At 53.6% G+C, this 108910-nt stretch overlaps 27 protein-coding genes across 27 annotated transcripts; 15 read left to right on the top strand and 12 right to left on the bottom strand.

The window, feature by feature from the left end:
- Positions 1 to 222: 222 nt before the first annotated feature.
- SPBR_05624 (chromatin assembly factor 1 subunit B) lies at positions 223 to 2857 on the top strand (the record flags this gene model as incomplete). Its single annotated transcript, XM_040763887.1, has 3 exons — positions 223 to 342; positions 422 to 524; positions 579 to 2857. The coding sequence occupies 3 exons, from the start codon at positions 223 to 225 to the stop codon at positions 2855 to 2857; spliced, it is 2502 nt and encodes an 833-aa protein (XP_040622313.1).
- Positions 2858 to 3484: 627 nt separating this feature from the next.
- SPBR_05699 (uncharacterized protein) lies at positions 3485 to 5587 on the bottom strand (the record flags this gene model as incomplete). The annotated part of the gene is made up of 1 exon (XM_040763962.1): positions 3485 to 5587. One exon carries the CDS (start codon positions 5585 to 5587, stop codon positions 3485 to 3487), a length of 2103 nt encoding a protein of 700 aa, XP_040622312.1.
- A 2111-nt stretch (positions 5588 to 7698) lies between these two features.
- SPBR_05724 (f-box domain containing protein) lies at positions 7699 to 9686 on the top strand (the record flags this gene model as incomplete). The annotated part of the gene is made up of 3 exons (XM_040763987.1): positions 7699 to 7756; positions 7831 to 8514; positions 8581 to 9686. The coding sequence occupies 3 exons, from the start codon at positions 7699 to 7701 to the stop codon at positions 9684 to 9686; spliced, it is 1848 nt and encodes a 615-aa protein (XP_040622311.1).
- Positions 9687 to 11606: 1920 nt separating this feature from the next.
- Positions 11607 to 13157, top strand: SPBR_05876 (uncharacterized protein; the record flags this gene model as incomplete). Its single annotated transcript, XM_040764139.1, has 1 exon — positions 11607 to 13157. The coding sequence occupies one exon, from the start codon at positions 11607 to 11609 to the stop codon at positions 13155 to 13157; it is 1551 nt and encodes a 516-aa protein (XP_040622310.1).
- A 481-nt stretch (positions 13158 to 13638) lies between these two features.
- Positions 13639 to 15348, bottom strand: SPBR_05808 (serine/threonineeeee-protein kinase Chk1; the record flags this gene model as incomplete). Its single annotated transcript, XM_040764071.1, has 1 exon — positions 13639 to 15348. One exon carries the CDS (start codon positions 15346 to 15348, stop codon positions 13639 to 13641), a length of 1710 nt encoding a protein of 569 aa, XP_040622309.1.
- A 1325-nt stretch (positions 15349 to 16673) lies between these two features.
- Positions 16674 to 17354, top strand: SPBR_06189 (ubiquitin-conjugating enzyme E2 C; the record flags this gene model as incomplete). The annotated part of the gene is made up of 3 exons (XM_040764451.1): positions 16674 to 16762; positions 16837 to 17169; positions 17252 to 17354. The coding sequence occupies 3 exons, from the start codon at positions 16674 to 16676 to the stop codon at positions 17352 to 17354; spliced, it is 525 nt and encodes a 174-aa protein (XP_040622308.1).
- Positions 17355 to 18103: 749 nt separating this feature from the next.
- SPBR_06168 (large subunit ribosomal protein L31e) lies at positions 18104 to 18865 on the bottom strand (the record flags this gene model as incomplete). Its single annotated transcript, XM_040764430.1, has 3 exons — positions 18104 to 18307; positions 18416 to 18490; positions 18773 to 18865. 3 exons carry the CDS (start codon positions 18863 to 18865, stop codon positions 18104 to 18106), a joined length of 372 nt encoding a protein of 123 aa, XP_040622307.1.
- Positions 18866 to 20286: 1421 nt separating this feature from the next.
- SPBR_06009 (RGS domain protein (Rax1)) lies at positions 20287 to 21446 on the top strand (the record flags this gene model as incomplete). The annotated part of the gene is made up of 2 exons (XM_040764271.1): positions 20287 to 20500; positions 20524 to 21446. 2 exons carry the CDS (start codon positions 20287 to 20289, stop codon positions 21444 to 21446), a joined length of 1137 nt encoding a protein of 378 aa, XP_040622306.1.
- A 657-nt stretch (positions 21447 to 22103) lies between these two features.
- Positions 22104 to 23243, bottom strand: SPBR_06019 (COP9 signalosome complex subunit 7; the record flags this gene model as incomplete). Its single annotated transcript, XM_040764281.1, has 2 exons — positions 22104 to 23108; positions 23211 to 23243. The coding sequence occupies 2 exons, from the start codon at positions 23241 to 23243 to the stop codon at positions 22104 to 22106; spliced, it is 1038 nt and encodes a 345-aa protein (XP_040622305.1).
- A 3336-nt stretch (positions 23244 to 26579) lies between these two features.
- SPBR_05527 (Cu2+-exporting ATPase) lies at positions 26580 to 30302 on the top strand (the record flags this gene model as incomplete). The annotated part of the gene is made up of 2 exons (XM_040763790.1): positions 26580 to 26692; positions 26819 to 30302. 2 exons carry the CDS (start codon positions 26580 to 26582, stop codon positions 30300 to 30302), a joined length of 3597 nt encoding a protein of 1198 aa, XP_040622304.1.
- An 856-nt stretch (positions 30303 to 31158) lies between these two features.
- Positions 31159 to 33642, top strand: SPBR_05644 (uncharacterized protein; the record flags this gene model as incomplete). The annotated part of the gene is made up of 2 exons (XM_040763907.1): positions 31159 to 31188; positions 31258 to 33642. The coding sequence occupies 2 exons, from the start codon at positions 31159 to 31161 to the stop codon at positions 33640 to 33642; spliced, it is 2415 nt and encodes an 804-aa protein (XP_040622303.1).
- Positions 33643 to 33995: 353 nt separating this feature from the next.
- Positions 33996 to 35171, bottom strand: SPBR_06001 (tyrosyl-tRNA synthetase; the record flags this gene model as incomplete). Its single annotated transcript, XM_040764263.1, has 1 exon — positions 33996 to 35171. The coding sequence occupies one exon, from the start codon at positions 35169 to 35171 to the stop codon at positions 33996 to 33998; it is 1176 nt and encodes a 391-aa protein (XP_040622302.1).
- A 999-nt stretch (positions 35172 to 36170) lies between these two features.
- Positions 36171 to 36621, top strand: SPBR_06256 (uncharacterized protein; the record flags this gene model as incomplete). Its single annotated transcript, XM_040764518.1, has 2 exons — positions 36171 to 36314; positions 36373 to 36621. 2 exons carry the CDS (start codon positions 36171 to 36173, stop codon positions 36619 to 36621), a joined length of 393 nt encoding a protein of 130 aa, XP_040622301.1.
- Positions 36622 to 37279: 658 nt separating this feature from the next.
- SPBR_06045 (uncharacterized protein) lies at positions 37280 to 38361 on the top strand (the record flags this gene model as incomplete). The annotated part of the gene is made up of 2 exons (XM_040764307.1): positions 37280 to 37618; positions 37723 to 38361. 2 exons carry the CDS (start codon positions 37280 to 37282, stop codon positions 38359 to 38361), a joined length of 978 nt encoding a protein of 325 aa, XP_040622300.1.
- A 468-nt stretch (positions 38362 to 38829) lies between these two features.
- Positions 38830 to 40179, bottom strand: SPBR_05937 (uncharacterized protein; the record flags this gene model as incomplete). Its single annotated transcript, XM_040764200.1, has 2 exons — positions 38830 to 40071; positions 40132 to 40179. 2 exons carry the CDS (start codon positions 40177 to 40179, stop codon positions 38830 to 38832), a joined length of 1290 nt encoding a protein of 429 aa, XP_040622299.1.
- A 2894-nt stretch (positions 40180 to 43073) lies between these two features.
- On the top strand, positions 43074 to 44269 carry SPBR_05989 (uncharacterized protein; the record flags this gene model as incomplete). Its single annotated transcript, XM_040764251.1, has 2 exons — positions 43074 to 43188; positions 43248 to 44269. The coding sequence occupies 2 exons, from the start codon at positions 43074 to 43076 to the stop codon at positions 44267 to 44269; spliced, it is 1137 nt and encodes a 378-aa protein (XP_040622298.1).
- A 700-nt stretch (positions 44270 to 44969) lies between these two features.
- On the top strand, positions 44970 to 45935 carry SPBR_06092 (uncharacterized protein; the record flags this gene model as incomplete). The annotated part of the gene is made up of 1 exon (XM_040764354.1): positions 44970 to 45935. The coding sequence occupies one exon, from the start codon at positions 44970 to 44972 to the stop codon at positions 45933 to 45935; it is 966 nt and encodes a 321-aa protein (XP_040622297.1).
- A 12258-nt stretch (positions 45936 to 58193) lies between these two features.
- SPBR_06165 (uncharacterized protein) lies at positions 58194 to 58965 on the top strand (the record flags this gene model as incomplete). Its single annotated transcript, XM_040764427.1, has 2 exons — positions 58194 to 58341; positions 58409 to 58965. The coding sequence occupies 2 exons, from the start codon at positions 58194 to 58196 to the stop codon at positions 58963 to 58965; spliced, it is 705 nt and encodes a 234-aa protein (XP_040622296.1).
- A 3666-nt stretch (positions 58966 to 62631) lies between these two features.
- On the bottom strand, positions 62632 to 63025 carry SPBR_06267 (uncharacterized protein; the record flags this gene model as incomplete). The annotated part of the gene is made up of 3 exons (XM_040764529.1): positions 62632 to 62696; positions 62785 to 62920; positions 63023 to 63025. The coding sequence occupies 3 exons, from the start codon at positions 63023 to 63025 to the stop codon at positions 62632 to 62634; spliced, it is 204 nt and encodes a 67-aa protein (XP_040622295.1).
- A 740-nt stretch (positions 63026 to 63765) lies between these two features.
- On the top strand, positions 63766 to 64230 carry SPBR_09226 (uncharacterized protein; the record flags this gene model as incomplete). Its single annotated transcript, XM_040767352.1, has 3 exons — positions 63766 to 63900; positions 63991 to 64117; positions 64172 to 64230. 3 exons carry the CDS (start codon positions 63766 to 63768, stop codon positions 64228 to 64230), a joined length of 321 nt encoding a protein of 106 aa, XP_040622294.1.
- A 408-nt stretch (positions 64231 to 64638) lies between these two features.
- On the bottom strand, positions 64639 to 66654 carry SPBR_05718 (calcium channel MID1; the record flags this gene model as incomplete). Its single annotated transcript, XM_040763981.1, has 1 exon — positions 64639 to 66654. One exon carries the CDS (start codon positions 66652 to 66654, stop codon positions 64639 to 64641), a length of 2016 nt encoding a protein of 671 aa, XP_040622293.1.
- A 1861-nt stretch (positions 66655 to 68515) lies between these two features.
- On the bottom strand, positions 68516 to 69631 carry SPBR_06029 (protein yop-1; the record flags this gene model as incomplete). The annotated part of the gene is made up of 4 exons (XM_040764291.1): positions 68516 to 68630; positions 68852 to 68947; positions 69048 to 69289; positions 69578 to 69631. 4 exons carry the CDS (start codon positions 69629 to 69631, stop codon positions 68516 to 68518), a joined length of 507 nt encoding a protein of 168 aa, XP_040622292.1.
- Positions 69632 to 71510: 1879 nt separating this feature from the next.
- Positions 71511 to 74242, top strand: SPBR_05608 (regulatory factor X, other; the record flags this gene model as incomplete). The annotated part of the gene is made up of 3 exons (XM_040763871.1): positions 71511 to 72175; positions 72254 to 72521; positions 72776 to 74242. 3 exons carry the CDS (start codon positions 71511 to 71513, stop codon positions 74240 to 74242), a joined length of 2400 nt encoding a protein of 799 aa, XP_040622291.1.
- Positions 74243 to 74773: 531 nt separating this feature from the next.
- Positions 74774 to 75893, bottom strand: SPBR_06027 (oxidoreductase-like protein; the record flags this gene model as incomplete). Its single annotated transcript, XM_040764289.1, has 3 exons — positions 74774 to 75601; positions 75671 to 75766; positions 75837 to 75893. 3 exons carry the CDS (start codon positions 75891 to 75893, stop codon positions 74774 to 74776), a joined length of 981 nt encoding a protein of 326 aa, XP_040622290.1.
- Positions 75894 to 76201: 308 nt separating this feature from the next.
- Positions 76202 to 78020, bottom strand: SPBR_05770 (uncharacterized protein; the record flags this gene model as incomplete). The annotated part of the gene is made up of 3 exons (XM_040764033.1): positions 76202 to 77258; positions 77342 to 77711; positions 77783 to 78020. 3 exons carry the CDS (start codon positions 78018 to 78020, stop codon positions 76202 to 76204), a joined length of 1665 nt encoding a protein of 554 aa, XP_040622289.1.
- A 427-nt stretch (positions 78021 to 78447) lies between these two features.
- Positions 78448 to 78964, bottom strand: SPBR_06238 (NADH dehydrogenase (ubiquinone) Fe-S protein 5; the record flags this gene model as incomplete). Its single annotated transcript, XM_040764500.1, has 3 exons — positions 78448 to 78570; positions 78679 to 78818; positions 78937 to 78964. 3 exons carry the CDS (start codon positions 78962 to 78964, stop codon positions 78448 to 78450), a joined length of 291 nt encoding a protein of 96 aa, XP_040622288.1.
- Positions 78965 to 79501: 537 nt separating this feature from the next.
- Positions 79502 to 82806, top strand: SPBR_05557 (protein transport protein; the record flags this gene model as incomplete). The annotated part of the gene is made up of 3 exons (XM_040763820.1): positions 79502 to 81128; positions 81201 to 81357; positions 81414 to 82806. The coding sequence occupies 3 exons, from the start codon at positions 79502 to 79504 to the stop codon at positions 82804 to 82806; spliced, it is 3177 nt and encodes a 1058-aa protein (XP_040622287.1).
- Between the last annotated feature and the right edge of the window lie 26104 nt (positions 82807 to 108910).

Genomic DNA, 108910 nt, shown 5'->3' with positions numbered 1-108910 from the left:
TGCAAAATTCGTCCCCCAGCCAATCCTTCAGCCTTCCAGCCTCCTTCGACGACGACCTTCGTTCGTCTCGAGCTTCGAAGCCTCTTCTGTTCGGTTCTGATCGCCCTCGATCGATAGCAAACGTCCGCGACCGCAACGAATTCTTTCTCCGACGTCCTCCTTTTCGAGCAGCACCTGGGTCGACAACGGGCCTCTTTCTTCGGCCCTGAAGCACATGTCACCATGAAGAGCATACCCTTGATCATCAATTGGCATGACCAGAATGCCCCCATCTACTCTGCACACTTTGAGCCGCACGGCAAGGGCCGTTTGGCGACGGCCGGCGGCGACAACAACGTCCGGGTAAGCTCAGGAGTCGATGGCGAGGGCACTTGATCCGCCTTTGTATCTGAGATTGCGGAAGCTAATAACGTCCATGCAGCTCTGGAAGGTTGAAAACGATGGCGAGAGCAGAAAAGTCGACTATCTGTCGACCCTAGTGAAGCACACACAGGCCGTCAATGTGGTCCGATGGAGCCCAAGAGGTGAGCTTTCAGCCATCTTCTCTTTTTGTCATATTAGCATCACTAACATCACAGGCGAGCTGCTGGCCTCTGCTGGCGACGACGGCAACGTCATCCTCTGGGTGCCCTCGGAGACACATCACCCGACCTTTGGCAACGACGGCATCGAGGACAAGGAGAGCTGGCGGACAAAGCATATGTGCCGCTCCTCCGGCGCCGAAATCTACGACCTGGCGTGGTCGCCCGACGGCATGTACTTTATCATCGGCAGCATGGACAACATTGCCCGCATCTACAACGCCGCCACAGGCTCGCTGGTCCGCCAGGTCGCCGAGCACAGCCACTACGTCCAGGGCGTCGCCTGGGATCCTCTCAATGAATACATCGCCACGCAGTCGTCCGACCGCTCCGTGCACATCTACTCGCTGAAGAACAAGGACGGCCAGTACATTCTCAATGGGCTCGACGACAAGACGACCAAGGTGGCCAACCACAGCAAAGCCGACCTGCCGCCGCGCCACCTCGCATCCCACAGCCCCGCGCCCTCGGACATCACCACGTCTCATCGCTCGCAGCTCGCGGCCATTGACGCCGTCGGCATTGGCGCTGGCCCGACGTCCATCAGCTCGCCTGTCCCCTCGGCGCCGGGCACGCCGACGTCGTTTGCCCTGCCCATGAACCCGCCCAGCGTGGTAAGCCACAGCCGCCGCTCGTCATTCTCCTCACGACGGTCCGTATCGCCGGCCCCGTCGATGCCGCTGCCAGCCGTCATGCCCATGGAAGCCTCGCCCAAGCCGCATACGACGGCGTCGAGCATCGCCATGCGGAATGCGAGCCTCTACGCCAACGAAACGCTGACGTCCTTCTTCCGCCGCCTGACCTTTACGCCCGACGGCAGCCTCCTCCTCACGCCGGCCGGCCAGTACCAGACACAGCACCAGGCCGAGGGCGCCACCAAGCCCACTTACGAAGTCACCAACACCGTCTACATCTACTCACGCGGCGGCATCAACAAGGCCCCCATCGCCCACCTTCCGGGACACAAGAAGCCCTCTGTGGCTGTCCGCTGCTCGCCCGTCATCTACACCCTTCGCCAGTCCACGGCACCGCCAACCAAGCACATTACCATCGACACGTCCTCGTCCGAGGAGCCCATCCCGTCCCTCCCCGATCCCATCACCAAGCCTGCCTCTGCAGCTGGCACTCCTTCGGTCATGGATCCGCCGCCACCACCAAGGTCAACCGCAAACGATGGTCAAGGCACGGAGTCGACCGCCTCCGCTGCTGCTCCGGGCACATCGAGCTCGGCAACCACCACATCCACGACCACGACCACGACGGCAACGACGCCGGGGCCCAAATCTGTCTTTGCTCTAGGCCATCGCATGATTTACGCCGTTGCCACGCAAGACTCTGTGCTTCTGTACGACACACAACAGCAATCGCCCATATGTGTGGTCAGCAACCTGCACTGTGCCACGTTTACCGACCTGACTTGGTCGAGCGACGGCCTGACGTTGCTTATCTCTTCGTCAGACGGTTTCTGCTCGACGCTTTCGTTTTCGCCGGGTGAGCTGGGCGCGCAGTACACGGGCGACCTGACGGTCCTCTCGAACCAAAAGCGGGCGGGATTCGGGGCCGACGACCGCTCCTCCGCCTCGGCTCAAACCACTCCCATTCCTACACCGACCGCCGTGTTTGCACCGCCGTCACCCTATACGCACCAGCACCGCAACTCGGCCAGCTCGTTCTCGGCGCCCTCGCCACCACCTACAGCCTCCTTTGTCAGCAGCGGCCGCCCGTCGTCTCCGGCACGGTCCAACTCCACCTCGTCTGTCATCACTCAGCCCGGCACCGTCGTCCCCATACCGTCGGCCTCCACCACAAATACCGGCACCGGTGGGCCTGGATCCGTCATCAACAACCCGCCCCTCGTCGTGGGCACAATGCCCAGCCTGGCCGCTGCCTCGCCCAGCAACAGCACCATCATTGCCGGCCTTGCCAGCCTCAAGGCGCCGGTTGTGTCCAGCGGTGGTGGCGGCGCCAATGGTGGTGGTGGTGCCGCCGCCACCCCGCCCGAGACGCCGCGCAACCGAGCCAACAGTGCAACGAGCAGCATTGCCGGCAGTGTTGCCGGGAGCGTGGCGGGCAGCGTCGTGGGCGTGCCGCCGGCTGTGTCGGCGGTGCCTCCCTCGTCTGCTTCGGCTTCGGGCACAAAGCGCGATGCTTCCGCCATTGTCGCCTCCAGCAGCGAAGGTGACGGCAAAGAGGAGCCGACCAAGAAGCGCCGGATTGCACCGACGCTGGTGAGTGGGCTGGGCGGCGGTAGCAGTGGTGAGGGATCCAGCTCTTAAGGTTGGGAGTTGGGCCCCTTTTTTTTCTAAATTTCTCAATTTCTTTTCTTTTCGTTTTTGGCAATGTTTGGGAGTTCTACGTTTGTCGACGGCAACAGCCTGTCCCTGTACAACGAAGCAGTACAGTGAATTAAGGGACCGTGAGTGTGCTTTGAGATGGCTGATCTGAGCGTGGATTACAATTTGCACATTGCGCTTCCGTCGTTTGTTTCATTCTATTGTCAAAAGGATATACTTTGGGTTTCTGCCTTGTTTTTCTTGCAAAGGCGATTGGGTTTTGTTGTCATAATTTGCTCATTTTATTTACTAGTCATTTGCAATGGGAAACCTAACAAAAAATTTCCATGTTCATTAACATTCCCCTCTCCCGCGTCCGTTCACAAAATAGTTTCAAATTTCGTCTTGCTGTCCCGTGAACCACAAAATGTGTACGATGAGTCAAGATTGCCTCTCCCAACTGCCTCGTCCCTGACTGACCTCAAACGGCCTGCCTCCGATGCCTAATAATCCGATCGCGTTTCTAGGAAGGCACAAAAGGAAATGCAGTCTCGCCGAGACAATGCCACCACGAATCGGCTTTGGCGTGTTCAGGTCTTGTAAAAAGCCCAAGTAAACACATCACACGACCTAGCTGAGCCTAGGCAGCTGCTGTGTCCGCCAAATCACCAATCCTAGAATCATTGGCCAAAGCACAAATTGGAGGACCATCACGACGAGGATGACTCGGCGCTGCCGGGCGTTGAGACGGTCGACCTCACCCTTCGAGTACCATGAGAGCCCGCTGTCAAACTTACCCAAATACACCATGACGGAAATAAAAGGGAAGATGCTGACCGCCAGCATGCAATAGAACCAAGTCTGGCGCCGCTGCCGTCCTTCATGGGTGATAAAGGCCTCGGGATCCAGAGGTACGCCATTGCGCTCCAGATCCCGTTGAGACCCGGCTTCCTGGAGTGCAATGGCTTGAAGCTCAGGATCGGTTCCCCGTGTCCGCTGCCGACGGCGTGCATTGTAATCCCAAGGGTACAGTCGAGGCTGGCTGCTGTGGCTGATAAGACTGCTACCAACTGTAAAGCTCGGTCTCAGCCGCTCCTGGAAGCGGTGGGCAAGGTCGTCCAGTCGCAGCCTTGTTGCAGCAGATTTGAGCATGTGGGTTGGGCCGCCATGGCGAGTGCCTGTGCTTCCGAAAGGAAGAATTGTAGCCCACGTTCCGCCTGCTGTCGTGGAACTCATGGCGGACTGCATCGTCAGGTCCTTGGGCAGCGTGCGCCGTTTCTTCAGGCTGTTGCTCTGCTTGGAGGACCGAGTGGAGCTTGAGGCAAAGACGGAGGCAAACCGAGTCGGTGCCCGTGGATAAGCGCGTTCCGGGACACGGATGCGATGGGAATGACGTGTGCGCTTCTTGCTTGCTGTATTGCGCGCCCTGAAGGTGTCGGTAGCTGAGCTTCCGGTACCAGTTTCTCTTTCGACAGCCTGAAGACGCGCAGCTTCAGGCAGCGGGATGAGCGGGAACGGAAAGCTATGGACAGTGCCGGTGGAGCTTTGAGACGAGCTCGAATCACGCAGGGAGTGGCTGTCATCAATCACATCACCCAATTCAGAGGCCGTGATGTGGTTTGTGTCGCTGCGCGTATTTCCAGTGTCACTGGACAACCCCTGAAATTCGTATACTCCGCCCTTTGCAAAAAGAGGATCGCGGTCCGAGCTCTGGGAGTGATGACGAAATTCAAACCTCTTTCTTCCCTTTTCTAACTTGAATGGTGGCGGTTGGAGAGACATGGGGGAGAACCGACGTGTGCGTCTTCCGTTGAGCTGCCGAAAAGGGCTTGAAACCTTTCTGGCAAGTGCAGCGGCCGCGTCGCTTCCAGAGCGTTGCGAGTTTGGGTACGCGCGCGATGGATTCTGAGGATAGCCATTGACCCGGTGGACTCGATGCTTTGGTACCATGACGGGAACATTGATGCCGCTTATGTTATGAATCTGCAGGCTCTCTTCTGAGTCTTCATGCCCACTTGGATGCTGTACAATGCGATCCGTGGATGCATATTCGTCGAAAGGTACGTCGTTAAATCTACTGTCATCGGAGACGTCGGCCACACTGCTTCCAGTGAATTTGGCTCCCTTCGAATTGTAGGCCCCTAGTTCTCGATCCGGAGGAGGGTGCAGTCTCATGCTTCCAAAACCAGGTGCCGTCGTGGCCACGGTCTCCCAATCATCCCGCTCGCTCGAAGGCATGTTTTCTTTCTCCCGCCGGTAGAGGCTACCGGCTTGGAATGGATTTTGTGCGCATGGGGGCAGAGGCTTCTCGGATGTCATAGTACTTCCTTGGCCAAACTTCAAGCGGTGGCCACCACTGACGCTGGGATTGAGGCTCACATCCTGAAGCACAACCTTCACTTCATATGCGCTGCGCTCGACAGCCCAATTCGGCTGGATGATAGAGGTATCGTAGAATCCGTCGGCACTCTCAGGGGTCAGAGAGCGTGCCCGGGTAGGGCCTGTGAGAAAGGGGTCTTCACCGAGGTATTTGGGGATCGGAGGCGGTCGAAGCGGCAATTGGCGAGCAGGATGGTCGTCATCTTGAGTGTAGAGAGTGGCCCGGCTGTGCGAGCTAAGGCCACTGATATGGTTGAGAGCTGCACTGACATCCCGCTCCTTGGATGGATGGAGGAAGATGTTGTAGGTGTCTTTGTCATAGCGGAAAGGGTCCTCTTCCGAATCCGTTGTCATTCCTGCGGCAGAGACTGCCGTACCACTATGCAGGCTTGTGCGTTTTCCTTCCACACGCATTGATTGCACACGGAGGGGCTTTGGATACAGTAGACTTTCTCTGGTTGGAACGGTCAAGAAGGGACTGTCGCGCTTTGGGCTATCTGCTGACGTGCCTCCTGATGATGTCTTTTGTCTCCCATCTAGTGCGCGTTGAACATTGACACTCTGCACCGGCCGATCTGTAAGGTCGCCACACGGTGAACTGCTGCGGTCATTGGGACCAAATCCAAGACGATTGACCGCGCCGTACCGGGCACGCACAATATGCGGGATGACTGGGACAGGCGAGCTGTCGTTTGCATGGAATGGATTGAGAATGTGTCTCTGGTATTGTGTGTACAGACGCCCGACAGTCGTGTCGGTCGAATACACTGTCATTGCCCTGTGGGAGTCGGATGAGCGGTCAGGTCCCTGTGAGTTTCTGCCGGCACCCAAAAGTGAGAAGTTCTCTTCCGATACGTGCCGCACAAGAGGCGAGCAATTCTCGGTTTTGGACGCAGGTGTAGTGACGATGGCTGGCGAGCAGCTTCGCGTACCCTTTCGGTCAAAGATCTTGTCAAGCAATTCTTCCGGGTTTCCGAGATCTTTGAGAAGGTCCATTGAACTAGGAGAGAGCGGCGAAGGGAGAAAATCTTGCCGGGCGCTGTTGTCCTCATGGCGTGCAACAGTATCAGCGTCAAGAAAAGTAAAGTCCGTGCCCGTGTTGTTCGTGCTGCAAGATGCACTTCCGATCAAGCCATCGGCACCGTGAGATGCCGAGATACTGCGACCTGTGATGCTGCGATGGGCCTCACCGAGGTCTCGAAAGCGGCAGCCTTTGGGAAGCGAGCTTTTGCGGTCAGTATTGAGAGGTGCCAAAGCTGGCAACGCACAGATTTTGGTAGGTAAAAAGGTCGAGTTGAAAGAGGAGGCACGAAGGCCGTTGCGGCTGTTATCTGTTGCAGCCATGCTGAATCGGTAGAGGCTACTCTTTCGCGGCCATCAGAAACGTTGGAGATGGCTCTCCTTGCGACGCAAACTGGAGAGACAAAAAGTCGGTAAACAATCATCGGAACCAAAAAGGCGTGGGAAAACACACAAAAAATAAAGCGCGTGGCGTTGTGTGGACATATACGTGTCCAGCATTCGCTTGGGGAAGGAGCGATGAAAAGGATGTTGCATGTCGTTCCTGCCGTTTTTGGTCAGAATACCCAAGCGGCAAGACCGGACCTTCTGTGACAAAGAGATAATCAGAGAAAGAGATAAGCATGGAAAGAGCACATCGTGTCTTATTGCATATATACATGGCAGGGATTTGGGGCTTTGTGGTGTCGAGATATCGAATGACAGTGACGACGACATACACGAGTATATCGCGAGGGGGAAACGGTATACTGGGGGTTTAGGAATCGTTCGAGTTCATCAATAGATGAGACGCGCTGCTAGAATAGCTACATAACCCGTGAATATGTTCTCGAGCTTCAGAGTTAAGATGTATATGTTCTTTTTTCTCTTGTTTTATAATGAAAATATGATGTGAACGTTTTTACATTTGATAGGTTTTAAAACAACCACGGGAAGGCCAGAGTTAATTTTCTTCGTTCTATTTTCTATTCTTTTTTTTAAATAAATAAATAACCAATAAAATGACAAACTAAACAAACATAGAAGCAAAGCTATACTCTACTTTATCATAGACAGGATCATATACATGACTTACTGAAGTCGAAAAGGAGATGTAAATATACACAGTGTAATACAGTGCACAAACAAATTCGCACTTACAGGCTTAACCTTCCGTGAATAATACACGATGCCCCCCGCCCTTCCCCAACGGGATGGAACATGCTGGAACTCCAGGGCACTTCTTCCGCGTCGCTCACGGAGTATTACGATACTCCAACACTCCAATCCACACCAATGTTTTTGTGCCGCATACAATACAAGCATGAATGCGAGTATAGGCCCGACCCTCCTCGTCCCCATTGAGGGCTCTCTCACAGGAGCCACCTAGCCCTTTATCCACAGCATCGTATTGCGTTACCTCGTTATCGGATCGCTCCGTGAGGAGTAATTACAGGGCCACCATCATGGCCTCCTCCAAGCTGGAGCAGCTTCCCGCCGAGCTGACTCTCCATATTCTCTGCTGTGAGTTTCAGCAGACTCCCTCACTGTCAAAACAGCACCTGTTACCTTGCCAAATTCTGACGCAGCCGGCATAGATCTCGATGATGACGATATCGCGGCCGTCCAGAGCACATCTCGGCATCTGCGGCTCATCTGCCGCGATGACGGCCTCTGGCGCGCGCGCTGTTTTGGTGCGAGCCGTCTGGCGTCGACGTTGCGCCGCAAGAAGTGGCGCCACCCGGCGCACGCCCAGAATGCGCAGTCCAGTAAGGCACGCCGTATCGAGATTCGGGCGGCATGGAACGCCGTCTTCGACAACGGCGAGCCCGTGTCGTGGTACAACGAGCACATCCAGCGGAGCACAAACATTGCAACGGACTGGTTTGAGCTGCCACGGCGTCGCGATGGCCACCGGCTGCTGGACAATGCCGATGTGCTCGAAGTGTGCGGCGTGGCACTGTTCAGACCACAGGACGCGGAAAAGAACGCCAATGGCAGTGAACAGTTGGAAAAGGAGGGCGATGAGGAGGGCGGTGCCAACGATCGACTAGAAGGCATACCGCCACTGCTGGCAGTGGCCCCGCTCGAGGACGGGTCGGTCTGCCTCTGGGACGTCAACGGCACAATGAAACGGCGTGGTGCCATTCTGAGCCAAAGCGTGCCGGGTCTTTTGTTTGCAGGGATTCCGAATCTGGAAAACGACAAGCCCATATTTAATGTGACAGAATGCGTGGCCGTGGACAGCCCGCGCTGCCTGGCATACTTTGCCGTGCGGAATCGTCTGTTGCCCGTCTCCGACTTCCTCCCTTGAAAATGTGAAGACTAAAGACTAACTTGGGCGATAGGTCTTGTCGTGGTCGATTTGAAAGCACTAGTTGTTGTCAGTGTCAAGGTCTTCCCTCAGACCATCACTGCACTGTCATCGGCAGACACGTCTGTGCCGTTGAGCGTGGGGACACGGGCCGGAATCCACCTCTACGACGTTCGCGTCCACACACATGACGCTGCGGGCGAGTTCCGGCATGTAGACGATATCATCGACGAGTCAAATACCGGGCCCTTTCCACAACCCGGCCCCTTGTCCATTGTCCACGTCCCGGAACACGGCTCCGAAGGCACCATCTCGAAGGACATTTTTGCAGCGGGCCGCATCTCCAGCATCCTGCACTATGACCGGCGAAACCTCTCCGTGGTCAAGAGCGCGATCCACTCGGGCGCCAGCCTGTGTGGACTGGCCTCCCTAGCTTATCCCTTTCCCTCCATCAAGGATTATAGCTATCTGAGGAATAACAACAGCCAGGCCGCAGGGTCTGGTTTTGGAACCGGCGGGCGAACAGTCGTGGCCTGTGGCGAGTACAAGTCCAAGGGCTCTCTCGAACTGTATCCGGTCGACGAGGGCCAGTCGCAGTCTGACAAGCATATGGTCAATCGCCAGACGTCCTCCTCTGCTAAGATTTTTTCGGTCGCGAGCCACGGTACACGCCTGGCTGTGTCCGACGGTGCTGGCTTTATTCGGTGGTTCGAGCGAGACGGGTTTACGGAAGTCCGGCGGTATGCGCTTGGGCAAGACGACTACGAGGAAGACGAGGGTGAAGTGGTCGAGAAGAACGAGACAGAAGTACCTCGAATGCCGCCGCGCCGTGCTCACAATACGACGGAATCAGGCGATATTGCTCGCAAACTGCTGCCCGTGTATAGGGTTGGCGGCTTCGGTGGCTGCAAGCGCGACAACAGCTTTAGGAACAATGGGCTGCTGTTCTGGACGGGCGAGAAGCTCGGACTTACCAGCTTTACGCGTGGAAAGGGAACGCGGTCGGCGGACTTTGTCAAAGATACAAAGACTGCGGCCGAGAGGGCGACCGAAGAAGCAGGGAAGGCGTACAGAGCAAAGATGCGGCAGCTGTTCAAGTCTGCCCGCTACTTTGGTGAAGATAGCGACTCCGACAACTAGCTTGCAAGTTGCTGGTGCTAGATGGCATGCACATTACCATCTCGCTCACCATCGACTCGGTTTCAAGGTTATGCCGCCTTCGCATTATAGCATCGTATAATAGTGTCTTGGCCAAAGGAAATTTTGATCCAATGCCCTGGGAAAGGAATCCGAACAACGGGCAGGATCAGGCGACATGCGGTCGGAAACCCTTGTACGCACTCGGCGCCAGGGCAAAGTCCAGGGCGCCCAATCGACGGGCGTTGGGTCTCTTGGGCGTCCGTTTGTGCCCAATCGTCGCGGTGCACGACAGCACTACCAGACGCGGCAAACACCAATGCATTCAGTAGGAAAGTCGAAACAGGTCCCCGAAATAGAAAGACAAGATTCGCGACGAGTACGACGTACTGTATTCCTCTCAATCAGAGCGAGCAGCTCAGCCCCGGCGCATGACAAGCTCACCGCTTGTGCGTGCTGGCGCATGAGGCGCGCGGGTCGTCATTGTAAGTTGTAAGCCAATACCACCAATGGCCTCGTCATCTCTCTTGTTTGCCTCGTCTTCATGTCTCGAAACTCGGGGGGATTTCTACCTATTTCTCTCGTTTCGGAAGACACGCAATCGATTCACCGCTTCATCTGTTAACTTTATTTTCTTCTTCCTTTTTGCTGCCGGCATCATGTCCGTGCCGGCTGAGAGTGCTCCGCAATACGCAGGGGTGGCCTTGACCTGGGCAGCATATGACATCCGCGTGTTGGTAGCAAGAAAAGAAAGCAAATCGAAAGAAAACGATAGATGGATGAAGTGAGTAGATGCAGTGCTACCTCTATTGTTTAACGAAGACTCAAGTAGCTTTTGCGCCATGTTCTGCAGGCCCCTGGCAAGTGCTTCATGTGTATCAAAAACGGAAAGTGCGATGCAACAGAAGATGAACACCACACCGCTTCCCCAGCATGTGGTATTTGCACCTTCCTTCTGTGGGCGAGAAATCAGTCGGAAAGAGCAAACGATTTGTTTACATACGTTCTTGCCCGCTTCACATTGTCAGCTGTTGTCAATAAGGAAAGGACCGGCCTCGAACACGTATAAAAATCCTACGACTTAAATTGGTCTATTACGGGCGCTTTCTCCGGCACCTCCTGCCACTATAAAAGGAAATGCGGAATGAAAAGTATGGCTCTGTGATATTCTCAAAATAGGCAGGGCCAGGCCCCACCCTCTGCCATTCGTCCTCCTGCGTCGGCGACCCCTCCGCTGTGTGATGTGGTCGAGCTTCTGTGGACTCAACAAAACTCACGAAAATCCAAAGCGACTCACTTCCCGTCGCCGACCCGGCCACAGCCCAATACACAAGTCCATTTGACACAAAGAGAGCCCCGGAGCCGACCAGGAACAGCTTGGACCTTGCCACATTGACAGGCAAAGTCCACCAGCGCCTCCATCCGCCAGCTGCATCTCCGATAAACCGGGTCCGCCTGTCTGGATGCAGCGTCAACGTCTCCACCTCTGCTGTTGAGGCTGGCCATCAAACGCAGTGTCCTCAGTCCAGTCTTCCAGCCGACCGCCCTTGCTTGACCGTGAAGTCTATTGGTGGCGGACGGCGTCCACTCATCTGCACCATGGGCTATTCTGGCTAGAGAGGTGTCCAATTTTGGGCTTTTGCTTGGTTCAGACGACAGCGCTCGAAGATCATAGAGCCCGTTGACCATGCCGCCCTGGCTGCCAGGTGCTTACCTGCTGTACACTTTCGAGTGTGTATGATTTATATCGTTCTCACCTCTTACATTTTCAGCTTTTCTCATACGAGGCACGTCGATTACTTCTCTGTCCATCCATGCAACAGGCACAACTACCCCTTCATCACGCGCCTTCACCTTCTGCTCCTCCTACCACAATCCAAGCCTGTCATAGTAAGCCCTCGTTCACTCGAGGCGCGCTGAGCCATGGCCTTTTGGGTTCGCGGCGGGAGAGAGCAGACTTTTGGTCCGAACCATGGAGAGGGGCAGAAGCGGCCATATTACTATGTGGATGACGAGGCAATTGAAACAGTCAATCAGCCATTGCGGGCCTTTGACGACGACGGCGACGACACTGACGGCAGCCGTCATCAATTGCCGGCATCCTACCACCAGCACGTCCCAGAATGCGATATCCCCTACCAGTCGATTGAGCCCCGAGAAGACACACCAGCAGAGACACATGTCTTCTTCATCCTACACGAGGAAGGCCCCAACGAGGCGCGGTCGCTTTCGTCGCAGTCCCCGTTGCCCACTAGGGGTGGTTCATCGCCTGGCCTGGATAGATATTCTCCCCTGCCCCGGCCAACAACTATCTGGAAGAACGGCTCGGACCTGAAAGCGTTTGCCTCTCCTCAGCCATATTACGCCCAAGAATCTGTCCCGGTACCTGTCGCGAAGTTGCCACGGTATGAAGACTGGCGGGATAAAAACCACTTGTATGACACAACATCCGGCCAAATAAATGTCGTGCGGTCTCCCTCGCCGTACGAGGTGGTGGTGCGGCGAGCAGCCAGTCGGAGACAGACACCAGATGATACGGCACCACATATTTATGCACACTCACACTCTGTGAGCGAAGGATGGGCGGCTCGATCAGATGCTCAGAACACCGGATCGCGTGACCACTATCAACTGGAACGACAACAACTCGATCCGCACATGGTCCAGTCTATTAGCTGCTCCAGTCAGGACCGCGGTGCCAGCAAGCCGTCGGAGACACTTCTAACCGATGCCGAAGCAGCCGTCAGTGTCGGCGCCCACCTCGCCAGCTTCAACCGCCGGTTTCCGTCGTCGCGCCACGAGCGCATCTTGCTCGGCCTGATTCATCCCAAGTCGGTGGATGCAGAATTTGATCTTGACAACAGCGCCCTGGAGAGCATCTTCTCATCCGCCAACGAGATTTTCTTCAACGGCCGCCTAACCCAGCGTGTCCAGTGGGACTGGTCCGACGCCAGCTCCAACCCGCAATACGACAACAAGATCATTGGCCACACCTCCCTCCGCCGTGCCCACATTGGCGGTTTCGAGACGTTCGTTCTGCTGTCGACACCAATCTTGAGGAGCCGCGAATACAGCCGCCGTCTGCTCATCTCGGCGTTTCTACACGAGCTGATCCACTGCTACTTGTTTATATGCTGCGGCTGGAGTGCACGCGAGTCTGGCGGCCATACGGACGGCTTCCGGCGCATTGCCGACACCATTGACCAGTGGGCGGGGCGCGAGAATTTGTTTCTCTGCCAGGTAGAAGCGGACCTCGAGCGTTTCCGGCAGCCGCCAGAGTGGAATGCAGCTCCAGACGAGACGTCCGTTGTGGACTATAGCGGCTACTCGCTGGCCTCTCCCATCCTTTACAATGCTCGTCTGTGTAACCCAACCAATTCCAACACGGACTGGGAGCGCTGCTTGCATGACCGGTGGGAACATCGCCAGCACCACCACAGCGCGCCTTCCGACCACACCTATTCATGGACTTAGGCAGAATTTCAGGCCTTCTGTTAGAATCCTTTTCATATAAACTCATGTTTACTAACTTTTCACATTCCCTCACTCTCGCTTCACATGTGGCAGTGACGACATCAAAGCATCTTCACTGGCGTCTCTTGATCCCTGCATTTATTTTTCCTTTCCCAGCACTACCTTTTAGACATATTTGTTACTAGACTTTTTTTGTATCCATGACATATACCCCTCCATATATCAAATTCAATTTTATGAAAACAGTGTCTGTGCGCATATCTTGTTCATTTTCGAAAATGAAAATCGTTTTAGAAAACATTATTCATACAAACGAAGACCTGAGTCATAACATCATTAAATTTGCTCTCTATGTGGTGGCTAAAATCACAAAAAAAAAAAAAAAAAAAAAAAAGATACATGAGTATTATAATGGATCACAGCCATTGCTGTCAACGCTATGCAGGTCGACTGGCTTCGACGAATTATGCTGCCGCATATACTACATGCCGTTAGCGTCTTCCTCGTCGGGCGAGTAGACGGCTTCATTACAGAGCTGCGCCATCTTCTTGAAGAAACGGCGCCACTCCAGTGGATCGCCTTTGACCTTTACAAACCGGACGTCGAGCAGCCGCGCCGCGCCCGACTCGTCGTCTCCAGGACGCAAGCGGCACCGGTCAACCAGGATCTCACCGTGCAAGGTCTGTTTGCGCCCGTCAGCGGCCCGAACCTTCAACCGGGCGATACATTCGTTGTCCTGGTAGCTGCTGCTGGCCTGCATGACCGATGCTGCAGGTGGGCTGGGGACGTTGAGCTGGTGCAAAGCCGCGCACAGCATTTGCACCAAATGCAGCGGTGGCACGTGCGAGAAGAAGCGCGTGAGCGAGTATGACGGCACAATGTCCTCAAATCGTCGTGCGTGCTGTGTCAGAGTCACGGGTACGCCACGCAATTGTGAGAACTGGCTCATGGCAGGCTCCTCCGCCAGCGCCTCGCGCAGACCGTAACCAAAACCAGCTGCGCCGCGCGGACCGCTGGCAGCATGGCCGTCGATCCGGTCGGTCCGTGAGATATCCGCGAGAGACGTGGGTTGCGTGGACGACGTGGCAAAGCGCTGCACCGCCCGAAGACCCGGGCGTTCCCAGTCGTATGCAGTATCAAGGAGCGGCACGTCGGGCTGTGTGGAGGCAAGCGAGCCCACAGAGCCCGTAGAGTCAGAATGTTGGTTGGACCCGTCCAGATCCATAGCGTCGCCGCCACCACGTCGCCTTGCCGTGGCCGGATTTTTCAAGTCGATTCTTAAATTGTCGAGCATTTGGGTGGCGAGCTCGAGAGGGTCGGACACACGGTCGTCAGCCGTGAGTAGGCGGTTGGCCCGCGTGAACCACGGATGCTGGCGAATCTGAGCAAAACTGAAGCGCTGCTTTGTGTCGATGCTCATCATCCCGCGCAGCAGGGACAGGGTGGCCGGCGGCACTCGCCCCCACAGCGGATCGGTGCTGTGTCCGTTCTTGGTGGCGTATTCGTAAAACTCCCAACTCGTGAGCACGGGCTCATCCCACGGTGTGTTGCCGACAAGGAGCACAAAGAGGATGACGCCGCAAGACCAGATGTCTACTAAATCCGGACTGTAGCTGTTCTTCTTCGGAGTGGGTGCAGGCGCCGTACTTGACGGTGGCCGGTTGCACGCAAGCACTTCTGGAGCAATGTAGGGAGGACTCCCGCAGACCGTCGAGCTCAGCTTGCGGCTGCCCTTGTACTCGTACATTGTGGCCATGCCAAAGTCGGCCAGCTTCAGGTTGCCCGAGGACGAGAGCAGGATGTTTTCGGGCTTCAGGTCCCGATGGGCCACGCCCTTGGAGTGCAGGAAGCTCGTGCCACTGACAAGCTGCTTGAAATAGACATGGGCAATGTCCTCCGGCACGCCCACGTCCGCCTCGATCTTGTCAAAGAGATCGCCACCCTCGGCAAACTCCATGGCGATCCACCGCCACACTTCATCCTCGCCCGTCGCAAACCACTCTATCACATTGGGATGCTGGCCGATATGTGAGTGAAGCGAGCATTCGGTGGCGATCTGTTTTGGCGATATGCGACCATGCTTAACGGCATACTGTTTGTGGATGAGCTTGACGGCAAAGACGGGGTGGTCGACATCGAGCGGGGCGGCTTTCTTTATGCTAGGAGACGTCAGCGCCATATACCAGAGCATCGTGTGGTCCTGTCGGACGGGAAAGTGTCGAAGCAAACTCACGAAGCAAACGCGCCCCTGCCGATGGTGTTCGAGACGAACCGGAAGGGCAGGTTGTCAGGAAGAGGAGCAAGCTGGGACTGTTGCATGATTAGCTTTGCGGTGCCAGGGAATACGCCGCAGGCCGTGAAGCTTCTGCTCCTATTCTTCCGTCTATGTTGCCGTCTTTGCTCTCAATCGTTTTCCCGTGATATTTTTTGTGGGCTTTAACTGGCTCTGGATGGAAGTAAATAAAGAACGAATGAACGCCGATACTTACCATGTTGGAACTGCAGCACGCCCTTCACCAGTTCTGTGTATCTTGGTTTGTCCACAATCCACTGGTGGTTGCTCGCGTGAGGCTCTTTCGAGACGCGACTTTCGACGTGGCGGTCGCGTCTTGGGGTCGCGTCTGGCCGCTTAAGTAGTGGCGATGATTTTAACGACCAAGCGCTGACCTTGTCTGAAGAAGAGCGCTGTGAGTGGGGTTCCATAGGCGGAGAAGCGCTACCTCGTTGTTTCCCCTCTGAAATAGTTGCATTCCAGCGCTGGGTCGTCATTATCGCTACCTAAAAGCGGGTCCTTTTCGCTGGTTGCTGGGTGCAGGGAGGGGCCCACTCTTGGGGTCAACTTCTGGCTGCTGGGTGCGGTCCTGCCATCAAAGGTACCAGAATGTAAACAACGACGAACAGCAAGAACCTCCGTGGACGCCGGCCAAAGTGTAAGAATAGACCCTCTTGGGAAGCCGCTTCCGTCCTTCATTCCTCACCAACGTGGCAGGCACGACCCTTTACCTCTCACACTCTCCCTGACAACCAGCGTAGGTATTTTTTCTCACCCTAGCCAGTAACACGCGCCATTGGCGGCCGAACAGCACCTTCCCTCCTGGCCAAACCATTCCTGGGACTCCGACAGTTTGTCTCAGAGTCTAACTTGGAAGTTGCTGCCCATTGGATCGCCCTTGCTTTTTCCTATCTCCTCATTTCCTTTTCCTACCTCTTGCCTGCTTTGGACGCATATTGCCGAGCTGGTTAACGTTGAAACAAAAGAAGCTTATTCTTTCTTCATACCTTCGCTTTTCTCTCTTCTTTTTCTCTTCATCTTTCTATTGTCTCGTCTCGTCTACCTCTTCCACCTCGCATCTCCCCCGTTGTCCACCTCGCTGCCACGACTTTTATAACGACGACGTCCCATCGCAAACCCTCTCACACGACCGTTTCCCGCCGAAAGCCCTCGGTTGCTTCTGTGACTCTTGTCGACAACATCTTCTTGTTTTGTTCTCACTGTCTTCATAACACCCATACATCATGGCCGACGCACAGAGTGCATCAGACATGCAGGCTACTGCCCTTGGCGGTGTAAAGAAGGGTCCCGATTCACAGAGCGTGACGAAGAGGTAAGGGCTGCCTTTCTTGCTTCTATTTTTTTCTGTATACCTCCTCTATTCGACTGCTAACCTGAACTTCTCAGATTGCAAACCGAACTGATGATGCTCATGACTTCGCCAGCTCCTGGTGTTTCCGCGTTTCCATCGGCCGACGGCAACCTTATGTCGTGGCGGGCGACCATTGAGGGCCCCGACGATACCCCGTACGCGGGCCTCACGTTCAAACTTTCCTTTGCCTTCCCTGCCAACTATCCCTACGCACCGCCGACAGTGCTTTTCAAGACGCCCATATACCACCCCAATGTTGATTTCTCCGGACGAATTTGCCTCGACATCCTGAAGGACAAGTGGACGCCTGCCTACAACACCCAGACTGTACTGCTAAGTCTGCAGAGCCTGCTCGGCGAGCCGAACAAGTACGTACCCTTTTTCACCGTGCACATCATCCTCGTGGATATGCAGACATCCTTAAGACATCTTGTACTAACTGTGTTGCAGCGCCTCTCCCCTCAATGGCGAAGCTGCCGAGCTGTGGGACACCGATGCCGAGGAGTTCAAGCGCAAGGTGTTGGGCCGTCACCGTGATGTCGACGACGAGTAGACGGACAGGACTCTGGCCCCAACGAGCATTGGGCTTGCAGAGCATGGAATTGAAGTCGAAGAGAAAGGACGAATGACGGTGTGAGGGGGACGATTAGGCGTGCAAAGGGGCTATGGGCTGTGGCCATGCGAGCAGCTATAAATGGCGACGGGCGACATGTCAAAGGACAACACGAAGATGCCGTTGGATATGGACGAGAGCCAGAGGCTGGCTGGTTGTGTATTATTTCCCCGTTTCATTTATTCCCTTTATTTTCTAGCACAGCGACCGGGTACATCGGGGGTCCTGGTAACAAGGACCGAGCAAGCATCAATTTTACTCCATTTCATCACACTTCGAGAATTGGTATTGTGTAGTATGCAAAGAACACTTTTCTGCACCCATCAGGATGGATGCGCTTGTCGTAGACGTGTGGGATTCAAAAAGTTGAAATGAGATGGACTCCCTCAACACCAGGCAACGACATGAACTTGGAGATAATAGTTTTCCACTTTTTTGGTTTTGCTTGTTTTTGTTCGATCGCCTCTGGCTGATGTGGCTGTTTGTTGTCGATTTTTTGATTTCCTTTTGTGTTTTGGTTGGTAAAAATCGAGTCGCCCAAAAATCAAACAGTACCCATGTCCGAGGTTTCCCTACCCATGCAAATCCTTTTACATAGACAAACTCCAACAATCCAGCAACAACGTCGCCAGAACCTCCTTGTCGGTATTTTTCGCTTTTATATGTTATCCATCACGAGAACCGCCATTTTACTCCTCAACCACAACGGTGTGCAGGCCCTTGGGGTTCTTGACGTTGACGGCCTGGACGAAGCTGTACAGCTTCTCCTTGGCGTCCTCCTCGTCGTTTCTTCTCCGTGAGATGCGGACGCGGAGTCTGTAGGCAACGCCCTTGACACCGGCCTCCCACACCTTCTTGTTCAGCTGGGGGTCCAGGCGGACATCCGAGGTGCCCTAAAACATGTCATGTCAGCATTTCAGCTTCCAACGGTCCGAGACGGCGATTTGAGTCGAGCTATGTGTCGTCGAGAGAGTCGGCGTAGGGGAAAGGAGGTTCCGTACCATTGCCTGCTGAGCGAACTTCTTGATCTCCTTGACGGCGCGGGGAGCCCGCTTCTTGAAGCTGACACCGTGCAGCTAGAATTGCCATCGACGTTAGCACATGTCCTTCACACGTTGGTATATATAGAGCGACACAGACGCGGCCCAGCATCCAGTCTCCAGGACATTCAATCTCCAGGTTGCCCTCACAGCATCGACCGCTCGTACCATCGTACGCGAGAATGCCTAGCCGACCAGCTCGTGCCTCGTCATCTCGCCTGGTCCGATGCTTCAACCTCCATCCGTCCTTGATCCGCCTCTTTCCTGAATTTCTGCGTCTGGCCGTGTCCGGTGCGTTTGGGCGCCTCAAAAACGTACTCTCTTGTGCATGTGGATGGTGTACTCGCGGGAAACGACGTCGGCAATGGCCGAGCGGCCGGTCTTGCCGGAGGCCTTGGTCTTCGACGACATTTTGGGATGGTTGCTGTAGGCGAAAAGAAGAGATGTTAGAGACTGAGCGCTTGACGTAGAAAGGAGGCGACAACGATTGTACTTCGTGGAATGGAGTGCGTCAAGGGAAAGATTCGTCGTCGGCGTGCATACCTCGAAAAAAAAGGTTTCGTTGGTCGTCGGTAAGGAGTGGTGATGGCAAGTCGAGAATGGGAGGGAGGGGGGAGCAAAGAAAAAAGACAGCCAACGGAGAAAAAGCGAGAGGGCTAAAAGTAGGGCCTGGTAGAAGGAAAAAAATTGTTGTGTGCACTTCAAAATTGGCATAAAAAAGGGTACTGTGACCAATCAGAGGTAGAAGCGAACTACACTAGTCCATGCATTCTCTAGCGTGTCTTGACGCGGATAAGTCATCACATCACGTGAAAATCATCGTGATCATTTCCACGTGATACAAAAACTCCGCTAGAAATATCTCTTGTCCCCATTTTAATCTTTTTTCGTGTTTATTTTAGCATTTAATTTTTATGCGCGCCCCTGGCATGAAGCATGGGAAGATACGAAACTGGCCTGGTAACACGCCCCTAAATTAAAGTACCGCGACACGCTAAACAGTATGCGGTAGTGACCTGAAGCCCTGGGCGCGAGCCGATCACAAAAGACGCCAGGAATGCAGTGGTCTGTCCGTTGCTCCTTCCCACTTTGGTGGCCCTTGCTGCGTCGTGTTTCCAAGTGAGAATCCCCCTTCCAAGCACATTCGTTCCTCACCCTCGTTTTTGAACCTCACAACGTCCTCCCTCACAACCTGCAGGATTTGAAGCAGTGTTCTGAGCCAGGATTTTCGCAGTCGCCTGTTTCTGATCTTCTTTCGAAGCCACTGTTCCTCGCCTTCTCCACGGTCTCTGCCACCCACGATCGCCCTTCGCGTCCGGACCAGCTGTTCTCCGCGCCTCCTCGCAGCCCACAGATTGCGTATTTCTGGATCTCGTCGTCTCGTGTTGTCTTTGGCTTTCGAGCAGCACCAGACACTGTGCACGGCCGGTTGCGTACGGACTGTACTTCGCACGACGGACGTATCTGGCTGTCACTGGTCATGAGCTTTAACTGCCCTTTGCCCTGTCTTCGTGTCGCCCACTTTTTTGTCGTCTGTTTCCCGTCACTTGTCAACACTTAATTCTCGTCACGAACCTCGGCGACAATCTAATTGAGAACACAACAATCGACGACTCTTTCGGTGACTGGATTTGGTCTACTAGTCACTTTTCTTTCAATTTACGACCGAGAAAACGACAGTAAAGGCTGCAGACGGACGAAGCGACTTTGAGACGATCAGCCTTTACCCGTCAACCCGACGAGACTCGCACTCTTTCAGCCTCATCCGGCGACACAAACGGATCGAAAACGTCACTTGTCAACTCTTAAAAATCGACGCATTAGCCACTACCATGGCCGACTTTCCTGGAGGCCACACGCCGTCGCCGCAGCCGGATCTCAACCGGAACCGGCTTCCCTCGCTGTTCGAGGTGCTGAGCCGACGGACGCTGCCCCCAGTCGACCTCTACTCGTTTTACATCTACATGCGTGACCAACAGCGCTCAGTCGATTATCTTGACTTTTGGTATGTCCCCGTGGCCCATCCCTGTGGGTATCTGGTGTCCCGTGGGCCTGTATAGCTAACGCAGGTTTTGCCAGGCTGGATGTTGCTCAGCACATGACGCTTTGCCGTCACTACGTCCGTGAACTGCGCCGGTCCGTCCTGGTCGTCACACCCGATGGCGAGAAGTCGGCATCCAAGCGCTCGTCCGCCATCCTGGAAAACCTGGGCGACATGACGCACCCTGTGGCAGGTCCGTCCAAATATCAGTCGGACAAGGAGAGGGACCAGGATGCACAGATGTCGGCGTTCCTGCGCGAAGATTTGCATCCTCAGGACTCGCCGGTCAGCGGGCCCGGCCAAAGCCCGAATCCGGCGAGCACACCGCGCGACATTACAGACTCCAACTCGCCGGCACATGCCGTGGCACGCCAGGATATCCGCGCATCGGCCGAGAAGATTCTGTACACGTTCTTGTTGCCGGGCGCCGAGCGCGAGATTATCCTGCCGGGTAACATCACGACGGACATCACGACCGCCATCGAGGAGTACGGCCGCGACGACCCCGAGGTCTTTGACGTTGCTAAGGACTACGTCTTCCAGGCCATGGAACGTGATGCCTTTCCAGGGTTCTTGCGGATGAAGGCCCTTGGCAACCTGATCCCGCCGACGCTCATTCTGCGCCTGATTATTGGCATGATCTCCATGTTCGGTGCTTTCTGGACGGCTTTTGTGCTCATTTTCCTCGACGAGTCTCGGAGGACACGCCTGTTCCTCATCCTGCCTTTCACCTTTGGCGTCTACTTTTTGGCCTCATTCCAGTACTCACTGGACCCAGTGCTGGCGTTGCTTGGGTTCAGCGAGTACACACCCTTCCACTTCTCGCGTGTGCGTGAACCGTTTGTGCGGCGCCTGCTGGCCAAGCGGGCGCTTGTAGTCCTCGCTGTGACAGTGCTGGTCGATGCAGCGCTGCTGGTGTTGTTCATCTTGGTGCCTGGCCGGCGTCTGTGAGACAATGCACCACGACAAGAATGGCGTGTCTTGTCTACGGGACGGGAAGGGTGGAAATCTTGAACTTTGAGTTTTCGAATGCTCGACTCTCGGCGTTTTATTTTGGAATTTTGTTACGAATATCACGAAGGCGTTCCGCGGAGCAACTGACGAATTTAATCCCCTTCTGATTTTTATTTTCCGCGACTTTCTGTTTTTATATTGCTTTTCAATGTGTTTGCGTCTAGGATACCAGTTGTTATTTTCACCTGCCATTTCACGGCGAACATCCCCGATGCTGGGCTGTTTTGTGTGGGAGGTGTCAGAAGGCAACACTAGCGAGCAGGTTTAATGGTTAAGGGCCATGCAGGAAGGGAGCATATGTCCCGTACCATACATTTATGTAGCTTTTATGTAGTTTTATCCGATGGATATGAATGACTCTTGTTCATTCATTACTTCTTTTTCCGTGTCAAGGAATTACATGGGCCCGATTGATATGTCATACATTTCCTACCATTTCATACTAGTAAACGTATTCGTAACTACCAGAGGCTCCTCTGGCCTATAGTACAATCAATGCTCGTCGTTATCTGAATGCGTTGGGACATGATGCCCTCTTCCCTACCTTCCATTGAGTCGCTTTGCTAGTGCTTCCCGGAAACCTCGAAGCATTCCCTAAGCATTCCGGTTCCGCTTGTTTCCGTCGCCCTCGTCGTCGTCCAAATCCATAGCCCCATCGTTGTCTTCGGCAACAAGAGCCGAGCCAGGACCCGGCACAGCGTGCGAGCTTGGCGGAACAATGGAGGTAGCCATCAGGTTGCTGCCCCGCTTGTTGAACCGCGGGTTGCCAATCCCCTTTCCGCCACTCGAGACATTGAGCGTCATCGGCCGCTTGCCGTGGCCGCCGCCATTGCCGCCGCCATCATCTGCATCCCCAGAACCGCCATCTTTGTTGAGCATTGCCCGCTTCTCGGTTTCGACGGCCCGCTTAAACTGGCTGTCCGACTTTTGGCCTTCCTCTGCACGCGCCGCCGCTGTCCGCCGGATGCCGGCAATCTGCTCGTCGAGTGCGGCCAGCGTCGACTCGCAGCGCTGTGACCAACTGCTCAGGGCGGCGTGCAGTCTCGGGATGGCATCGGGGGCAGGGTCACGCATGGGTGCGACGGCGCTGATGCGCACAACCTGGTGGGCCGGGTCGAGCGTGCCGGTGACGAGGCCGGCGTAGACGGCGGCCATGACGAGCGTCTCAAGCTGGCGGGCATCGTCGAGGCGCAGTTCGCGGACGAGGTGGTCGTATCCCAGACTGGAGCGGTCGGTGGCAAGGGAAATGAGAGACAGTTCGCGGAGTTTTGTGGCCTGGGCGTCGGTGAGTGGTGGGAGCGGTGGTGCTACTGCTGCTGATGCGGCTTGTGATTGTGATATTGACTGAGGATGTGAAGGTTGTGACGACGACGCGGAGGGCGCGGTTCCCCGCTCGTAGTCGGCATAGGTGCCGTAGCTGAAGATCTGGAGGACAGCCAAGTAGGCGGCATACTCGGGATCGGCGGTCGCGAGGGCCTGGATCTGAGGAGTCTGCAGCAGCTCGGCAAAGAAGTAGGTGCTGGGGTGAGAGGTGGCTCGGACGACCAGGTCGGCGGCCTGGCGGGGGGAGCTGGCAGACTTGGAAAGGGCGACAAATGGCTGGAGAGAGGCAGTTAGAGAATGCTCTTCAAGAAGCCGAACATGGAATGGGGCAACCTAGGGTGAAGAGGCCAACAAATCGCGGAGGGGGGGATAGCTTACCTCCAAGGCGTCCATCGCCTTGAGCTGCGCCATGGTGCTGGTCTAGCGGCTACGAATAATCTCGTGTGCTATCTGTGTGCACGATGATCTAAATGATAAACCGTAGCGTGCTGTGACTTGGATTTGCAGCTTTCTTCGGTGGGGCAATCCGTGGTCGCGATGTCTAGCTTGAGAGCTTCGTGATATTGTGCCTAGCCTTTGGATGTCTGCGGGGTGGTGAGGCTGAAGGAACTGTGGCTCATGATGACTAAGCATAACGTGGACGGGCCCACAACTACAAGGCCGAGTTGCTATGGGGGCAACAGTTCATGAAGCCGTTTCGTTCCTTAGTTTTTTTTTTTCTTTTTTATTATCGTGTAACTCTGGGCCCTTCAGGTTGAGACTCCTGCTACCATATGCCTGTTTTCCGTTGATTTATTCTGTACCTGGAGATCTCTCAGTTTGACGATCTGTGTCAGGTTGGTTTGAGCGCCCTGAACGGATTCAGGGGCGCCCCTAGAAATGGCACGATGGTCCCTATAGCGAGTTTGAGAGCGCTACGCAACGAGCGTCCCAGCGTCCCTCATAGAGACAGAAAAAATGGGGCCGCAAATATTGTGTCAAGGAAGAAGCCCATGACCTGCTGATATTTCGCTGCGACTTTGCTCCGACGGTCTCCATTTCCCCTTTCAAGATGGATTCCATTACGGCGAGAACATGACTAATTCTCAATGCCTCTGGACAATACCGGTTCCAGTGTTGTCTCTTATGGCTCTTTCGTGTCTCATCCATCCACTTGGATGTTGGAGGTGGAGGCAGGGTGGTCTGCCCTCGAAGACTATTGAAATGGCGCATATGAACGATATGTACGACATACACAGGTGCGAGTGTCTCAAGCCACTACAGCCATGCATTCGCCAACATTCGTAGCCCATCCATGTCTCGAAATTAGCCCTGCGTGTCCGTCACGTTGTGCATCGTGTTGCTTTCTATCCCGCTGCTCTTTCCCTTTTCGTCCCGAGTCCCATGGTTCGCAATGTACGGGGTACAGGTGGCTTTTTTGGCCTCTTCCAATTTGTGGTCGGGCCAGTCGAAGACCAAGCATTCCGTGCGTCGAGCGGCAGGGAGGCAGACGGGCGGGGACGAAGACAAAAAGAGGCAAGTTGGGGCGAAGTACAAGTCACTGCACGGCTAGCGAACCTCAGCTGTGATGCTCTGCTTGTGTTTATCTCTCATGCTGAGATCGTCAACATGGCTTCACGTGGCTTCTCTTGCCTTGGCTTGCTTCTTTCAATCGTCCCAGCGTCCTTGGATCTTCGTATGGGGTGGAGTTGAGACTCTGCGGTGATCTCTGGCGGTTTGTCGGCTCGTTTCCATGTTCTCGTACTTTTATTTTATTTTATTTTATTTTTGCTAAGTGCGTGTCCACTGTCTACGCGCCGTTCTTTCCCCACGCGAAAAGATGTCAAGCTTTCCCCTTCTCTGTTCCTGCCCTGTCTGTTGCTCCTTCCTTAGGATACCACTGATCGTAGGGATATATTACCATCGTTATCGCCTTCTACTGATTATCTTTGCTATCCGCTGGAGTCTTTTGCCATAACATCGCCAGTCACGGGCAGTACGGAAAACAAGGGCAGAACAAACTCCGAACAGTAAAGGAATCCCACAGCGAGAGAACAATACGCTGGAACAAAAGTTGGAGCCTGGGAATTAGTGCTCCGTATATTCCGGAGTTTTGGTAGGGAAATGGGAAGGCAAGAGGCCAAGGTTCGGCAAGTGCGGAAGCGACGACCGACGCAAAAGTTGAGTGGCGCTTTCCAGATGCCGACGAGAAGAAAGACGTGCAAATGGCAAGTGCTGTATGCTATAAATTAATTTGCAATCAATATTGCCGTCCAGAATTTCCCGAGAGGAGTCAAAGAAATCACAAACCAAAACAGGCCGACATTAATAACGAACGCCTTCGTTGACTTCGGCAGCCAGATCGCCAACCATTCCAGCAAAGTAACACGACTTAAGCAGCGTACGGACGCCTAGTGGATTAGAAAGCAGTATCTACCGCCAGCCTGCTGCAAATTTCCCAAAAAGATCATCGTCTTGTCATATCTTGACTTTATTTTCCTCCCTTTTGCCCGCTTATGATTCTCGTCGCTTTCAGCCGGTTTTCAGCATCGTTTGGCCTCGATTACGCCTCTCAGAGGCTCACAGTATCCCCAGTACTCGATCTGCTGGCATCTCGTACCCGCCTCTGACCCCTGCTCCAAGTCCGCACAGGCCACGCATCGCAAAGAAAAAACTAAGAGACACAACTTAACCCCCAGCAAACTCCAGCCAAAACTCTCTCCCGCAGGGTTTCACAGGCGCTTCCCAGCGAACCGGAAATCAGGAGTCGTCACTGTCGTCGTGGCCACAGTCGTCGGTATCGCTGCACGCATCGACATTTGATCTCGTAAGTCAGGATTTCCAGTCGCTAGCAGCGCCACATTTCTTGTATCGTCTTCTTTCTTCTGCGCCTCCTTCGGCTCTCACGCTCTCAGTCCCCAACCGTTTGTCCTTCCCGAAATCTCACTACCACGGTCTGCTGTCTTGCCGTCTGTAGCCTGCAGTCTGCGCCGAACAATAAGCTGACGCAGCGGTTGGCTGAAGAGTGTCCAAGAAAAGAACAGAACCAGCATCGAACACGATTTGAAAGCATCCTGGAGTCCCCAGCGCTCCCGAACACCACGCAAAACACGCCCCTCCCAGCACCCCTACCTTTCCTCTCAACGAAACGCTACGGCACGGGCTGCCACTTGACGACACATCAAAGCAACCCCAGCCAGACCTGGCCCGTCCCAGACAGCCTAAGACGACCCACGTCGAACCAACCCTCGAAACACAAGAGGACCACAGGAAACGCAGCGCCAGCCTGAGCATTGTGTCTCCGGAAGTCCACTTGTGAAACACAGTTTTCGTTGTTTTTCCGACGCCCACAGACAACAGGACCTACACCGTAATACGGCGTACAGAGAACCAATTATCGGTAATCAATAATACCACACATTCCACCCGCACGCCGCCCTGCGGCACACTCTGCGACCTCACCCCCTCGCGTGCAGGAGCTGGACTTCCCGCAGCAATAAGAATAAGCTTCGTCGCCCGTCGTGCCGCTGCGCCCCTAGGCTTTCTCTTGTTCTGCTTCTTCTCGTCTTCCTGCTGCCCTCCTAATGCTGCTTTCGTCTCTTCTTCTCCGTCGATCTCCAAACGCCCCGATGTCTCTGGAACTGCCGGCCCGCTCCTAGTAGACGACGAAGACAACATCGTTCCCTTCACCGGTGCCACCATCGCCGGCGCCCTTGTTTTCTCCGCGCTACTTGTTTGTCGACGACATCACTTTCACACACAGTCACAATGGCGCCAACGTACATAAAGGTCCCGCCGAGGGATCCGGACGCCGGGCAAGCAGCGCTGGGCGTCCCAACACCACACATGGCTACAACCACCCTCAAAGTCGGTGGCATGACGTGAGTTACAGCTCCAGCCGACGGCTTTCTCCGCCGTTCCAGCTCTCCCTTACGCGCCTACGGCGCGGTACCTTTTATGGTCCGGGACAGGACGAGACGCTAACTAGGACTTTTTTTCCCATGCAGATGCGGCGCATGCACTTCTGCCGTTGAAGCGGGCTTCAAGGGCGTGGATGGCGTCGGTAATGTGTCTGTGAGTCTCGTCATGGAACGCGCCGTCGTTATGCACGACCCGGCGCGCATCACTGCAGAGAAAGTCCGCGAAATTATCGAAGACCGTGGTTTCGACGCCGAGATCCTTGCAACCGACCTTCCTTCTCCTCGCATCCGCGACTCCGACGACGACGACGACCTATTTGATGTGGAGGACGAGACTGCCGGTGCCAACACCCAGCAGACCACCGTGGCTGTCGAGGGCATGACATGTGGCGCCTGCACATCGGCCATTGAAGGTGGGTTCAAGGACGTCGAGGGCGTCAAGAACTTCAGCATCTCTCTCATGTCCGAGCGCGCCGTGATCGAGCACGATCCCACTGTCCTCACTGCCGACAAGATTATCGAGCTGATCGAGGACCGCGGCTTCGGCGCATCCTTGGTCGAAACCAAGGAGCTGAAACCCGAGCGGCAACGAGGCGGAAACAGCCGGTCCGGCCGTGGCCGCCAAGGCCCAGAGCACATGACCACGACGGTAGCGATCGAGGGCATGACCTGTGGCGCATGCACCTCGGCTGTTGAGGGCCTCTTCAAAAACGCCGACGGTGTCCTTCGCTTCAACATCAGCCTGCTGGCTGAGCGCGCCGTCCTCACACACGACCCGTCCAAGCTTTCCTCAGAAAAGATTGTGGAGAAGATTGAAGACGGTGGCTTTGGCGCCTCCATTATCTCCTCTGTAGCCGAGAGCTCAGACAACAGCCATGGCTACACTAGCTCGTCACTGAAGGTGTATGGTGACCCCAGCGCCGCCGAGGCTCAGGCTCTCGAGGAGAAACTGTCTGGGCTGCCCGGTGTGCAGTCGGTGCGTCTCAATGTCGCCACGTCCCAGCTCACTGTGTCCCACCAGTCAGCTGTCACCGGCCTTCGTGCAATCGTGGAGGCTGTGGAAGAGGCTGGCTACAATGCGCTTGTCGCAGACAATGACGACAACAACGCGCAGCTCGAGTCGCTCGCCAAGACCCGTGAGATCAACGAGTGGCGCCGCGCACTCAAGGTGTCCCTCACCTTTGCCATTCCCGTTTTGATTATTGGCATGATCCTCCCCATGTGTGCGCCCGCCATCGACTTTGGCGCCTTCCAGATTCTGCCCGGCCTCTTCCTCGGTGACATTGTCTGCCTGGCCTTGACCATCCCGGTGCAGTTTGGCATCGGCAAGCGCTTCTACACGTCGGCCTGGAAATCTGTGAAGCACCGCTCGCCCACCATGGACGTCCTCGTCGTGCTCGGCACCACCTGTGCCTTCGCCTTCAGTATCGTGGCTATGCTTGTTTCTTTCTTGATCGAGCCCCACAGTCGACCGAGCACCATCTTCGACACGAGCACGATGCTTATCACCTTTATCAGCTTGGGCCGTTTCCTCGAGAACCGCGCCAAGGGCCAGACCTCGAGAGCCCTATCGCGCCTCATGTCCTTGGCCCCGTCTATGGCTACTATTTACGCCGATCCCATAGCCGCCGAGAAGGCCGCGGAGAGTTGGGACACGGTCGCCGGTTCGGGCGAGCCTAAGACGCCGCTCGTGGATGGCAACGCTGCCGAAGAGAAGGTTATCCCCACCGAGCTGATCCAGGTTGGCGACGTCGTCATCCTCCGCCCTGGCGACAAGATCCCTGCGGATGGTGTGATGGTCCGCGGCGAGACGTACATTGATGAGAGCATGATTACCGGCGAGGCGATGCCGGTGCAAAAGCGCAAGGGCAGTTTCCTGATTGGTGGCACTGTCAACGGCCACGGGCGGGTCGACTTCCGCGTCACGCGCGCCGGCCGCGACACTCAGCTCAGCCAAATTGTTAAGCTCGTGCAGGATGCGCAGACCACGCGCGCCCCCATTCAGCGCGTGGCCGACACGCTCGCCGGCTACTTCGTGCCTACTATTCTCGTTCTTGGTTTCTTGACCTTTGTTGTCTGGATGATCCTGAGCCACGTCCTGCCCAACCCGCCCAACATCTTCTTGAAGGAGGAGAGCGGCGGCAAGATTTTTGTGTGTGTCAAACTTTGCATCTCGGTCATCGTTTTTGCCTGCCCGTGCGCGCTGGGTCTCGCGACACCGACAGCGGTCATGGTCGGCACCGGCATTGGCGCGGAGAACGGCATTCTCGTCAAGGGCGGTGCAGCGCTCGAGACGTCCACCAAGATCACACAGGTCGTCCTTGACAAGACAGGCACCATTACCTACGGCAAGATGAGCGTCGCGAGCGTCACGCTGGCGTCCACGTGGAAGGACAATGAGTGGCGCCGGCGCCTCTGGTGGACAATTGTTGGTCTCTCGGAGATGGGCAGCGAGCACCCGATCGGCCGTGCGGTTCTGGGCGCCGCGCGCACGGAACTGGGCCTGGACTCTGAGGGGGCCATTGACGGCAGCGTCGGCGACTTTAAGGCGTTGGTCGGTCGCGGTATCAGCGCCACGATCGAGCCGGCCACGTCCGCCGAGCGCACACGCTACCGCATTCTTGTCGGCAATGTTAAGTTCTTGCAGGAGAACGACGTCACGGTGCCCCAGTCGGCCATCAATGCCTCGGAAGAGTTCAACACACAGGCTGCGTCGGCGACCAAGTCGTCGTCCAAGTCTGCATCTGCCGGCACCACCAACATCTTCATCGCCATCGACGGCCAGTTCGCTGGCCACCTGTGCCTGGCGGACACGATCAAGGACGGCGCCGCGGCGGCCTTCTCGGTGCTGCACCGCATGGGCGTCAAGACGGCCATGGTGACGGGCGACCAGCGGTCGACGGCCGTGGCGGTGGCCAAGGCGGTGGGCATCTCGGCCGACAATGTGTACGCCGGCGTGTCGCCCGACCAGAAGCAGGCCATTATTACACAGTTGCAGGCGGCCGGCGAGGTCGTGGCCATGGTCGGCGACGGCATCAACGACTCGCCCGCGCTTGCCACGGCCGATGTGGGCATTGCCATGTCCTCTGGCACGGACGTCGCCATGGAAGCCGCCGATGTCGTGCTGATGCGCCCCAACAACCTCATGGACATCCCTACGTCGCTCCACCTGGCCCGTTACATCTTTGGGCGCATCAAGCTCAACCTGGCCTGGGCCTGTCTCTACAACGTGGTGGGTCTGCCGTTTGCCATGGGCATCTTCCTGCCGCTCGGCCTGCACCTGCACCCGCTCGCGGCCGGCGCAGCCATGGCGCTGTCGAGCGTCAGCGTCGTCGTCAGCAGTCTACTGCTCAAGTTCTGGAAGCGACCTGCCTACATGGACGAGTCACTCTACGACGAGCGCGGTGTGCTCAAGCGCAGCATGGGCTGGCGCTGGCGCCTCGAGGGCATCACATCGCGCGCGCGCGACGGTCTCGAGGATGGCTACCACTTGGTCACTGGCAAGCGGTGGTCGAACGGCGAGTCCGAGGGTTACGTCCCGCTGGCAAACCTGGACCATGCGGAGGTGTAATGGCGTCGCCCTCAGCCTTGTTTGTTCTTCTCTGTTTTTTTGTCTTGTTTCTTATTTCGTTTGTAACTTTTGGCATAGTCCCTGGCGTCCTGTTTTACCGTTTCGTACATAGCTAGCAGGAGACAGCGTGTTTGCACAAGCAAGTCCGATACCAATTTACGCATATAGTTGCCATTGAGTCAAAGTAAACACTGCACAAACACGGACGATTTCGTACTCGCTTCGCCGTATTTAAAGTTCATATTTTTACATTATAATTCTGCCGGCAAAACGACCAGCAGTTTTGGCGGGGAAGCATCGCTCAAGCAAAGGATGACGTCGCCTAGTTCCAGCACGTGGGGACAGCTGTACAGTGGCGACTGGCTGCTATTGGACGGATCGACCGCCTCTTGTCCTTTCCGGAGCGAGACATTTTTACTGGGTCGAACCTTCTGTTTTCTCTTGCTTTTTTCTGCATACAGTGCATCGCACCTGCCAGCACTTTTTCCAACGCTAGCGACAACGTCTTAGCAGCACCAAGGAAGGAGCAGTCGAGGCTATTACTCTCGTAATGCAACTGCACATCACCAGACTTCCCCGGCCTTTTCCCTTCTGTCATTCTTTTGCCTTTCAGTTTTTTTCCACACACAGCAACCAACTCCCGCGATTCGTCAACCCACGTGGGGAAGCATTGGTCGCAGTATTGATATCAAATTGTGTATGCAGCTTCCTTTGTCAGGTCGCCTCAGTCTTTGCCATCTCATCGCCAGCGTTGTCTATCGTCGCTGCCATCTCAGCTTCCGCTTCCACCTCGACACTCGAATCCTTCAGATTCAACAAGGCTCATTCCACCCTGGCCGGATAGACTGCCGACACCATGTCGTCCAAACGTGGGCCATCGGTCCTAGTATGTCCATTTTCCATCGATCAAAGCTGCCACTCAATTGGCCATTTTCTGACCACATCGGTGTCTTAGGTTACCGACGCCCGCGAACGGCCACCAAATCGAGGCGCTCCCAACAACCGACGCACCAACACATCGTCCTCCCCTTCCTCCTCGTCTTCTTCACAAAGTTCCGCCTCTGGGTCAATTTCTGGTGGTGCGTCCGGCGCGTCCTCGTCCTCGCCTAGCCAGCGAAGCCGATTAGCTATGCGCCACATCTCGGTCGACAATGTCCTGCAGCACAATTCGGAAATCCCTTCCGGCCAGCCACGGGGCCCACCTGGAGCCCTGCGCATGCTCCCGTCGTCCGCTCTCTCGGCCGCCGCCTCAGTCGCGCGGCGGCGTGGACTCACAAGACGCAGCAGCAGTTCGTTTGGTATCAACACGGGCGGCGGTGCAGGCGGGAGTTCTGGTGCTGCAAGTTCAGGTATGAGCTCGGGTGTCTTGGTGCCGGGCAGCGCGAGCGGTGGTGTGGGTGGTGTTGGCAGTGGCCTCGGCCCGGCCGGCGGACCGCCTCTGCCGCGAACTGGCCTGCCCGGTGTGCCTTCGCGCACGACCAAGATTTCTGAGAAGCTGGTGCTGCTGCCGGAAACGGCAGACGAAAAGGCCAAGAGCGACGAAGACGACGAGGACGAGGACGGCAACGAGATCAGAGACGCGACATGGGCGGCAGCGGTCGCTGGCGACGAGAACGCCGAGGCGGCACGCCGGGCGCTGCAGCGGGCGCGCATTGCTCTCGAAGAGGCAGCCGAAACCGGCGAAGTTCCGCCGACGGGCAGCAGTTTGTACGACGGCGCCCGACCGCCACGCGATGAAGAGCTGGATGTGCTGCGCAAGCGTGGCGGCATTCGCGGCAAGAGCTACGCCGAGCGCCTGCCCAAGGGCCAGCGCACCGAGAAGGTGGCGCGGCTGACGGCATACTGCACGGCGCAAGCCTTCAAGATGCGGGCCACGGCGGAGTTCTTGCGCACACACCACGCGGCTAAGACGAAACTCTACGACGACTGCCTCTATACGGTGTACCACTTGCCGCTGCTTCCGGGTCACGACGGATATCGCGTACGCAGCCGGCCGATGCTAAAGACGCCTGGCACGGGCAAAACGGTGCTGGACCTGGAAATAGAGCGCAGCGAGCGGCGGGACGAGCATATCGGATACTTTGATGACTATGTATCACAACATGCGGATCATAACAACGGGAACAACAGCAACGACAACAGCCATGGTGACAGGGGCGACCACGATAACGGCCAGCAAATGAACGGCACTGGCGGTCACGGTGACGTCCACTATGAGCGCCAGGCCCAGCAGCAATCGCCAAACGAACAATCCCCGTCCGATCAGGAGCAGCAGCAGCAGCAAGCGCTCTACTCCATGTCGGCGTCGGCCGGCGGACCCGAGAGCCCCATGCCCACGATCGCATCGCCGGTCAACCGGTTAGCACCCGAGGCCAAGCATTTTGCAGAGATGTTTGTGTTCTCATACGGTGTTGTTGTGTTTTGGAACTTTACAGAACTCCAGGAGAAGGACATATTGGCGGACCTGGCCTTTGCGGAGGACGACGCGTCAACGTCAACGTCGCCGGGGGCGCGGTCGCTGGTGACACGCCCGCTGGACGAGGCGGACTTTGAGACGGAGGAGTTCCACTTTGAATACAGCGCCAGCGTGCAGCGCCCACGCGTGTTCAACGACATGATCACGTTGCTGCCACGGTCGGACCACATGGTCAAGCTGACCATTAGCCACGCGATTGCGCAGAGCACGAAGCTGTGCTTCTTTGAGGAGAAAATGTCCGAGACTATGCAGAACGCCCAGGACGTGCCCAAGACGCTGGCGTTGACGGGCGAGCTCAACATGTCGCGGACGGAGATTGTCAAGATCCTGGGGCGGCTGTTCAAGAACCGCGTCGACATCAACCTGTCCTCCAACATTCTGGACGTGCCGAATTTCTTCTGGGACGCCGAGCCGACGCTGCACCCGCTGTACGTGGCGATCCGCGAGTACCTGGAGATCGACCCGCGTATCCAGGTGCTGAACGAGCGGTGCCGCGTGTTCCTGGACCTGGCGGAGATTCTGGCGGACAGTGTGGCGGACTCCAAGATGAGCTCGATTACGTGGATCATCATCATTCTCATTGTGATCAGCATCTTGGTGACGGTGACAGAGGTGACGCTGCGGTTCAGTATTCTGGAAAAGGAAAAGGGCAAGATCAACAACGGAACCGTTCTGGCGAGCGCACGATACCTGCTGTCGTCGTCAGCAACGGCACCGCCCGTGGCCCAGATCCACCAACCGGTCGCGGGTGACACGGACTTGACGCTCGACGAGCTGCGGGCATGGGCGGCCCAGCTGGATGCACGGGAGCGGGCAGCTGTCTGTGGCAGCGATATCATCGGACAGACATTTGCCGGCGTATGAGGGCGAGGGGTGCATTTTGGCATTCCTTCTTTTTCTGCATAGCGACGCGGTATTTGACCGTTTATATATATTCTGTTTGATTTTTTTTGGCATCGTTTACTTTGGGCCAGCGGCGTCTTGGAAAAACCGCCACATACACAATGGCACGTTTTATTATTTATCGTTGTTTATTTTCTTGTATTTCTTGGATTACATTATTCACACATGATATCGTTTTTATCATGTTTTCCGCTAATGTGCTTTATTCGTTGCATCGTGTCTATATGGTTCTTTACAGATCCTGGATTTATCCACACCTTTTTTGCACCTCTTTTCTTACCTCTTTTCTTCCATTTTCTTCTATTTTCCTGATTTCACGCCTCTTTTGGTGCCTCGTCTTTCGGTGTTTCCTTGGCGGCCTCATCGCCCTTTGGCCGTACGGGGTAGTGGGTGCCCTTGTTCTTGACCTTCTTCTCTTTCTTCACGGGTGGCGGGTAGGCCAGGGTGGAAATGTTCTGCCACTCGGGCGACGCGGCGAACGAGTCGCGGATGTGCGCGGTCAGATGGGCAATGGCGTCGGCCACGGCGGGCTTCAGCAGCTGCGGCGTGAGCACATCGTTCTGGTAGTCGGCGTGCATGGCCTTGACGTCGCTGTACACGAGGGGCTCGAGCGCGTCGCGCGTGCGTTCGACGGTGAAGGTGCGGGCGCCGGTCTTGAGCTCGGCGGCCGGCAGCAGCACGTACTCGACAAAGGCCAGGAGGCCGTTGCCCTCGACGATCTTGGGCGCGGCCTCGGCCTTGCGGATCTTTTTGGTGATGGTCTCGGGGCTGTCGAGCAGGTCAATCTTGCTGTCCTCCTCGCTGGAGCTCATCTTGCCGCCGTGCAGACCGGGGATCATGGGGTTCATGATGTGGGCGCGCTGCTTGTAGCCGAGCTTGGGCAGCCACTCCTTGGCGGCCGTGAAGAGCTTGCGCTGGTCGACGCCGCCAAACTGGACGTCGACGCCCAGGTGCTCCTCGTCAAGGATCTGCAGGATGGGGTACAGAAGGCCCGACAGCGGGGCGTTGGTGGACTGCTTGACGATCTCGGCGCCGGCCTTTTTCGCGTCGTGTTCGGAGGTGACGGAGCACAGGCGGTAGACGTCCATGATGTAGTCGGGGGATTTCTGGTAGGAGGAGCCCTTGACGAACTTGAGCAGGGACGTGTCGACGCCGACGGCCTCGAGCATGGCGCGGATGGTCCACTGGTAGTAGTTGGAGCGGTGCTCGACGAGCTCCAGCGGCGCCTTGAGGTTGTCGAGAAAGCCGTGGATGTCGGCGAGCAGAATGGTGACCTCGCAGCCGGCGTGCAGCAGCTGGGCAATCTTGATGGCGGGGACAAAGTAGCCCGTGTGGGGCTTGCCGGTGGTGGCCGTGCCCCAGTAGACCTTGACGGCGCGGCCCTCGTCAAGGATGCCCTCGATGATCTCCGGGTTGATGGTCTCGGCGAGGTTCTCGTAGATGAGGGCGAGCTTCTCCTCCTTGGTCTCGGGCGATTTGCGGGAGGCCATGTTGGCGGCAGCGGGGGCGGAAGGGGTGGAGGGGGCGGAAGGTGGGAAAAATGCGTCGAAGATCAAATGGTCGTCAAAAATGAGGCAATTCGCTTTGCTGAAAGAGTCGTGAGAATCGAAAAAGAGGGCCGATGCACCGACAACGGGGGCCGTGACAGTGAATGCGCCGAGGAAAAGAAAGGACAGGAGCGAGTGCAAGCGGTCGACAAGACGAAAACAAGAGAAAAGGGTTCGTTTCTCTGGTCTAGCAGACTTGGTAGGACGAGGCTGTTAAAAGCACGACTGTTGATTGTTGTGTCGTCCCTGAAGTGACTCAAAAAGGCCGGGGACGCTATTGAAAGGCACTGGAGCAAGGCACAAAATCCTGTCGTTAGTGGGCCACCAGCGCTGCAACAGAGGGGTTGCAGATCGGATTAAGCGAGTAGCGAATCCATCGATATCACTCTAAGCGAATAAGGGCGCTATCTGAAGGAAGTCTCAAACTCCTAGCCGTATCTGGCTAGCGTCTTGCGGTGACGCGCAAAGTGCAGCTGTGTTGAGTGCACTTGCAGCTTTATCTGCGACGTAGTCAGCTCCTGCTCTGGCAGGGCGATCGCGGCTTCCAGGCCTCGCTCTAGGCCTTGATCCCAGTCTCGCCACTGTAAGTATATTTGGAAGCGACGACTGCCTGTCGTCTCGTTCTCTCCTCCTTCCCCTTCTGCCAAGACGGTCGTGCTCGCCAAAGTCGGGCAATTTGTGTTCAATTGAATTTCTACTTTTAGCATCTCTCAATTGTCTTCTTCGTCTTTGCCAACGCCAGTCGGAATAGTTATTCGACACATCTCCCAATACTCGCTTCGCACAACAGTCGCGCAAAACTAGCGACGTCATTGCATCGGCTCCAAATCCCACAAATCTCACTCATCTCGCGATCCACTGTAACCTTCGGTTCTCGGAAACTGTCGACCTCTGCCAGAGAGACTTGTCACCTTTTTTTTCTTATCTCGCCTACCCGCCACCATGTGTATCGTCTTCACGTGCGGCGAGCACACGTTCCGCAAGGAAATCGAGGGCTACGAGGGCGTCGTCTGCCGCTGCCACAACTGCGGCAACTACAGCGGCCACCCCATCAAGACACATCCCTGGTTCACCCTTTGCTTTGTTGTATGTTCCAAGTCCCATGCGTCCTCGTCTCGCTTGAACATTCCTGCTGACAAAACAGCCCGTCATTCCATTCTCGTTCCACGGCTACGAAGACATCGCCTGCCACGTCTGCAACTACTCGGAGCCGCTCGACCAACGTCCGGACGTGCTGGCCATGCGACACGGCGGCGGCGGCCAGGTACCAATGCAGCCTCAAGGCGGCTACAAACCACCGCCGCAAGGACAGTACCAAGGCCAACAGCAAGGACCACCGCAGCCGCAGCCGCAGCAACAGCCGGGGCAGAACGGCGCCATGCGGTACGGCTAGTACAGACACAGCAAGATGGAGATTAGCCGGTTGTTGTTGGCACTGTATTTTTTGGGTTTTGTTTTGCAATTTGCGCTTCATTTGCCCTTGTTTCTATTGTTCTCTGCATCTATTCCGTCACTCGTTCTGCCTTATTTGTCCATCTTTTCTACATGTCACGGCGCAGGTTGACCATTGGGGTATTTTGTTGTAGGGATTTTTCCGTCAGTATTGTTGGCATTCGCTGTATATTACTCCGGAGAAATTGAGGGAGTTAAGATCACAATTCCACAGTTCTACATGATTATACAAGACAGTTTCCGCCCGAAATGCGTCACAATGCCGGCAGGCCTCCCATATGCGGCTTGGTCGAACTATATGACGTCTTGGCTTCTCAGCTACTCACCAGCCAACGTAATACTTGCTGTGCTCCAGTGTACTCTCACGGCGCATCCCAGTGGCTGCTGCTGTCCGGCAGCCGCATTAGCGTGCTTCTGACGCGTACGAATACCCCACAACTGGGCGTCGTGCGGCGTATCAAGCACCTAAAACATAGCGCGGTTTACTGTGACACGATAAGCTGCATCTTATCGCTAAATTTTGCAGTAGCATCTAGATCATCGCCCTGGCCCATCACCAGCAGTAAGAAGCAACACAGACACGTCCGACACAGCCCACCATGCTGCACGACCTCAGCCTCGTGTGGACGTCCGACACGCCGGCCGCCGATGTGGCGAGTACGCTCGCCATGAGCGCCGAGCTCGGCTACGACGTGGTCGCCCTCGATCACGTCTATAGTGGGCCTTTGCCGCCCATCATTACGAATCCTTTGGAATCTGTTGTCAAGGTAGCAACTGGTGTGATGGGTTCCGCTGCCGCAACGACCTCGACGAGCTTAACGGCCTCAACAGCCCCAGCCCCCCGGCCGCGCATCCTCCACCGCGCCACCATCGTCGTCTCTGACTTCGCCGCCAACCACCGCCTCGGCGCCTTTGCCGCCGCCTACGACCTCGTCGCCGTCCGCCCGACCAATGAAAAGGCGTTTCAGTCTGCCTGCCTCAACATGACCGAGCCCGCCCTCATCAGCCTGGACCTGACTACCTACTTCCCCTTTACTTTAAGCCCCGCACCTGCATGGCCGCCGTGCGCCGCGGCCTGCACTTTGAAGTGTGCTATTCACAGGCCCTGCGAGGCGGCACCAGCGGCGGTGGCAGCGGCGCCGGCGATCATGGATCCTCGGCGTCGTCCTCGGCCGACAAGAGCGGGAGCGCCGCCCGCGCGCGGGCCCTGTTCGTGGCCAACCTGACGGGCCTGATGCGGGCGACACGCGGCCGCGGTATTGTCGTGAGTTCCGGGGCCCACATCAAGGGTGGCGGCGCGTTTGAGCTGCGCGGGCCGGCCGACGTCGTGAACCTGCTGGCCGTATGGGGCCTGCCGCCGGACCGGGGAACGGAAGCGATGGCAGCGCTGCCGCGGAGCATTGTGGCCAACGAAGGTCTGCGGCGGCGCGGGTTCCGGGGTGTTATCGATGTTGTTCAGGCAGCAGGTGGTGGCGAGGCGATAGAGACGGCCGGCAAGCACAAGCAAGGGAAGGAGAAGGAGAAGGAGAAGCAGCAACAACAGCAGCAGCAACAAAAACAGCAAAAACAGAAACATCAGAAAGGCACCGACCAGAAGAAGCGGAAGGCCGACGATGGGTTGGCCAACGGTCCACCACAGGCACGGCAACAGCAGTCGAAAAAGCAGCGCAAAGGGCCATGATAGCCTACAGACCAGAGTGTGCGATAGGAGCAACAGTGCTACGCAAGACGTGGGCATGTACAGTTACAGACAGCAACGATACCCTAAGAAGCATGGCGAAGCATCAAATTTGAATCATCTTGTTTTTATTTTGATAAAGAGTCTTGCTCTTTCCCCCACTGTCCATTTATATTTTCAAAGTAATACATTTTGCTGGCCCGCAGGTACCGGGGCAGACGCTCTCTCGCCTTTCTTCGGTCCTTCTCTCGGTCCCTCGAAAAGGTTGTCGGATTATATACAGCGGAAAAGTAGAAGGGACTTAAAACGAGAGAAAGATACAGAAAAGGAAAGACGCAAAACCCGAAGAAGAGTGACAAAAAAGAAGCCAATGTAAAGACAGAACGGGGTCCAGAGGACGTACGAGGCGAACCAGCAACAAAAAAACCCTACCAACCCAACAGGCCCAGCATGGTCTAGGAACTTCCTACTTCAAGCAGGCACTAATGTCTGGGCCGCCAGGTTACCGAGGGTCAGCACACTGTTCAGAGACAGGCCGCTTAGGTTGATCGACAGCTCCTGCGGGTTGTTGGCTACAGCCGGTGCAGCAGCGACCGGCGCGGCCGTCGTCTGCACAGATCCCAGGTCCACGGTCGTCTGCAGCGAGTTGATTGAGGTCAGAGCAGTCAAAGCAGGGAGACCAGCAGCAGCCGTGGTTCCACCTAGGGGGACGAGAGTGTTGGCAGAGGAGGCGGTGGTGGACACAGCGGCGGGTTGGACAGCAAGCGAGGTGGCAGACGAGAGCGGCGGGAGACCAACAGCAGCGGCCGAGGTGGACGTCGACAGAGGCGGGAGCGCAGCGAGGGACGGAGAGGTCGCGGCAGCAGCACCCGCGACATTCGAGGTGGCCGCAACGGCCGGAGCCGTCGCGGCAACAGCAGACGCCGCGGGTGGCACGACCTTGGTGGAGGTGCGCGCAGCGGCGGGCACGGCAATGACCGTGACACCGACACCGCCCGTGGGTGTACCATCAACGGCACCACCTGCCGCGACGCCACCCGCCGCAGCTGCATCAGTCGCAGCCACGGGGGCAGCGGCAGGAGACGACGCGGCAGCCGCAGCACCGGCCACGGCAGCCGATGACACCGCCACAGGCGCGGGCGCAGCGGCCGCCGCACCAGCTGCAGCTGCCGTCACAGTCACACTGACAGTCTCTGTCACGGTCGTCGCATCGGCCGAGACCGTCACCGTCACCGTAGCAGGTGCAGCGGATACAGCTGCCGCACCGAGAGCGACGGCGGCTGTAGGCGACACAGCGGCACCAGCGGCACCAGCGGCACCAGCGGCACCGGCGGCACCAGCTGCAACAGGAGCAACAGGAGCGGACGGCTCTGCGGGTGACCGAGACACAGCAATCACGGTCGCATTGCCGGTGTCGGCAGGCTGGGCACCAACAGTAATCGTTTGGCGTGCAGTTACGGTGCTGACGGTTGGGCAGTTGTTGTTGGCGCCGTTGTTGGCATTGGCGTCTCCTCCGTTTCTGCCGTTGCCATTGTTGCTGTTGTTGCTGTCGTTGTTGCCATTGTTGCCTCTGCCATTTCCATTGTCGTTGCCATTCCCGTTGCCGTTTCCGCTGTCGTTGTTGGCATCTTTGTTGCCGCCAATGCCCAGACTGCTGAGCAGACTTGAGACAAAGTCCCGCCTCACAGCGTTTGGCCGGTCGACCGCCGCTGCCTGAATTTTATTAGTTTGCACTCAAGAACTGTTGCTTGTTGATGAATGATATGAACCCACCTGTGCCAACGTGAGCGATGCCACCACCAACAAGGCCGAGGGCTTCATGATGAAATAGATTTGCGTTGAATAAAAAATAATCGAAGAAGAAAATAAGACGGTATCGAACGAGTCGAAGCAAAAAAGGACTGGATACCCAACAGGACCGGCCTTGCGAGTGCGAGAAAGACGAAGAGACGCCAAACGATGTGACTGAAATTGCTACTTGTCGTCGACTGTCGTCAATGTCGAGATGTCGAGATGTCGAAATCGCAATGCTCCGATTCGAGGTAGTTTGTCGGTCCGAGATTGTCAATGTTCAAAAAAGAATGGCTCCAGAACGTCCATCTGCGTTCTGACAGAAAACATACAAAAAAGGTACAATACAAAAGTACACAAATAGAAGAAAAGAAAAAATTTCCGAAGAAAAGAAAGCCAGCTCGTTGTCGACGAAAAAGAACGATGGTCGACAAGACAGACTTCTGCAGCTGATTTGTTTCTTCAAACGGTAAGAGAAGTGAGAGGCGTGAGAACGAAAGAGAAAGGTAAGAGAGAGAAAGAGGGGGGGACGAGAAGAGAAAAGCCAAGACCAGAGAAAAGAAGGAACAGAAAGATGACGAATACGGAGAGTCGGTAGTGAGAAGGAACCAGCAAAAAGACGAGAAGAAAAGCTTGGCCTCTAGAAACAAAGAATGAAGAAGAATAAAACAGGAGAGCGATTGGAGGCTCAAACGACTTACACTGTCTGCACCAAATGTCGTCGGGGTCACCCCCGGTCATCCCCAAGAACAGGACGGGGACCCGTAGCGTACTGCTAAGTACGACAGACAAAATACAAACCCTGTGCTTTATTCGACAGAGCATGTCGCACAGGGTTATTGGCTGGTGCCTTTGAGCAAAAGTCGGTGCATGGAACGACGCATTGCGGTCTTCATCAGGGTCTGTCGGAGATGGGTGGGTCGAGGATCCCAGTCGACAGCATTGCCCGAAGGCCTTGTCGCGGTCTGGGCCTTTTTTTTCTGGTGGGAACAGAAGACTAATACGACATGACAGCCCCTGGCGAGACTTCACAAGAGGGACACAAAAGAGAAACCCAACACGAACGGCCGGCCGACAAAACGAAACAGAGTCTATTCTGGGGCTGACGCGGCCTTGTTAGGGGACGTCAAGAATGTGAAAAGGAGGCATCACGGCAGGGCCACGGCCGCCGGGGAGTGCTAGCATGAGCGGTTGCGTGCTGGGGCTGCCAATTTGTCGTACTTCCGTATGATGTTGTGAATGATGCGGGCCACCTTTTGATTGTATTTCATGTCAAAAAGGGGTGTAAAGGTACCTTTTTTGCCGTCAGCAGAACCAGACGGCCGCAACGATTCAGGAGATGTTGTCAACAAAAGACAAGGCAATGGCCCTGAGGGCGTCGCCTGGACCTTGACCTGGTGGCCACTGCACGGCGTGAGTGAAAAGAAAGGCAAAATAAGCTTTCCGTCAGAACAGGGACGAGGAACAACGATGCTGTCAATTGAGCAGACGGAGTAGGTCGAGGGTGTCGGAGGATGTTCGAGGGTGGGCCCAGAAACGGATGTTTTGGGTTTCTGAGACGAGGACCGTGACGGCTTGTGTTTGAGGTTGGCGGCTTAGCATTGCTGGGGCAGGAAGCCATGGTGGGTCGGGGACGCTGGAGCGGTCGAACGTGCCTGCCGTGGGCCTGACTGGCTGAATTTTCTAGGAAGGCACGATGGACATCGAGCTTTCTGCGTACAAAACTCGCTTTTGGTTGGTCTTTCCTAAATCAGACCATGATGTGCCATGATGTGCCATGATGCGCTTGAAGAAGAGACCGGCAGCCACGCGATTCGATGCTGGGAAGGTGCGACGGGGCGCCAACGGAAGGTGCCATTGACAACAGCGCCAGCGTTGGCCAGCGATTGGCGTACACTTTAAGATGTGTGAATGCATTGGCTTTTGTTTTGAATAACAGGACAGAATGACGACTGCAACAAATTGTGTATCAAAAATACAGCGCGGATAAGGAGAAGTATTTGGAAGCAAGACCTACAGTGACAGGATGCCAATAAAACAGTGTGATAGTGAGCTCTGTTATTCACAACGGGCGATGGAGGAGGAAGGAGCGATATAAGTCATAGGATGGAATAAAAAACCAACGATTTTCATTTTTTTTTTTTTTTTAAAAAAAAAAGGTCTCGCTGGGTATAACCACGAAGCGCCCCGAAAGCTGTTACAATGCTGGCATAAATTTTGGGACCTGATATTCTGATAATGGAGGGGCTGTGCACGGTGATGGGGTATCATTTCGGAGACCCTATCTAGGCCGTCACGACCTCCTTTCAAGTGAAGCTATTTTGGGATGAGAACAAAAGAAAGATACAAAGTCCAAGGACAAAAGGGGGTTTGCAAAATAAAATCGGGTTAATTCTGGCGTTTCCATTTCTCTGATTTTGTTGTGCGAGGAAAGCCAAACACAGCAAAGCATTCATATCTATTCGTTTCTTAGGATAAAGAGCTATACAAATAAGATCACATAGAAACTGGACAAGCTAATCAGCTATGTCAAAGGCAAGTAAAAATCTATGATGCCCGCCCGGAATACCAGCACGTTAAGCACAGCAAAGCATTCGATAAGAGGCAACCCTACGAGCCAAAGTATGGTTGTCAGCCACGGCGCCATGTCTGTGCAACCGCCCGAGTCGGGTCTCGGATTCTTTTGTGGCTTGCAGATGGTAATTGCGCCTTCGTGGTATCCAGCCCGTTCCCAGAGTCTCGTGGGCCAATGGTTTGACCCATGCGAAAAGCGCCCCTCTCAGCTGAGATCGTGACTCGTTATTTGAAGCTGGGCGTGTCGGTGTTGGCGTCGATTTGCACCTACAAATATTTACCCCAAAGCGCATCGTAGAGCGACAGCTCCATGACTGAGCGGACCAACATCATCAACGCCTTCCATCACCATGGCGATCCACGTCTTCGACAAATTCTACCTGGGCCTCACGGCCGTCATCACCGTAGGCTACCAACTGGTGTTTTTCGCCGTTGCCTTTTGCTTGCACTCTGATAAACTGACGGGTGAGTCTTTCTGGCATACGCTGCTCGCTGTCACAGCGTGCGAGGCTGACCTCGTACAGATTTTGCGGGCGGCAGCAACTTTGTGGTTCTCGCCGTCGTCACGCTCGTCCTCGGCAGCCGGGATCCCCCGTACGATACCGTGGCAGCCGTCCCGCAAACGCGGCAGCTCGTCATTACCATTCTGATGTCCGTCTGGGCCGCCCGCCTGAGCAGCTTTTTGCTCGTCCGCATCCTGCGCACCGGCCACGACAGCCGCTTTGACAACTTGCGCGACCGCTTTTTCCCCCTTTTGCAGTTCTGGGTCGGCCAGATGGTTTGGGTCTGGACAGCATCGCTGCCTGTGACCGTGCTCAACTCGCAGACCGTGCAAGGCGCCGAGCAGGTGGGAAAGATGCCGCCTTTCGGCACGGCGCGCGACATTGCCGGGACGATCATGTTCGGCATTGGCTTTTTGTGCGAGTCGGTGGCCGACGCCCAGCGGTTTCGGTTCAGGGAGAGAAAATCGGCCGACAACAGCAACAGCGGGCTTGCGTTCTGCCACACGGGTCTCTTTGCGTGGTCGCGCCATCCGAATTATTTCGGCGAGATCTTGCTGCAATTTGGCCTCTTTACCATCGCCACGTCCGACACCCACTTTCGCGCCCCCTACGGTACGCATCCCGGCTTTACGTCGGCCATCTATGCCACCGTTGTCGGCCCGGTCTTGCTCACGCTGGTGCTGTTGTTCGTAACGGGTCTGCCGTTGTCGGAGCGGTCGGGCGCCGCCAAGCGATACGCAGCCGGGGGCGCCATCTGGGACGAGTACCGCCTGTACCTGCACCGCACCAGCATCCTCATCCCGATGCCGCCGGCTCTGTATGCGCGACTGCCCGTCGTTGTCAAACGCACCCTGCTGCTTGAGTTTCCCATGTACGTCTTCGTCCCAGGACGGAACGACTCTCGCACCAAAGACCCACAGCCTGCTACCGGTCCTCCCCAGGCCATCAACCGGGAGGCCGAGCACGGCGACGATCCCGATGCGGTTCCCAATGACCATCATATGCCTCAGTCAGCATCCACCCTGTCGTCGGCGGCCAAGTAAGCAGTGCGGCTGCGAGTGCGACGGGCCATGTATAGTATATCGTTGGATGCCATGCCAGTCGCTATTTTGTGGTTGGAATTTTGGAGTTTAGATAGCCGCGCTACTTTTACGAATGTTATTCTTTTCTCGCTTTGTCTTTGTCTTAACGACGGCAGATGCAGCACATGAGAGTCAGTCTATGCACCTTTGCACTTGCCACTTTTAGCACTCGGCGACCCTTGGCAAAATAAATGGGGCCAGGCCAACGACACGCAGTGGTAAGGAAGGCACCCTGGAGTAGCCTTCGGAACTAAGATCTTCCTTCCGGCCAAATGTTCCCCAATCGGCGGCTCTGCGTCTCGCGCCAAACAGCTCACTTTTTTTCTGGGGCGTGAAAGGCCATTGAGCATCACGAACGACGACGAAAAGGTGCACACGACCGCACGGCGCAACGAGCAGCCACACAACGACGGACGGTGCACCAACGACTCCGCCTGTCTTTGCTTTCTTTTTGCGTGCCAATTGTACTTGCACGTGCCCAATTGCTGCAACCGGTGTCCCTCACGTGAGTATAGCCTCCAAACTTACATCTGCCACTGTTTTTTACTTTTTTTTTTGTTTACGGGTTTCCAAATTGAAACTCGACGAGGCACAGAGCACTAACGAAAACGGCCTCTGCGCATTCTTTGTTGCCAACAGTAGCACGCACAGAACGACAGACATGAACTCCTTACGAAGAATACGGCCAGCGCCCCTCGGCCGCGTGCTCGCCGCCGCGCCGTCTCGGTTGGCTGCTTGCGCCGTCGGCATCACATCTGCATCGACCGGCCAGCCGCGGCACTTTGCACACCCCTTCTCCTCCGCTCCTTCTCTCTTCTTCGCCGCCTCTCCGCGCGCGCCATTACGCGCGTCTTCCCATCTCGAGTTCGCCTCCTCTTCGTCCTCTTCGCTCCCCTCCTCGTCGCCTTCCACAACCTCAAAACCAGCCTCCAAACATGTGCCGGACCCGATCCCGTTTGTCCCCGACGTCGCGAGCTTTTTGAAGATTATTGGTCGCAACATGAAGCAGCACACATCCAAGTTCCCGACCTGGGAGGCGCTCTTCACGCTGACGTCGAGGCAGCTGCGCTCGTTGGGCGTGGAGCCCGCACGCGACCGGCGGTACCTGCTGCGATGGCTCAATCTGTTCCGCGAGGGCCGGTTCGGCATCGGCGGCGATTTCCAGTTTGTGCGCAACGGCGTGGCGGAGCTGCGGGTGTACGAGCTGGTCGACCCGGAGAACCCCATCAATGTGAAAAAGATGGTGGCGAATGTACCGGTACCACCCGAGGCGCCAGCCGCCGCCGAGGCGACTGAGGGTGGGGGTGAGGGTGAGGGTGAAGTTGAGGGTGATGGTCCAGCTGCGGCCGAACCTGTAGCGGTCGACCCTGGCTACGATTTGAACGCTCGGCCGGTGCTCGTGCGCGGCTACAAGGTGGTGGGCGCCCGAGCCATCGCGGGCCCCTATGCGCTGCCACGGCCACAGCAAGAGGGTTCGGCTGTGAAGCTGACGGAAGGCATGTGGGAGCACAAGCGCGGCCGCAAGATTGACGGTGGTGAGCGCCGCCGGGCCGAGGTCCGCTTCAAGCGCCGCGTCGCCGAGCGCCGGGCGGCGCGCGAGGCTTTGCTGCATGCATCAGGCCTCTAAGCGGGCTCTGGCCCATCTGTTAGTGGCGTGTACGTTTCTCGAGCAAAACAAGAAAGCAAGTCGTATTATCCTGTACATTACAAAACTCATATAGTCAGAAGGTCATTGGGTGCAATAGAACCTCCAAAATACAACAAGCCTTCTATTTTTGTCATTGTTTTTTTACGAGACAAAGTGACACAGACGGGCAACTAAGCCTGTGTGAGACAAGCTCGTCCTCCATCCAAGTGACCACGGAGGTTGTCCACGTTATTGGCGCATCTATCTTGGGAAAGGCAGATTTGGGGTCTATTGCCCAGGCCCGGAGAAGGTTCCGAAGAGGTGGAAGAGTTGCACGAGTACCGTTTGGATCCAGGGGTAAGACGGCGACAGCGACAGCGACAGCTCCCAGTGTCAAGCGATACAGAGTAGTGAATCGTGCACAGCGAATGAAAGAGGGGGTGACCTCCCGGATGCATACACGAAGGGAATACGAACCGCCGCCTCGGAAACTCTTAATTCTTGGCCGGTTTTTTTCTGAAGACAGTGTGACGGCACTGCGTCAGATTTCTGGTTGCCTCACAACTGTTCCAAGTAGCCCAAGAAACCTCGGAAGTGAAAAGAACAGCCTTGCTGCCTGGCGTGACGCGGCTGCTTGAGGCTTTCGTAAGCTCCATCTCTACCTTGTCCAACAGAAGCACGTCCCATAGCCAAGGCTTCGGGATGGACCGTCCGAAGCACGATACGGCCCTCCGTTTTGTTTTGTGCCTTGTTTTATGAGTCCGATTTTCTTTCCGTATTTATTTTTTTCTGATATGGTTGCTCACAAAATGGTAGCGTAAGACACGCCAGCACGTCTTCCAGTCGTTTTGTGGCCGTTCCGGCCTGGTCTGTGGCATTTGACTGTTGAAATCGTATGTCTGCCTGGCTCAGCCCTACACAACGATCCTCCGTCTGGCATAAACGTGAGACAGCATGCCACTTTTTAAGCTCACTCCTTCCAGATGAGGCCTTACTTTTTCCATCTTGTCTTGCCACTCTCGCCTCTCTTGTCTCTTTGCAGGTGCCGGGGGAGAGAAATGGAGGACTCTCATTCGTGGATACGCGCGATATCATGATTTGCCATGGACATGGTCTGAGGAAGGAGGTGTGCACATATACTACAGGATATATGGCAAGGCTGAGGCCATACTGGGGCCAGGGCTTAGGCACATGTCGGATACAGGTTGAAACTTGCCAACCCGCAAATAACGTCATCTTGGGAAGCTCATAGCGAAGTATGGCGATGCCATGGCGATACGCAGTCATAGTTGACTTGAGACAAAGATTCGTTGGCGATTTTCAGAATATGGACGACGTATGAAGGCCACGTCGGCAACATGGCGGCAGGCAGTGGTGCAACACTGAGAATGCGTGATGCGTCCGATGACGACCGTTCCACGAAGCATCAAGGCACCAAGACCATTTTTTGAGATGCTCGGCCAACAGTTCTGCAACACAGTGGTGATGACATCAGTCAAGACGAGGCAACAATGGCCTCACCCTCTGCAGTGGCTGCACTACAGCTGTGCGCTTGCATCGTGCATCGTGCGCAGCATGTCTAGTCCATCATGAAGTGAGACGGAAGACGAAGAAGACAACGAAGTAAACGATACAAGCCACACCCCGTTGCATTGAACAAGATAGCATCGACGCGGCGCCTTCGTCAGCGCTGGCCCACCATAACGGCCACTCTAAATGGTCGCTGCCTTGCGCTTCCCACTTGGGCCGGATGTGCACATCATTTTTTTGTTATTTCCATGGATTCGATGGGAGCTTGTCGCGCCTGTGGAAACGAGCATCAGGCACGTGTCTGCGTGTACATGCGTACGTCTTAGACTCTGACGCACACAGGAGACGAGCAGAACCAAAAAAAAAAAAAAAAAAAAAAAAAAAAAAAAAAAAGGAAAGTAGCTTCCAGCAAAGTTGGGAAAACGGGCCAGGTGTGTCGAGTAAGTGAGGGGGGGATGCTGGAAGCTAGAAACGGAAAAGAGTGTGTAAGAGTGTGTGTGAAAGAGAGAGGGAGAAAGTCGGTAGGCGCGTCCGTCGGACACGGGCAAGATGTAAGTACCGGCCGCCGCTGCTTATTTTTTAGAACGGCCGTGTCGTTATTTCGACAAGCTGGTCCTATTGGTACGTTTTGGAATGGAGCTCGTTGCTCACTTTCCTCTGCTCGCCATCTCTGACTGGGTATATTCCGCGCGGTGTACGGAGTACTTTGCCCATTTGGGGAAGCCCCAATTTGAAAATGGAGCTGGACTCCGCCAAACCAAAACGGTCCCATTCTGGGGACAGTTATGACTCCCAGAGCTCGTTAGTATAGTCGTGTTGGCCCGTCATGTCCGTTCCTCGGGTGGATCTGTCGACCGGCGGTGTACTTTAAAGCTCCGTCTCGGGTTTTTGTCGTAAACCAAATGTGAACGCCAGTGCCTGAAACTGTGAGATCCTTCACTGCGGTTTGCACGTTGTTTCTCGAGCCGTTTGTGTGGGCATGTCGAACAACCCTTTGGGCGTGTCTGTTGTGGTATTGTGGGGATGTGATGTTGCGAGGATGAAAGGAACGGGGCCAAAGCCTCGCGTGTTAGGCAGCAACATTGTTTGGTGTGCAGGGTTTCTGTCGACATCCCGCCTTTTCAACTGCTGGAAGGCACGACTCGTGCCCCAATTGAGCGGTGGGGGTGTCGGGGAACGAACTGGAGACACAGAAGGAACGAGGGACGCTAGGGTTCTTTCCTTTTTCTTTGCGTCTTCTTGTCGTCGTTCCTTCTTTCTCTGGCAAGGCTTGAGGGATTTCGCCGACTGTGCAGAAGGAACGACCGGTGAGCCAAGGCCCCCTGATAGGGGGACTCGCGCTGAGGCAATGTGACTTCCCATGTTCTGGTGCTGGCCGGCAGGTCGCAATTACCAATGACGCAACTGACTAAACGACGTATGGGCATTTCGCGTTTCACGACCCCGATCGACTTGTGTAGCAAAACATCGTCATGCCGGCAACGCCATCGTGCACATCAACTCCGCATTTCCGCCGACACGACGATGTACGGACGGGATGAATACCAGAAAGAGCCCGCTCACACCCGCGGCAGGCATTGACATGCATACATATCTTACGTCGAACATCTCCGGCAGTGACTCATCTGGTGGGACTTCTTGTCCTTAGTCTCCCACAATTAAATATGGTGCATATTGCGTTCTGCATGTTGCATTGTGCACGCTGAAGTGTCCCGAAGTCAAAAGCTGAGCTCACTGTACCCCATTCCACGTTTTCGACAGCTCTACCGCGACGCACCAGACGGACGCAGCGTGCAGGGTGGGTGGTGGCATTTTGGGGTGCATCCGGTCGCCTGTCGCGTCTCTGTAAAGTCTGTCCTGCTTGACTTTCGGTAATTTTGGGGTGGCTTTTCCCACCCCTCTGTTAACAGCCTCGCGGACGCACCCTCCGGCGAGCAAACCCTTGTCAATGTTACGAGTGTGGGTGTGGTCGACCGGTCCAGAGTCCAGTTCCTGTCCGTCCGTCTCCTGTCCTTTGTCCTCCCGCGCATTCGCCCGTCCTCTCCTGTCCTTTGTCCTCCCGCGCATTCGCCCGTCCTCTCCTGTCCCTTCCGCTGCCCGACTTCTCTTCGTCCTGAATGGTCTTGTGACAGCCCAAATTTTATCAGCGACACCTCTCATGGAGCCTTGTCAGTCTCTTTCACCTCTTTGGGAAGTTCGCCGTGCCTGTTTGTCCCTGATTCTCCGTGATTCACCGTGATTCACCCTTCCCGTTGTTCCTTTGTAGTCCACCCGTCATTTCCTTTTCATTTCCTCTTTTCTTGTTTTCGTCATCCATGTTCGAAGCAATGCCCTCCAAAGCTCCCGGCTCGCAACAATCTCCCCCGACATATCCCCAAAACGACGTCACCTGGCAGTGGCCAGCATTGGGTCTAACACGGTTAAGCGGCGACCTTGCCGGTTTGCGCCGTCGACAGGGGTTGAGGGTGGAACCCCCGTTTGGGAGTTTGGAACATTTGGGGGTGTGAACTTTCCCTTCTTTTGTTCTAGCTCCGATCTGGGTTCTTGCTCCGAGTCTGTCTGCTTTGTTTTCCTTATCCCGTCTCGTTCAAGCCGTGCAAAAAGGGTGTCCTTGCCTTTAGTTCTGAATGCTGTGTCTCAAACCAAACTCCCAAACATGTACACTTCTTACCAACAGTGACCAAAGTGCACTGCCTCGTCTCATTTCGTTTTCCGTTTATGTCACTTTCGTTTCCCTCGTTTCGGCCAACTTGACTTTTGTCTTGTCTCGGGCGTCATTGTTGGCACGGAATTGGGGGAAACTCATTTTATGTAGGTCGCATGTTGTTGCCAAGAGGCACGTTCTGGCCAGAACCGTTCGTGTCCCAGATGTTCGACTTTGTTTCGACTTGTGTCGTATTTCGTATCTTGACAAGCCAACATCGCACTAAAAGAGTAAACGTCCGATTAAGGTTTGGCCCTTTCAAGTCGCCCTGTGTGTTTCGCAACTGCTCGTGCCGCTTGTACCTTTGTATCTTCGTTTCTGTTTCTGATCAGCCACAGGCTCGCCCAAGGCATTCAGAGCGCGTTCGTCATCAAATTGCATGTCGGAACTTTTAAAGGAGCTGCCTGGAGGTCGTTGCACGGGGCATGGAGTACGTATCGAACATCTACCATACTCAGTATACTATGGAACCCCTTGCGTTGATGCTCATTTTAATCCTCGAGGCTGTGCTGTAGATGGCGTCTAATCTCATCACAACGAATCCAACGTCACTCGGAAAAAAACGAACCGTATTGGATGCCCAACGCAGGAGCCTATGAAACAAGTTTTATTTATATATTTTTTATTTTATTTCGTGCATTGCACGCAACAGAACTCATTGTGATTCAGAGAAACGCCCACTTCATGACCTGCTTGAAAGGTAAACGCTTACATCGTTGAGGGATATCCCACACCGTGGACCAATGTGGATATCCGTTAAGCGAGGGCCTAAGACTAGAGGCGTTACAGCGCCAAGGGGACAAGAAGGACAAGACGAAAATAAAACGATTTAAAAATAAGCGTTTAAAAATGGAGGGGAGTGCTTTGTAAGAAACATACTTTGTACTTTGTTCTTTGTGACTTTTTGCAGTTTTAAACTCTGCGTCCACAGTCCGACAAACACAGTCCCGTATTCAGAAAAAGAGCGCGACGCAAGCTTCTTCACGAGCCTGAGCTGCACAAGGTGCTAACCACGGCACCCCTTCTCGTCTCTGGTTACCCTTTGTCTTTCCCCACGTTCTTTGAATGGTTCTTTTCACGAGTCTGTACACTCTGTGTAGTTCTCGGTGCAAATGCGACGTTTTACGGATTATTACTGCCGCGGGAATTTCACGCATACGCATATATTTTTATATTGTTTTTTTTTTCTTCCTGCGGCGTCCTTTACTTTTTCTTGCCCCATCGCGATTTCTTCCTAACGCACCCACCACGCCCTCCACACCATCCTACTTTCTATGAGGCTGGCCAGCCTTGGGACGCAACTTGCATGGCCGCGGGACATAGGGAACGCCCCCTTTCTTTCCTGGAAAAAGCCGAGCATTCGCGTACCGGAACCAACCAGAGGCCTTCTAATATGCCGTAGGGAGTGCTCCATTCTCTGCAATTCAAATGTCGGGGGTATGTCGTTTATCAGCACGACTAAGCCCTTCCAACAGTATGTACGTGAGAGCATGGCGTACAAAGCTGTGATGTTTCTGCACGTATTATTTGCTGACATCTTGTTGCTGATTAAATGTTAACAGAATCTCGACTTTATGGCAAAAATTGTCATTTGACGGTAAACGGAGTGTCAGAAGACTGCCTCCAATAGATATATTTATGGAAAGATCCGAGGCATTTTGGTAACTCTGTGTTCCGCTGTCTGCTGCCCGTCATTTGTCGTCTGTGGTGTGTTGCCTGTCATCCGTAACGTAACCGTAACCCGTTGCTGGATCGACATCGCTCTCGTGGAGCCTATTTGGGTTTCTGGCTTTGGCCATCTTCTATTCCAGGTCGGGTTTTTCAGTTCTGTCCGTGTTCGATTGCCATTTTGCGGCTGCTCACCGATTCTCGGTGTTTTCGTTTCCTTATTTGCCATCATGAATTCTCCCAAATCCCCGAATTCTATAATCGTTCCTGACCATCTCATCTAAGGTCATCTTTTGGCCTTTCAGTGGCTTCCAAGGGGCTTTCATGGGGCCTCGTGCATGTCAGGCCGATCTCGCTAATGCCCGCTGCCCACTGCGCCCAGATAAGACACCGGACCGTATTTCGTACTTTAATACTGATTACTGTGCTGTGGCTCGGCCCCTTCCAACATGAATCGTATTTGCGCATTTCGCATCTCGCATCTTCGCCATTTTGTTCGTTTGCGATCGCTCGGCGCCCGGAACGAATCTCCCCCGCGAGTCATGGACGGCGGATTCGGTAAGGCGTTTGTAGATATGTGTAAAGTAATTATGAGGTTTGGTACGCCATGGCAGACACGCACACACACAAGAAACTTTGACAAAGTGACACAGAACGAAAGCTCGGGAGTCAGTGCCTGGCGGCGGCTCCAATAAACCTTATTTGCCTGCCCAGAAAAAAAGGCTGCTTCCCCCCCAAGTACTTCCTGTGTAAAAAGTCTGCTCGCACGATGATACGCTTCTTATGAATCATCCTACTCGGTAATTACGCCCTACGACATTACCAAAGCCTCTCTTTCTACTTTCTCACCCAACGCCAGTGGTTGTCTCCATCCCTCGCTTGTCTTGGCCCCTGGGCCCTGGGCCCTGGACCCTGGCTGAGGCTCGGCAGTCCAACCACCAAAAGAATATGGATGCCTAATCGACGTCGATGCGTTCTCAAACAGGCCAGGCTTCTGCGACGGATTTCTGGATGTTGGGGAGGAGGAGCAGTTCTCAGCACGGGACTTGGACGGGCTGTCTGGACTTTCCCATTTACTTTCCTCCGAACGGTTTCATGTTTTGTTTGTCCAAACTCGGTGTTGAATCCTTTGCCCATGGTGGTCAACAGGACATAGAAGAATCCTTTGGGGCTGGCAGCGAGTCTGGCTAGCCTGGCCCACTGGCCAGCCACGGACACAAGACACTCAAAATCCTAAACGGCACCCACCACAAAACCGGTCTATCAACACGACGGCGTGCTTATGTTCGCGCGCCCCGAACAAATGAGAATGCGAATATGCGTACTGTCATGCAAATGAGAGTTCATCGGCCTGCACCAAACTCCATTGAGTAAGCCGTACTCCTTACAGGGCAAGATGGTTGATGGCAGATGATGTGCAAAAGTTCAAAAACACTGCACTCCATCGCACTCTGTATGTCAAACGGCCAATCTCGTAATGTCGTAGGTAATACGCGCTTTGCCGTCACAATTCAAACGGGCTCAGCAAAACTCCTTTTATGTCGAGGTTTGTCTAGTAGTCGTCTCCATCTTTTCGTGCCCATTTTTTTTCCTCTGGAATCTGCCTCTCTGAACCCGCGACAATCCGTGACTAGCCTTCACCGGTGAGCTTTTCGAGAAGGGTCCAGGTGCGACCTCCCAGTGCTCCATTGCTCCAATGGACTTGAGCATGGAAATGCAACGGACGTGGTGAGTGTCTTTTGTAGACCTCCGAGTCTTAGGGAGGTTTTGCTCGGGTCGATTCGGGTGTTGCAGCGAAGAATCAATCATATTTATGACGGGAATGTCGCTGGGCGTGACAGGTGGCAGGGCGCGGGCTGTTCCTGTTGCAGCTCGGTGCCGTTGGTAATATCTCTTTCCCGTCCGTCTTTCATGTGTTGCCGTCTCTCACAGTATAAGGAATCGTGCTTCTTTGTCCATAAGTGTAGCAAGCAGCCATAGCCGCACTTGGAAATATTGCTGCCTGCGCAGTATGATGCAGTATGAGTAGTCACTGGTCGAAAAAGGCAATGTAATTACTGCTGCACTGCCAGTGCGTACTTCGTATTGAAACTTACCTCTTTCTGCTTTCCCATACCACTCTCGCCGATTCCACCATTCTGTCGTCTCCACGTCCCGGTGCTTTTGCGGCGGCAGTATGTTGTACACCTACCCAGCTACCCTACTAGCATCCATCCATGGCCCTGGTCCGTCGCTCTTGTGGGCTACTCCAAACGTCGTATGGTGTTACACCCTTGTCCGATGTGACTAACACGTAGCCCCCCCTTTCCGTCCACCAGCCCATTTCGGCTGGCATTTGTCTTCCTTGGTGTGCACCGTGGACGAACCAACACCATGATTTCGGACGGTATCTTTTGTTGCATCCCGTTAACGGCATGAATATTCTTTGACTGGGCGTGTGTTCTTTTAGGCCCTTCAGTCTCGTCGCTTGTTTTTTCCTCTTCTTTTTTGTCCCTTTCCGCCTGTCTTAGTTCTGTTTAACGTCGTATGGGAATGCCAGTTTCAGCGGAGTTCTCTCTTCTTGGCTTTTGACTTTTGCTAAACGCGTGTTTAAAACCTGTTTCCTGTTCCTCGTCCGCCGTCCGGTGCTTCGGGTTTTCCATTTCCTCGTCAATGGGCGCATATTCTATTCGCGTGAGAGGCATTCAATACGCACAAGTTCCGTAGACAAAGCTGCACGCATGCAGGCCACCGCTACCGCGGCTGCGTTCCGTTCCCGTTCAAGTGTCTTTCCTTTCGTTCCTCGTGCCGTTCGTTGTCTTGTCTTCGCACGCGTTTGAGTGTTTTGAGTGTTTGTGCTATTTTGCATTGTCAAGCAGCCTTTCAAACTTGAAATCCTTCCCTCCTGCACCTGCCCTATTCCTCCGCTCGATTGCTCCTTCCGTTCGGGATCAACTCCGGGAAGGAACGAAGGTCGTACATACTTAAAGCAAGAAAAGGATCTAGAGCCGTCAAACGGCGCCCTTCATCGTTCCTGCCGGCATCTGATAAGTCTTCACTCGGCTCTTTCCTCCTTACACTTTTTTGGCCCCATTGGTTCCCCCTTTTCTACTTCCACCTTTATCATCGTGAGATCTGCTCTCTCTTCCTATAAATTCTTTTTCCAAATTCATCGTCTTCGCATTTCCTACCGGTATGTAATTACAATCTTTGGCCATGCCTACGTGCTTGTTTTGATGTTTTGATTCTCTGCCTTTTCTGTCCACATAACGTGTCCCACTGCCCTCACCCCCTGGTCAGTTCACATAGCCGATGTGGCTGTGGCATCCGCCAGCTTTTGCATCTGATCTCCACTTGCGCTCACTCCAAAGCGAACCTCTGCTTTCTCCAAAATAGTCGGGCTCGTTTCTTACCAGCAAAGCTTGCGCGCCAGACCACCCCTTGTTTGTCTTGTTTATTTCGCTGCCTTCGCTGCACACGCAATACATTCTCCCGCCTCTACATTCGGCCCATGTCCTCTATGTTTGCCTTTAATTTTACCGTGTTTTTCTTTTAACCTTCTATGCTTGTTCCGCTTCTGTTTTTGCTCTTTTTTGGTTTGTTTTGTTCGAACTTTCACGTCTCACTCCATCGGGGATTTCGTCCCTGCTTGTCGTCTCGCGTGGTCTCCAATGTTTTCGCTCGCAACGTCATGCTCAGCGCTCAGCATTCGCTTCGTTCTTCCTGGTCGTTTGTTCGATGCTTTATTTGTTCGGTTCACGGCGCCAAACTCCCCATTCTTCTCCTAACTCCGTCCTACTGTATGTTGTATGTAACGGGTGCATGACCGTGTCCTCCATTGCATCCTACTCGGGCTCCGGTTGACATTGCACCTTTTGCAATTCCGACACCTTTGATAATATCCTTAGGCAAACTTTTTGGTGCCATCGTGTCGTCATCATCGAAATCACTACTTCTGCAGCTCAAATTTCCTCTGCTTCTTCTGCTTCTTCTCCCTTCCCTCCGACACTGCTATCGACCCCGGCTTTTCATCTCAAGTCTCATGTGATGTTCAGGTATTCTCGGAAGTAACTACCACACTCCATAGCCATTTGTGGGTTCTGTCTTTGCAAGGTCCTTTTCCAGTTTTCAAACACGAGTGTGCTTGTACACGAGATGCAAAGAAGCTTGTACATTGTACGGCCGCTTTCATAAGCACACCCCCCTCGTGGCCAGGCTCCATCGCCTTACCACCCCCCCCCCCCCCTCTCCTCAGCTCGTCTTTCTTTTATTCTTTTATTCTTTTTCTCCCCTGGTCCATTTTCCCCTGACGACATTTCAACTTAGCTTAGCCTCCCACATATTCTAACTCTCTTTCCTCATTCCCATCTTTCATTTACTTCCTGCTTTTGTTCTATTCGATCTGTGATATTGACAGCCGCCTAGCAGAACACGTATCCTACTTCTTACCGTCCTTCGCTGTCGGCCTTCACCTCAACTCTCGGGTCTGATATAATTGCAACGCTTATTTTGTTGGCCCAGCCTACCTCTTCTGCTAGTTCAACGTGATCACATCAACCGCATCTCTCGCCCACGTCAAAGCATTGCCTCTGGTTAAACTGGTAAGCATCATCGACAACACACTGGTTCGAACTTCTGTCTCTCATTTCTTCGCTACGTTAATTTGGTCTCTGCGTCTTCTCTTGTCTTTAACCTTAGTCGAACATCCCTGTCGTCACACCTCTCCACACCCTCCTTCCCCCCTTCCCTCCCGCCCTACCCGTAGCCGCTTTGTCGGAGCGGCCAAAATGCGAGGTTCAGGTACGATGCCGAGTGTCAATTGCTTGCTGCCTTCTCGATCTGTCGTCGTCATCCCCATAGCCTTGCCTGTTGTCGTCGACGACCTCCAACAGCCGCACACCCCCTCCACCTCGTCCTTTTTCTTTAAACTAAACTTCAAGCTATCATTGGACGTTATGGTCCTCATATCTCTCCACTCTCATCACCGTTGTCTTGTCTAGGCCTCGTCATAGTCAGGGGAAACAAGACGGGTCGAGATGGTGGTGCGTCACGAGTCAAGCTTTGTTGTACATCGACTTTGATCATCTTAGCTCTTTTGGGAACGTGCTCCACGCAATGACCGGTGCCTCAGCCTTTCTCGACCCTTCTGCTGCATCCAATCTTGTCTCTATGGCTATTTATCGATTTCTTTTGTTCTTCTTTTTTTTAAAAAAAAATGAATGAATAAAAGAACAAAAGAAAATGAGCTATACCACGGTCGTGGGGGGGCTGAGACGACTGACGACAACTCTGGAATCCTCGACCTTAGTTGAGGGACCATTTTTGGACGCAGTGGACAAGAATGACGAACAGCGGTTGCCGAGAGAGACATAAAAGAGTCAAGATGCTCTCGAAGAGTCAAATCGAGAGGCTCAGACAAAAAAAAAGCAAGACTAAATCGAAAGAGTCAGAACGTGCCCACAACCCAGCCCAAGCAATAGAGAAGAAGAATCTCTATTTATTCACTTTACTCGCCCATTCACTTTTCCAATTTCTACCCAGTTCAGTCCTACACAAGAGCAACCTAGTCCAGAGCCATATCCACCAACCTTGCCTATGTTTTACTGTTATTATTTTGGAGGTTTTCCATATAGAAAAAAACACTTGCATGCAAACGATTTGTTCCCCTCAGATTTGCCTATTCTTCACCTGCGTCACACACCCACCCCCCTTTGCGACGCAGATACACGCCAGTGCACTTGCATGGATCCCACTAACCTAAATTCTAAGCCGCGTACATATATATCACTTTCCTCTGCCCTGCCTCAAGACCTATCTACCTCAACTTTTGTTCTCTATTTGTGCGTTTCTATTTCTTTACACACACACTCTCTCTCTACACACTGGCCTTCACACCTTCCAACGCCTTACTGGCTTTGTCTATTTTTGTTTTGTTACTCTCACCCTCTTTTCTCTAAATATATTTATATTTTGCTCTTCCCTCCTTCGTTTCTTTCTTGTTTTCTTTCCTTGTCTCGTCGTCCTCCGTTACCTCCCACTTTCTTCTATTTCTTCTTCCACTCTCTTAAATGTCCTCTGGTCAAATACCACACCACAACTCAAAGGCATATCGCCATCCAAGCAATACAGGCTCCCAACAACGATCTAACACAACACCAGAATACGACCAAGACGCAGACGAGCCCACGACGCCCCGCGCCATATTCCAGTCTCAGCAACAACAGCTTGAATACTCTGGCTCCGACACCGAACGGGAGTCACTTCAAGCAAAAGGCAAGCGAAAGAAGAGCAAAGGCAAAGAGCGGGCCAAAGAACGAAGTACAGCGTCTTCCTCGGCTTCATCTGCACGAGACGATTCCACCACCAGCACCGCAAACATGTTCGCTACACGATCCTCAAAACCGACGTCGTCCAGCAGTCGACGAGCGTCATCCGGCAAGAGCAAGAAGAGCGACGACTGGAGCGAAGTTACTGATCCGGAAGAGCGCCGCCGCATCCAAAACCGCATTGCTCAGCGAAAATTTCGTAAGTTTAGCCGTCCGTCCGTCGTTGCTCTCGCTTAGCATGAGGCATCAAGCACTAACATCCTCAGGCGAAAAGGCACGCGAGCAGAAGGAGCGCTCTGAGCGTGAGTCCCGCAACCAAGAACACGCCGCCAGCAGCTACCAGGTCCCGGGCCCTGATGACCTGAGTGTCGACGACCAGCTCTCGGGTGTGCCCTGGGGCGGCCCCAGCATGCGCTTCATGGTCGCCAAAGGCCACGAGTCTCTCGGCGGCGGTAGCGGCAGCCGTCACAGCAGCGGCAGCCGGCATGGCGGCGGCTCCATGTCCGAGTACTACTTTGACGACACCGCGACGGTCTATGCCCACGGCAGCAGTGGCGGCAGCAGCAGTGCCGGTTCCACTGTGCCCTCGAGCTTGGCTGTCTCTTCCGCCGCCGCCATGGCTGGTCACGCAGGTACCACGGCACCTACGGGGGCCTACTATTACATGGCTGATGACGGTAGCCAGGCCTACTCCTACAGCAGCAGCGGTGCGAGTGACAGCCGCGGGAGCAATCGCAGCAGCGACGACTTCACACAGGCAACCGCGTCCCAGGGCGACCAGTACTACGACGACGGCTCCTTTTACTACGACTACGAGGCTTAAACAGTACATCGCCTGACCGTCAACGTTCGTCCCGAATTCTTATTGTTCACCGTTTCCACTAATACATTATCTCCCCTTCCACACGACTCACACTCTCTCCTCTTGTCTGATATCCACTTCGATCACATCCCTACTACGCATAAGACATTCTTCTTCGAGAAACTACTACCAAAAAAAGATACACGGAAACGACGATAACGACTAAACTATGGGCCATACGACTATTTTTTATTTTTATCATTTTGTTATTTTATTTTTATCTTGGAAGAGGGGGAAATGCTTATTTTCCCTTCACGCTTGCATTGTTCATAGCAGGGTTAGCAAGGGATTTTCGTTTTTATTTTCTGGGTTGACATGATAACAGGGGACATTTTTTACCGGCGTTTCATTTTACATTTTGTTTGGTTGCTTTATTTAGCTGTTCCTCGGGGCTTTCTCATGGGCTTTTTTTTCGGTCTCCCTCCCTCCTCTGACACACCATTGGTGTATTTGGTTTCTTTATTCGAGTCTATTCTTTTCCTTTTCGTTTTCCTGGTACGATTACACGCCAGGCACACCACTGCCGAGTGTTGTCCAAGGGACAAAGGCAGCAAAAAAAACGAGATATCCTCCTTTCTAGCTTTGATTGGCAAGCTCTATACCCCCATATCATGTTACCTTGGAGTGTCTCCCCCGATTTGTCTCCATCGATTACTTACCTCTCTCTCTCTTTTTTCTCTCTTGGGCTCTCTGATGTGATTTATTTTTGGCTACATGCTTTACGTAGAGTTTTGCTGTCGGTTCGAACCCTCCTCCTGAGAAATCCTCTCTTTCACTTTCCCCGCGATCCACATTAGAAAAAAGAGGACGTTGTACTTTTACGCGCACTTGTATCGCCCTCTCCATTGTTGTGTTCTTGCTTTGCGTACCTCTATTCTATATTCTCGTATCTTAGAATCTCCATATCGAAAATCTACTTGCTTCCACATAGGCTTGCAGTCGTTCTATCCTTCCATCTTGCTGGCACTTCGCTTCGACCAAGGGGGTCACATAACGTGGAGCTTTACTCGTCCCTTTGTTCACCACCCATTGTAAAATTTTCCTGTTAGGTCCTTGACATCACAAAACAACACAAAAGCTTTGTTCTGCAAAAAAAAACGTCGTGCTTCAGTTTGGCTGGGCCTCGCTTTCGCGTCAGTGGATGCTATGGTTCTAACCAACTCTGGAATAAGTAGTCCAACTTTTGTGCAGGTTTTTAAATTGACCCAGGTTGCGTAACTCTTTTTCACAACTGGCGTCTCTTGGTAGGAAGTGTACCGCTCGGTCTGTGCATTCGAATTGAGGATCTGTAATTCACTGGCAGGCGGAATAAGAGAAGAGCTCGATAAATGTCCGGAAGAGGAAAAGTAAACGACGCAAAGCTCCATTCTGAAAAATCAAATGAGATAAATAGATTCAAAAGATAATTGTCAGGGCGGCCTGCTGCCTTGGGCCTTGTGGGGTCTTCCCCCTGCTTTGGCTTTGGAATGGGTAGCTCGACGTGGTCTGTCCAGGATGATACAAAGCGTCTTGACGAAGCAACTAAAAATACTATTCGTCTGAAATAAACAACGAAACAGATAAGTCAGGGGTCCAAACCAAAATGGGCAAGGAAACGATATATCCTTAGGCAGCAACCATATGCAAGGGTCGTCATGACACTTTGTCATAAAGAACGAAGATGAAAGAAATTAATAAAAAAAATCAAAGGAGAGAGTTTCCTATTTCCGCAGCAAACCTTCGGTAAAGTCATGGGGCCGTGCAGATAGGATTCCTACCCATTGAAACTAAGTACATACGACGTGCACATACGACATGCCTGCGTCGTATGTTGTACATCCAGGACTTTCTCAACAGGATTCGGAAAAACAGACTAACCCATTTCGTGTGCACGCATAATAAAAAATGAAAATGAAAAAAAAAGAACAACCCGCTCCTTCTATTGTCCTATTTGCAGCAGACCAACAAGAAATCAATAGACATCAAGACATCAACTACAGGCGGCTCGCCAAGGGGTTGTATTCGGCAGACGGGAGGCACGCGCCAAAAGCCAAAATAGTAAGCAGGGACAAATCATCTCCGAATATTGTGCATTGTCCTGCCACTCACACGTCCCAACACGGTATGTGTCCGATTGTCCTAGTTGTCCTATTTGTCCTGCATATCCCGCCATCCCACGGGCACGTCGCCTTTGCTTCATCCCTCAATGTTGCCTTGCCGTTTGTCTTTTACCGCCTTGGACTCTGGTCTCATTATGTCTCTCCTCGGCCAAACGTCGGACTGCAGTGGTTCTACTCGGTACAGAGCATGTGCTCACAAGTGAAAAGATCACATTCCGTGTTTCTATGCTCAGTATTGGAGAAAGAAGTATATCATCGATCGTCCCACATCTCGCCCTCGCCGTTCAACCTTGTGTTCTGCCTTTTCCATTTTTAACTCTTAAGCTCTTGTCACCTCCACCCCGAGTCCCACCTTTACCCGGTTGCTTCTTCGTCTTTCGGGTCTTGGGGATGTTTTGGGATTTGACAGGCCCGTCTTTTGCTTGTTGGAAGTCATGCCCCTGAATCAGCCTTTCAGTCTGCCTTCCGAATCGCAACTTGCTCAACGCTGAGACGAATAGCATTTCTCCTTCTTTTTGCAAGTGGCCGATATGACAGACTGTGGCCACTTCTACGGAGTAGGGCGTACGTTACGTCCCATGACTCTGGTTCTTCTGAACTGTTCCGTACTCTCCCCATGGTGGCTGAACTGGGATCAAGTAAGAGGTGGACAAAAAAATGATAAGACAAGGCGACTGACCATGAGTTTGTGGTTATCGACCTCTTTGCGTCCTTCCCAAAGATGAAGAAATGTCAACAGCTTCCTCTCTTGGTTGTCCTGCTCAAGTACTCCGTATAGAGGACATGGTAACACGATGCCAAGGAATATGGCTCCGTGGTGCATTGGGACTGTCAACCCAGGCTTCACTGACAAAACATGAGGTGCCAAAAGGCTGAGATATCAACCAGTGAGCCCCATCCTACAGCCTTGCTGACAGAGCATAGCGAAGTTCTTACAGATTTGATTTCCGTCTCCTCGAGTTGATGAGATGAAAATGAACATTGATATTGACGCTGAAAAATAAATCCAAGATACAGAGAGAAAAAAAAGAAAAAAAAGAGATAAAATAGCCCAACAATACAAAAGGAAAACGGAGAGGGAAAAGCGAGGGAAAAGAACAAAGAGCCGCCCACAGCTATTGTTCTTTGGTCGTGATCTCTGCCTCTTGCCGTCGTCTCATTGTTTTCTTCCACCGCCACTGTTCGTACAAAGCAAGGAGTCGACAAGCGTCGACTGCTCGCGTCGTCTCTCGCCCCGTAATTTTGTGTGTTCGTCTTTCTTTTTCGCTTTGGTCTCGAGCTAACGCTCCCGTGAGCAGACTTTTGTTCGAGGTTGTGTTGGTCGCGACCTTGGGCATTCATGAGCCTGTGCAAGGAGGGGCATTGTACGCTGTCGGTCTCAGGGATGAGTGTGAGGAGTGAGAAGTTCGAAGGGTGTCGTGGAGTCGGCGTGTGCTTTCGTATGTCGTTTGTTGCTCGCGAATGGCGTCCATGCGCAACGGGAGACCGCTGGCATTCCGAGAGACGAGGTGTATTCGCAGCGCAGTCTCTACACGAAGAAACGCGAGAAGACCTCAAAGACCAGCCCTCCAAAGACGACGAAACCGAGAAGACCTAGAGGGGAGGGTGGGATGTTAGCATCAGCTCGGACAGAACGAGGGCGTTCCTCATTGGCGAAGGGGGCGAAGGGCTGCTCACGTACCCAGAATCACCGGCGACACGGGCGACTTGTGCACCTCCTTGCTGCGGCGCTTCAGCTCGGCCTCGGACTTGCCACGGCGAGCATCTTGCTCCTTGGCAAACTTGGCGTTGCGGCGCCGCTGCTCGGGTGTTTGAGCCTGGGGAGAGATGGGTTAGCACGATGCTGCGACAGGATACGGTCGCTGTCCCTCGTTGTCTTCAGCCGCGAGGCCACCCGACCTGCAGAAATGGGGGCTTACCATTATGACGATTGTGTGAATTTGTGTGTGCGAAAGAGAGAGAGAGAAAGAGAGAAAGAATGGGGTTGACGGCAAGTGTCGCGTGGGAGAAGGATCGCGAGAATGCGATTCGCAGTGGAAACTGGATGTCGGAAAGGCGCGTCGATGATGGAAGACGTTGGGAGGGCTGTCGAAAGGAAACGAAATGGAAAAGTAAAGTGTCAATTCGTGGAATGTGTCAACGTCCCAAAAGATACTCGAATTGCCCCTTTGGTGCTTTTGGTTGGATGCGGTTGGGGACCAATATAAAAAGGAAGCTACGACTGCCTGTTCCTGCCGAGTCGTCGATTGGGGACAGATCGACACCTTCTGTGTTCTGCCCCCTTTGCGGCCACATTGCGCTTCGTTCCTTCCTTCCAGCTGGTTCGCCGTGCTGGGGCCAAGCCCATTAAGGCGTTAGCTCGGTCATTGTTAGGGGGGAATGTGGTGGGAAAGAGCATAGGCAGCGAGTGGGCCCCCGGCATTTAGTGGGTCGCGGCTCAAGTTCCAGTAGAGGTGGAAAGCAGTACTGTGGGGGGCCATGTCCCCCAACGCGCCTTCCTTGACTACATACAGTTGCGCACATGATTGGTTAAATCGATCGACATTGGTAAAAATCCGACGTCAGTCAATGTCTGCTTTTCCGACGACATCGCATCGGACGACGCAACAATACCGGCTGTCGTCGCCACTCCGTCTCCCCATTTTCGCCATCGTCTCACACCATGCTTCCGAGGCGCCTTCTTACGACCGCCGCACCGGCCCTGCGTCTAGCAACCCGCCAAGGCCCGGCTTTCAGGCACCATTCTGCAGTCATCGGCCGTCGCTGGAACTCTTCCTCCCCTGAACCGTCCGCATATGTACGATGCTCTCAATAGCTTGCTGACAAGCTGGCCTTGTATTTTTGTATTTTAATACTTTGCGTGTTTGGCCATGCTAACAGCCTGCAGTCCTCCTTCTTCAAGACGTTTGGCCGTCCCATCTTCAAAGTGTGCCTGATGGCCATCTTCACCTACCAGCTGGTCTTTTTCGGCTGGTCCAAGCTGGAACAGGACGAGATCCGCAGTGATAAGCAAGGTATGTCACACGACGACGGCCTTCTCTGTTAAACCCGTGGCTAACTCCCGGTAGCAGAGATCACTGCTTTGGAAACAAAAGTGAAGGAGCTGCAAGAGGGTAAGAAGGCGTAAACTGTGTCTTTTGATGGGGTGCTTTACAGGATGGCTCATGAGATGCATTGACGGTTGTCACGAGGCGTTTTGGTTGGTAATTATTTTCATGTACATATATTTCTGGTGTGATATCAGCATCCCGTTTTTGGTCGATTGTCTGTACAGCCTCAAACATATATATGTATATATGTGTGTATTTTCCAAGTATACTGTGCAAACGAAATCTCACGTTATAATTTCTATCCAGACAAATTGACAACATAACTGCTCATTAAAAACAAATATGTATAACATAAATAACGCCAACCGCTTGTCCTCCTTTGGCAGCAAGTCATTCCAAAAATTCCAAAACGCCATTCTAAATAAATACACATAATTACAAATAAAACAAAAGATCCGAAATCGCTTGAACCGTATAAGACATCTCTACACCATAACCACAGCAAACGTTACAACCATCACGGCGAGCCACGAGAGCTGTGGACCTGCCGGCGCGGCAGAGAAGTAATGGGCCGAGCCGGGGTAGTTGCACGTCACGAAGCCGTCCTGGTCCGCCTCCGACCGTCGGCCGTAGCTAGTGTTGAAGCCAATGTAGCCCGGCAGTGGGCACGAGAAGCCAATGTTCGACGGACAGCTCTGCACCAAGTTATAGCACAGGTCATCGCAGGGCATCACCTCCTTGTACGGGCCGGGCGCGATCGTGTCGTCGATAAAAGGGTTGCGCGACGAGTTGAACGCTGTCGTGTTGGGGTACTGCGCCGCCAGGTCCGGTGCCAGGAACTCGCCCGTGATCGGGTTCGGCTGGCTGATGGCGCGCGGCTGCAGCCACGTCGAGTTGTCCGAGATGTCGGAGCACCGCGGGATCGCCACCGAGCACAGCCAGTTCTTGTACGCGGCCTCGCAGTCGGCGCACGTGCGCGCCAGCGAGTAGCGCTGCGTGTCCGGCGCTTCGCAGGGGATCTGCGCCAGCACGTTCTTGAAAATGGCAAACATGTCGGACGCGTACTGGTCGTAGACGGCCGCGAGCTGCGACGAGTTGGTGAAGCGCGTCGGGTTGCTCGGCACGGCGTAGGCCGTCTCGTTGCAGAACGGCAGGTCAAAGATGACCTCGCAGTTGGCATTGGGCGCCTTGGTCTGGAAGCTCGTGGCCCGCGCCACCTTGCCGCCGCCGCCCACCACGTTGGACCCGACCTGGCCGGTGCCGTTTTGCGGCAGCGCCGCCAGGATGCCGACGTAGTTGCTGCTGGCATTGAGCCCGCTAAAGTAGAACTGCTGCTTCGGCAGGTTGCCGAGCCCGCGCAGCGTCATGCCCGTCGTGACCATGCTCGTGAACTTGCCGTTGTTCGTCGCCGCAATCTGCGCGTACGTCTGCAGGCCGCAGTACGAGAAGCGCACGCCGTCGGCGGAACGGTCGTCGACGTTCTGCGCAAACATGACGTACGGCTCGGCGCCCATCACATTGGCGTCCGTCGCGGCCGCCGTGCTGTCCGTCAGGTTGTGCGTGATGAGCAGCGACGCGCTCGAGTCGCTGTCGACCCAAATCAGGTTCGCGTCCGTCTCGTTGTCGTAGCTGTGGTAGTAGTCGTCGACCGACGCGCCCAGCTGGAAGTTGTACGTTCCCGAGAGCATCGTGCTGGAAATGTTGGGCGCAGAGATGCCAATGTACACGTCGTCCGTCACGTTGAGGCTGGCCATGACGGCGCCCTCCTCGAACACGTAGTACGTTTGGTGCGCCGGGTTGCTGGCCGGGCCCGGCGAGATGTTGGACGACGTCGTCGACACGTACATGGTCAGCTGCGGCGCGGCGCCGCTGATGGTGGACGACAGCAGCTGCGGCTGGATGCACGTGTTGGCCGAGAAGTAGACAGTGCGCGACGTGGCGTTGCTTTGCCGCCGCAACAGCCCCTCCGAATCGTCACCGCCGTCCTCGAGGTCGAGTCTGCCCTTGTCCCGCTCGTCGTCGCCGTCACCCTCCTCATATCCGGCCTCGCGTCTCCGCAGCTCGACGTCTCGCTGCTTCTCTCTCTCTTCCGCTTCTCGGCCGAAGATGAGCGCCTTCTCAAACACAAACACCTGTGTCGTGCCCGGCACGACATTCAGCGTCACAGGCACGTTGTTGGTCAGCGACGAGACGCCTGGTGGGGCCCGGCCCAGAATCCCCCGGTCAAAGATGCCAAAGTCGGGCTCATACAGGCGGGTCTGTGAGCTGCCCTCCGCGGCACTGCCCGCGTCTTCGCCAGTGCTGCCCCCATTTTGCAGCAGTGACCGAAATATGCCCTGTATGAATCCGCCACCGCCGTCGTCACCGTCGGGTCGTAATGGGGATGGAGCCTCGAGGACGCCGGCGTCGGCATCTGTATCAGTTGTCGCGGCCACGGCCGAGTTGTGTGGGAAGGAGAGGAGGAGCAGGAGAGGGAGGAAGAGCGTCAGGGCTGACGCCATGCCGACCGATGCCAGCAGACTCCTTTGATGTCGTGGAGCATGTGAACCCATGGCGAAAGGCCTGTCTATTTGTGTATAGGTTGTCTTCTTTGTTCGTGATGTCAAACGTCGTAGATTCGTCAACAGGTTCTGCCTCCCCCCGACGGGAGCCGTCGTATTCGCTGTCCCGTTTGTCTATTCCGTGCCGTCCGGTGCTGTCAATACGTACACGGGTGTATGTTGGTGTCGAATTGTTGGAGTTGTGTGTTCTGTTGCTGTTTGCTTCGTTTGTGGAGAACGAGTCGAGCGGCGTCCCGTTTCGTTGCTCAGGCCTTTGGTATTCACAGAATCAAGACATTATCGACGACACTTGCGTTGTGTATTCCAGAGACAAATGGACGGATTGGAAACATCCCGGACGTCTGCGCCGCAAACGTGGGACTCGGGGACCAACACGAGTGAGAGGGAGGGAATCGAAAAAAGGAGTCGTTGAAGGCTGACATTTGGAGTTTCAGACGCGGATCCTGGCCTCTTGGGTCCAGAGCCTCAGACACTGGCAGGGCACGTTTAGGCCTACAAGGAACTACGGAGCAGGCTGTAGGGCGTAACGGCCCAGGCACCTAAACAGCACCCTGTCACCATCCGCGCCTCATTTGCTGGCTAGCGGAAGACCCCTACTGGCACAGCACCATTGCAGCCACAAAATGTGTTGTTCTAGTGAATGCAAGCCACAGTTGATTTATGCCATCACCCAACAGCACAAACACGGCACATACAACATAACAACACCACATGCGAGGCTACGAATATGCACGCAGCTGGGCTCTTTCACGGAATGCCCGAGGTTGGCTTTGCTTATTACTTGTTTCCTGTCAGAAACAATAAATATACATGCTTGGCGGGCCTGCGACGAATGTTTTAAGATTGGGTTACTAAAATCCAATGATTTAATATTTATCAAACTGAAAAGGATCTGAAAATGAAATATAAAAATAAAGAAAGCATCACAAATGAAGAATAAGAACAGCACATGGGCAAAGCACCGCTCGTCCTTATTTGCTCCTGAGCCGCCCAGCTACGTGGAATGTGCCCGAAATGAAGCTGGCCGGTGATATATAGTTGTTCATATTCCAAGAGCCTACCAGTACAAGGACATAAACAAGACACACAAACACATGCATATGACCCAAGAAAGAAAATCAAGAAGAATAGAACCAGAACATAATACCCATCCAAGAGGGATGTTTCCAGTATGAAACCAGGTCATGGGCATACAAAATCCCAGTGTGCCTCCCCATCCATCGTCAAAAAGTACCGTGAAAGGAAAGACATGAAAGATAAGAAGCGAGACGAGCAAAACATGGAAGAGAAAAAAAGCAAATATGAAAGAAAACAGGAAAAGAAAAACGAACTGTCTATGTGGTGAACCCCCATCCTGGCCGCCGGTTCGGCTTGTCATTACTCATGCCCAGCGCGTCAAGAGGAAGGAAACATAAAAGTATAAACCATTCAAGTCAATAGATTCGAGAGGGAAGCAAAGGCCAGGTGGTTGCTTTCCAATTGCCAGGTGTCAAAAATGTAAATAGCGTGACATCACAGACCGGCGTTCCTCTCGGTCTTCGAACGTGTCGAATGATGTGGTGGATTGGGAGTGCCGCCTTTGGCTGGAGCTTCCTCCTTTCCTTTCCTTCATGGTATCAGAAGGGTATCGTAGCGGCAGCTGTTGGCTGAGACGATAGGAGCTGAATTCGCAGGAAAGGACAAGAGTGCCCATGAGAGGGAGGTAGAGGCTGTTTAGGCGTGGGTGTCCCAAACAGGCCGTGCACTGGCTCGAGAGGAGAGCACGCAATTGCGCTGCCTGTACGAGGTCGAGCTGCTGTGTTTACTCGGTCTTGGCAGCAGTATCCGCCTTGGCACGCAGGCCAGCGGAGCCCGACTGGGTGAAGTAGCGGCCGAGAGTGGGAACGAGGAACGAGCGGAAAACGACCTCAGCACCGCTAGAGGAAAGGGAGTGAGACACAAAATATTAGCTCGAGATTCCTGGCAGACTCAAACTGACAAAGCACTGGCAAAAGTGCCTAAAAGTGCCCATAAACGCCGCATCGCTTGCCGAGCAACGCAGAGATGCAGCAGCTGGGCAGGCCAGCAGCAGCAGTACAATTGAGGAAAAACAAGAAATGGTGCACGAGCACGAGGGGAAAATTACGGAAAAGCTTACTTGAAGTAGGGCAGAGACAGCCACAGCAGGAAGATAAACTTGAACGTGTAGTAGAAGGGGAACCAATAAACCACGTTAACGAAGCTCTCCGCGACACTGTTGCAAGTGTTCGTTAGCATTGCAGACCCCGCTTATATTCTGGAACTACCTCCGTCCCGACTGGGCCAGGGAGTGAAGAAAGGCAGCAAATGCTCACGTGAAAAAGGCAAAAACGACCCAGTAGGTCAGCCATTGCGTGTCGTCGTTCTTGGACGATGTGAACAGCGCCTGAAGAGAGAAGTAGCCGGGGATGACGAAGCCAGCGAAGTTCGTCAGGAGCTGACCGCCGAGGTTGAAGATGATGAAGAACAGATACAGAGCGCCGAGACCCAGAGCGGCGTACGACTTGGGGACGGCGGTGTTCTTCTCGAGGTTGTTGAGCACAGGGTACTTGGACAGCTGGAGGCCGACATGGAGAGGTTAGCATCGAGGCTTTGTCACAAATGTCACAAATCCAAGAAACGGGCTGTATGCCGCCAGAAAGTTGCGTCATTGGCAATAGTACTCTCGCGACCCAATAAGAGCTTGCAGAAAGAACAAAGGAAGCACCGAGTGCGACCCCCAGGGAGATCAAATACGAAACAACACAACCAGGCAACGGGGTGAGGTGTAGCCAGCTCAAGTGTTTCCGCTCGGAAGCAAGAATGAGAACGAAGAAGATGGAGAAATGGAGAAATGAGAACTGACCTCAGAGTCAAGCTGCTTCAGGTAGCCCTGGACACGGTCTTGGGGAGACGACATTTTGGCGGATGGTTTGGAAGCGGTTGAGTAGTGACGTTATCGGTGTGGATGTTTGCGGGAAGCAAAAAGATGCGATTTCGATTAAACAAAAGGATCTGTGGGAGGGAGCAAAAAAAGAGCAAAGTCAGAAACGAGGCGATTCGTCAGATAAAGCCCCAGAAAGGGCTCGCAAAAAAAGAGGACACCTTAGTTTGGGGCATCCTCGGAGGGTCTCAGATAGCAGGGGTCTTGTGCCCCTGTCTACTCCGTATCGCAGCGGCCAGAGACAGCTTGTGGGAAAGGGGGGTCATCACGAACCTGCGAGGCGTTGAGGCTGCACTTTCGGGGTTGGCGATGGAAAGGAGATGGATGAGGTTTGAAAGGATGACGATGGAAAGTACGATCGGTCCGGGGAAGGAAACAAGAAAATTTGACTCGGCTGAAGGAGGGCAGCAAGAGAAGCAGGAAGTGGGCAGCTCAAGATAAGTGGGTGTGCTTTGTGGCGCCGGCAAGAGGCCTGGCCAAGCAGTTCCAGGAAGGATCGAAGGGCGAGCTGTAGCAAGCTGAGACGGGTCGAGAAGTCGTCAGAGGGGAGCAGGAGCAACCGAGAGGCACATAAAGTGGGCTCGTTCCGGGTCCTCTGGGCCTTTCCAGGCGCTATCATTGCTTGCTTTGGCTACTCAGCTCGTCCGCTAACAAGTTGACTAGCGCACTGTAGCTTGCTTGATAGCAATGCGAAGATGGGTTTAGCAGGGGGCATACAAAAACGGGCGCAGGATGTCGGCAGAAGGCAGGTGGTGACGTATTTTAGCACTGTGTGCTAGGCGGCATGTGCTTGACTTGTTTCAGCAGCGACGGATGGTCGATCGGATAGCGATGTACGAATAATTACGGCGTACAGGGCGGTGACAGTGCGATACAGTGCATGATTGACGATACGCACGGCTGTATTGCGCCACAACGGGCTGGTTATTGTTGCCTTGTATGTAAGGCTCCATAGTCTTCGGACTATGCTTAATTTGGGAAGGTATCCATACGAGACTTGAGACCGGAAATATTACATAAGGAAGGTATTCACCTGGCTACTCTAGTACGAAATAGGCAATGGCGGGACGTCAACAAACGCTTTAGCCAATCACAGCACGGAGACCCCGTGACTCGGCTCCTCGGATTGTGGAGTCACCTGGTTTGTTGTCGAAATTTGGCAGTGTGTTGTGGCTGGCAGGAGCAATGCGCCCGCAATGTTTTGGTTCCCCTTGGAGACAGGACCGGATATTTTGTTAGCCCACCCAAATCAAAACAAATCGACCAAACAATCCCTTCTTTTTCCTCCCAACCGCCTCAACAGCCCTGCGTATCGTGGCACTTTTTCAACGACCACCACCCGCCAGCCGCCTCAACACGCATCGCTATCGTCTGCAATCACTCCCTGTGTGTTGCTTTTGCGTCGTTCATTCGTTTTACTTCCCGTTGGATAATTTGGATGCCGGCACCGAGGCGCGGCTGCGAGCTGTTTTCTTCTGTTTTCTTGTTATTTGCCGCTTCTTTTTTGTTGTTTTGACCGGCTTGGAGTCTGTATTCCTCATTTTGTTTTGATAACTGCGGGGCGAGACAAAACATTATCGAAAACATCAACAAACTCCCTCGTCGCAGCAAGCCACATAAGGTAAGGCTCGTCACAGCACTCCTGTTCTTTTGTCCTTTTCTTCTCCTCCTCGAGTTCGATTCGTGGTTTTTTTTTGGCCCCTCGTCTCGTCCCAACCCCGTCCCCCCCGTCCATCGCCATCCCCCTCGCCTTTATGCAGCGATTCTCGACATCGTCGCCTTCGTATTCCCTCTAACGACTCCTACGGCAGCTTCCTCTCCCCGTCACTTAGTATCCCCACACATGACCACCACGATGGCCACTGAACTAGTAGATGCGCGGCGTCGCTCGCAGTCGCGGGCTTCGACCAGCTCCATGCACAGCGGCAGCACGCAGCCCAATCTCGAACACAGCTTCCCCGAACTGTACTCTGCGACGCCATGGCTGGACGATGGCCACGATCACAGCCAGCACAACAACGCTCATGCTCACCATCCGCATGCCGGTGCCGGCCAGATGATGAAGGCTGGCCTCGCCGGCGTCCACCCTCTTACGCCTGAGGATATCATCCTGCAAGCCGCGTCGCAACTCGAGGCCAACGGCGACTTCTCCGGCCTCGACGCTTCTATGGCCACGTCGGTTGGCCCCGCGCAGTCCTTCCACCACCACGCCAACGGCCTTGGTCATCAACACTCCCTGCACGGAGACACCAGTTTTGGCGCGGACGCCAGCTTTGGTGACCTCGACAGCCAGATGGAACTGACCCGTGATGGCAATGAGGATGGCGATTCGTCTTTGGCAGCGGGCATGGCCGCGAACGCTCCCAAGCCCTCTCGTTCTAGTGCGAACAACGAGTTGGAGATGCGCCAGTTGTTCAATGCCAACAAGGCGCGTAGCCTTCAGGATGTTGCTGAAGAGCTGCACGGTAACGAGCGTGGGCCCAACTCGGAGCGCACTCGTCAGGTGTTTGCGATGCTTTGGTAAGTCACGGCCGGCCCTTTTCGTTCAAGGAGCTGCGTTTCGTTGTTTCATGACGGAACGAGTTCTAATTTGCGCAGGATCAACCAGGTGTGCTCCAAAGGCAAGGGCTCCGTCCCACGTGGCCGCGTTTACGCCAACTACGCATCGCGGTGTGCTAATGAGCGCATCACGGTGCTGAACCCTGCCAGCTTCGGCAAGTTGGTGCGCGTCCTCTTTCCCGGCCTGAGGACCCGTCGGTTGGGCGTTCGCGGCGAGTCGAAGTACCACTACGTCAACTTTACTCTGGCCGAAGACGGCCCTGATGTTCCAGACTCCCCAAGGCTGCAGGTCCCTTTGTTGGACAGCGTCAGTTTCTCACACAGCTTTTCCAATGAGAGGTACGGTGTTTCTAAGTTAGGACGCGGCGGACTATGCGTGACGTGCTTGCTAACACGGCGAACAGCAACAGTAAAAACGCGACAGGAACTGGACTGCCACCCAAGGCTGTGTTTACCCCTGCCGGTGCATCAAACCCGGCACACACTGCGTCAACTGACCAACAACAAAAACAATCGCGCCAGCAGCAACAACCGTTCCATCAACAACGCCTTCACCAGCAGCTGAAGCAGCATCAAGAGGCTCAGTCATCCGGCTCGGGCGAATATGTGCAGTGCCTTTACAACCAGCCCGACGCGATGGGCATCGACCAGCTGAACGCTACTGCCACAAGCAAGACCATCCAGAACCTCTTCTTGGCGTCTAGTACCGACACGGAACCGTTCTCGCAATCCGACCCCCTTGTCTTGCCTCGCATCGAACCTTTCCTCCCGAGTGGAACAGATCCCGATGCGGCCAAGTCTCTCGCCGCCCTCTATCGCTCACACTGCACATCCTTGGTCGAGTGCATTCGATACTGCAAAGAGAAGACGTTCTTCCACCTCTTCACCTCGTTCCATGGCACACTTACCATGCCCGTTCAAAAGCTGTTTGCCAACCCGGCGGTGGCCCCGTGGATCGAAGAGAGCGATTTTGCATTGTATCAGCGCATGATGCGCATCATCTCCGGCCTGACGCTTCAGGTCGTGCCTAAGCCCGTCTTGGACACGCTGAGGAACATCTCAGAACGGCTCGTGTCTCACATACGCGAGTCCTTCCAGGGTCAGCCGTCACATGTTGTCCGGGCCAAGGAAGCTCCCGCCACGATCTTCGCTGGCTTGCTGGACCGCGCCCTTCGTGTCAACCTTACAGCACATGCTGCCGCCAATATGCTCTCCAACCCCGCCAATCGCGATCAAATGTACCTGGATTGGATTACTCTTGTTCGCGTGCGTAAGGTTGCCGAGTCTGTCCCCGCACGTGGCATGGACGACGTTGTAAACCTGCTCATCTCACAGTTGCGTGATCTTCTCGACCCTGTCGAGGTTCCTTGGGAACTGGAGTCGGCTACTCTGTACGGCGAGTACGCCGCACGCAGCGGTCGCCGGTTAGATAATGAGAACACCGTTGATGGCGGCGCGTCCAATGTCCTTGACCGCTGGGTCAGCCTTCTGCAGTCACTTCCCGGCCGCTTCCCGTACGCATCTCACAGAGACATTGTGTGGTGCGTGCAGCGCATCGGCACTGCGGTGATGCGCGACTTGACTATCCAGCAGGGCAAGAGCTTTGGATCCTGGTGGGTCACCAAGTGCTGGATTGACGAGATGGTTGCCTTCCTGGCGGAACAGGGCGGCTTCCTGCGGCAGACCTCTTCACACCAAGATCTGCTGGGCAATGTCCAGGGCAGTGGTGTGTCCCAGAAAAACACTTCTGCCGGTCGGGATGCAAGCCGGTCTGGCGCTCGGTATAGCGGTGCCACGGACGACGCAAACTCTCCGCATATCCCGCAATCACAGCCTGACCGTGCTCCCTTCCCATCAGCCCCTAGCCACAGCTCAACAACCAACCAAGAGTCTATGAACATGGCAAACGGAAACCATGATGACAGCGGGATTGGCATCCGCACCCCCGACGAAGACTTTCCGATGGACAAGTTCAGCTTTTCAAACGCCGACAGCCAAGAACTGATGGTCAGCGCTGGCCTGCATTAATATTTACGTACATACTATCAGGAAGGATTCGGGCCACCCTGTTTTCATAACCCCCTTTCTTTCCCCAGGCTTTGCTTTCTTTTGCAACCTTTTGCACTTCGTACTTATGTGATTATCCCATGCATATCTTCTGGGGCGCCCTTTCTTATCGTTTGCTGGGGCTGGCTGTTTTATTCCATCTTGGTTCAGTTCTTGTATTTGGCTTGCTTCTTGTGTCTTGGCTTTGCTCCGTTTTGTTTTATTAGCTTCTGGAGTTCGAGGGGACGGTTCTATTTTCTGGTTTCCTCTAAGCACCGCTTCTGGTGCATGATTGGATGAAGAAATGATGGGGTTTGGCTTGACCCGGCACAGGCGGTTCTATCGTTTTCCAGGGTGAAATTTGGTCGAAAGGGCGACTGGAGTGGACACGGATCCAAAACTGAGTTATTGAAAGTAATATACCGTTACTGGACGAGATTGTCTTTCTCGTCTTTTATGTCTCGTGCCTTTTTGCCTTTCCACTCCTATGACATGCTGTCGGTCGGTAACGTGTCACCACCACTTCTCACATAAAACCTGGCGCGGCGATAGGCCGGGACCGTCCTCCCCCGTCAAGTACTTCACGAAGACATCTGTCATTGTGGGCACACCACAGATATAGACATAGATATTGTCAAGGCCATGGCTACTGGCACGATCGCTCTTCCCCAATATCGCCTTGTCTAGGTCGGCCGTCGTGATACGTCGCCGGAGACAAGGTACTTTTTCTTCGTTGCATGACAGCACGTCGTTGGCCGAATCTGCGTCAACCTTGTTGCTGGCACGATTGTCCGTCAAAAATACCCTCAGTTCGCCTCGGATTGCCTCTCGGCTGAAGAGTGAGGCCAACCGTTGGAGAAAGGGAATGCGATCTGCTTCGTTGTCGCCATCTTTGTTTCCCTTGGGAACCACCTCTGGGTCTACTTGGACAGAGTAGAGAAATACTACGTCTGGCCCACCCGTCCCTCCTTGGGACGGATTCGCGCCGTTGAGTTCGCCCAGGTGACTCGCCATGCTAATCAATGGGTTGATGCCTACACCACCAGCCACAAAAACGACACGCGCAGACCGGTCCGTGGCAAACGAGGAAGGGGCGCCGGGCGGTGGGAAAACGAAGCTGCCGCCGACGCGAATCTGCAGCCTCTGGCCGAGGATCGTCGCCGAATCCTGCCACAGCCATGCGGCCACAGGGTTCTCCGGCGACTTCTTGATGGCCAGTTCAATGTACCGGTCGGGTGTGCTGGCTCCTGGTCCTGCCTTGGACGGCGACGATGTGATTGTGAAGCCACCAGCTTTCGCGATGCCAGGACAGAACAAATCGACCCATTGGCCAGGAAGGAACTTTTTTTGAATCAGTTAGCAGGGCGGTAGTGGAGTCGTGCTAAAACGCAATAAAATAGGAAAACGTACGGGGATGTCTGGTGATCCTTCTGGGATTTGAAGACGCAGCAAGCGGACAAGGCTGCCGACGGGTGTAATCTTGACCAAGACGACGGAATGCAGTGTCTAGATTTTGGTTTGTGTTAGAACTGAGGGCTACGAGTTGGCTGCAGGAGGGATACGAGTGTCCACCTACCGCTTCGCGTGGCTCGTGGGCCGTTCGCTCTTCATGGCTCTCTTTGGTTTCGCCCATGACTGGCCATTGGATTGGACGGTGTACATGGAGGTGAGCGTGGTCGGATTGAAGAAAGACCATTGTCAAGTCAAAGCGGGCGCGATACCGCTCTCTAGCTCATAATGTAGGAGCTTTAAACTCCAGGTCTGTTTTTGCTGAGGCATCAGCCACTAACAATCAGCGCCGACAACTCATCTCGTGGACAGTTGTTAGCCCCCAAAAAGCATTACACCAAACAAAACCGTCACCTATTCGAGGAAGACTTTGTCGTTGCAATTCGATATTATCTGGTTGTTCAATATCATTCCAAATTTACTAAAACGTGATCATCTGGCCCCCAAGCTTTCCTCATCAAAAAGTGGCTGACATCTCGAGTCAAGGCTTCCTCCATGCACCCGCTTCTGCTTTGAACCCGAGCCTCTAGGGCTTATCAGAGAGGGGTCGTGTGAGACTCGGCGGCTACGGTGGCGTGTCGGCGATTCTGGAAGCGGTGCCATCTCGCGCTTGCGGAGACTGTCTGTGAACGGAGCCACGAATATGGTCTTTGGCAGGGGCTTCAAGGGCGAGAAAGCCAGGCGCTCCAAAGCAGGCACAGTGATCTCTTGGAGAGCCTTGTTTTCCTTGTGGTCCTTGTCTTCCTTAGTCATTTCAAACGCGGGTCCGCCATACTCGTCGGCACGGAGGTCCGTTTTTCGGACAATATTGGGCGAGTCCTTCTCCGTAGCCTTGCCAAAAAAGATGGTTTCCAACTTGATCGCCGAGCCAAAATCCATTGTGTCAGCCAGGAGACCGCCTTCGCTTTCAACGGACCCCTCGAGGGAGTCCGCAACGGGTATGCCCGACGTGCCAGAGCCCTTGGGCGCCCCGGAAGCTTTTCTCACTCGTTGAGTACGGTGTTCTTCTGCCTGGTGCGTGTCCTCGCTCGATGAACCAAATGATTTTCGATCGTCCTCGGCTTCAGTTTTTGTCTTCGGTTCTTGCAAGGTACCTGTACCGGTTGCATGATTGCTAGCGGTCGGTAGTTCCGGAAGAGGGCGTTCCTTTCGTTGACCGGCAGGTTTTCCCACCTCGAAATTACTCGGACCAGGCGTGGAGACGTAGTCTCGGTCGCTCGAAGCACCAAGTCTGTTTCCGGCCCAGCCTCTTGCATTGTTTGAGAAGTCAAAGCCAGCACTGTCGAGCTCCTCGTCTGTTGTCTTTGCTGGGCTTGCGCAGAGAAGCTCGGGTGGCTTCTCGGACGGTGCAAGTTGAAGCAGCCTGAGATTCTCCCACGACCGGTAGTGGAATTGAAAGGTGGCATACGGTGCGTCGACTGCATCGATCAAGTGGTAGTCGTAGAAGTTTGCCATCTGCGGATTCTCGAGGAGGCCGTTGCTGATGAGTCTGGTCCTGTTAGAAAAAGACTAGTCGGACCAACGCACGGAACGGAAGGAAAATGGTTTCGGGGCAAGGACATAAGGACGCACGCGACGCCGTATTTATAGTTGCCGCGGTACGCATCCGGCTGTGGTGCCCGCCTGTGTCTCGACCGGGCCCGGAACACTTTCACTTGAATGAGTCCACCGTCATTTGCAATGGAAGCGGCCGCCGAGCCGCACGTCACAAAGCGGAAGCAGCGCGACTCGATGCCATACTCTGTCATAATGACCCCGTTATCGTTGTGCTGGTAGTACGTCGAGGGCTGAAAGAGTGCCTGGTGTGCTGCACCCACCATCGTCTCAGCAAGGTCGAGGCCCCACGACACCACGTGGCGGCCACTGATGGTGATCTGAAAGAAGAGATACTTGTGGCCAACTGGAGCCCGGTTGACAACATAGCGGAAGTAAAAGTTTGTGTCTGCCATCACGCACTGTCAGCTAGCTCCATGGTTGCTTTTGTCTTGCAACGACAACTGAGTCCCCATTTACCTGGAGCGGAAGGGATATAGACAGATATCTTGGGATCCGCATGTACCTGGCCCTCGTCGGAGAGATGTCCGTCTGTCGGTTTGCAGCGCCGAGGACTGAGAAACACAGCACTGCTGCATCTCGATGACTGCAGCCCGCCGAACCTGACGGAAGAACCGTCGGGGTGTGGGAACTCGGGAAAGACACTATTGTCCGACGCAGCGACGAGGGATATCTCGATTCCACGGAAGCAGGGCATTGTGCGTGGATGTTGGACGAATACGTGTAGTCGAAGCATGGCCAGAACAAAGCAAAACGGAGCAGAAAATCGCGCTCTCCGTATGTAAACACGGAGGGAAAGGGGGTGTTGTGGTTTCGGCTATGGAAGGTGCAACCGCCGGCCGCTCCTTCTCAAAACGGCTGGCATCCCAGCAACCGGTTCTACCTCACGTATGTCATCGCATCGTATACAGTGTCGAGAGCCGACTGCGAGCTGCCAAACGTCCAATATCACATGGCTAGCACTGCGGCAGCTAGATTTTCGTCGGGAACGGTCTTCAGTATGTTTCAATGTGCCTTTTAATTTTGCATGAAACCCCTCAGGGTCAAATGTACAGTACAGGGTTTGTCGTTCCCGCTTCCTCATCGACGTTACGTGTTCCAAATGCCCAGTATTCGTAGTATGTTTATGATGAGCTCAACAGCTTTTGTGTGTCATCCTCTTTGCCCAGCAGACCCAGGTTCCGTATCTGGCCCGCGTTCGGTGCGGCGTCTCGTGGGGTGGCGGCCTGGGCTTTGCGGAGCGCCGCCTGGAGCGTTCTTACGCGCGCAGCCTGTGTTGCGTTAGCGGGGACTGGTGATTGACTGAGAGGAATTGAAGTGGAAAGCAGCAATAGTCAATGGGCATCTTGACTCACCTCCTTCTTGTGGTGCAGGCACTCATAGTAGTCCTCGAGGAGGGGAGCGCACTTCTTCTTGCCGGCCTCGTCCTCGCCCGACGAGTTGACGACGTAGCATGCGAGCATCTCCTGCCAGAAGGGGAAGCACCGGCCGGGGCCTAGACGGATTCTCTGTCAGCATCCTTATCGGGTTCATCGTCGCATCGTCGCGTTGTCGTCGTCGTTTGCGGCATTCGTTGGTTCAGTGTTCCCTAGCCGCTCGTTTCTTGCACCTACCTCCGTTCAAGCCGAAACCGGAAGCCATCGTGTGTGTGTTTGGTAGGGATGAGATCAATGGGCGTGCGCGACAGAGCAGCTGGGTAGCGGTCGTCCGTGGGTCGCCGTTTTATCGTCGGATTCGTCGTGGTGCAGAGCGCTGGCCCGAAAGAACAAGCAGTGGTCGGTAGTCTGGCGATGCTCTGTCACTGGGGCCGGGGATGGAGCCAATGGCATTTTCCCGCACCAAATTTCACTAGCCACAGCACCAGCCACATCAAGCAGAATTACGTCGTCTGCAAATGGACAGGAGCGACCGGTGAACACCACAGCTTGACTCCACAGTGGCAGCCACCTGCGTTAGTCGCAGCTTCCTAGGGAACACATGTTAACCAAGAACCGATCATTACGTAGTGAACTATTGTCAGTGTCAACAACGTCAACTACGCCAAACGCTCACGACACTCGACTCGACAAATCCAGATTGCGACGGCGAGACCGGCGATTGACCCCTGCAGCTTGACGAGACGACCGCAGGAACACTAGAAACACCAGGAACGAACGCGTCGGGCGTGCCGCAGGCGACATGTCGGCCGCCCTGTCGCCCCCGAAAGTCGTCCTCCTCGCGGCGCAATTCACAGCCACGGGTGACATCGCTAGCCTCGCCTCGCTGGCGGCTGGCCATGGCGATGCGCTGCGAAAGAAGCTGATCCTCCGCCTGCTACTCACTTACCTCCCATCCCACCTCACGACCGAGGCGTACCTGCCCTTGCTGCAGAGCCTCGAATCGGCCGACTACTCGTGCTTCTTCCCCCTCGAAGAAATCGATACGTCGAGCGTTCAGTCGTTGTCCGACGAGCAGGCCGCCAAGAAGGTGCGCAAACTCCGCCTCCAGCCGCTGTCCCTGCCCGGCGCCGCATCGTCACTTGCCTCGAGCTCCGAGGCGAGAGGGGAAACGGAGGAGGCGGAGGAACCAGAAGATCCTCTGGCCATCTTCTTGATCCAACGCGCGTACGCCGTAGACGATGGCTCTGGTGCGCTGCCCGAGCTCCCGGCCCTGCTCGCACCCTTCCTCAGCCGCTCCTACTTCCTCCGCACCTGGACCATCTCCGTCCTCCTGCCCCTCCTGCGGCGAAATTGCGAATACTACCCCGACGCGCCTCTGCAGCAAACACTGGCCGACTTTGAGCACCTGCCCGACCGCCTGGCTGTGGCTCGGCTACTTTCCAATACGGGATCACACGAAGACACTCTACACTTTGTGGGCCGCGACCTGCGTGGCTTGATCGGTCCGTGGCTGTACAGCGACCGGCGATGGACGAAAAGGCGAGGTGGACGTGAGAGCAGCAGCAGCGGGGCGGTGTCTTCTGCAGAAACCGGGGGCGAGGACAAGGGCAAGAGCGCAAGTGAGGCAAACGGCCTTCAGTCGAGCTTATGTCCAGGTTGGGAGGAGGTGCTGCAGTGGCTGACGGCGCACGCGGCCAAGTCGTGGCGCGTGGCTGCCAGGGCCATTGAGCAGTGGGACGGGCCGAGCGATGCCGACCTGGGCGGCTTCGGAACCATGTGGCTAGACGACCGCGAGCAAGAATACTTGGAGTACCGGTACGCGCGCGCCGCACTAGCATGCGTCTACCTCCTGCCCGAATCGTCCGAGGAAGCCATGGCTGCCGCGCACGCCATCGTCGGCAAAATTATTGGCCTTCTGGACCAGGACCCGCTCCCCGCCCTACCGACCGACCTGTCTCTCCTCCCCCCCGTCTCGACCGACACCGACGTTGGCACCCTCCTCACACCGAAAAACGCCGTCTACCTCCGCAATGACCTTCTCAGCGAAGCCAACGTCCTGACCAAACCGTCGCGCACGGCGACCAAACTGCTGCACGCACTTGTTCTCAGTGCGTCGCTTCTCAACAAAATGGGCGCCTCGTGCACCATCCGCCGGGCCGGCGAGCTGGCCGTACTGCAGAACGAGCGCGAGCAAAAGACCGAGGCCGCCAATGCCATCCACTGGGTCGCCACCAACGGCACACGCAACGACGACCGGTACTGGATCAAGGCACGCAACGAGATCCTGTGGCTGCGCGACTGGGGCGCTGACGACGACGGGGGCGCTACAGACGACCATGCACAATCGACTGGCAGCGGCGTGTTTGGCCAAGTGAAGCGGGAGTTTATCGAAGTAGAGTTCCTCAAGGCACTGCTCACAAATACGAGTACGTCGACATGTTTGGTCTGGTGGTCTTTGTGTGGATTAAATGAGTCGAATGCGCCTGCTAATTTCTTAGGATATTCTCTTGCCCGGTCACTCTATGAGGACTCGCCCGACCATCCTCTTTCCAACAACCTCGTCCAGGACACCGTTCTGGCAGCTGCTCTGAACGCCTACGACAATGCCTCCAACCCAAACCGGACCCGGGGTGGCCTCAAGAAATGCGACGAAATGTGAGTAAGAACCGCCTTTTCATATTGGCGTTTTGTGCCTATTAACCGATTTGTAGTATCCATACCTTCCCCCTGACAGTCGAGAAATCACTGCCAGCAACACGGCGTGCAGAGGCGCTGATGGCGGCCACACACGGTTTATGTGATTACCGCCTTGTCCTCAAGCAGGGCGAGCCCTTTACGCCGGTTGTGCTTCGCGTCCACTCGGACCCTCTTTCGATTCTGGGAAAAGTGCTGGAGCAGAACCCCAGAAGCTACACCAACATCCAGGCACTGCTAAAGATTGCCACCGACATTGTCGATGCTGGCCTGACGGTCCGCGACAAGGCTGGCCAGCCCGCGCTCACACCCGAACAGGCACCCCTGCAGCGTGCCTTGGCTGAGCGCCGCGTCACCGCCATGTGCATTGATGCAGCCTTGACCGAGGACGACTTTGAGACGGCCTACTCCTACGTCATGAGCCGGCTGGCAAACGATGACGAGCTGCCCAAGGCACAAGGCGTCAACGCATCCTCTTCGTACGGCGGCGCGCCGTCGGCCGACACGTGGTCCTGGCGTGCGGCTTTGGAAGCTGGCAAATACCGCCGCACCGAGCGAACGGTGCGTCCGACACACCTCGGCACAGCGAGTGCCAATCTCCAAATTCGGCACCTCGAGCAGCGCATCGAGTGCTTGGCCACCGCCTTGCGTGTCGCGCCGCCTGACACGCTCCAGGAGATCCTCAACGCCTACCGCCGCTGCGAGGAAGAGCTTGAGGCCGCGGTCAAGGCGGAGGACGAGCAGGAAACTGCCTGGGACGACGCAGCGGACCAGTCGTGGCAGCATGAAACCGCCACAGCCGATACCGATGCCAAGCGCCGCCGTCAACTGCAACACAACCGCCGTAGCAGCGGCATGCCGGGTGGCTTTGGCGCCGACGACGGAAGCGGGCGCTCGTCGCCGTCGTCGGCCTCGGGCCGCAGCAACCGACCACTGGCCTCGCGCGTCGCGGCGGCAGCTTCTGCTGCCGCCACATCGACCTACGGCGGACAAGCATCCACACGTTCTGGTCCTCGAACCACTGGGCCTGGCCATGGCAGCGGTGGCCTTGCCCGGCCACCCCGACGCCAGCAGTCTGCCTCGTCGGCCGCCACTGCCGGCGCCACCTCAGACGACGCGCCACTGTCTCTCTTCGACCTGTCGCGGGCTACGGCGCGTGTAGCATCGCGCAACTTTTCTGCGCTGTCGAACCTTCGACAGACACGTGAGCTTGTCGGCCTTGGTGGCGGCGACGGCGGCGGCACCAACAGTGACGGCCACGATATGTCTGGTGCCGACGGGCCCAGCGGTCCCCACGTGCGCAAACGGGATCAGTTGCGCGACGCGGCCATGGGCACATTGACATCAGGCGTGGGGTGGCTGATTGGTGCGCAGCCTGTCAACCGTGAGCAACCATCCGAGCGGAATTGACAGTCAGGACAATAATATTATTCTTATTATTTACCATGGAACCTTCTTTTCTGTATACTACACATAACCGAGGCGGGATCATGATATCTTTGGTTTTGTTTTGTTTTACTTTACATAACGGGTGCAAGTGATAGAGTTCATCTTTCTCCGTGAAACGGACGTCGATTGTTGAGCTCGAAGAGCATCTTCGAACCTTTATCATTCTTTCGTCTCTTCATCTCTCACCGACAGCATCCAGGGCACTCAAAGTCTGCAAGACAGGTCTTTTGGATCTTCTAAACTGCTCAATAGTGTACAGAGAGAATGCTTGCTTCTCCCAGTCTGTTTTCATGGTACCACACGTCCTATGTCTTTTCATTCCTCCTCTCGGTTACATTCTCCTATTCCCCTTTATTTTCTCGATGTCGCATACAGTACTGCTTCGCCGATGTATTGTTTCCACGCCCCCATCCACGAAATTTGGCACTGGACTTTTGTCGTACGACGGCCTGCAATCTTCTCTTCTCTCGTTTCTCTCTATTTTTCTTATTTGGCTTTTAATGATTTTCTTCCTCAATGTCCGGTGGGGGGACAAGGACATGGTCGCTTGCTTTCTGACCTTCCGTTCTCGTAACCACCATCACGACTGCCACCGCCATCCTGACAACAGCTTTTGGGGGGGTTAGCGCAACGCTCCCGTCGTGCTGTGCTAATTGCATTTTATTATTGACACACCCTCTCCCTAAGGACCCCCTTCCTGCTTTTTGTCGACAAGGCAGACGGGGCGGCAGGTATGCCCGACGGATGCATGTGGCACTGTTGTCCTTTCTTCCATGCTTTCATGTCTATCTCCCATTCAGGGGGGCGTGGTGATCAACAATAAAACAACGCAAATGCGAGGGAGAGCGTCTGCATCTTACAAATAAGAAGTCCACCGTTTTCACCGGGGGACGAAGAAGGATTGCACGGTCGGGGTATGCCAGGAAGAGCAACTATCCTCTACCAGAGCATACCAGTGTTACTCTTCGTAGAACGGGAGGGAGGGAGCCAGGGATGACAGAAGAATGACGTGAAGTGGTGAAAGCAAAAGGGCCACGTATCGGAGGAAACGCGGTATGAAGCAATGAAGCAATGAAACAACCCGGGACATGCGGTATGCATCTTCGATGGGTGGTGTAGTAGTACTTTTCTTGCCATACCTCCCTCTTGAAGTCATATCCCTTTCCCATTTTCCGTCTATCTCGTTTCCCGCTGCATTTCGCAAATCCAGGTCGCAGTTCAAACCCTGATCCGTGTTCTTTGGGGCATGCAAGACGCAGAATGTCCGGACAACGCGCTCAAGCCATCGTCTCGTACAGAGCGCAAGTCTGGATACCTTGTCGCTCGTTCTTTCCCAGGGTCTCCCCACCGTCGTCTCCTCTGAAATTCAAAATGCCCTCCAAAGGACGATTGCGACGGCGCCACCAGTTGAGTTGAGACGATAGACGAGGAAACAAATAGGGGAAAAAAGCATCGAGGTAGGCAGGCGGTTATCCTAGGAACGACCTTTTGAGTGATCGCCGATATCACGACAAGCCCTCTCAGATAGCCTGTGTGGTGCATGTTTCGGTCCCCGAAAGAGAGACCTTTCAGAGGCCCATGCTCTTATGTTAGGGGACAGGTTTAGTTTGGTGCTGGCAGACGTACTGTGCAGCCTCTGGAGAGTGAGAAACCATTTCCTAGAGCAAGGAGACCCGGCATTCTCATAGAGCTGCCTTGCTTAGGCTTGCGGAATGTGATTTCCCAGTATGCTAGGCGGTGCTTTGTTTTCAAGGAGCTAGACACTCTTTTGCCGCCGGACCTGTCTGTCCTCAGCTCTTGTTATCCTTTTCCTTTGTCTCGTTTCTCCTTTTCCGTTTCCATTTCCATCGTTGGGTGTGGAGTCGATGGGCAGTCCATCAAGCAGTGTCCCTGCAAGTAAAAAGGCTATGATCCTCTTCTTCGGCGAAGCTCGAAAATTCACGCCCATCAAGCAACTCGGGTGCGCAGAGAAAGCCTGTCGATGTGCCAACAGTCCCGCTGTGGTTGCTTTCTACTTTGTCTTCTGCTCCTGTGTTTGCCAGTTCTGGTCCAGTGCCTTCGAGGTAAGATTAGTGCAGGAGACGGTGTCTATTCTGGTGTCGAAACCAAATTGCTCACCGGTTGGTTCCAAAGCCAGGACGTGTACTCCATATTTCCGTAGGTATTCCTGCAAGTTGGGCCACCACTTTCAGCCTCGAATATGCACGTCCTGATGTGCAGGAAACTCACATCCAGCCGCACCCTATTCTCCACTGGGAATCCGACCGGTAGCTCGGCGAGCTCGAGCTGGAGGTGGCTTCAGCCCAACGAAGCACTCCGGGGATTGTAGTCAACAAACAGACAGGCATGGCAAACAATGCCGGTAGGGTACGTTTATGTTTGCCTTTTCTAGTTTCTGATGCACAGGGTGCTGTGTCGGAAGACCGATCTCGACTCTCGACTGGGGAAGCCTGTTTTGCTCGTGTTGATTTGAATTCTCGCGCTTTCGCCTTCCCTCCTCTTTCCTCCGCTCTCAAACATCCTATGAGAGCGCGGAGCCGCACCGTCATATGTGCAGGGAGGTCGTGTTTCTGAAGACCAGGGTCAGCAGAGTCTGAAGCCAAAAGGACCAGGTTCGATATATTGTATTCATTTCGATCAGTCACTTGCAAAACGACTTTGCCGCGGGAAAAAGTACCTCTCCAGGTTGGAGTAGACGGGAGTACAGGTTAAGACGAGAGAGTGTAAAACGGTTGATGGGAGTCGGGAATCGGGCCGGGAGCAGACACTGAAAGTACGAGCAGAAAACGGTGCGATGGAGCTCGACAGGTAAACGGTCGTCCAAGTTGAGTCCGTTAACGCAAGCAGCAGTTACTGGGTGCAAAGGACTCGATTGCCACACCAGACTCGCATGCTGCTACTGTTAATGGAGTGTTCGCACTGGAGAAACGGCAGGTCACGAAGCGAGAGTGCGACCTGCACACTGACGAAAGAGAGTGGGCGTGGGTGTGTGAGACACGTAACAGCTTCTGTTGGATTGAAGGACAGCGAGTCGTGAAGAAGCAATTTGAGGAATAGGAGGAATGGGAGGAATAGGGGGGATAGGACGCCGCAGAGATAGACAATCGGGGGGCAACCTACGTGCCCAGTATCAATATTTGGCAAGTGCAAAGGGCAGGCGGGACTGGTGTGTTTGGTGTCCCTGGTCGTGCCTACCTATGATACGGCAATGTACATCAATGTGTGCTCGCAGATGCCAACAGGTGTCAACAAAGATCTCATGTAGGAAGGAACGACAGGGCATTTGGACGGCCACACTGGTGGGGATCGCGCCTTCCTGGTTCTTGAATTCCCAGAATCGAAGCAAAAGGGAAGGAGCAAAAGGCACCGAAGTGAGACCTATCGAGGTAGGTGCGGATTACGCAGAGGGAGAAAGAACCAGCGTGCAGAAGGAACAGAAATGATGAGCAAAAGTGACGGATAAGCAATGGTGGACATGAAGTAGAGCACATGTGAACTACAACACGAAGAAGAAGAAAAAGCAAATATAGCTCGGCTCCAGATCCGAAAGCAAGGGGCCCGGAATGGCAGCTACAGGATACACTACGGGACCCAGTCGCCGTAAAGAGTCGACGATATAACAGAAACATATCACAACAGAAACATTGCTAACTTTCGTGGGCAACGCAGGGAGGGGTTGGTTTCTCTCCGCATTGCTCAGTCGCGTCTTCGTCACTGCGGGCCTTCATCTTCCAGTTCGAGTTGCCGCAACGCATTGGTAGTGTTGCTGTTGCTCATTGCTGTCGTCGATCTGTTCCATCCTCCCTTTTTCGGGGTATCACAGACTATTTAGGGTCCCAGGAATGGTGGACTGAGAACATATCCATCCGGCAGATTCGGTAGTGTCGTTCTATTTGCTCCTGGGCTCGACCATTTCTCGCTTGTTTTTGCCCATTCTGTTCGCATCGTTGCCTCTGTTTGCAGAGTCTGGACACATTCGACGACGGTCTAGGAACAGTGAGCCAAGTCAATGCAGCAAGGGATGATGTCTTCCACGGCCGGATTCTGGCAACCGAGACGTACGCGCTCGCTTAACAGATTACACCTTTCGACCCAGCGCCCCATACTCCCTACCCTCAATACACATTTGCTATACATCTTGCCTTCCCTTTGCTAGGAACCAGTCGCCGGCCTGGTGAGGTAGAGATGACGAAATCACCAGGCAAGGAGACTTTTCGGGTATCTACTGACTACAAAGAAAAAGAAAAGAAAAAGAAAGAAAACAGTGGCTAGCTCGGCTAAGGCCAACCGATGCAAGCTGAGCGAAGGAAGCAGTCGACGAAAACAGAATCAAAGAAAGCACATATTGTGCACTATGCGCCTTGCTACGACCTACGTGTTCGAGTCGCTGGTACAACACACAACACACACAGGGAGAAACGGCGAACGGCCAACCCGTACAGTTCCATCATCTCGGTCATTTTGCAGTTTTGGTTTTGGGGTCTTGTTGACTTGTCATGTTTTCTTTTGTCGCTGACAACAGCCCGAATCCCTCGACGCACGGTTAGCGTGCGTGCAACACAGGACAAGAGCGAGAATGTCTGCAGACTTTATGCGGGAGCTTGAAGCTTGGGGTTCAGCTGGTCCTGTCACACTTCTGGCCACTTGGAGCGTATCAGCGTTGCATTTTCTGCCGGCCTACTGAACCCTGATGTCGACGGTTGGCCAACCACCAGCGAGAGTTGATGGTTCCTGGGCCGTTTTTGGAACGACTTCAGCCGTTCCCACTTACACGAAAGCAGCTAATGCAGCCAATAATAATGACAAAAATGGACAAAGTGTGTCTCTGACGACATGGCAAAAGAAAACAAACACGTCACATTGAGGTCATGGGCAAGAAAAACAGCAACGAGCCGACGGCGGCAAATGTCCATAGACCGGACACAGCCCGATACGGAGTATCTGCGATGAAATGAACAGAGGTAAGTCGTCCCGAGATTGCGTGCCACCAAAGACCAGATGGGCCAGTAATTATGCCGGTAACTGTTTTCAATGCATCGGAGAGGTCCATCACAGGGCCGTCAAAAAAAAAGCAAACCACGCCTCGGCTCGCAAAGCCCCGTAAGGCTCAGGGCCCAATCCTATAAATTCGAGAAAATCATCTGATTATCTGGACTTCCAAGCATGTCAACCAAATCAGCAGAATCGGAGAGGAGCAAACCCGACTCATACCAAAGTAGCGGCGAAAAAAAAAGAAAGAAAAAAAAAAACGGAACGCGAGCGTGCATCAAACCATCAAACCGAACAGCGCACCCCGTACGATATACAATACTCGTTCGGATAGTTGCTCGCGCAGTGTTTTCGGAGACACTGGGGTTGTATGTCGAGGCGTCACCCTCCAACGGTCTTTTTGTCATCACAATTCCGGGTTTATGATTATGACAGAAGGGACGGAAGGAGACGAAAGGACTACTTCACTGTCCATCACCGCCCTTTCAGCTGCAGGGTGAGGTGTTCATGCAGGCGGCCGTTTCTGCAAGCCCCATCTTCTCTATTTCCTCCGCGTCACCCGTGCCACCTCACCCGGTTAATGGAACGATGGAGCCAATGAGCGATGAGGCAATGGGGGGCAGTTGGGAGATACCCAATCCGTTCCGTCCCAGATTGTCATGGGACCGTCATGAGCGTCATTCGTCAAACAGACCAACCATTTTGCTTTCTGGCCTTTTCTGGGCTTGGTTTCGAAACGAGACGTGCAGCCCTTCTTTTCAGTTGGGCTCTTGCACTTCAGCGAAGTACTTCGCACCCTCGCGTCACCAAAACAGCAACTCCCCATGTAGCATTTCCAACTCATATCTGTCGGCCACCGTCGTAACCAGCTTTCTCTCTGCGGTGTATGTCGTAACCCTAGTCTGGGATTGTTGCCGCTTTTTGAGCTTTCATGTGTGTTGCAAGCCTGCTGAAATACCCCGATTGGGAAACAATCCGCCGACCCCTGTGCCGGCAGCGTGCATGCTCGGGTCTCTTGGCTCGCTTGGGTATGTCGTGGTTTCTGCCATGTCCTTTCCAGCTTCCGTTTGGCTGAATGTCGAGATCCTTTCCATTTCGTTTCAAAATTAGTGCCAGACATAATATAAAAAAAATCATAAATAAGTAAATGATGCATGCGGCTCAGTAAATAACAGAATATTGCAAAGGGTACGGCCGAAAGGTTACCGCAAGCCCCCACGAGGAGCTACCAGGCGTTTTTAGGGGCTGATATGAAATTATAGAATCCCGCGATCGTTTCGAGAGGTGTAACATACAAGCAATAGGCAAGGAGCGGTGGGATAGGGGAAGATGACCGGGCAACAAGGAGAAACAGAAAAGCCTGTTTGATTTCGCTATTTTGTCCGACGCAGTGTGCTTGTGTTCCGTAAGGTTTACTTTGGGAATACACCGCACCCAGCACGATCGCCTTGGGTCGAACGGTGCATCATCGTGCCTTTTTTGGTGTTGCCTGGGACTTGATTTATATGGAAACAATGTAAGCATATTAACTTGCCCGTCTACGTCCATGGCCTTCCCAGGTTCTATGTCTCGGCTCTGTACGACAGGTTCATTTGCCTCTCTCGTATCTCAGTGCCTGCATGCATCCGGTGGAGATTACCGACCAGGGACCAATATTCTACCAGGAGAACGTCTTGACCCGGGGCGTAACCCAGGTGAAGGGGATCAGGCATAGATATCCAATACTCTTCACCCGGAAAGAAAACCACAAAATTGACGTGTTTACAATATGGCACCGTTTACAGCTCCGATGTACTTGCGCATTGCGCTCGTGTCACAGTATAATAAATCGTATTGGGCATAAGATACATGACACAAGCTTGGTAGAAGATGTCTCAACTACTTTTCTTTTCATCTCTTGACGACATGAAATGTTCCCTCGAGTAGCCACATGCGAATAGATGGCACTGCGACCTCGGCAAGATATTTTATGCCATATCATATCTATTTAGATCGCTAGTAAGGGCTTAGGGGCCACAAGGGCCAATAAACTCGCGATACTACAGCTATTTTGATTACTGTGAGTTCTTCCTGGGAGCTCCTCCTCTTGCGTCATTGTCTACTTGCAAGTTGCAAAGGCAGATCACACTTAAAGGTTCAATATGCTCGTGTGGGCGTTGGTGAAATCATTGATATGAGCAAACAATAAAACAAACACAGAGGCAAAAGGCAAAACAAGGTGGACGAGCAAAAGAGCAGTTGGCTGAAAAGAAGAAGCCGGCGTCTTGGCCGGAACAGCCTGGCGCCAAATGTTTCCCAATGCTTCTTCGCGTCTCCAAGTCTATCCCCGTTGGACGACATATCGACAGTAGTAAACAAAGAAAAAAGGCCGCAGGCTGTTCCGCAGTGCTAGGGTGGCTGTGGGGATGGGGTGGCCAGCCAGCATGAAACGAGGGTTTTCTTTTCTTTTTCTTTCTTTTTTTAAAAAATAAATAAATAAAATAAAACAAAACAAAACAAAACCTAAATAAAAGTTACTTTACTTTTTCATGTCCCTCTCACAGGAAAGAGCAAGCCACAAAGAAGCAAACATAATAACATTTATTTGGTTTTCCTAGAAGTGGGAGTTGACCATGAAGATGAAAGCAATGAGAACTGGATTGTAAACTGCTACACCGAAATCTTTGGACCTATTTTCTACAGGTGGGTTGGCGCATTTTTTTTTTTGGCACGTTTAGCGTATTTTTGGCTTATTTTAGTGAGCGATGTCGTACGATTTTCTGCCGTTACGTCGTTGTGACAAGTTGGAGAACGTTGCAAGTCGACGAGACCCAGCATTCTGGCAGGCGAGCAGCCCCCGGTCGATCTGCCGTCGGAGCGGGACAGGGGGGAGGGGTGTCAGTTGCTGTATCGTCCAACGGCGGGAAATGTGAGTGGAGAAGAGCGACAGAAACGAAAAAGACACGATGGACAAGAACAGAATGGCGCCAAAGGAGCGGGAAAAGCTCACAGCGGCCCACAGGCCCAAGCCAAGGCCGGAACGGGAGCACGCTAGTGGCGTGCGTGTTGTTAGCGCCGTTATTTCTCCTTCCACAGAGCCTTGACGGGGCCTGACGACTGGCAACCGAAATATGCAGCAAACCGTGCTGGAATGTGTGTCGCACCTGCCTGCCCTGTTCGATGGAGACTGATCATCCCTTTCCGCGTCAAACCGACTGCTCTGTTTGTAATTCGTACTGGAGACTGAAACGGCTCGTAAAACGTCGTAAACCGTCCAATCGATCTCCTTTGCGCAACGACGCCGGGCATGTTATCGAGACAGCCTTGTTTTGCCACCACCGAGGCGCGATCCCGTACTCCGTCCGTCAGATGTGCTGACTGGCTTCGTCCTCGCAGCTTACGATTCAATGACAAAGTGCCTGGACGCCGTCGAAAAAAGAACATCCACGAACGAGATGGTCCCGTCTCGATGCAAGACAAAAACACCTCCCGAACTACCTCCAGCCACTGGCAGTCTGCGGCGTACTCCGACTCCTCGCCAACCGAGACACGCAGTTGTATGTCGTATTGCTCCTAGACGTGTGTGTGGTCTCGACCCCCCTGCGGAAATCTTCAACGCTCGCCCCAGCCGCGATGCGATGCGGAGGAACATTAAGCGCAGGGGCTGTCTGGGCTGCTCTGTCCTCCATATGGCATCAGCTACTTCTGGAGTGTGGACGGTTCGTGTTCCCTGTGGATATGAGCATCTGGGCCATCTTGGCCGTCGAGCCGAGTTTTTTTGTATTATTTTTATTATATTATTTTTTCCATTTCTGTCTCAGATGCATTTCTTGGAAGGTGGAGCCTCATCTTTCACCTGCTCTTTGTTCACGATTATCCCTTGCTGGCTTCCAATTTCATACAATCCTTTCAACGTCAATTACCTCGATTGCTCGATCGTTTCTTTTACCCGTCGTTTTTCTACCCTTCCTCATGTTTTCTTTGTGATCCGGATGCAATGTGGACCTCGTCATTTTGCACTCCCTTTTCTCTCCATTCTCACATCGTTCATCTGCCTCCCGGCTGTCTCCTGTCAGTTGTTTTTCCACATCTGCGCGGGACCTGCAATGTAGACTCCTTTCGGCCGTTTTCTTTGTGTATTTTGCGGATCTTGCTCATGTCGCTCCCTGGATGGCGCTTCCCCGTCATCGCGACGGTGTCTCGATACATCGCCGCTAGTCCGCTTTTTGACACGCTTCGTTCGTTATCCCATTGTCACAGGAACAAGTTGATTGCTCATCATGTCCTGTGTTCGAACACGTTGAACAAGACCAGCTTCAACAAGGTAGCTGCACGTTGAGTGCCTAGCAATCTGCATCGGCTGCGGGGAACCGAAAAGAAAGACGGAACACCAACCCAGCGGCGGCTTCCTGTTGGAAGCATGTGCATCCAGGATACTGTACGACGTATCCCTCGTACTCGTACTCCGCGTCTCACTCGATTTGGTCATCAGAATGCTTTCTTTTTCCACGACAGTGTCGCTTTCACGCACGCACGTCTTGACCGTCTTTCCGGACTATCTAGTTTCTTTGTGGTAAAATTACACTGAACAGCATGCCAGCCTGTAAGATTACTCCGCGAGGGGCAGTGGTTGCGATGCTGCATGGTTTTTCGGCGTAGCTGGGGCGTGGTGATAAGAAATACGGAGGACAGAACCAAAACAGCGTCGGGGTGTTGTCTGTCCACAATCCTCTTCGTCGCACCGTTTTATGGCGCTAAGAGTTAGTTGACAGCCCCCTCTTTCAGTTACAGGGCCTGGATGGTTTCTGGGACTTGCATCACCACGTCGGAACCTCCTTTTGGCCTGCCGCTGTCCCTGCCCGTTTGTCTGTTGGTTCCGTTTCTCTCCCTACCTCTGGCACCGACACAACCCTTTCAGTTTGTTGGCAGATGTTTCGACAATGGTTCACAATGTCATACAGACTCGGTACGACATGAACAGTTGTTTTCCAGCAGACACTCTGATGGGTCGCTTCTCGACCCAACGGGCAAACCGGCGAAAGTCCTTGTCAAACAACGGACAAGCATGTCTTGTGATTGCAAGCATAGGCCGAGAGGCTGACGGCAAGGCAACAGATACGGTTCGTGCTACTGGCCATATTCCAGGAAACGAATAACGCCGCAATCTGGTTGTGCCTGTCGAGCATCGGTTCTCCACAACCATTATTTGTCATTCTCTCATTCTCTGGGGCTTCGACGTGGGCTAGAAGGCAGAATCTCTGCGCTCAGGAGCCTTCTGCGAGGGTCTGAGCCTTCCCAAGGGCCGTGAATGCGCGCGGAGCGCTGATTGCGATCTTCGAATTACCAACCCGCAAAGTAATCCCCGAGACCACCCAGTGATAATCAGAGGCTGAGGGGTTCATCGAAGGATCGGAGAAATAAAACAAAGTGAAAATCGCCCCTTGGCTTCAGCACTTGCAACGAGTGCCTTACCGGGACCGGGGGGGGGGGGGGGGCAGACAAAGGAAGATGTGCAGCAAAGGGAAAAAATAGGGCAATAGACCGTCGCTGGAAAAAAGAAACGTGATCTCCGTCAGAACGAGAGAGACGGAGACAAAATGAGATGGGCTGGCGGAGGTGGTTCGATCAATGGGCAACGCTGATCTGCCCTTGCGCTTGCGTTCCGAATGGGTGTCAGCGGAGCGATTCCGATGGTGAGTGAGATCCTACGGCGCCCGTTCTCACCGAGTCAATGATGGTACTTCACTGGGATAGGAGGTGATCGTCTGCGCTTCTCTGGGCGATCTCTTCTCTCAGTTGTTCCTTTTGGCGTTCTTCTTTGTTCTCACCTCCGCCGTAAGACGCCGGGCCTTGTCCGATTTTTGATTTGTCGTCGAGAGCCGCCTGGTCTTTGACGTGCCGAGGTAGACATGTCTTTTATCTTGTGTGTGTTATTTCGCCTGTGCGTTACTTAAGCCAAATCTCCGATTGCGACGAAAGTAATTCGTACGGAGCACGTCGTACGACGCTGCCACGAAAGAGTGCGGGCTGTACTTCGTACCTTCCGCGCTTCTCGCAGTTTTGGGGAAGGAGACAAGTCTTGGCATCTGGAGAGAAGAGCAAACGATACGGAACGTCGCCAAGCCGGGTTGAGCTACCATCTAGGATTGGAAGGCGCGGTTTGGCGCATTTTGGCACTTTGGCCGGTTCATAACTCGTGACTCTGCACAAATGCATTCGTGAATACGAAATACAATATACGTTACCGGCAGCGAGTCCTTTGGCACTCGCTACCAGCAACGAGCTACACCGTGAAAACGGCCCCAAAACCCAGCCTGCAGGATCTGGGCGCTCTTTCCCGCGCCGGCGTTGGTAACAGTCCTGTGAAAGCCTGTTGTATTGTGTAGTTGGATGGCAAGAGCAGCTGAACAGAAACGAGAAAAGTGGGGACTCAACGAAAACAATAAAAGACGTTGCAAAAAGAGGTGGTTTCCGAAAAAGGAAAACGGGCTTTGGCGCGGTTTGCTCAAAAGGTGGGTGGTACGTGCGCAACTGGGCTTCGGATGGCGGTTGGTCCGGCGGCAAGAGCGTTGACCAGCAAATGTTATTGGCATCGATCCTGTGCCTGCCAGCCTGCCCTTGGCTACTTTGGTCGGTGGTACTTGCTAGTTCAGCGCCCTCCGAACAGATGGCAATCGCGCTCGTTCTCTCTTTCCCCTGGCCCAGATGTCCACGTCAATTCGCACCCATGTCCCACCAGCTGCTAACCCTCTTCAACCCCTGTTCCTTCCTTCCTTGTCAAGAAATCGTCCAGGGGTGGCCTCGATGATGGCGCCTCACTCCATCGCCTCTGCCTCTTTATCGTAACAATTTCTAGTTGTTTCCTGGCTCACCTTTGGATGTTGACATCTTATGATTGTGCAAATTTTCGCCCTTGCAAACAAAAGCTTCATTGTCCCCATTTCTACCCACTTACCTTGCACATCGCAGTTCGTTACCAAAGGCTCCCACCTATCCTTTTGGGTCTTTTTGTTTCCGCCGCATTTTCCTCCAGTCGCCTTTCGCAGCTCCTGTATACATGTATCTTACATACGAAGTCGACCTAACGAACAATCCCAGAGTTCACAAGGATGTGGTCCCAAACAAGCAAACGAACGACAACGATCGACAACGCCAACAAGAAAACCGTTAAGCATTTTTTTCCATCTCCTCGAGCCCTGTGTCTGCTGCAATCCCAGGCGTCCAACGTCCCCTGCACCCCATTCCAAATAAAACAGCACACCAACCCACGCCGACAGCACCAGACCCTTGTTGCCCCCATCTTTTGTATCCACCGGCGTTCGTCTGTGAGATGCGAGAGGTCGAAAGACCACCGGCACACGGCCCCTCTTTCTCCAGGACCAGGGGACGTCAGCCTTTTGGACCGTGCTTTTCACAGAACGAAAGTAACTTCCCACGACGGTGGGCAGACTCAAGCGGTCTCGAAGAGCGAGCGATCGTACGGCCTTTTACACCAACACACCTCACGCCCCCCCTTGCAAACATCTGGGCTTCATTGACCGTTAAGTTTTTCTGCATCGTAGCGGCAAACGGCGGGTGTCCCCACCCCGACAACCTGTTATGCCACTTACCATTTGAGTGTCTGTTGGCCCCTATTTTGGTATGGCTCACCTGTGGTCTTGTGGACGATTGCAACGAAATGACGGTATTCACCTCAGTCTTTTTTGCCCTTGCGTCTCTCCGCGCTATTTCTTTCAAAAGGGACATAAGGCCGCGCCCATTCCAATTCGGTTCTCCAGCAACGGTCATCCTTTGTATTCTCTGTGTCATCCAATTGTGCACCTCCTCTGACGGCGTCTAACGGGCACAGGTAGAAAACAAATGTCGAACGGAGAATTCCGCGTCTCACACTCTCCACAGAATTGGCCGATTCTCGAGAGTGCTCACAAAGCTCAATGGCCATCGTCACAGAACCAGAACCGCCTCCCGCCTAATGCTACGTTGTGCCGTAAGATGGTCGTATTCCGCACACTCTCCTCGTCTTGGGACCAACGAACAACGGGGCTGTTTTTTGTCCCTTGCTCCCCAGGGCATCGTTGGGACAAAAAAGGCCTGGCCCGCCGGCCATCCTTCGTCTGCCCGGTTCAAGACACCATGTAGGGAGAGATACTGCGACGTTCCAAGTAAGAAGGGAAAACAAAGCAGAACCAAAATTGGGAGACGCTAGTAAAGAAACCAACCCCCTGGACACTCACACAAACGCACACTAGTCCCCCCCAGCTTTTGCGTCTTCGATGATATCCCAGGCTGCCAGGGTATGAGCGTCGCGGGGGAATAAACACTTGGCGATGCAGACAATGGCCCTTATGACCGAGGTTTCTGGTTCCCTTGTCAGCCATGGAAACGACACAAAACAAGGGAAAACTGTGCACTGCAACAATGTTCTTCGCACTGCAACATCGATACCTGTGAATTTGCATTCCGATGCGACATCATTCGTAACGGCCGACGCGCCCCAGGGGTTTGTTTGACCATATGAACTCCTTTGACCTCCCTTTAATTCCATCCTCGTGGTGGCGACATGCTAATGATATTTTCCCTCCTTTCTGCGCAGGTTTCGAAAACCATGTGGGCATGCAGAAGGAGAGACGACTGGCTATGTTACGACTACGACTCTGTATCGTCAGCATCGTCAACGACCGGTGTGCATATGTATTCCGATATGTGCCACTTTCTGCCTTGCCTGGACTCGCTTCTTGCTTATCCCCCCTCTTTTTCATTCTATATTTTATTTCCATTGTTTTCAACTCCATGTTACGCACAGAGCCTCTGGCGAAAATGAGACGGACTCCGTATTAACGACCCAGACTGCAACAACGGAGTATCATTTTGTTTGTGTGATGTCTTCCTCTTTCTGTCATGCAAGCATTGTTAGATGGAACCGGCATTCCACTTTTTCTTTCCTGTCTGTCGCTCCTCTCGTTGCCTGTCATGTCATCCTCGCATTCTCGCTTTCGCATCTTCAGATCACATCTTTCATAACACGCTCACCCTAGATCCCTGGCGACGCCCACTCGGACGTCACACGGAGGTTTAAACGAACACATACGAAATATCGACACAAATAGCGGAGCCGGCACGGACGAGGAGCACGCACTCGACAACGAGGTTTGTGTTCACCGCGAGCCTTGTTGCCGTTTGAAGCATTCGCCTTGCGCTCGAAGCACGTCCCATTCTTCAGCAGCACGTAACGCCCTGAAAAACCAACCCCCTATCTGATTCGCAGCACAACTCATTTTTCAGTCCCCCAGACATATACCCACGAAGCGCCATAGCCAGCCTTTCATGCTATTGTATAGCTGGGAGTAACATGGCTTCATTGCTCCATACAGACAACTATCAGGACCGCCAAACAACAAGAAATAATAGAAAAGCCCTCTTGGTTTGTTTCTGTGGTCTTGTCGGACCCGGCAGCTGTCGAGGCTGTTTACCTTTTCCGGCCGAGTTGCTTGCTCAGTCCCTCTCTCTACGCGCCTTTGACGGGGTCTAGGTCTTGGCAAGTTTTGTCCCATATTTTACGTTCTTTTGACTCTAACAGGGAAAATAACATCCCGCAATCATCCAGTCCGGAACAGGGTAGGACTTCTGAAAATACCACACACAATACGAACGACCCCAAGACCAGGGCGAAACAGGATGACACAGCGGTACAGACCAGAAGCACCAAGTGGCAAACAAGCGACCATTGGAAGAAATACGCTTTTTGGAGTCAAACAAGGAAATGACACAGTCGTATTTGCTTCTGAAAGTTTCCATCCCCAAGGAGCAAAACAAACTGCGACAGTCCTGCAAGACCTTTTTTAGTTTCGCTGCATGGCTTTTCTTTTATTCACGTCTCGCCCTCGCGTCCGTACGAAGTGTGCCGTTGCAACGACCCAAGACCTCAACTCCCCATTTTGTCGTATCTGCGTCTTGATACGTGATACACCCGAGCACCGTCAAGACTTGCATATTGTGCCATGAGACCCGTTTTCCTCTCCCAGGGCCATGGTTCGTGCTGCAAACTGCTTGTTAGCGTATGACCTTTTTAAACGCTGGGCAGTGCAGAGTAATTGCGTCGTACACAGAGTCAATATCGGCGACCCGGACTGGAGGACTCTCCTCTTACAAAGATCGGTGTTTGCTAAAGAGGGCCGCGTTAAGTTCTATTCTGCAGTACACGAGTTCAAAAAGCTGTTCCTTTTCACCGAAGGTGATTCATTAAGTCCGGCTTCGACCAAATTTACCTGGAAGGATAAACGGCGACTCTCATTGCAACAGCGTGGACTGTGCGACACCCAGCAAACAAAAAGGGCAACGGTGGCACCAAGCCAGATGCAGTCTAGACTCTTGGACGAAAACAACACAGACCCTGGTGCAGCTGAAGAGCAACGGTGGGCAAGTGGAGAAGGGCGGAAAACAAAACTTGGACGAACGGAATACGGAGGATTGACTGATGGGGTTTAGAAGGGGCGACAAGTTTTCGTTGTAGTAGAAACTTCTTCAAAGAGGGCCCAATCTCTGGTTCTGTGGTTCCAGTGGGTTGCTCTGTGCCCGCCAGTCCGCATTTTGGGACGTATCGGGGGTGTTTTTTTTGTTTTTTGTTTTTTTCTGGGCCAGTTTTTCCAGTTTTTCTTGGGGATTGCCACTTCTGGGCCCCGTCACTGGCGATCTTCAGCTACGGTTGCCTGTCAGCTCGCCGACCACAACGATGGAGCCAGGATGCGGTTGTTCTTTATGCTCCATGCAAGATGATGCACGTGCCCCTTTTTGGTACAATCGCTGACCGTGTTCACGTTTTGTTGGGTCACCTCTCCAACGGTGGTGGTCTCGTTTTGGCCTAGGCCGCGAACGAAACTGTTGATGATGTCGCGTCTATCAGATATCATATTTTTTGTGCCTGCAAGAACGTCGTATATTCTTTTGCAAGGTGTTTTTTTTTTTCTATTTGTCTGGAGTTCAGAGTATTATGTGTATGTCTTTGACAATAATCGGTCTGTCATCAAGCGTGCTCTCCCTATTTGTTTGCCGAGCCCTTCAGTATTACGTCGTATGAGGATCTGTTGCCCTTTTTGCCTTTTTGCTTTTTTACTTTTTTTGTCTCGATATTTTTTGCTCAACATCAACTTCAGCCAGGTGCCTGGCATGCATATCGAGATTTTAATCAATGGGCCATCTGTCCCCCCTGGTATGGTATCTCTCACATTTGTGCCCCTGATGAGTACAGTGACCGAGGGTGGCATTCGAGTCGCAGACAAACAATCAGAGACAAAAGTTCGGCTGTCTCTTATTGGCCACAGAGATACTCTGCAGGCTTGTTGGAGGACGTCTGTTCATTATTCCCCTACTCTGCCTTCGTTTGCCGTTTCCGTACGACAGTACAACAATACAACGTTAGACACAGGGGCCCGCCATAGTCACCTTCGGAGTGATCGGACGATGTCCGCAGTATGAGGTGGCAGTGGGGACGAGCACACCTTGCGACCGACTCTCACCGATTTGTCCCCCCCTCTGTCTTTATTTACGACGTATTCCGCATCCATGCAACACGACTGTTTGGTCGATTGGATCCTTGAAAATCCTGGCCATCAGAATCTTGGGCACTCCTTGACAGGCGGGCGGTTAGTGTTGCCCCCCCCCCCCTCCCCCCCCAAAAAAAGCGACATGTTCTTTTTTGGAAGACATGGTCTTGTCGTTTGTCGTCTTCTCACGATAGAAACAGATTGAGTAGACTGTTTACTTTCTGCATCTTTGGGCGTGTCCTGTCGCCGAGAATTACTTGGCACTTAAAAACTATTTTTCTGTATAGAGTCCCCAGCCAAAGGCTTTTCAGGGAACCGTGCGTAGCTCTCTTCGCTCTTTTTGTGATTGTTTGAAGATTTTGGTTGAAACTAGCCATGCCATACGCTGCAGAAACGACTACCGATGGTGAGACACGCAACCCCTCCCATCCCCCAAAATGCCCTCAAAAAACCTCAAACTTGAACTGATGTGAAGATGGGCCAATGTACTCCGTATGTCGTGCGGACACAACTGCCTGGGAGGAAAGGGGGTGGGGAAAGGGGAAATCGCCAGCAACAAAACGTACCTAGGCGGGCCGATTCACTTGTGGATTGGTGATGCTGGACCTCACCGTCGGGCCTCGCAGGTAGACGTCCAAAGAGACATAAAAAAGGCACCACGGATGCTCTCGGTCTCGCCAGCCGGGGAACACGGGATTGGCCAGTTTCCTTGACAGAAAGTACGTGTGTTCCGACCTGTCGGGTTTGTGGTCTAATGGGTTCTTTAGTCGGCTGAACCACTCGTTGGTCAAACTTGGTCAACTGTTGGTAGCCTTTTTGAAGGCCTATTTCTCTCAAATTCGGAAGGGCGGGCGGTTTTGTTCTTTCAGGTGTCTTTTGTATTTTTTGATTGTCCGTGTCCGTCTCATCTCCTCACTTGTCGCCTCATTTTTCATTGTTCATCAGTTCTTTGTGGCGGGCCCAACATTAAGGGGGGTTTCCTAAACAGGAAGAAAACCCGGTTTTCGGTGTTTTCAACAGTTGACGACGCATTTGTTCCTGTTGTTCCTCCTCGAGCTTTTGGGTCGGTGTCCGTTGTCTCCCCGGTCGTATGCCGTCCTTTTACTACGGAGCAATTAATACCCCCTTTTTTAGCTGTCTTTTGGCTTTGCCATTGGCGGATGCACTTTCCTTGACCAGTATGGAGTTACGCGTTTTTATCTCTTTTTTTAAACACCAATCGCAATTTGACAATACAACTTTCGGCAAAGCCCCAAATTCAACTTGAGCCCCTAGTCGATTTTGGCACAGCCTTTCCTCGCCAGCTGAACCTGACATGTACCGTACCCGTCTCCGTGTGCCTCATGGGGCTGGTAATTACTTGTGCTCCCGTTCCGTCTCCTTGGCACGCCGACCCGGTTTTCACCGTTCTCTATTTACTTTCATCTGGTAGCTGCGCACGTTGCGCTTTGTACTTTGCACTTTGAACTTTTGCAATTGTATTTCGTAGTTTGCAATGTAGTACTTTTCCTCTTAAACGATATGGGCATTCTCAAAGCCGTTCTTTTTCAACTTTTTCATGTGGCCTTTCAACCGGTTATGGGACCCTTCCTGCGTCCTCAACTCCCGTGCTGGATCTTACATTTGTAACCGCCGAAGCCCCTCAACGACCCTCTTATAAATGGATCAACTAAATGTAAGTGCGAATGCCGACGCAAGAGGAATCATGCAGACCAGGTGTGGAGTGCATAGTAAAATCATCTAGAGGTGTATCGTAGTCAAAACACATGGATGTCACTGGCGCGTCGCAAACCGACACCAACCGGCGTTCTTTGTGTGAACGGAGTATTCCGTTTCTCTTGACAAGGACCATTGCTTTGTCAGGGGCACAGGCCTCCTACGTGTCTGGAGCCCAAGCGCCTTGCCCCACCCCCATGCCAACCCATGTCCAGCATGTCCTATCCTATGTATGGTGCACTAAACTCGTCGTCATTCGCAAGCTGCGTTTGAAAAGGGAAAATGACTTGCAGTGGGAGCCGGTGTACTTTACACAAGAGTGAGTGAAAGAGAGATGGGAAGGTTGAAAACAAGAAATAAATACGCCACAAAAAAACAAAGAACGGCACAAACTTGTGACGCAACAAACTTGCAAACAACAAAGACCCCAAGCAGGACGGCATCATCCCGCACCACCAGGCCAGAATCGCGGGTTATTTCACCAGAACCCAACACGCAAGACCCAAGGCACTGGTCACTAGGCTGTGGTGGCTGGGTGTTGGTGGCAAAGTTGGTTCAACTTTCCCTCAGCTGTCAAGTATACTACTCCATTCAAACCCGTCCAGCCAAAAATCAAAGACAGACGTCTGGGAGGAGTAGATCTCACGGGTCCAGGGACCAAGGTGACACTCGTTCTTGTGAAATGCGGTCGGATGCATTGATGGTGCGGTTGACACAAGGAGTGTGTGATGAAGGGTAAGTAGAAAAAAGTAAAGAGAGCAAAAGATAAAGTAAAAAAAGAGGCGACTGGAGAAATCAAGAAAACGGGGAACAAAGGGGGGGGGGGATTCACGACGAGATGCTTTCCTTTTTGGTAACATACATGTTGTGATCGTTTCTTCTGTATTGTATATTTCCATATTTGTACATTTTGCGTATTGTTTCTTGTTGACTTCGGCGTGGCTGAAAAGGGGGGAAATAAAACTAAAACATATAAATATATAAATAATAAAATAAAAACAGAACCCAAAGATCTAGCTTGAAAGACGATTGTTGGTAAAGAGCCTCCTACCTTTTTAGCTTTAGCCAAGCCAGCCTTATTAGAGCCTCTTACAAACCCCAAAATGGTTGTTCCCGCGTCCGTCCCTTTGGTATTCAACCCTTAGAGCCATGGAGCCATCGTCTGACGCTGTCGTCGCCGTCGTTTTGGATGCGGCGTCGACACGACTTTCGGGACCATTGCTCGCTGCAATTACCACATTCGTGATAGGCGCCATCAACGCTTCAGAAGGCTTCAGGGGCTGCAGCACACTACGAACTGACTACAGTGCGCTACAGGGCGCTACAGGGCGCTACAAGGCGCTACAAGGCGCTACATGGCGCTACATGGGGCGCTAAACCTGGATCGAAGATTGCGCTTTTCAGGTGCCGGCCGTGGTAAGATAGCTCGATAGGTCTAACGGCAACCTGTCGTTTCTGGGGCTCTAGCATGCGTTTTAGCGGCAGCAGGGCGGCCGCACTTGTTTTACCCACTGCCTGTTTCTCTGCCCTGACGCAGTCCGGGGACGCCGTTTTTTGCCTCCGGCTTTGTGCCTTTACGTTTCTTGTTTTCTTGTATCGCAGCCCCGACAGTTCAGCCCAGCCGAGGCCACACCCACACTCGTCGTGGTATTATGTCGTAATTGCTTGCTGTTGGGACGCCCGTCGTTGGTGGCAGTTGGCTGTGTCTTATGGCTGGGGCAAAAGGAGAACCCGGCTTGCCTGTTTGGAGCTGATTGGTGAAGATGCGACATCACGACGATATTCTACGAGAGGCAGCAAAGGAAATAAGGGGGTGAAGAAAGCGGAGAAACAAGAAAAATGGAGAAACGACAACGTACTTCGTAGTTACAACGGACGGAGTATGTCGTACATCTGATGGAAACGTGGCGCTCGGTCCGGGAGCCAATCAGAAATGGGGAAATATAGACTCCTTTGGCTGAGGCAGCGAACCATGGGACAGAGAGGGCCGCATCTGGTCCTTTCCATTAGATGTGCGACGTGCGACATCCTCCGTGGTAATTTTGTTGGTTTCTACGTCGTATTGTCGTGTTGACTGTGCCGACTGTGAGGCTGGATCCCGTGCTCCGACGTTTCAAGACGTATTTATATTTTTAGAATGGAGGGAGTCCTAGTTTCTGAATGCTGAATGGCTGCAACTGCAATGTGCCCATAGGTCAAAAGTACTTGCGGTGCACCGAGAAGAGATGGCAGGCCGTCGATGCTGTACTGATGCCGTACTTTTGCCGGCCGCGACTTACGTGGACCCTCTCCCGTTGGCCTGTCTTGATTCGTTATGTCAAGAAGGTAAGTTGGTAGACAAAGCTCAGACAGTCAATAACACGTGAAGCCGACAGTAGTTCGGAGACTTTTTCTCAGAAAGACCTTTTCGGAGCCATGATGAAAGTGGCAAGAAACAAAAAAAGAAAAGAAAGAAAGAAAGAAAGAAAGAAAGAAAGAAAGAAAGAAAACGAGGCTGTATGGATACAGCGTTCGGAAAATGGCCGCGGAATAATAGCGTCGACGGAATGTGGCCGAAACGACGAAACAAGGGAAGCATCGACATTATTTAAGGGCAGCTATTTTGGCGTCCCTGCAAACAACTGTGGCCATGTGCTTTTGTGTTGACGAGAGACGACGTGCAGCTAGGCTGTAGTGGTGTGCAGAAAATACCCGGCGCTGTCTGCATTTTGACTCGATCAAGAGGTGAAAAGCTCAAGAGGAGAAAAGCGCCGGCACGTTCTTTCTCCGTAGCGTGAACTTGAAAAGAACAAAACGCCAAAGAACAGAAATCGGCTAAGATCTGCTAAGAAGGCTCTCAACAACGCCCTCCTCTCGATTTGAACGAGCGTTTCCTTCCTCGGAGATCAGACAGCCGGACTGTCCGTCGTGCGGACCTGCCAGGTTTTTTAATTAAAACTCTTAACTCTTCCACCAAACAAAGTGGAAAATCAACGACGGTCTCCTATGGCAGTTTTTTTTTTTTTTTTTTTTTTTTTTTTTTAGCTGTGATGCGAAACGGCAACCCGAGCCGACAAGCAAAATTACAACTGAAATTCAAACGGCATGCACCTACGAAGTAGTACTCCAGAAGGATGCTTGCCGGCGACGCAACTATGTAGACGACATGATGTCGGGGATTCCGTTTCTCACGTCGACGGGATATGTGCGAAACGGTGAGCTGTGATTAACAAGTACGCTTAAAGGTTGGTTTGCCAACTTATAACAAGAGGGGCTCTCAAACATTGGTGGCATCTGATATTCCCCACGCCAGGCATTCCACAGGAACGGTTCAGCCAGTCCATTGTGCGACGTAGGACCCCGTACCTGAGAGATGGTCACCCTAACTGTACCGAGACATACAACATACAGTCGTATTCCTTGTGGAGATGGTTGGCTGGCAGGTCGACCGCTGAAAAGCGATTCGCTCATCAGAGTCTGCCAGGGCCAGTCTGTAACAAACGGCCGTGCGTACAAACGGGTGGGTGTAAATATGGAGGTCAAGAGAGGACAAGGAGAGAGGGTTGTCTGCATGGGACACCGACGACGAATGTGACAGAAACTTTGTGCGCACCCGTCGGCATGGCGATGTCGTGTCGCCTCTGCTGGTTTTCCTGCGTTCTGTGTCGCTTTTTCGAAACTATGTCGCTGACAGAGAAGAAACAAGCACGGCTTATTTGAATGAACACCCGGCTGACTTGCGCGCTGACCTATTTGTCACCATAGTCTATCATACCAGTCGCCATTCTCAAATTCTTTTTATCTGCTTCTCCGTACGCAGCACAGACGACGTTGAGAATATCGGCGGCTATTTGCGTTGGCATTAGCTCATGCGCGGAGATGTCTGCAAGGTGCCTTTTCAAACGGACAATAGGCGCCCTGGACGTGGAAAAACAGGTTCTGCCTTGACTGGTGTTGGGTCTTTGTATTTCCTTTTTTTCCCTCTCTCTCTTTTCTACGTTGTCGGGTATTACTTTTTCCTCCGTCTCGTATATATGATCAATCACAGCAACCGGCAACAGACAACGGCGACGGGACGTGTCGATGGAGATCGGAGACATGGCTCAGAAAAAGAAATAAAATGCAAGACCCGACGGAGTTCGACATGCATCCTTTGTCAGAGGAACGCCCCTAATCGGACGTATCTTACGAATTACTGTGCTTGGCAGCAGCAATCTCACTTTTCACAAATTTGCAGTTCACTGTCTTTTGTGACTGCTCAGTTTTTGTCGCCTCGCCTTCGTATTTACTTCCTCTGTGACTTGATCATGTCCCGTCAGCTCCCAAGTAGGTAGTTTGTCACGCGTTCGTGCTCGCTTTCATCTCGGTCGCTCGCCACTTATTTATTTTCTTTCCTTTCGTTTATTTTCCTCACTTCCTCGGCGGGTCTGAACACTGCATGTGCATTTGTGGTTTTATGTTCTCGTTGTATTATTTTCTTATTTTCTCATTTCCCATTCCCATTTTCCATTTTCTCATATATTGGCTCATGTTCCATTTTCGCGTTCTCATTGTCCCTTCAATCACCCAACAAAAATTCCTTGAAATCCCTTTTTGCTTTCCTTTGTCGTCTTGTGCGCTAATGGGCAACGAGGCAACGTACCCTGCTATCGCACTTCCACTTGGCACTGCCTTTTTCTAACTGGGTCACCATACAAGCAGTCATAGGCACCAACGGCTGTAACGGATTCGACGCCATTTTGTCTGTCGGGTTCACTCTTGTTCCAGGACTGGGGAAAATAAAGGTAGATCATCGAGTAATTCCGCTGTTCCCTGACTGTGTACGACATACTCTGTAATGACTCCGTATGACGCGCTGAGTTGTTGGTGCTTTTGCACAATAATCGTTTGCTCACCTTTTGTCATCTGCCCACGCCCGCTCTCTCTGACAAGCAAGGACATTGTGAAACATTTGTTTTCCCCGGAACAACGGCCGATCGGAATCGTGATCTGTTTTATTCTGTTTGCGGAAGCGCGCGAGATGAGAGAACGAGCAGGGTACGGCGTAATTCGTGCGTGCGCAGCATTTAAAGAGTACTTTTGTTGTCTACATTAATTTGGTGGGCACTGGCTACTTCGTAGACTGAGACGGGGACTGGCTCACTGGCCACTGCGTCGAGCTGGACTGGCCTTGGTGGAGCGGCGTAGATCATTGACGATCGGAGCAAAGGCAAAAACAGATCGAGAAAGCCAGACCAAGACAGACACGGGACGGCGGGACGATTTGATATTACGCCGAAACTGTCCCTTTTCTTGGGCTGGGTCTTGTCCGGCGGTATTTTGGTACGTTGGAAGGGATCTGGTCGATTTTGTTGTTTACTATTTCATTATTTTATTTGCTTTTTCTTTTTTTCTCCTCTCTGTCCCCGCCCATTTGAAATGTCCCCTTGCGATGATGCATGGTCCTTCGTTTCTACGCACCCATCTTCCTCCATTTTCTTTCAGCTGGACCGCCGAGAAACCCAGCCGGCGTTGAACGAACGGGAGAAAAAAACTTGATGTATGAAATAAGAATAAAGAAATAACAAATAACAAATAAGAAAAATAAACAAGGGCAGTACAAAATACGACGTAAAACTCCTTTCGCCTCTCTTTTCCTAGTTGAGGTGTTGCATATACGGTAGGTGCAAACTGGACGAGCTGGACAACCGGGAAACGAATGCAACAAGGCCGAGCAGACCAACCCTGGCCGCTGTCTTGCTGCACAAATGTCCGATCGATAGAGTTTTATTTGTCTCAAGGCGTAAAAACATGCGCGCAGCATGGCGCCGTTTTTGGAGATGAACTTGTTTTTTTGATATTTTTTTTTCTTTAGGTTATTCCCATTTTAACTTTTCTTTACCAGGTGTCGCTGTCCTCTTCATTTACCTTCAGCCGCTCCAACGCGAGAAATGCAACCTTGTGAACGGTACAAGACGCAAGACTGTGTGGATGGCTTCAGTGCTCGTGTTTTCGTGTTTTTTCATTCCTTTGCAACTTTTTTCTTCTCGGCAGTAATGTACTCCGTATATGCACATAGGCTTCAGCGCCTTTCCAACCGGTCTAGCGAACGGAGTACCTCTGAAAGATACACTAAGGAGTTAAAAAGAGGCAGCCCGTTGGCGCACTAACATGACGGATGGGACGGCCATGCCGTGCAGTAACGACAAAGGCTAGCCTTTTGCATATGTTTGAGCAATACCACATTAAATCCTTCCACCCGCATCTTGCGGCCCGGAAAGTAGAGACGCGAAAAGCAAGCCTGTAAGGTAGCATGTGCGAGATACAAAATTGAAGAACAATAAGGCCCGAGATGACGAGAGACAAAGCCCGCCTTCGTGCGACTTTCGGGAGAGGTTTTACGTTCGCCCATCAAAGCTGGCACTCGGTCATGATTTAGTAAGATCAGAACCTGTTATTTTGGCCTGTTTTCTCACAGTTTATTTTTTGGGCTACGAACGCTGTAAGTTCATTGGCCGCTTGGCCAAATTGGCCCGTCAAGTTGGTTTACTTTTCTGCTCCTTCTGGCGTCTCCGTTTTCCTCCGTTTCCACTAATTTACTCTGTAATTCCTCTGTAAGATATTACCCTGTACGATTTATTTACTCCGTTTTCTAATCTCCATTCGTCCCTCACAAGGACAGGGCTGCGGCGGACGGCCGATGGCAGCACGGAGATGCATCCAGCCCTTGCTTACCGACAATGAAGAAGACGCAGAAATTCATATTGCATGTGCCCGGTATTTCATGAAATGAACAAAAATAAAAATAACCTTCGGCCATGGCCTCGGGACTACCGCCTCCAAAGGGCCTGTTCCCTGCCAAGGCAATACCCAGCCAACCAGTCCAGCCACTGAGTATTCTGTACATCGTCTTCCACCTCGGAAAGGCATCACCGTTTGGCAGACCGACAGGATGGACATGGAAGAGAAGGCCGAGACGGACGACACGTGCACAGTGTATGACTGTTGGACGTACGAAATCCGCACACTACTACGAAGTAGTCGTGCTCTGAACTCTGTGTCTGACACATAGATATGTTGGCGGTTGCCATTGATGGCGCCGTTATGCAGACGTTGCCTGAACTGACCACAAGACATGCTGAGTAGATAGATCGGTTTGACCAGAACGGCCTGCCCTTCTGCCTTGCGTTCGTAGGGCAGCCCCCTCCTTGGGATCTTGCGTGCTGCATCGTCTGCCGTTTGATATCCGTTGACTTTCTTTGCCTACGATGTACTTCGATTTGCTGGCCCATCCACCCGGATCAGAAATGAACGTCGCATCCCAGAATACCAAGAACACCAAGCATACACAAGTACAACTTACCTCCGTATTCAGACCTCACAAGGTCCTCCCGCTACGCCTGCCGGGGGCAGAATACCTTGCTATCAATCTGGCCTGTGGAGGACAGCTGAATGATGGACGTTTTCTCGGCTGTTCTCGCTGCCGTGGCGCTATGATAGGCACTACAGGGGGAACAGCCTGCTGGGACTGCTGGGACCTACGGTCGTTCTTTCGTTGTTTCCACGCCAATCCGCCGAAAACCCCATCTTGCCCATCCCTAGCCCCTAGCTCCTTCCTGCTTGTTCACTCCCCTCCGCTGATCGCATACCCACCCTAGTTCGGTCCATGACTCTTGTCCACGCCCCCCCCCCCCCTCTCCTTGTCTCTTCCGCTTTGCGCCTGCTGTCTCTGGAATTCTTTTCTTCTTTCCTTTTTGGCCCTGTTCATACCCGCCCCAAGGCCTGGGCCCTGTCCACTATTCACGTTTGCTGGTCCACACCTCTTCCCACACACACTGGGAGTTACGTCGTACTTTAGTTACTTTACACCCCCCCCCCCCCAC

The sequence above is a fragment of the Sporothrix brasiliensis genome, assembly GCF_000820605.1.
Source record: "Sporothrix brasiliensis 5110 chromosome Unknown Cont15, whole genome shotgun sequence".
Taxonomy (NCBI): Eukaryota; Fungi; Ascomycota; class Sordariomycetes; order Ophiostomatales; family Ophiostomataceae; genus Sporothrix; species Sporothrix brasiliensis.
Note: the sequence above shows the minus strand (reverse complement) of the source record. Positions and strands in the feature narration are given on the sequence as shown.